Source organism: Echeneis naucrates, chromosome 8, assembly GCF_900963305.1.
Source record: "Echeneis naucrates chromosome 8, fEcheNa1.1, whole genome shotgun sequence".
Lineage (NCBI taxonomy): Eukaryota > Metazoa > Chordata > Actinopteri > Carangiformes > Echeneidae > Echeneis > Echeneis naucrates.
In genome coordinates, this window is record NC_042518.1 from 12,349,064 (window position 1) to 12,493,242 (window position 144,179).

General features: G+C 41.7%; 1 protein-coding gene across 1 annotated transcript; it reads left to right on the plus strand.

Moving 5' to 3' along the window:
• Window positions 1-989: 989 nt before the first annotated feature.
• On the plus strand, window positions 990-117,597 carry grin2aa (glutamate receptor, ionotropic, N-methyl D-aspartate 2A, a). Its single transcript, XM_029508065.1, has 15 exons — window positions 990-994; window positions 2,650-3,265; window positions 76,648-76,814; window positions 80,136-80,564; window positions 87,988-88,102; window positions 94,645-94,847; window positions 97,871-98,042; window positions 99,191-99,344; window positions 100,327-100,452; window positions 100,550-100,779; window positions 105,353-105,513; window positions 109,771-109,860; window positions 110,565-110,662; window positions 113,955-114,193; window positions 115,621-117,597. The coding sequence occupies exons 1-15, from the start codon at window positions 990-992 to the stop codon at window positions 117,595-117,597; spliced, it is 4,782 nt and encodes a 1,593-aa protein (XP_029363925.1).
• Window positions 117,598-144,179: the final 26,582 nt, after the last annotated feature.

Below are 144,179 nucleotides of genomic sequence, written 5' to 3' on the forward strand. Positions count from 1 at the left end.
TTCATCTTTAACGTCTCGGCCTGGGTTTTCTTGAAACTTCCACTGAAAAGTGACTGGTCCCAGTATTACTGAGATATTAATAAGATTTCAGACATAAAGTGATAATAGCAGCCGCTGCATTGGTCCAAAGATTATGACCAGCAGCCTTGGGTTGAATCTGCCTTCACAGGGACACTCTGTCCTGCTCAAGTATTCTTGGACAAAATCTTGAATGGGAACACTCATCATGGGCGTGCCACTGTAACAAATAAATAATTTGTTGGTTCAAGACCAGATTTATTTGCATCGATCAAAATGTGTGCAGTGTCTGCTGAGTGTTTAGTGAGTGAGGCTGCACTTTGTAAGAGATGTTCAGGAAGCTGTTCATTGATCATCATTGCAGAAAAAAGTTGTGGTTAAGGCTGTGCTAAAAATTGTAAGGGGGGGGGGGGGGGATTTCACCTCCTGTGAAACAGTAAGTATTAATAGACTATTTCTCTTAAAACAAAAAGTACCTCGAGTAGTCATCCCACTGAGAAATAGATATCAGCCCCATGGAATGATATTATTTCACAAGCTGTCAGGGAAAGCCATCATCTAATCCTTGAGCTTAATGGGAAAAGGAAGACGTTGACCTCTCCACAGAGACAATAGAAAGTGCTCTCTCTGTGTGAAAAGACTGAGATTTGGATGATTCGTCCTCAGGTCTGCTCTAACATGTTTATGCACAGTTAAGTTCACAACAGAGACTTCCACAAGACTATCAATTTCATTACAGAATCACAAGGTATGACAAATCCTTGCCTACAGAAAACAGCCTAAAACCAACCATCGTATTCACAAATAAATATTTCAGCTACAGCGTTCTCACGCTCTGCTTCAGAGAGGCAAGATTTGGAAAATAATGGAAATCTTGACAACCAAAAAACAAGTATTTAATTGTTTAGCCACATGTGACGTCCTGCTGTGTTCTTTTGTCGATGATGTTAATGCATTTTAACGCTTCGCAAATGAGGCAAGTTTCTTATGATCTCATGATCTCTGGGTTTAAATCTGCACTGCCTCCAACAGTGGCGTGATGAATGACATCTCCTGGGAATCAATCATGAGCCAATGGGCTACACTGACGCAAAAACACGCAGCCCCGTCACTGAATCCATAAATCTTCAACAGCGCACATGGACACATTATGTGGCCATGCTTTTCTGATTTTGCTCATGCTGTACTGTTCAGCACACCTGCTCTGTGATACACATGATCATAAACTCCTGCACACACACACATCCACACTCACTCAATGTTTCATGGTGTCTGAGTCTGGGCGTTCAGGCCAGTGAGTGTTATCCCGTGGGGAGAAGGGTGCTTTGGTGACTGCGAGGTGATGTCACTTTGCTCCTCCGTTCGTCTGGCGCGGTCACCCTCTTACCTGGCTGTCACTCACCCCGACTTTCACACTCTACCACATTTATGTACATGTACATTCTCAAATGCACACACAGATACACACACACCCAACACAAAATTCAAGGAACAAAATGTTTCTCTCAACTGAGAAAGCCCGTCCGGCTCTCTCTCTCACAACCTTCTGCCTCCCTGTCCGAGGCCTGCAGTGCCACTTCAAAAAACGCAACAGAACACTATCTGGCATACCAAGCTATTTATAGCACTGTTGTTTATATTAGTCTGTTCTTCTAAGCCTTTATATAATTTGTCTCTTACTTACCTCTAGGGATACTAACTGAACTCTGAGAGTTTGGCAGCTGTCACCACTCTCTGCATTGAATCAGTTATGAACACATCTAATAAATACAGGTGAAGAAATGCTCAAACCTGAATAAACATAATGGGACAGCATCAGCATCATTTCTTTTTCATTTATTTTATTTATTTATTTTTTTAATTCCCAAGTGTACTGTTACTAAAAATAATTCCCCAGAGTCCCACTTAAAGAAAACAAAACAAAAACAGTTCTTCCCATACAACTCCAAAATCATTGTGCTTGCAATATGGTGTCACTTCCACTAGGTACTTTATAAGGTCTTGTAGTTTTTGCACTTTTGATTTATTCAGCTACTTTGGAATCTGTGAAGGTAGAGAGGGAACATGATCTTTGGACATTAACCAACATTTGAAATGCTGGTTAATTATGAAGAGGGCTAAGAGTCAGTTGCTCTGTGATGCTGCATGCAGCCATTGCGGTGCTTTGAACTAAATGCCAGCATTAGCATCTTACCATGCTCAGAATCGACAATACTAAAATGTTGTCGCTGAGAATGTTTGCCGCCTTAGGTTGGTTTATACCAACACTTTGTGACGATGATGAACAAACCATGAAACATTTTGTAGCTCGTCAGGGGATCCTGAGAGGCGAATTAATTTGACATTTCATTCAAAACCAATAAATGTGACCTTATGGTGACTTTAAAGTTAAAGTCAACCAGGAGAATCACAAGGGAGCCATGAAGGATTGACGATTATACTGTATAACTGTCTGCCCGTCTCCTCTGAATAGTACAGTTTGCTTCTGAAACAACAAGTAGATACTTAGTAGTTATCTTTTCTCTATTGAGCCTCCACAACTTACTCTCAAAGCCATCTCCCTCCCCACAAGGTTTATGTGTTTAATAACATTGCTGAAAAGACATGAAAAAGAATAGATGCGACTTAAAGGTGTGGTCTTGTATTAACGATTTGTCTCCTCTGTCTTTCTCTCTCTGGCATCATCTTCCCATTGTTCTCTCCCTTCTTCTTCATCTGTTCCCCCCCCTCCCCACCACCCCATCCTCTCTCTATGCAGGGGATGAAGTGGTTCAGCAGTATGGCCCTCAGCAGCAAAAGGAGTAAGAGGAGGAGTAGAAGGAGCAGCAGGGGTGGTAATGGTGTTCTGCTCACCTTTGTCCTCCTGGTCGTGGTGACTCTCATTACGGACCCCGCAGCTGCTCAAAAGCAGCGAACTGGTGGTGCTTCGGAAAAAGTGCCGGTTCTAAACATTGCGGTGATCCTGGGACGCACACGTTACATCTCAGATCGGGACATCCGGGCACTGTGGAGCAAGGAGGATCCCATCGACGTCAACGTGGTCACACTGCTGGTCAATGAGACAGATCCAAAAAGCATCATCACTCACATGTGTGACCTGATGTCTGGGACTAAGATCCACGGCGTGGTGTTTGGAGATGGCACCGACCAGGAGGCCGTTGCCCAGATTTTGGATTTTATTTCCTCACAGACGCTTATACCTATCCTTGGCATCCATGGAGGGTCGTCCATGATCATGGCTAATAAGGTATGGAGGAGTGGATGTGGAATCAAATGTGGATGGATGAGGCAGAAATGTTGGTTACTGATGTGTGCATGAAGTTGTACACAGAATTGATGAATGCATTAATAGAGTTACAGTTGTTGGTGGATACAACTTTGCAGAACTAACACCATCCTGCACACACTCGCTTGTCAGTTCACGCAGACTGACTGTCGACACACTTTAAAATGGTAGTGAGACCTGAATGTACAGTAATCATGCCTGCTTGTTGCACCTTACTGATATCAGTGCAAGTGGTGTCTGTGGAGAGAAAACACAGAAAGGAGAAAGAGATGATGTGGCGAAAGTAGAGGTGGGGGGGGCATGAGGTAAGTATCTGCAGAGAAGTGTTGGAGGAATAAGAGGAAGGGAAGAAGGAGTGATGAGTAAAGAGGGAAGGGTGAGGAGAGAGGAGAAAACGTTACGAGTGGGTGTTTTTAGTTGTCAATGACTATGACCGGCTGATGCAGTGAGCTGTAATCCAGGAAGTCTCCATTCATTGTGCAGGCTTCCCTCAGACAAGGAGTCCGGATCTGTTTTCACATTTGAACAGGGCACGTCTCTCGCCTGCCAGTCACTTTGAGCTGTGAATAGGAACAGATAAGCTGCGTGATAGTGGAGATCCATCTCAGGTGCTAATAGATGCTTAGCTCCTGGGTTTCATCAGATTCACAAAGGGGCAGTTTTTCTCTCTGTCATTTACCCAGTAGATCAAAGAAGGCCAGATCAGCCTTAAAGATGCTACATATAGCTTCTGGAACCATCAATGAGCCATCGTCAGGTAATCTATGACACCTCACCTTAGTGTAAATATTGTGAATAAACGAGACTATAGTTGAAACAAAATGCGATCTCCTTTGTCTAGGTAGTAGATTATTTCCAAAGTAATGCCACACTTTTTATAAACCCTGTGGCTTCCTTTCTCCAAACTACTGCCCCTACTATGTGTTTGTCTTTTCCTGAGGATTTATTTCTCTATAAACCTCTCTCCCTCTGCAAGAATTACCATTGCTGCAGTTGCACTGCAGGAATAGTATCCTGCCACAAAGCAATATCACTCTGAAGTGGTCCAACAGATTTCTCACCAAATCCAACCCTGTGGCCTTGAATAAAACTTGCAGTGTTTGGGGTGGGGGGGGGGGGGTCAATGTAGAACCTATCAGCGATTATCCCGTTTGCTCACAGAAAATATATGCATGTCTTGAAGTCGCCGCAGAAATGGTTCATTGATGCTTTAATGCTATACGCAGCACTTAAGAAAAAAAAAAAGGGGGGAAAGCAGGGAAGGGGAGAAAGGGATAAGTGTGCACTAAAGGAGGTGAGTGTTGGAAAAGATGATGTGTAGAGAGGAAAGGAGCGGTAGGGATAATCCCTTAGTTTGACCAGAGGTGAAGGAATTACAGAATGTCCTGATTGACACCTGCCACAAAGCACATATTTGAGCAGGGCATCTACACACACACACACACACACACACACCCGTTACACATCACTTGCATAATGTATTCCCCAGCCCCCCTAATGTTAAACATCACAGCTGAACGCCTAACTATGTCCCATTCTGAGTAAAACCCTAAAACCATTTTAACCAATCTTAACTGAAATCCTTTAGTGTAGTAGGCTCACAGTTTCTGTGTTTACACACACACATATACACACACACACACACGCACTATATCCTCTTTCAGTGAGTGGCATTGAAACAGTAGCAATTCAGCTCCTTGACAGCAGGAGTGTTTCCTCTGTAGGCACAGATGAGGAGAAAATAATCCACTTAAAAAAGCTCGACCTACCACTTTGTGTCGTCTTTGTTTTGTCTCTCACGTTTTACTGCTGACTTCACATCTTATCTGTCTTTCCCTGCTGGATTAAAATCCACACCCTAAAGCACATGAGCATCTTTCTCTTGCTGTTCTCACACAGAACTCCACACAGTTCCCTCCTCAGGCTGTGGACACGATGTCAAACCTGTTGGGCTTGCACTATATTTTAAGTAATTTTCACCACCTGTGCCTCATTTCACTGTTTTCCAAAAGTGGACAGGAGATACAAGGTTTTTATCTGAGAGTGCTCGTTATGCTGGGCATCTGAAGAAGCACGAGAGGATTGTCATGTTTTTTTACACCATTTGCAAATTTTTATATGTTCAAAAAGAGGAAATTCGAATGAGCGTGTTGGTCATATTTGTTGAATTATGTGCCAATTTCGAGTTCTTTCTGTAAATTCTCCCTCTCCGACATGTCATTTCTAAGCTATTCAGCTTGTAGATGATTATCTTCATCACAAATTAATCTAACAAAATATTTGTACCACAGCATGACATAAAATGTTCTGGGTTCCTAGTGAGGAAAATGAATATTTTCAGATCACTCTATTTGTTTAACCAAGAGCCCAGAATTCAAATGGGTTTGACTTCCAACAGGAAATTATAGGGGGAAATCCTCCATGTCTCAATAATGCATCTAAGTATAACTATTTTGAGTTCTATTGTTCAGGCAACTGTAGCTAAAATAATGTTGTTTTTCTTTGTTGTTTTTTTTGTGTAAGAAACTAAATATTTGACTGCAAAACTCCTGATATGATGTGAGGTCCTAGCACTTACACACAGAATAATGGCTGTGACAGTGTTAAGTGTGTGATAGCTACCACTGGTTTAAAAAAAAAAAAAAAAGGGCAGTTAAATTGGTTATGCGGTTGTTGCTGTGTTTTTCTCTCCCTTACAAGGGTTAAGATTCTTCCAGTGTGCCGTGTGCTGTAGTGTCTTCTTCTGAGGTTTACATCAAATATTTTTTTGCCCTCCCTTTAAAGTTTATATAACTCCTCGCCCTCTGTAGGTTACGTTTTATACAGTTACCCTGTGAAGTGTAAGTAGTGGAGCCTTTCTGCCGCCTTGTTCCATGCAGATTTCACTAATCCTCATGTGAAATATGAGGAGACGCTCGCCTCCGATGATTATGCCTTGTAAGACCCTCAGTGTGTTTGTCTATTCACGATTACGCCTTCATACTTGTGTATGAAGAGACGTGTATGAAATTTCCTGGCAAATATGTGCTTTAATGCCTTTACGTGCACTGAAAATACTTTTACTCCGTGTGTGTGTTCCCTTTGCCTGTCACTTGCAGGCTAAATCTCTTGGTGCTGATGACTTCCAGTTAGAGCAGTATCAACATGAACCTCTGGAGAGCACTCTCTGAAAGCTTCCCTATTTAAAAAAGAAGTCCCTATTTGCGCCTCATCTCCTCTCTTTTTTCCCCCCCTTGCTTTTCAGTTTTCCTCCTCCTCTCATGTTGTCCCTCCACCCATCTCTATATCCTTTACTCCTTTCGGTTTTCACTTGTTAATTAAATAAATGTTGCAGGTTCTCCTTCTCTTATTCCCTTCCATACATCTCTCAGCTTTTGTTGAATAATACATCACTTGAAAATAATCCATTATTGATAAAGGAAAGAAATGTCTTCTCTTGCTGCATTCTAACCAGTTCAGCTTGAAGGCACCACCCTGGCAGCTCCTTAAAACTGGGTGGGTAGTAAGAGGGGAGAAAAAAAAAAAGTGCTTTTATTATCTTGTTTTACTGTCTGACATTCTTTACCCTCACGTTGTTATTTTTCACCTTTCATTTGTCAATTTGTCTCTTTAATTCTCTCATCCCTCCCTCGCATCATGTTTTTGTAAGAATTGCATTTTCTCATTCCCTCACATGTTGTATAGTAATTGTGTGGTTGGATTTCCGGCTCGGCCTGTTGATTAGTTTCATGCTGTTCCCATGCTAAATGGTTATTGACTTTCTTAGAGGTCAGCACTTGGATCATGTTGGTCACGAACACTACTCACTGTAAGTCTTCGTCAGTGTCTTCCCTGACTCAGAGCGGCCCGTTGGCACGTCCAGTTTGATCTTAGTGATGTTCTCTGATGTTTCTTTTTTCTCTCCTCTCTTCATTTTCCCCCTGTTTGTAGAGCACACCTCGTGAATTTAATCATGGTCTGAAATCCTCGGCTGTGTTAACAAAAGCAATGGGAGAAAACTGTTCCAATAGTCAGAAACTATTGTGATGGTGAACAATTTTTCCCAGCAGTGTAGAATTGTAGGTAGGGTTTGTGTGCTTCGATGAGTGCGTCCGCCCCACAAATTTAAAATATGTAGTTGTGATGGTGAGGTGTAGGGAGAGGAGCAAGAGAGTGCATTATCTCAATGATTGGTCCTTACAGCTAAATGAAAAATAGTGTGTGTGGATGTGATAAAGGGTTTTATACGGTGCCATATCAATCCTGTTTTCACTTCACACATGGACATGTGGACATACGCAGCCGTGCAGAAACACAGTACTTCTACTTCAGAATATATCCCTACCGCAGCTTTAAAAAACGACAACTCATTTCAATGGGTGTGATTAATAAATTAATTTGCAATTCGGACAAATTTGGGTATTGTGCCTGATGCTCAGTGGAGCACCCATTCTGTATGTTTTGGTATTCAAAGCAGATCTTTAGATGCAGATTAGACAGAAAAATACATAGCTAAAATAAGACTAAATGCTGGAAGTCCAGGCTGGGTGTAGGTTCAATACCTCAATCCTCCTGTCAATATGACACCAAGACACAATCGCTTCCAATAGATCCCCGAGCTTTGCATTGTAGCTTGTAATTTGGATGTGTGGTGAAGTGCGGTAAAATCGTTTTCACATTGATCAAAAAGCAACAGTATGTTCTGTCAGCTCACAACAGTGTATTCAGCTGTGTCAGTCTCATACAGACAGTTTCATTTTCAGTCAGTATTTTTATGGATTGACTAAAGTAGCTTTCTACTTTTGTGTGAAATGAGCATGACCTCGACAGTCTTGAACGGAATGGTCAGTTGTTTCTCCAAGCAAGGAGGCCAGATCCATTTTAACCAAACCAAATGATAGAGACCTTGGCAATGTGACCTACCACGTCATGTTTTGCAAACACACATTGTTGGATGGCCCTTTAACCTGGACTTCCCTTTTTTGCCACTGTTACTCAGTGTTTCCATCTACCTAATAAAGCAATGACGCACAAACTTGCATAATTTATACGCACATGCCAAGATGCATTCATTCAGTTGATTGTTCTGTAACAGTTAGATAGTCAGTAGATCGCAGGATAACTGTGATCATAAAAGCTAATAAGTCACTCCCTGATTTTAGGCCAGAATGTCTTCAGTGACAGCTGTCATGGCGGCTGGCGGCTGAAAAGTTTTTTTTAATATCAACTAACCACATGAACCCAATGTAAGTGCCAGCACTGATATAGTCAATACAAATGTTTGTGTGTGTGTGTGTGTGTGGTGTTATTGTGATCAAAGGACATTATTCATCCATCCCTGTTGTTGTCTCCCCTCAGGCGGTATAATTACACACACACACACACACACACACACACACACACACACACACACACACTTAGTCTCTTTGTCGCTGACTGTTTGTGTCAAACAACAAATCAGAGTGGAAGGCAGGAAAGGAGAAGGAGAGTGAGAGACAGAGACAGAGACAGAGTGGGTAGAAAAATCATTTTATGATATGATTCATGAGTTTGTCCAATTAGTGTGAGATGTTTGAACCCTGTTCAGCTTAAATCACATTGTCATTTCACTAGAGGATCTTCAGCCTGCTGAAGCACAGGGCTTGCCTCACTGTTACATACCTCAGTGCGGGGAATATTCAGGTGTATCTGCCGAGGTGTGGAAGTGCCTAAGTACTGTCCTTTTATGTGTGTGTGTGTGCTTTATCAATATCTTTCCAACAAAGGCAATTTGTGTATCTTTTGCTGGCTGTGTGTGTGTGTCTCTTCCTGTCTGTGCGTGTAGGCGGGCCCAAACTGCGATAATGATATCACTGGGGTGTTGTCACATATCCTATTAGCTCAGTAAGACTGTCCTCAGTGAAATTCCCATGGTAAGACTTTACTTGTTAGCTCCTCTCATTTTGTATACTTGTGTAGTGCTTGTGCTTGTGTCTAAAAGCGCCCATGTGTCACTGTGAATGCAAAAACACTTTGTGTGTGTGTGTGTGTGTGTGTGTGTGCGTGCGCCATATCCCTGAAAGTGTGTATTGTTCCAATAGCTAGATGCAGCTGTCTTGCAGATGAGAAATGGCCTCTCACTTCTCAAAGGGAATCGATTTGAATGAATATGTGGGACTGGAGGAAATAGAGCTGTTAGCTTACTCTATGAATATTTTTCCCACTTTTCTCTCTTAGTTACCCAAATGGCATCTGTTTGAAAGCATAGAAAGTTTCTTTGTAAGGCACAGAGCCTACGAGCCCTCTCTCAGTCTCCTGCTCTCCCCGCATTCCTCGCCATCCTCTTGGAGCGAGTCTCCTTTTCCTTTCTTTCCTTCTCTCCTCCTCCCTTTGTGTCCTCCGCTCTTTTGCTCTTCTTCTCTCTCTCTCTGTCTGACTCTCTTCTCAGGGGCCTTGGCTTCAGCCTCAGGAACAGCAGCAGTTTATAAAGAGCATGCAGTGACACACACACACGCACTCGCGCATGCATGCACACACACTTGCATATTACACAAGCACACACAACAGAAGAGTGCATTTTAAAAGTGACAGCTGTTAGGCAGGTAGACGGGATGGGTCAGGCGCTGTAAAAGCCCTTTTCCTGTAATAAAATCCCCTGAATGGGTAGCCTTGGCCTGGTAAAAATCTAAATTATGACCGATACTGCACTATCCAAGACAACTCTTATTTTAATTGAGATGGGAGGACTAAGAGTCTGTTATGTGATAGCTGAACTGGAATATAAATTGATTTTGATGTTATACTCATGTAGGCATTCACTTTAGTGTTTAATCTCCTTATGTACATCATCTCCATTTTTATCCTTCTGCTGCTACTTAGCCCTCTTTGTCACCGTTGTCTTTCTGCTGAAGCTGCCTCCTGCTGTGAGAGATGCTCTAATGCTGTTCGGCCTCTGATGGGTGGCGGCATGCAGGAATTGATCAGCCGGGATCATCAGTGCCACACTGCTACATTAGCATCTATTCAAGCTGTTCCGAGCAAGCGCCATTATGGTTGTACAAGTGTTTTTTGTACGTGTATGCATTCTCATTCTGTGGTGTTGTTACAAGGGTAAACAAACAACAGCCTGGCTAACATCAGAATAATCCTCTTGCCTGTTTGTTTTTTTTTTTTTTTCTCTCTCTGTATGAGCAACTGTCAGCCTAATGTATGTGTGAATTTTTGGGTGGGTCCGTCTATCTGTCTTTTTTTTTTTTTTTCCTGTTTCTTGTTGATTAACCCAAGTTTCTCAGCGGTAAATTGAATTTCTGATCTGCTTGACTTGACTCTTGTCAGCCTCCATAAGCTGAAAGAAATACCCTACAATAAATATAACATAAGCTCGGCGACCGAGAGACTGAAGAGGCACGTAGAGAATAACACAGCCATCACAGCTTTGGAGGAGAGAATTTTGTCATCTCAGCTTAAGCCTGACTAATATACAGATAACACATGCATGCAGTTGCTGGCTGTGAAAGTCTTTTCATTCCTCATCTTTGTGTCACGAGGCAATTGCATCAGCGTGGAGCCTTCAAAGACACATTTCCTCATTTTCTGAATGTTGAAATGGTCCGATTAAATTGTCTACACTGGGTGTTTAAGCTGCAGAACCTCAGTGGATCATAATTCCTGGTCCACGATGCACCCCACTTCATTATGAGCGACAGCTAGTTATTAACTAGAGGCATCTTTCAGGAGCACTTGTCAATCACAGTTATATCAGAGACAGAGACAGACGTGAGTGAGAGGTTGGGTTTTCAGACTATATTAGAACCACCTAATGTCACTTTTGCAACTGATAAATATCAGCTGACTGATCTGATTGCATATTTGTGCAACATAAACATAAATATGAATTTGTAATACTAAAGAGATCACTCTAATTGTTTCCATTCACCCTTGCCTTCAGATGGGAAATATTTATTTGACATATCTGTCAAATAAAATCTGCTAATTACTACTAAGTAGTTGACAGAAATTATCTGGTAATATTATTTTAAAAAGTTACCACCCTGATAGACAGCTGCAGCCAGAGAAATATGACTTGTGTAGAAAATCACCAACAAGTCTTGAGGGTTAAAATGAGAGAAACCAATAAAAGAGGCTTTAACAAAGAAACCTTGGACAGAGAAAAAAAAACCACTTTGACTCTTTGTTTTTAGAGGTTGCAATTTAAGGGAATTGCAAATCAACCCAATTTTTCAGGTACATTTACCCTCTTCTGGTATTTAATCGGAGCATATTCATGCCTCAAGTGTGCATTTTCTAAAGTCAGTCTTAAGCTTTTTCCTAAATAGAACAACCCACAGCTTTTGCGTTCCCGTTCGTTTTTATTTCTTAAACCACAGGGGATACAAATCAGCATTAAAACAATGAAAATGTATGCAGTGAATAAAAATAATATTCAAAAGCAATAAACAAAAAAAGAATGTACAAAAAATAAAAATCACAGCCTCAGTAAGGTGCTTTCATTCAAAATGGCTTCCTGCATGGTTGTTCTTGGCAGTTGTTACACACAAACAGTGAAAAGGACCTTAAGAGGGCTGTTTGTTCATTTAGCTTCAGGGTCAGCTGTTTATTCTTTATTCGGCACGAGTTGTCTCCAGTCTTCCCTGACGAAGTAGCCCTCCTCAGTGTGTGTATTGTTGCCTCCTTTTAGAAACGACAATGGCTGAAACCTTGTCAAAACTGCTGAACACACACCTATCATTGCTAACACTGTATGTATCAACAGCAAAACAATTAGCTTCTTTTAAGTGTTGTCATATTTCATCTAATGCCTTATTAATTAGAGAAAGCTCATGTCAGACACTTATGCTTCTCATAATATTAGTAGAGTAATATTTTGAAATGGAATAAATCTGTATACATACCCGGCAGTGGTGGACAGAGTACACAGCTACACCAGTTCTTGAGTCAAAGTGAAAGTAAGTTATGACTTGAGTAAAAGCACAGGATTACTTGCTTTTAGAAATACTTAAAAAGAATACTTAAAATGCCCTTGCGGATGAAACCCTCCAGTTTTATCCGGGCGCCTTGTGGCTGAGGCTCCTTGTTGGGCCTGGTCTGGCCCTGGTCTGCTGCATGCCAAGCGGGTATTCTCATCACTATACTCACAAGGCAGTACATTCAATCTGAATCTGACTCTAAAATAATGAAATGAATGAATTGATTTGAACTGACAATTGATGAGTAAGGGGCAAATCCTATAGGAACAAACGTAAATTGGCAAAAGGACCAACATTGTAATTGTCTTGTTCTTTTTATTAAAAGAAAACCACCAAATCATAATGCTAAATAAAATAAGTTATAATAAAGGTCTTGGCTCAGTGACAAAACCTCTGTAAACTAAATTTAAACATTGTCCGCCGAAGCCATGACCTGCGGTGCACAGCTGCAGCGGATCACCTTTCCTCTCCCACGTGAATGTTACCTGCGGCTCGGCACCCAAACTGAGTGGCGCATGCGTGAGGGAAAGCTACAGCAACACCAATTCAAGAGATGCGTTGAACTGGCGCTTATGCAAGTTATTCTCTAACGCAAATGTAACGAGTACTTTATAGAAATGTGGTGGAGTAAAAGTATAAAGCTCCCAAAAAATATATCACCAAAGTACAGAGCCTCCCATACTGTACTTAACTGCAATACTTGAGTAAATTTCCTTTGTTGCTGTCCACCACTGATAGCCTGTATGTGTTCAGTAGTTTGTGCTGGCCAAGCAAGTTAATTCACCTGCTGTGTTTGCAATTTGGTTTGCATATGAGGTTTTATTTGCTTAATTTACTTACTTTTATTTGATGGTTTCCTTCCTTATTTAAAGTCAATGTGAGAGCCAACCAAGGAAATGAGGTCATCTGAACTGATTAGGGGTTTTAGACCTTAACATCAGTAATAACGAGAGAGACCTGGGAGCCTTTCATACGGGTGCTTAGTTATTAACAATCTCTTATGAGATCAGTGTGGCTTGATTATACTCTACTCTGTGTGCTTTCACATTTCAGTGACTGTCTCTTCCTCTGGTGCAGTATAGTGTTTTTTTTTTTTCCTGTAACTATTGGTGCAGTCCATTCTCCACACCACAGCCCATTGTCACAAGCTTTAAGTTTTGTCTAATTAGACAAGAAAAGAAAAATTGACCTCTCACTCCCCTGTATGGGGGAAAGAGGGTCATGGGATGAGGGGATAGTAGAGCAGGAAACATTTTGCTGTGTTTTTCCAGAGTAGTCAAATAGGACACATGCAGGGGTGTATTTAGGACAAAGCTGTTGTAAAACCAACTACCATGCTTTTCTTCAATAAGCCTATGATTTACAGGAATTTAAGAAGGGTGGACAAATCTAACTTAAAATGGAAAAGGAAATGGTCACTCTGAAATGGCAAGAAAAAAGTGACAGGCATATCAGTTTTCATTTTGTTGCTTAGACTATGCTGTTTTTAACTTTGACTGGGGCTGTCCTATTTAAATCTTTTTGTACAGCAGATTCATTTTGTGAGTTTGTGTGTTATCAAACCAGATCTTCCTGCATTCCTCTGTAGCTTTTCCTACCCTCATTTCTTCCTTTCAGCTGCAATTCTCATCTAATCTTGAAAGTCTACCTGTCTTCCCCTCTCTCTTTCTTTTCCGTCTTGTTCACTCTTAAGTCTTTGAAGATTGTTGAGAGAGATTTCTGCTCGCATCGACGCCATGTCGAAAGGAGTTGGCAACAGCTGCACGCCATGCTCCTTCCCTCTATGTATGCACACACGCATAACCAAACGCACACACATCCATTGCACTGTGCAATACCTCACGTGTCCCATGTGTTCTTCCAATGCTTTAGGTTTCAGGTTTAATTGCAGTCTTTTTTCTTTCCCTTTCCCTTTGTTTCTTCCCTTTAAACTCCATCTATTTCAGACTTTAGTGAGCGCACGCGCACACACGCGCACACACACACACACACACACACACACACACACACAGAGTGCATGCAGACAGCCATGCAGAAATTACTCCGCGGTGTCTGCAGTGAATGAGCACAATCATTTTAGAGTAGCTCTGGCTTGCTTTTCTCGCCTGCATCCTGCATAGAACCCTTCCTGCAAAGCAACACAACTCCATTAAAATGGACCATAGTCTCTCCCTCAGCGTTAGCGCAGTGTAGCCTAGCCCAGCACTGCACCATGTTGGGGGCAGTGAGCTGTGCTAAAAGACAGGGAACGGAGAGATGTGGGCAGTGAGAGTGAAATGAATTAAATATCCCTCCAACGAGCCTCTTCCTTGTTTCACTCGTCTCTCCATTATGATGGAAAGCTCCGTGAAGCATGAAGTCAATCTTAATTGTTCTGAAGTAGCAAAGTAGATGGATGCAAGGTCGGAGGGAGGGATGGATGGATGGAAGCGTGTTTAAAAAAAAAAAAAAAAAGATGACTGAATGTTGTTGCGTTACAAGCAGCGAGCAAGCTGTGAGCACCATGGGGGGCTTTCAGGAAAATAGCATTATTCACGTTTTATTGGCACACTCAGTTTATTTGTCTCTCTCTGCCTCTCTCCCTCACTTACCACAGTCTACGTAATGTACAGGAATCACTTTGCTCTAGAAACTTCAGCTCTGGGTAAAAAAAAAGGAAAAAGGAAACCAAAAAGGGCGCTGCGTCGCATCCATTAACATGAAAAATAACTTACGAGGTCTCGTCAAGCCCGACAAGAAACTGGAGTGTCTGACAGTGGGCTGAAAGCTACAACTGCTTCACATCTACAAACTTTTAATCTTGCAGAACTGAAAGTAACAGAATACGAATCCTCTCTGCTCACACTCGTATCAGTCCGGTGACTAGTTGAGCGTTTTAACTTGTCATACCTTAATGGTTAAGAGATTTAAAGTGGCAATTTATGTGGTAAAGTCAGGTATGAAACATGTAGTGTGTAAATTGTACATGAAAATGTGTTTGGGGGGGGGGGGGGGGGGCGGGGTTAGACTGTGACAGCTACATGATTTGAAACTATTCTGCAAGACACTGTTATGCAATATCTTATAATGTAGGCCTCATTGACTATGAATGTGGCCATCTCCATTTTTTGTATTCAAAGTTTAAATGCTGCGGTGAATGACTTTTGGGAGAGAACTATTTTTAGTTTTCAGGTCATTTGCACATTGTCTCAGCACTCTGGGTTCTTTTTAACTGCAGAGCCCTTAATATGTAGTCCTTAAAGTGTCATGTCACATCATGTAACTGACTTAGTGCAGTGGGTCCTTGTAGATTGTAGTGTTGTAGAATTCAGCTGACTTCAAAGATGGAGGGAAGAGAAGAGACAGTGAAAGAGTGACTCAACAGCTTTCTTGTTGAAAAAAGAAATACAGAAAGAAAGAACCACATAACTAGCACAAATGAGAGTTAAAGAAGAATATGAGGTAGAATAAAAAGCATGACGCAAACAGGAGAGTGACTGTGGGGCTTTTAAAGCAGCACTCTTTAATTAAGTCCATAGTGCGGGGTTATTAGTGATAAGCTTTTACTGAGAAAAGTCAGTGCTCATCCTAATAACTATTACTGTGCACAAGCTGCCCTGTGTGTCCTTCGGATCAGTCCTCCTGGTAGTTGAAAGGCTATAGCTTCACAAAAATGAAAGCAAATTGTGTCAACTGCTTAAATCTAAACCGTTGAATTATATATTTTACCTTAACATTCTGTCAGAAGCTAAATGTTGTCAAAGGTGCTTGCTTATATTTGATGAATGATCATTTCTAAATATCTTCCTCTGCAGAGAAGCTAAGTGTACAAAGAAAAAGGTAGTTATTGGCAGTGATGCATTCGCAGGCCAAAAGCTCTTTAAAGAAAAATGACTGGATTTTTCTTTGGTCACTTGGGTGCAGCAGAAAAACAAAGGGACAACAACATCTCGTCGTGGCGAACGTGTCAGGAAATATTTCCTTGTCAACATCTGCATCATATGCAGCCATGTTCGTAGACACACAGTGACTGTAAATAAAAAATGTTCCCCTTTTAGCTCTGATTTGGGCTCCTATAGCTCCTCCTTTTGACCAACTAAATGTTCACCACCTACATGAAGAGGATTTCATTTGGCTCTTTAACTCTATTCAACTGCTGTGGCTGAAAGTGATTTTGATGAGATGGAACCCAAATAATTAAGTTCTGTGCTACAAAAACCAAAATAATGAATTGGAAGATGTTAAAATGCTCCATAATGATTAGAGGAACTGCAGAGTCAGATGATAATGCACCACAGCAAATATCCATTTGAGTCATTGTTGATATTAAAATATCGATGAGTACTGCTTTAGGTTTTCCTCTAACGAAACAATCCATACTGTGCAAAGTAACCTTAAAAAAAGTTTGTCCCTATATGGTGCAATATTTTTGTATTCTGTGTTCTACTTCTCTCCAGCTTCAGTCTTTCTGTCTCTTTCTCTGTCCTTTTCCTTATCCTCCCCCTCTCTGTCCATCTTATCCAGCCTTTAGTGCTGTTATAGGCTTTTGTGGAGGACGGACATACAGTGAGACATGTGGGGAGGATTTAAAAATAGCAGAGGTAACAGAAGAATCGGAAAGGGAATGGGAAAGGAGGGGAAGATGGATGGTGGAGGGGGCGGGGGTGGAAAGGAGGAGTGTTCAGGGTCAACTTTGACAAATGAGTCTGCGAAGTTAGCCGGGGCTCCGGGGAGCACCGACAGTTAGGTCAGCGCTCCCCAAGGGGAACAGGGAAATGGGGTTTTTACCCGCAGAAACACCTGAGAGGAAAAGCAAGACACTGTAACGAGAGAGTCTGTAGTATTTGTGTGAGGTATTCGAGCCTCAGTCTGCTTTTACTTTAAAACACAGCAGCGAAAGGCAGAAGGACCGTTACATGGGACTGCAGTAGTGTGATCTACGTGAGCATCCCACCTCTTTGTGAGGGATTTCCTTTTTAAAGAGACCCCATGGATATTTGACCACTGGATAGTGAATCTTTCTTGCACAGCTCATGTCAGTCATCAGTTCCCTTTTCATCAACAACTAAATGTGACAATGATCTTTACATAGATTTTTCTTATGGTAATGGATTCCAGGAAGAAAATTAATATCACACCATCTTCTCCCATTGACATCTACACCATCAGTGCTCTCTGAGGTCCTGTGAATCTTTTTTTGGGAGGGGGATAAATAAGAGGTTGTCCAACCTCTTGCTTATGAAGTCACTGCTCAAACAGAATATTATATCCATCCATTCATCCATCTTCTACCGCTTTTCCGTTTCCGGGTCGAGGGGAATGTTGTATATCAGGGGCGTAATCATCCATTTATACTGAAGAATTAGAACTCTGGATGAAATGATAAATGAAATGAAATACATGAAATGATACATGTTTATCTTTTAAAAGTGTACTTTTTACACAACTCTCCAACAAACCAACTCTTTGTCCTCCTGCCGAACTTCCCCACACACCACCCCCAGATAAACCGGCACTTTGTGTTAGCTTAGGTAAGCTGTCCTTGAGAGAAGCGATCCTTTGTTCTGTTCACTGCAGTAAACCCACTCTACCTGGCCGACCCTGACTTTCTGTGCTCAAATACTGAAACGTCTAAATGAATAGAGACTGCTGTTGGTTATAAAGAGGTTAGAATTAATCGGCATAACTGACTTTCTTCTTGTGAGGAATCACGACGAAGTGAATCACTGGGTGTGTTCATGTGCTGCTTTGAGTGTATTGCTACAACGTGATCAAGTGTTTTTGTTTTTTTTTTTTTCCTCCCCTGTATCTTTTTGTATGAATGTGTATGTGGCTGCGTGTATTCACGATGTTCGCTCAGTTCAACCTTGACAAGGAGGAGAGGGCATTATTAGTGCAGCAGACCCACTGAGAAATATGCCTTGACAGAGAGAGAGAGAGATACTCTTTAGACACACAAGGGCACAAACCTACAAGTTACTTTGCTGAACCCAATCTGCCGCTTAACTCGCACACAAGGAGTGACTACATTTCCAAAACATTATTTAACTCTATGTGCACAAACACTTACTTATAGTGTGTGTATGCCCGTGTGTGAGACGCTAAAATATATCAAAAAGTACTAAAGCACAGGTTTAGTGGCAAGCCACCAGTTTTGATGAGGCAATATGAACCACTATGAGGGTATATATAAAGTAAAAAAAAAAAAAATAAAATAATAATAATCCCACACAAGCAACTTTAAGCACACTTAGCCATTGATGAAGACTAAAAGCTCCCTTATTTAACTGTAGTCTCCCAGCAGTATAGTAACCTTAATTTATTACTGTCTGCAAACCCACACACATAAATGATGGCTTTGCAGTGCTGTCACTGCAGTGGGCCAGCTGAAGCTATTCATTTAGCATTCTACTTAATGTGTGTGTGCGTGTGTGTGTGTGTGTGTGTGCGTGTGTGTGTGTGTGTGTGTGTGCGTGCGTGTGTGTGTGTGTGTGTGTGTGCGCGCGTGCGTGTGTGTGTGTGTGCGTGCAGTATCCTGAAACCTAACAGTAAAACCAGCTTTTTATTAATTTAGTAGTTCATTCAACCGTGTATATGTGGGTACCTTGATTCATTTCCCCAGTGGAAACATTTTGCTCCAATCAATACAACTTTTCTGCTGTATTAAATTCTTCTGCCAACCACTAACGTAGATGGCTCCGATACCCTCTGTGGTGTCACCCGTCTGTGAACGCTCAAGTGAACCTTCAACTTTGTAAATTGGATGTCGCCATCTAGACTGTTTGAAACCTAAGAAAGCCCTATTTGGGGGGGGGAAGTGGAGCTGAGGAGGAGCTGTTTGTTTATATGTGAGTCAGAGCTTTAGTATTATATATCACGAGAAGGTGAGACATGATCGTCCATGTTTGTTTTTTGTTTTTTTCATGAGGTCTTGTTTTTATTGACAAAAGAGATAAAACCAGCAAGCAGAGACGACAACAAACTCATAACAACAAAACAACTGCACACAAACACAAGCTAGAGAAGCCCATTCCAGCTGGAGACTTTCTCAACGCTTAATTAGCAACTTTGTACCTGTCATGAGACGACAAATAATCTGAGCAGCCTCTCTAGTGCAATCACGACAGGAGAAATAGTTTTCTCTGTTACATTTTAATCTCATAAACAAGTAAATGTTCCTAATGAGGCCTTAACAATTTACTACGAAATGTAGCGTAACTGTTCTCCTCCCCCGATACTGGTCTTAAGCGTAATTAGAAGAGTTGCTGGAACTTTTCCTGTGCAGCTCAAACTGTTGTAAACAAAGTGAAGGTGATGATTAAAAGATATTGAATGATGGCACCAAAGAGCTGTGACAAACTTTTTGCAATTCTGTTTGCATATTTTTCTCAATTTCACCTTCTAGAAAGTCTGAAAGAGTGTAACCAAAGCCTCATTATCAGGCAGTCACTCATACACTGTGTAAATGTGGGCATGTTGCAGAGCTACACAGACAGTATTGTGATGACTAAATGACTGCAGCAGGCCCTCCTCATCTTCCTCTTCCCATCAAAAAAGTGAGCCAGTAACATTTATGATGGGATGACATTCTATCGCCTTGTTCTTTACCCCTTTTTTACCCACCAACCCTCCCTGTGACTTTCAAAGACAGGAGATAGAGATGGTGACGCGTTTTCAAGGTTCTTATTCTGCTTGTGCTCGCATATTCTTTTGGATGTAGTCAGTGTGTGTGAGCTGTTTGGCGTTCCTGTCCCTGTGGGGAATCATCTGTCTGCTGCTAAGGTGGCCGGTGGCAGGTGCATTCTAAACAGGCCTCCCGCCGGACACCTCTGTCCTCGTCTCTGTTTCAGAGTGCCCATATCATCGTCCTTTAACTCTCCGTCACCCCCATTGTACTTTGTGTGTGTGTGTGTGTGTGTGTGTGTTTCACCAGATTTCTCATTGAGGCAAGTAATCATTTGTAACATGAAATGTCAGTTTAATTCAGCTAGATCCGATCTTTATGAGATTTGTGGTGATTAAAAGAATCATTAAAAAATATCCTGCAATTTTTTTTTTTTTTTTTTTTTTGCATAATTTCAAGGACTTGGCTGACGATAAGATGGAAAAGAAAATTACACATAGAGTGAAAAAGACTTCTTAAGGGGGAACCCTCTAAGAAAACAACGAGACACACAAAAAATGATATATAGAAGAAGCATAAAGCACCACTGCTAAAATAAATACATTTAATAATAGTGTTTTTCTATTAATTAATCTCTAGCTTCATTTTCTAAATATACATTTTGGATAATTATATTTTTAGAACTGGTGCTATTTTTAAATTAATTTCCTATTGATGTAATATTTATTATATTTTAGTCTCTGAACAGATTTCCTTATTCTCTGGTGTTACACCCTTTGGGCTTTCTCCAACTTTGACAAAAAAAACCAAAAACAATAAATAGTTAGCATTGGTTCAGAAGGCTGGACCGCATAATGAAATTAGATTTTAAGGATATTGACAAATATTTTTCAGTGTAATAAAGGAAAGAGGCAAGTCTCTAACATGAACTTGTGATGTCTGGCCATTTGGTCTCCATGCGCCATCAAATGAAGGGCAAGCAGTGTGTAAACGTATCCAATAAAGTTTTATAGGAGTTTGTTGGAAACCTTTAGCACATGGCTGTTTAACAGAGGACAGTGTGTCATATATTTCAAATTCAACTTGCCACTTTGGTTAATACCTTATTTTGTGGCACTCGCATCTTCTCTGTCAACCAAGATTAAAAAAAAAAGGGGGGTGGGGGGTGGGGGGTAAAATGTCATCTCATTTTGAATTTGATGGCAGCAACAGATCTCAAAAAAGTTGTAACAGAGGAAACAAAAAGCTGGAAATGTAATTGGCACAAAAAAAAAAAAAAAAAAGATGGCGAATATGACAAATAATTAGGTTAACAGGTAACAGGTCAGTAACATGACATGACATGAGTATAAAAGCATTTCAGACAGCAGAGCCTCTCGGATGTAAAGATGGACAGAGGTTCACCTATCTGCGACAAACTGTGGAACAATTTTAGAAAAATGTTCAGCGACGTAAAATTGCGAAGACTTTGAAGATCCCACCATCGACAGTGCATCATAATATCAAAAGATTTAAAGAGTCAGGAGGAATCTCTGTGCGCAAGGGACAAGGCCAAAGGTCTAATGGATGCTCGTGATCTTTGGGCCCTGCATTGGCACTGAATTAAAAACAGGAATGATTCTCTACTGGACATCACTGCTTAGGCTCAGGAACACTTCCATAAATCACTGTGAATACACTTCATACACTCCATACAAACCCACAAATGCAAGTTAATGCTCTATCATGTAAAGAAAAAGCCATGTGTTCTCTCTGGGCCAAAGCTCATTTAAAACGATCTGAGGCAATTCGGAAAATTGTTCTGTGGTCAGATGAATCAAAATTTGATTCTTTTTGGAAACCCTGGACGCTGTGCCCTTCGTATGAAAGAGGAGCGGGACCATCCAGCTTTTTATCAGCTGACAGTTGAAAAGCGCGTATGGGGATGCCTTAGTGCCTGTGGTCTGGGCAGCTTACACATCTGGAAAGGCGCCATCAATGCTGAAAAGCACATAGAGGTTTTAGATATGCTCCCATCTAGATGTCTCTTTCAGGAAAGGCTTTGCATATTTCAGCAAGACAATGCTAAACGGCACACAGCATCCAACACAGCAGCAGGGCCTCATGGGAGAAGAGTCCGGGTGCTGAACTGGCCTGCCTGCAGTCCAGACTTTTCACCAATAGAAAACATTTGGCTCATAATGAAACGGAAAATCTGGCAGCAAAGGCCCAGGACCGTCCGGCAGCTAGAATCTTGCAGCAGACAAGAATGGGACATCATTCCTCTCCCAAAACTACAAGAGCTGGTCTCACCTCCCAGACGTTTACAGACAGCTCTTATAAGAAGACGGGGTTGCAGCACAATGGTGAACATCATCCTGCTCCAACTTTTGCTGCCATCAAATTCAAAATGAGCTGATATTTTCCATAAAATGGTAAAATGTCTCAGTTACAACATCTGATATATTGTCTAGGTTCTATTGAGAATAAATAATGGGGTTTTTGAGATTTGCAAATCAAAGCATTCTCTTTTTATTTCCTTTTTACACAGAAGCCCGACTTTTTTTGGAATTGGGGTTGTAGTTGTTAGAATAAATTGGCTTTGTGTTTTTATTGTCCAACCAGGCTACGGATGATTATGTGGATTGCTCGCCTTTTGACATCTAATTTTCAGCGACATTCGTTTCTCCACAAAGCCATGACAGGCTTGTCACCTCCATCTCATCGCAACCGCCTCCGTTAGATACCGTGCATCTGTTAACTCTGGTCCTCCTTACCGAAGCTTTATACTATTGCATTGTATGGTCGTACCACGGGGACAGAGATCAATTCCACAGCATTGCAGGCAGAGGGGATAATGAGGCTTTTCCATTGATTAGAATTTAATTGAGAGGCAGCGATGGGCAGAGGAAAAGGGAGGAGAGGCAGTTGAAGTCACTCAATGCAGTGAGATTACCCCTCGCACTCCTCCATTCATTCACCTTTTCCACTGCGTCTCCTCCTCTCGCTCCCTCCATCCCTCTGGCCACCTCCGTTTCCCGTTCCCTCCGCTCTCTTCCCGTCCCTCATACGGACGGTATATGGACAAAATAGAATTAAGCCTGTCATTGTTCCTGGCGATATCTCTGGCTGAGGCTGCTGGAGGAGATGCGGCCGAGCGATAACTGGCTCTCACAGCGCCAGGCCCAATCGCACCCTCCCAAATTACAACTTAATTCAGCTCAGTTCGCTGTCAGTCACTCACAACCTCTCTCTCCCAAACACACACACACACGCGCAAAATGAACTTTTCTTCTGCGCATTCATCTACTGAGGCAAACGGCCCTCAAACATCATCCATCCCATCTTTCTCCCCCTTCTTCGTCATCTCTCTCTTTCTGTTTTTCTCTCTCCCTCCTCTCTGCCCATATTGCAGCACTCCGGGCACAACACTTTATCATTCTAATATGAAAACATCGCGGCGCTCATGTACACCGAGTAATTGATCCTCTTCTCTGGGGTTTTATTTGCTTCAACTACACCCTCTGATGGTGATAATAACAGTGACACAGAGACTGGCAGGATGTTTTCCTTCCATCTCATTTCATCTCATTCCTGTGCGTGTGTTCTCTGCTGAGTCTCTACCAGATGTGTTAACTTTCTTATTTTACATCAGCGTTATTACAAGTTAGCTCCATGCCACATTTTTGCACATGCAATCGTTTTTGTTTGTATCAGATTCACTTTCAATTCAGACTTAAGAGCTCTGCAGTCACCTTGGCGTGTATTACAGTATGTTATGTGCGCGTGTGTGTGTGTGCCGAATTGGTGTCGATGTTCACATTTGTAAATTTTATGTCTTACCCTTACTCTTTTGTGAGTCTGAATTGCCATCGCACCTGACAACACACACTCCACGTTTGGTGGTAATCATGTAATTCTGTGTGTATTCCTTTTCAATTTTGAAGTACTTATCCGTCAGGGTCTCGGAGGGCGCTGGAGCCAATCCCAGCTAATGTTCTGGGTAAAAGAGGCATACACCCTCGACAGGTCGCCAGCCTATCACAAGGCTGATACACAGAGACACACAACCGTTTACACTCAGATAGACCTATAGGCAATTTAGAGTCAATTAACCTATTGACCTAAACGTGAGTGTCTTTGGACTGAAGCTGGAGTGTATGGAAGGAACCTATGCAGACACAGGGAGAACATGCAAATTCCACATAGAGAGCCTTGGGGCCTGGAATTGAACCCTCTTGATCTGAAGCAGTGGTTTTAACCACCATTCCACCGTGCCGCCGTGTGATGCTGTTGAATCGGGTATTTACTAGAATGGTCTCAAGGACATGTGGGATTGCATTTCATGTCCTGTAGCAATAGATACACACACACACACACAAACACAGGCATAATAATGAGGGTGTACTTTCTGAAGAGTGCGATCTATCACCCAAAAGTCTTATTAGGGAGTGTCATTGCTGTGTGGGTGTCTTTATGTGTATACATATTCTTGTAACACCACTTTCACCTTAAATTAAGTGGGGAAGGGATGGTTGGCAAAGAGAGAATTAGGATATGGAGGTGTGAAGCAAGAGGACAAGAAGAGGGAGCAGGCGGTGTAAATGGATAAAAGAAGAGGAAAAGAGATGGACAAGCAAGAAGAAGAGAAACGGGAGCCTAATCAGCATTTGAATTTTCCCGGAAATTGGTCATTCCTCAGTCTTTTCATTATTTCTTTTGTTAGTTATTTTTTTTATTCTATCTCACCTCTTTTGTGACATGGGTGGATGGAAGCCAGATGAACAAGAGAAGTAGGAGAAAGGTGGAGCAGTGGAGAGAGAAACAGTCAAGAGTGTGTCAGGAAAACCAAAAAACTATAAATAAATTATAACATACAGCTTGCGCACGTCATTCGGCGCTTACAATAATCTTTATTGTCGTGTGTGTGTGTGTGTGTGTGTGTGTGTGTGTGTGTAGTGTGACATTGACCTTTAGGGGTCACACACCCTTATGAAGACAAAGAGCTGCCCTCTTGGCTCAAAAACTGCCACTTTCTCTGTTTTTGCCCTTCTTTTCACTTTCTTCTCTCCTCCTTTCTTTTGTCTTGCCATCACTGCCTCTCTGACTCTGGCTGGCATGTATGATGCAAAGAGACAGAGCAAGACAAGAAGTGTAGCCTCAAGCCCCCTCATCAATTTATCATGTGCAATTTCATCAAACTGGCCCGTGTGTGTTTGTGTGTTTTTGCGCATGCACAAAATGAGAGCAATCTAGTTGACCTTGTGTTGGAGACAGTCATTAACCCTCTTACCCTCTTCTCGTTATCGCTTCCACCTCTCAGCTCCTCTCTGACTCTGTGTGTGTGTGTGTGTGTGTGTTTGTGAGAGATGGAGGGAGGGGCATAAGCCAGCACATTTTAAAATAATTTCTGTTGTACTTCTTTTTTGTCTGTTTCAGAGATTTTCCAAATTGTTCAAATTTATTGAATTGGGATGTTTATCCTGTGCCAGGTGAACTTCCCAAAGAAACGGAATTGAAATGTGAATATTTGTCCACAGAGATGTTCTGTTGCAGAGACAGGAAAATTGCAGCCCCAGTTAGCACATTCAGCACTGACTGTGTGATTGGTTTGTTGTTTTCTGCTGCATACTCATCTCACATCTCATCAACACCGTATAACTTTATCTGGGGAGTCTCTCTCTGCTTGGTGTAAAACTCTTTGGCAGAACTTGTTGCTGCTTCGCACGTTCATTCCTCTGCTTGTATTTCCAGTACGGGATGTGCTCCGACATTGTTCCTACGTTGTTAGGGATATTGTGTGAACGAGCAGGTCAAGAAAGCAGAAGAGGGAACATGCATAAAAAATTATGATGCACTGCACCATCAGTGTCATTGCTATATGTGCAATAAGTCAATAATTCAATTCAACAGTGGCATGCGAAGAAAATGTGTATTTTTAAAGGATTAAAATCCTGATAATAATTGGAAATGTAGTGGTTAAGCCAAGGACTGATGCGAAAACAAAATAAATAGTTGAATGATGAAAATAATATAAATGTACAATATTTTCATTGTAGTTTTTTTGATTCCTTAAAAGGCTAACAAAGGCAGACCTAGTAACATGTTAATCGGCTTGAAATATAAAAAGATGCAACGGTTAGTGTTTCTGCCTGTGTTTTCCAGCCCACAAACTGCCATCATTACTCCTTTAATGGGGCTTCGCAGTGCTTTTGTTGAATTGTGCAGCTCTCGATTCGGTCCAAGGAGTACCGGTAGCGCGAGGATGGAGTGATGACCACACCTCTCCCCTTCTGTGCCAATGTTGAGACGACTACACAGCAGTGGAGAGGGCAATTCGAGAAAGTGCGCAAGATGGCGAAAGGAGAAACTGCAGTGCTGCTGCGGCCTGCGAGTGTGTATGTGCGCGTGCATGCGAATCAGCCTCCACATAACCCCTTATGCCAGCTTAGAGTGTTCTGCTGACTCGTCGTTCCAAATACAATTACTTGAGGGAACACAAAGTGTGTGAATGTGTGCGTGTGTCAGTATGAGTGTGAATGAGTGAATAAGAGAGGAAAAAAAAGCTATATATGAATACTTGGGGCTTCTAATCTCTCACTCTTTTCTGGTGTGTGTGTGTGTGTGTGGATTTAGGTTGCTGCTGCTTTCTCTGACTAAGCTTGTGTGAGGGCGTGTGTGACGTCATGACTCATTTCTCTTGGTTACTTGGGCGGCCGGTTTTGTCTCTCAGAGACAGAGTAAAGGAATCTGAGATAAATTTTGCAGTTCTGGGTATTTGAAAAACAAGACTCCGCAAGATATGTATCATACCGAAGGTTTCGGACATGAGACCAAGAGCATGAGATCAGATGGAGGAACAAACAATTTTTAGTTTTTGTGGGAGAGGGAGATTTATGGAAATCAGACAGCTAAGTTGGACAGCTGCTTCCACACTGAAAGGTAAAATAAGTGCACACAGAGTTTTTAACCGATGTAATTATTATTTTTACTGTGCTGGGTTGTAGCTCAGTGGTAGAACGCATGCTTTGCATGCAGAGACCCAGACCCCAAACACCAGCCACAACACAGACAAGTGATAGGCTTGTGCCGGTCCCAAGCCCGGATAAATGGGGAAGGTTGCGATATGAAGGGCCCCCGGTGTAAAAACTGTAGCCAAACCAATCATGGAAGTCACAGAGCTGACTTGCTGTAGGGACCACAAATAAGGAAAAAGCCGAAAGAGGGCGGAAAATAATATATATTAATGCAACTCTTAATGCACATGTGACTGCAACAGTTGGATTGAAGAACCACAGTAAATTCCTGACTTCAGTGAAGGTTTGTCACATAAATGTGTCATATAGTCACTTTCCTTTTGCCCATTGTTATAGGGAAAAAATGTTTTCATTGTTTTCACAAATTTTTCATGTTTACTTGTCATAAAGACACTTCTGCATATCTGTCAGTGCTTGCACATCAAGCAGAGGGAGGGTCTCATGAAAGATGTGACTGAGTCACAGGGATGTATGGGAAATGCTGGACCCTTTGTTTTTCTTGAAGTTTGATGAATACAATCAATTAACTCCTCTTATCACAACCTCTGCTGCTTTGATTTTGACCAGGGTTATTTTAATTAGACTCTTATGACTCCTTTTGATTTTATGATGGCAGACAAATTATCTATTTATTGAGGTCAATGTTAAAAAAGGAGCAAAATTAAAATGCTGTGACACTCGCTGAAACTTTGTTCATATGGGTGTATGTGATTCGCGTCCAAACAGGACTTATGCACACAAACATGACCGTCCCAGTCGAGTTCTTATTTTTGCCAACTGCTAAGTCCAAGACCATATTTCCTTCCTGGTGTGTTCAACTGAATTTTACAGCGTATAATCAGATTGTTTTGGGCCAAGCTGCTGCTTTCATAGTCGGTAAGAACAGCCAGTTTGTCAAGGAAATCCAAAATAGCACAATGAGGAAGAACCGACATGGAGCTTCAGATAAAGATGAGAAAAGATGAGAGCGTCATAGGGAGAGAGATAATCTGAGCAACGTCCAGTTTAATGTGAGGAGGATGAGTAAGCTGGTCCTCAGACGTGGTTATTTAGTCAGCTAGCAGAGCAGGTCAGTGCCACCCTGTGGACTCACCTCAGGCACACACACACAAACATGCACAGATACTGTACACTGAGCGAAATGACTGACAGTGCGCAGTGGTGTGTCTTTTTGTTTTTTCATTGCAGTCAGAAGAGCAAATAACATTATTTATTTTCTGCAGTTATGAGGACAGTCACTGACATATATCGACTCATCTCTTAACCTTAACCATCGCTGCTATCACTGAAAGGCCTAACCCTCCCTTGAAATCCTTGAAGAAGAAACATTTGTACATTAAGATATGTACAAACATGGGAGACACACACCCCCACATTAGCATCTGCTTGAGTCATTGTGATGACACATTTAACAGTACTATAGCTCTTTGAGGCTGTAAATTACATAAATACAGACAAAGAGGGAAGAAATCTAGGTTGTGTTACGTCATTACAGGACTGCAACAAAATGGGTGAGGAACAACTGGTTCTGTCGTCACACACTTCCACATGCATTAGCAATGGCTGCCGGATTATTAGGTTGTTTTTCACCGACGTGGCAGCAGCAAATCAAGTTTGTTTCAGTGTTGCACGCACAATCTGATGCACATGCACAAACGCACACAAAACACGTGTCAGGGTGTATGCACAAAGACTTGTAATTCATGCGAACAGCACAGCATGAAGTCAGAAAATCAGCTCACAGAGTCACTCGCTGGCACAGACAAGAGAGGAAATATGGCCGAAACATCAGAGCTGCAGAGAGATAGAATACAAAAGAGGCAGGTGTGTTTTACATCAGGTAGATTTCATTTGTTCTTCACATCTATAGTGTTTTTTCTTCCTTCTCTTTCATCATTTTCTGATGAATATGGGCACTCAGCTCATACCATTCACTATTTTTTTTGCTTTTCAGACAGCGACTATGAAGCTCAAACAATTTCTTTGCCATTTTGGAGGTAGCTTCTATTTTTAGGAGTTTTCTTTAGGCTCATTGTGATGAGATGAAAAGTGAGCAGGACCCACTGAATAGGATGATTCCAATGGCTCCAATCTCTGGTTGTTTGAAACAGGAAAATTACAGGAAAATGTAGTGCTGCCCATTTTATGTGTCGTAGCACTGTGTTTTCAGGCCAAGAAACAACAGCCGTGTCAGAAAACTCCAGGGGAGCGGAGGTGACAGATGACATTTTCAAATGTGTTATCTTCCTAAGGTCCTCTTTCACACTCAGTTCAGAGGTTGCCGCTTTAACATCTGCCAGACAGTTCCCTAGGAGTTCACAAGCTTTTCAAGCTCTGCTGAGGTGAGTCCAGGTACTGTTGGCATGGACAGCATCCGACTTTTACTAAATTATACAGCTCTTCCTTCTCTTCATACCCATTAGTATAATATATCATTTATAATATAAGGGACACATTGGAACTTTAGGGTTGTTTCCACTGAAGTTAAATGTCATAAATAAGAATTACTGCTTCCCAGTCAAAACTCCCCTTCCTGAGTGACAGCATTGAATAATGGCCAGAATTTATTTTATTTTATTTTATTTTATTTTTTCAACATTATGATGTCAAAGTGAACGTTTAACTTTGGATATAAAACGGCATCCCTTTTTTTTTCCACTTCGTAGACATTGGAGTTGAAATGTGTCAGAAGGTGTATGAATGAGTGAGTTCTGGCCGCTGTCTTTTTGTGACATGGGTGGATGTGATGCAGTTTCTGCTTGATGTTCCTGATACATTGCATTCAGAAAAACAAGTGGCCAATTTGAGCTTGAACCTTGACCTTTGCCCACTTGAAGGCAAGTATCCAGTGCAAGCTCTCCTGCTGCTGAGGGAGTGGAGGGTTGGAGAAGCTTTGCCTTGGACTACCTCTTTTCCACATTGGTCCCAGTTCCAGCCAGTTACTACCATGTAACAGCTTATTTGTCATGTTCTTTAGGTTATATTTATATTGTCCTGTGCTGTTAGCCTTCTGGTTGTTTAGTATATGCCACTTTGTGATCCAGAATTCCTCATCTACCCCCCGTTGTTCTCTGAGCCGTAGAATCGTGGCCATTGAGTGCCTCTGAGTGTTTTTGTTTTTAAAGATAAAACAACGCTGCTTTTAGATGTACTTTAGGAGGTGTGGGATGCAACACTTCTAGAGCTTTACCAAAAGGAGGAAAAAGTCAGGAGTTTTAGCCTCTATCGGTTTTGGCACTTCTCTTGTCACTCTCTTAAAATCAAATTTAAAGTACAAGGGAGTAATAACCTGAAGCTAGTTAGATGTGTTCTTGGTGGTCGTGTGTGCATGCACTGCACTCTTGCACCGAAGACTAATTGCCTGAAAGTTGCTATCACAGCTGCCACACCTTTATTGAGCCCTTCTAACCTGACAATCGATGTATGAAAAAAAAAAAAAAAAAAAAAGCGCACACTGCTGTAAGCCTTACATTTCTCTGGCATAAATATTGCCAGCTTCCCGCATTTAGAATAAACTCTTGCCCAAACTTCACTTTCCGTCACCATACACATTAGTATGCACACAAACACACATGCAAAATGCAGGTTCATTTAGATCGATGTAGAGATGCCACTTAATTCATTCATCAGCATGTCCCAGCTAGAGGTCCAGGTGTCATCCTATCTATTGGCATGTGGTGGATTTAAAGTGTATTGGAGTCAGCACTTTTCTTGTCCTGGCCTCCTGCATTAAAACACATAATGCTAAATCAACAGCTCTATGAAAGCCACTAAGTCCACTAACCCTGTAGAGACAGAAGGAGAGTGAGAAAGAAAACGAGAAATAGGTTAAGAAAATGGAATGAGATATCTGCACACACATACATACACAGACAATGAGAAGTCTTGAAAATTTTCAAATATGAGATATTAAAGATGAGCACAGTGGAGGATAAAATGCTTTATGTTTGGGCAAGTGTTAGTTGGAGACCTGAGAGGCAAGGGGGCAGAAAGTGCTCTCTCTTCTCGCTAATCCTTACTTTTTCCTCCCTCCTCTTCTCATCTTTTTATTCCTATTCAACTCTTGTTAAAATTAGAGCAGAGGAAGTGAGGCCTCAGTGGCAAGTCATTGTGCAGGAGCCTAATGGCTAATCATCGCAGGCTGGAACAATAATAGCCAAAGACTGTCCTGGGACCAGATTCAGCACAGTGCTCTAAAGGCCATGAAGCCATGGGAATCTTTTCTGAGACTAAGGGCAGACAGTTATGGCTTAGAAAGAGTTACATTATATAAATTTGGGTTTGCTTTGGTCCTGCATTGAACTAGCTATAGTACAACCTATAATATTAAAGTGCATCGTCTCATTTGTCTGAATGAAATCACATTATCTCCAAATATTCTTTTGGAGTTGCCAAGCCAGGAGGTGATTTTCTGTATTTAAAAATATGCAACATAAAATATAATGAATGCGAGGAACAAAAAGCCATATCACATTTCCTACAATCAGGTTCCAAGAAACCTGCACAGGCAATTAGTTTTTTTGATGAAAAACAATAAACATAAGGAGAAAATGTTTAACAATCAATGGCTACTTTGTTCAAACTAGTGACATGTACCTGTGGCTGAACAACTTTTTTTCTTCTGCAGAACAACTTTGATAAATCGGGGATTGTACTTGTCACTTTTTCATTAATAACAATTTATTCTTATTGGTGATTTCCTCGCTTGACACAAATAATTTCAGTAACTTCTCCCAAAAGAATGGAAAATCAGCTTTCATTCAGGACTACTTTGTGTTGGCCCAGCAGGACCTTTTTCTTTTTTGCCGGCACCGTGTTGCATGCTATGCAACTGTAGATTTACCTTAATCTGTAACATGCAGGACAACAGGTCAACACCAGCCACAGGCAAGTGTTTAAAGCTGTGAAATGTTGCTGTTGTGCTTGTGTGTGTGTGTGTGTGTGTGTGTGTGTTTAAACGTCTGGTAGTGTGGTTCCTGTCTTGAGTTTGTGTGTGTGTGTGTGTGTGTGTGTGTGTGTGTGTGTGTGTGTGCGCGCAATAGTGATGCTGCTGCTCATGTTAATGGATTCACAGAGCGAAACACTGCTGGCTATGATGTCAGCAGGGGTGTGAAGGCAACGGTAGGGTTATGTGTGTAAGGGTGTGAATCTTGTTGAGTCGAGGGAATATCCATGTGAACACTTTAATCAATTTATACCAGCAGGAGTAAGAGAGAGTCAAGGGAACCATTAGAGGAGAAGGGAATAAAGTAGGGGGCAACTTTGTCTTAAAGAAGCTTAAATAAGCAACAGTGACAGCGACAGTAGGAGAGGAGGAAGAAATGGATAGTGAGATGGAGAATTGAGGATGCAGACTTCTCTGTCAGAGTGAGACAGAGATCCAGGGTGATTAAATGTGGGGGAAAAAAAACGTGTCAGAACAAAATGATTGTAGGAGGAAAAAAGAGAAACGCGTTGGAGAGGAGGGAGCCATAGGGATGGAAAATTAATGGTGAGGATGATGGATATGGGTGGGGGGGTCCTGTCTCACATTTTTACTCACTGCTCTTGATTTCATGGTCTCAGTACAATACAGTCTTTGACTTTCCATATTAAATTATATCATACATTCTCATGACAAATGTATAATCTTTTCCTCCACACTTTAAAATGGAGTTATAAATGGTTGCTCATGCAGTGATGTGTCGCACAATATTTTTCCTGTGAGGAAACACCTCAACTCAAATCACATCCATGCTGATGCTGATGGCATTTTGGTGCGCAAAAAGAACTCCAATGAAAATTCTCACTTATAAAACTTTACGCACATGAATAGTGTAGTGTTGTTTGCATGCCACATATCGAGAGCGGTATCCCTTCAGAACAATGAGTGACACTGTTAAATTATTTAGCTTGTACCCTCCATAGTTGGAGGCATGAATCGTACCACAACCTACTAAAGTCACAGGATGCCCAGGTCTCCCCAGTGACATAGCTTGCTAAGGCGATAAGACAGGGAAGCAGGTAGGAATGAAGATGGGAAAGGATTATGAGACAGAAGACATGAGATAGAGAGTAGGAAAATTAAGTTGAAATTGAAGAATGATGAGCCAGTGATGCTCATGGGGACTAATTTAGAGTATCATTTTGTATAATTAACCTTAACTTTGACACCTCTCACAGGCGAGGAGGCTGGGGCGGCATGATGCCGCTTTACAATGAGAGAATGGTGTCAAGCAGGGAAGGAACGCAGCAGGGACTCAAATAAGATGGCAGTCAACAGGGGAGTGGGATACTAGACACTAGGTAGTTGGCTCTATTCCAATCTTAATGGAATACAATAATGCATTGTAGTTGCAGTTTTCCTGTTAGGGACACTTAAGATATTTCTTATTTGAGTGTAGCAAGTTGTTTGCCATCAATTTATAATCAACAATACAGCAGATTTGTTTTTATGGTAGAACAAAATGTAATTCCTTGGATTTTTTTAAATGCAATCCAGTTTTAAAGTGTTTTGAAAGCTTGCTATTGTGACATAGACATTGTTAGCATTAATAGCTTTTTACACACCAGCCTAGCGAAGACCTTCAGCCATTATTGTATGTACTAGACAGAAAGTTATAAAAACTTATAATGTGCCTTCTAATCTGCTGAAATGCAAGCAAAGTAAGAGTGTGACCTTCCACTGAGGGCAGATAAAGTTTGATGCCAAACTTGCAATGTTTCTTACATGCTGATAACATTTGGCATGTAGCAAGAACAACATGTACAAAAGGTTTGTTTAAAGGGTGAATAAAAGCATATATTTGGCTATATACAAGATATAGCCAAAAGGTTTTCCCAGCATAATATAATAATAGGCCACCTTTACGTTTCACACATTATTATCTAAAGGAAAGAGTTTCTCACAAATTTTCATCAGGCATGTACAAACATATCCGGAAACCTTTCAGAGAGCGCATGCTTGCATACAAAAGAAAAGGTACTGAGAAAAAAGGGCAGAGACAAGAGAGTCACTAAAAGAAATGAAATACTGAGGAGAGACAACAGCACCACAGGTGATATGTTGTTTCTGTGAGCCTGGAAAAAAATCTCTTCAGAGGGTTTAGTAGTCTATCCAACGCAAAGATGTGTGTTTTAGCAACTGCAACCAAGAGATTTCTGTGTGTCAGTGGTTACACACATTTACTTTTACACTGTGGAGACAGGCACATGCACAAACATTTTGGTGTGTGCACGTACACAGTATGTGCGACTCATAATGCAACTCGGCTAATAATTTAATCATCTTTTGCATAGATATTTAATTTGTTCTCCTTTGATATCAAACTGAATAAATAATGTCATTCAGATATACAGTACACTGTGCATAGTGAGGAAAATGTGTATCAGACTTGCAGCTTTTGATACACAAGCAGCTGGTGCCATGTGTACATAATGCAATACCACATGATGGTAATTCATTGTAAGATATTTATTTAACAGTTATGTCACAGTGAAAGCTTTTTTTTTTTTTAATCAATGTGGTCATTTTCTCTCCTTCACACAGAGTGGCCAGATAAAGTAGAATTTAGATGTTCATATGATTTGATTTTTCAAACAAAAGTCGTCTGCCTACAGTATTTTTTGTTTCTGGGTTATGAGAACATTTGGCTGTCATGCTGAGCTGACTAAGTACAGAGGACTGTGATGTAGTGAAAGCCATGAATCACTGGCTGGTTACGGGGGGGTGGGGGGGGGCTCTCTTTTCCCTCCAGTGTAATCAGCCTGATCGACAAGTCCCATGGAGGTATTTACATGAGTGCAGAGAAAAATGATGGGATACCCCCCCCCCCATACGTGCACCACAGTCTGCAATCTGAGGGAACGGCTCTAACAAGTGTAAAATGCTGAATCTGACTCTTGACTCTGCAGAGTTTCTGCTATGATTTTAAAAGAGTGCACCATGACCAACTGTATACAACAGCAAATAATTCTGTTTTTCTTTTCTTATCATTCTAGTTGGGCCTTCAGTTCAAATCCACATTCAAACATTTCTGATGTGACCGAGGCAGAGCTATAAGACACTGGCCTCGAGACACTCTTCAGTGTCTGCATTAAAAGGATGTTTAAGAAGTGGATAAAAATATCAAAGTTCCATTCATAATGATTGAATTCAATTTAATTGTGAAACCTCTTGCCCCACTAGACCTGAGCTCTTTCTCTTTCTCCATTCTCCATTTATCATGTTTAGTGTCGACATGTCTGCCCTCATTGTTATCAATGAAACATGCTGTCATCCACCGGTTCCCCTCTTAATGTTATTCTCCTCTTTCTCGCGATCACTTTATCTTCTCTCGAGCTTTCAGGTCATAATCATAAGAGTTTTTTCTGTAATATTTTAAAAATTATAGTTTAATTGAAGCCTTTGGCTGGGGGGGGGGGGGGGGGGGGGCAAGCGAAGCAATTCACGTATCCTGGTGTCTTGGGGTGTCTTCTTCACAAGTGAGAGTAAGATTAAGTGGGAGATTATCAGTGCAACATCAGTTCTCATGCGTGCCCAGTATTGGACCAACGGTGAGGAAGGGGTTGAGCCAGAGGGCAAAACTCTTGAAATAGTAATTTATCTTCACCCACATCTATGCTCATGAGTTCTAGCTTGCGAATAAAACAACATAATCACGCTGTCTGAGATAGCTGAGCTCTGTCTTAGTGGTAGGATGAGGAGCTTGGACTTCAGGAGCAAGCTCAGAGCAGAGGTGCTGCTCCTTTGCATCGTAATGAGCCAGGGGAAGTGGTTTGGCCATCTGATGACGATGCCTCCCGGGTGTTTTCCTCTGGAGGTTTTACAGGCATGTCCAACTGGAAGGAAACTTCTTGGTAGCCCCAGAACATGCTGGAGAGATTACAGAGCCCTATCTGGCCTGTTCTTGGGATCCCACAGGAGGACCTGCCATGACACGACACCAGATAAGTAGAAGAAGATGGATGGATGGATGGATGGATACTATTATTATATTTTACATTCATGTAATGTTGTTTGAACATTCAGAGTGCACAGGTTGCTGAGATACAGATCCAGCTGCACACACTCAGATACAAATACAGCTGAGATACATATAATCAGCTATGATTGTCTAGTGCAGAGTGGCACCATCCATCCATCCATTATCTACCCTGCCATCAGTCAGTGTCATGGGGGAAGGCTGGAGCTAGTCCCAGGTAACATTTGTTGAGGACAGGGTGTCTCTTGGAGAGGTTGCCAGTCTATGGCAGGGCTGATATATAAAGTCATTAAGACTCAAACTGCCATTCATGCTCATACTCACGGCAACAGGCAATTTAGAGTCACCCGTTGAATGTACATGTCTTCGTGGGAGGAATCAAAGGTACCTGGAGGCAACGCACGCAGTAACAGGGCGAACACGAAAGGCCCCAGGCCAGGGGTGTGCACCTTGAGCCTTCTTGCTGTGAGCCAGCAGTGCTAACCACTGCATCACCGTTCCCCCAGAATGGGACCAGCCTGTGAAGAAATTGGACTATTTAGAGCTGAGATGCAGCACCCAGTGCTATTTCAGATGTAGAATATGGACTCAGTGTGGTGCAAAGTGCCAAACCAGGCCATGCTGTGCTGAAATGATAAAGGAAGCGCACAACAGTGGTAATTCCCAAGAGGATGTCCATGATGATGGTAATATACGTTAAGAAAGAAACATCTGCATCTGTGGCTTTTATGCAGTCGCGAACAAAGCCTGTGCACAAATGGAGTAGTTTGCTTGAAAATAATCTGCATACATAAATACAGCAATAGAGAGAACACACACACACAAACACACACAAATCATAAGCCAGTTGCATTTACCAGGAGCGTTGTCATAGTAACCAGTGGACTACAGTCAGTTTAAGGGGAGTTGTCAGCACACTTTGAATCTCCTAGATATTGGACAGCTTGGCTGAAACTATGCGTTGTATAATTTATAATCATATCTTTTACTCTGCACAGCTGTGTCCATGTCTGGGTTTTACTTGGCCGAAGCTGGGTTTGGATGAGCGGGTGTGCTACATCATGACTGGAGCCAATTTGAAAGAGAGTAGAGGGACGATCCCTCCTGTTTATTTATTCAGCTTTTAATGTTGAGCAGGATGAGTTGGCTTTACCCTTTTTATCTGTGCGAGACATTGCCTGCCAGCCAATCGGGGGGGAAATATCTTTTTTTTTTTTTTGCTGGGAGGGAAGCACTGTAGTTTAGACTAGAGAAGCTCTGCAGCAGGAGTGACTGAGATTTTACCTACTGTGTACCTTTTGTGTACGTCAGTTCTGAGGGGTTTCTTCTTGCCTCTCTGAGACCCGTCAAGGAGAGTTGCAACAACTATCGCCACAATGAGCCCCAGGGAAATGCATTAACCAGTTGCAGAAGCTGGCCCGTGCCTATTGCAGTGCACCACAGAGGGAACACACACACACAACCTGCAAGAATTTCTTGAACGATGGGAAGTATTGCGATAACACAGCCTGTGTGTATCAGGTGTAAACCAGGTCAGCATCATCTGTGTGCTTTTATCATTTTGCACCGGGGTGTGCATGCTGTGCCATGATGCACCACGTTGTCGATCCATTTAGTCCAATGCTAGGCCTTTTTCTAATATGCGCTACGGTTGGCTCCACTGCTCCAGTGTGATGTGTGCAGTGTGTGGCTGTGAGTCTATAATTCATAGACATATGCACTCTTCCCTTTGAAATCTATCCATAATTGATTCTGCCAGTCCCACTGAAGAGATGGTTAGGGGGCTATCCATCCCTATGTCTCACTGCTGAGTGTGTCTGAGTATGTGCTTGTGAGCATCTGGATGTGTATGCTCGTGTGAGAAAAAGAGACTTGAAAGCGGATGGAGAAAGACTGATAATATGAGAAAGGAGCATGGTGCAGTGCAGTGTAAAGCGCGCTCTCTCTCTATCTGTCTCCATCTCTCTTTTTCAAATACTTCCCTCATGGGTTTCTGAGGGGAAACAAAGGCGCTTTACTCACCTCTCTCCCTCGCTCACTTGCTCCCCTCCCTCTACTCTCTCCCTCCTTTCCTTTTTTTTTCCTCCTCTCTGGCTGCCTTTCTGTCATTTTCTATCTTCTGGTCTCCCTCCCTGTCCCTCTCTTTTCTCTTGCTCCCTGGCTGTTTTGCTCTATAGCTAAGATTGGTCCTTAGTCAGTGGCTGCGGAGCCGTTAAGCTGCTCTGAATGGCCTCACCAATATGCTCATTTGATTCATCCTTTTTATTTATTTTTTATTTATTTATGTTGCACGAGGCACAGAGCGGTGCTACTGAAAAGCTGCGCTGCATCTGGTGAGGCGCACTATTGTAGGCCAGTGTCATCAATGCTGCTCCTGCTGTGACGCAACAATGCCACTCAACTGGGGGTTGGTCATGCACATGAGTGTATTATGGTAATGTTGTGAACAACACAAGTTTAGACAATAAGATTTTTCAGACTTTCGGTCACTGAGCTGTTTCTTGGCGGATTCCCACCACTGCAGCACTGAGACGGAGGTGTAGCGGTGGCAGGAATAAAAGCATGCTGTTTGTTGCTGCCTGAGAAAAGAAAATGAGCTGAATATTGAATAGATCAGGCTAAATGTATATGAGGCCACGGACCTTACTAGAAAATTCGCATCTCAGGAATAAATGTTGAAATTCGACACATGTACACCGCATGTGTAAAGCTGTAAATGACCTTGACAATGTGATGAATTTTGATGGGTAAAAGCGCCCAACTGCGAAAATAATTAGCTCCATGTTAATCGACCAACACACGAATTGCTGCATAAATCCAGTCGTAACCCAATATTATATCCTTTACTCGCTGTTATCACCTACTTTCAAAAGGCTAGTAAGCGCACATATTTAACCCTATAAGGCCATGCATATCATATTTGATGCATACATTTGAGACAATCCTCTTGGCAAAAGAAAAGAAAGAGATTGGAAAAGGCAGCTGTTTGGGGGGAAAAAAAATAAAGATGCAGATGCTACAGATGGCCAAGGAGAAAAGTTGTTACTGCAGGAGTTGGGTGTAATGTCCGGTCTAACAAATATGAAACAAACATGCAATTTTTTTTCATTTTTGTTATTTAAAATGATTATTAATTTTTTTTTTCTATATTTTCTTAAAGGGCCAAATAAAGAAATTTTTAATTTTATGTCCATTATTTCTTGTGTCAGGCATACAGGGACCTTCTCCGAAGGACATGCTGATATGCACACACCTGGCACAGTTTAGTGGAGTTACTCTGTGGACAAGTGGCCAGATGTAGACGAGCTGCTATCATTTTAACACTGCTGTATTTACACTAAGGCTAGGAGGAACATAAGCAATTATATTTTGGCACTGATAGTAAATCCCTTGTTTGACAAGCAGATGTTTCACCAGAGGTTATTTCGGGCATCTTCAGTGGTTAATACTGCCATGCTGTTGATAAAAACTTTAGTTCCTCTCAATTTGGAGCAGTTCTAGTGGGTCTGTAAAGGGCTGAATAAGGAGTGGAACAATGTGTGTTGTATAATAAAGTTTACTAGTTGCAAGTTCACATAATAAGATACAGGGAAACAGAAATGCTGTTTTCTCCCACAGAGAATAACATTATGAAAAGTCAAATTATGGCTTCTTCCACGTCAGCACATAAAGCTGCTAATGCTGTTTGCGCTGGTTTAAGTAGCACTGAGCTGTACGTTTTTGTGGAAGTGAACATTAGAAAAGGTAATTCCAGAGTTAATGCTGAGGTGAGTTCAGGGGCGTGTGTCACTGATGATGTATGCTTGAGAGAGAGACTGGGCTGATGGCCCAGGGAGCTAACGATTCCATCTGCTCCGCTCACACACACCATTAAAACCACAGCTGGAGACACACCTCTGCATGTCTGCTGGTCCGTGTCACTCGCACTGTCTTCTCTCCACTGCAAAGAATACGTGCTTCATTGGACTGAGACACCTGAGTATCCACAGCCACGTAACAAATAAGTCACAATTACCAGTGAACGTTCAATAATATTATTCTAATTGATTGCCAAATTATATGGTACCTGTTATGCATCACTTGCTTTTAATTGTTAATGTTCCTTCTGTCTGAAGTTGCAACAGCTTGACATGTATTTTCAGCTCCATTCATCTCTTGCTATCGTTTCCATTTCTTCTCTTCCCCTTGAATTATCAGTCTCTGTTCTCCTCCTCTTCATCAGTCTGTTTGCTTTCTTTCTTTTTTTCTTTTTTTTTTTTTTTTCAGCCCGCTGCTCCCCTCTCTGCCCTAATTTCTTCGTTTTCTTCTCTGCACATCCATTGACGCACAATCACACAGAGAATTTCCATAGCGGCCCTACCTGACTTGCAGAGATGCTGCTGCATTGACTCTGCACCTGTTTTCTTTGACTCTCCAACCTCCAAGAACTGTAAAGAAAGGAGATGTTGTTTGAAGGATTATCATTTTGGTTGGATGTCTTATTTGAATGATTTGTGTTACATTATGACTACATAGCAAATTCAATAATCTCTCAGAAAATGTGCCGCTGCCTTTTTATTTCAGATTTAGTGGCAGAGAATTGCAGATCAAATGTAATGATTTTTACAAGCCTCTTGCAGATAAACTAAATTAAGGAATCTGCTAACTGTGTTGTGTTGTAATACCATTATATAATGTAAAATGAGCAGCACAAATGGTAAAAAAAAAGTAACATGGAATAGAACTATTGAATATTTAAGTTTATAGAGACACTTTTTTGTTACAATGAATGAGGTTGGCTGCCTCTATACCTTTCTCTCTGTGACCTTGCCTGTTTTACATTTTCTTGCCTCTACCTCTCCCATGTCATTTCTTCTTCTGGCCCGTCGGTACCCCGCTCGTCCCCCGGTATAACTCTTTCCACACATTCGCTCGTACACGCACTGCCAGCTCTTGGCAGACATAGGCCCTGCAGTTTTTCTGCTGACTCTGCCGCTGTGGCAACATCTCAGCTGTTGAATAATTCACTGCAGACATTGCTATCGGAACACACGTACACGCACATGGTACATTTCTATTCATCGGCATATGTGTTGCACATGCCCACACACAGCGGCTCTGTCTGACATCAACACATACGCACAGACCTGCACACCAAGGCGGAGACATGTGCTTTATTACACACGCATGCACGCAGATAGCCGCACACACAAAAACTGCTTTCCATTTCCCTTCGCAAAATGGGACAATGGGGAGATTTCATTACCCTGTGTAAAATGCATGACAGTTTAACAGTCTCTCAGTACATCAATCCTTCCATCCCCACTCTTTTCCACCTACCGCCACCCACATCCACCGTTTATCTCCATTGTAAGTTAATTACCCCACAGAGTTGCCGGTGGTTTCTGTGTGTGCGTGCTGTTGAGTGTTTGTCGGTGATTGTGTGAACGCCATTGTGTGTGTGTACAATTATGTCTGGTAGAAAATTTTTAGATCATTATGGTATAGCACATGTCCACATTTTGACGTATTATATTTAAAGCGTTTATGGGTGGAATTTAAATATTTTTAGCAGTTTCAGTAACTCGCCATCATCTTCCTCCTGCAAATATCACACACACAAAAAAAAAAAAAATTCCACATATACTCATGATCTCTCCATTTTCACTGTTTTGCTTTGTTCCTGTGATTCTCTGACCGCCTTTCATTTCACCTATCTGTAGCTGCCCATCTCTTTTTCTCACTCCCTTTCTCTCTCCCTCACACCCTCCTTCCATAACTGTTGTTAAAGCCACTGCAAGCCCCTGAATGTGTTCCAAATGAAATTGCCGCACCAGCAGCATAAGATATCTATCAAGGCTCACCGGCATCGCAGGAGTAAAGAGAGCTTCTTATTAAATCACATTAGCTCCATCGATTTCTGTGTTGGCCCGCTCGACTTTTTGTCTCTTTCACCAAATGAGCTTTTAACTCCTGGCTGGCCACAGCATTACTTAATGTATTACTGTAGACGGACACTAATGGTACTGTAAAGCAGGAGACGGGTAGAAAGGGAGGTTTCTCACTCCATCTTTGTGTTTTTGAATTGATTTGTTTCTCAAAACATTGCATTTTATTGTATTGTATTCCACTGCAGGGCTTTTTTTTTTCCTTCTTTATTTTAGGCTAGCATTTAAAGTTAAAGTTGTGCACTTTGATCATGTTGGAGCCTCTTCATAGAGCAACAGTAAGAAACAAACACACACACGGACACACACAGAAGCTGCCTCTAAGTCCGAGCTTTACTCACTGTGTGATGGTTGAGTGGATTTTAGACGTTATTTGTGTGAATTGATGTTTGAAGCTTTACTTTATTGCTGAGTTGCAGTTGCTGTGTTTATCCATAAATGTGCAACCTTTTTCAGTCTAAACATGCATATTAATACACGTACTTGTCTTAAATCTGCATATCGCTCCATTCGTTTGCATTTATTTATGCACCGAGATTTCGACCTGTCGGGCAGGACAAGCTAAGTCACAGATCAGTAAGTGACAGATGTACGAGCCTTGTTGTATTGTCAGGCACATCACAGAGAAACCTGGCTGTGCTATTCCCAATGATGTAGAAATCGATGGGAGTGTAATCAATGGGTGGTTTGTATTGACAAACCAGCAGGGCCGGTAGTCCCCAGCTGACCTTGTGAACCGCTGTAAGCAGAAAAAGGCAGGGCTGTTATCACACAGAGGATACACCCAGCTTCTTATGAGCTGAGGTCAGATTTTTTTTTTTTTTTTTTTTTTTAGGACAGTTTTGTCATATATTTGAGAAATAGATTTCTTTAGCCATTAGAAATAAAAGTGATTGTGTCTGGGTAACCCTTACTTTTTCCATCAGTGGTGTTTTTTCTAATACAGTAATAACGATAATATAATTATACAAAAATATTATATTGTAAGTAGCACGTTTAGTATCACATTTATTTATTCAACTCTTGTCAGTGTATCAAGTGCCACACTTCTCGGTGTTGGTGTGTCCATCCAGAGGCGACGCCACCTCCGCAGGTAAACTATGCAGTACATGATAGCTTGCACGGACCTGTGCTTCGTTGTGTCTTTTTTTTTTTATTAGGGTTTTTTTTTTCTTCTCTCGTTCCAGCTTTAAATTTGAAGGTTTTACTTCAAATTCCTTTTTAAAAGGTTTAAGAAAACGTGTCTTTGAGCATTCATTGGCACGCCTGCCAATCAATTCACAGGTAGCTGATGATCATGTGCACATGCATGAGTATTTCCAGTTCATGTCTTCACAGGACTGTGTGTAGATCTTTAGAGTTGATGAGTTGGTGTGTGCCATGTCTACTATGAGTTTACGGTGCCTTTGCGCTCCCCACAGAGCACATGCGTAGCATCCCCCTAATGAAACGTATCCAACCAGTTCTTACTTCATAGCTTCATACAGCAAGTCTCTTCTCTGACATCCCCTCCCCCTTTCCTGCTGCTCCTCACATTCCTGCTCCCACCCAACCATCTCCCCATCATCATTTGATCATCTTCTTTCTCTTTAACCACATTCTCGCTCTACTCCCAGCTTTTATGACCTCCTTTTCTCACCCGGTCCCCTATCTTCCCGTTCTTCACCAAAGCCCTCTCTTCACCTTATTTTACCTGACCTGCCATCTGCTCATCCCTCTTGGGGGCTGGGCGATGAGGAGGAGGGAATGGTTGGAGGATAATAGGTGGAAAAAACCAAAAAAAAAAAAAAAAAAAAGTAACTGAGAGGATGCCAGTAGGGATGTGCAAGACTATGTAAGGAGGCGGGAAATGTAGGTCTCTGTGTATGCCTTTATTAATTATGCTCTTGCCATAAAACATACCTGAGGAGTGTATTAACTGATGGGCTGGTTTACATGGATTTGTATGGTTTGGCCAATATTCAGATTTTCATTCATGTTATTCATATAATAAAAGAAATATATACACATTTGACTACAAAAATGCCAAATGATTATTCAGTAGTGGAAAATCTCATCCATTTTGCCCTCAAGAAACAAAATGATCATAAAAAATGTTGTAATGACCCACAACAAAAGCAGTGGAGTCCTAAATTCAGCACCAATGCAACCATGATAGAGGAAATCTAAAATGCTGAGCGGCAGAAAGCACATTAGCATCCTCTATTCATCTCTCAGCTGTTTAAAAAATAAATAAATAAATAAAAAACCCAACAACAACAAAACCAGCAATGTGGAAAAAGAAAAATCATTTCACATCCTCTAATCAAAATGGCTGTGACTGCTCAAAATATTCTGGGCATCAAACACACTCACTTGCCATCAAGTTGTATTATTCGCTCAGTTTTCATGTTTAACGATCAAGTGAATTCAGTTTTCTTTTGTGTTTTTTTTGTGTGCGCACACTAACTGCAGCAGCTTCTGCTTGGTTAGGAGTTAGAAGTTAGAAACCAAAGTTGTTTTTGCCTTTCTTTTTTTCTTCTCAACTCCCTCCACTTCCTGGTGGTTAACGTGGGAGGATGCACTTTTCTCTTAATTTATCAGGTGGGTGCTGCTGGAGTGCAGACAGCAGGCGGCTACACTTCACCTGAAGTGAATGCCAAAGCGGCGGCGGCTCACGGGTCAGAGCAGCGAAATTAAGCGCTCTTTGATTTTGGCTAGCCGTTTGACGAGTCTGTCAACTGCATGGCTTCTTAAAAGGCCGAAAGACTGCATGAGTGTATGTGCGGCCATCTTTTAATGCCTTCTTAAGCATTTACATGCATACATAGATCACCCTTCATACTTTCCACATCTCCATGGCATTTTCAGGTATCAAGTAACTATGATCATACATAGAGTGGAATCTGCGTATGTAAGAGAGACAGACAAAGAGAAAGAAAGGTGAGAAGAGTGCGAGAGCGTGTGTGTATGTGATTTATTGTTAATAAAGCTAAATTGAGGCAGAAGTGCTGTGGGTGTTACAGTTCTAAAGAGACAGAGAACACAACTAACTAGGTCATCGTCTTTCTCTACACACACACACACAGACCCACACTGTTTACCTTTAATACTGCAGGATAAAGTAGATTTCGACTCTCTCAGCTTTCTCCTTTCTACAGCCCTCTCTGGACACTCACTTTCCATTTTTTGTAGATGGAAGAGCAACCAGAATAAAGCCTCTGTATCTCTTCTGGGCTTAAAGAACACTTTCCATGGGTAGCAGTTGCACCGAAGTAGGCAAAGTGGCCTTGTGTTGGAAAGGTTACCAGCTGGACCCTGCGGACTGACTGGGAAAACCTGCAGACTGTTAGTGTTTGTCACTGTGCCATTACCTCTGCAACTGTGCAAGACTATGAATGTGAAGTTGGCCATTCAGTTAAAAAAAAAAAAAAAAACCTAATAGATGCTCACTAAAGTCTTTTCAGTTGCTGGATGTGTTTCTAGATCGAAACCAGGAGAGTGACACAGTGAAACGATTCCACGCGCATACAAGGAGAAATGCCCAACCTCTTGTAAGTCACGAAGGCTCTTTTTTTCTTTTTCTTTTTCTTCTTTTGACTTGAACATGACTTGATCAGTGTGCCTCAATATAAACAAATTCATGCCTTATTTTTTGCCCCTTGATTTGTTTTTTTTTTCCACTCTAGAGTAAAGTATATTGAAAAATGACATAATACATAATTACTGCACATTTACACTGCTGAAATACAGTATGTTATTTTTAAACATATTAACAATCAACGCCTGCTGCTTTAGACTGCATTGCCTTTTCTATTTTTCCTCTGATCAAAGGATGCTCCATTTTCCTCACTGATTACAATTGTAAGCCCCCCCACTTCTCTGTGCATTCTTGTATGACGAAAATCCTCTTTATATGACAAAATACGCATAAATGAGATGAAAGGGAACGCGGTCTCTGTTTCCCTCTTCAGCTGCTGAAGCTGTCGTGTCATCATTTATAGACTGTCTGAACAGTCACATGTGCAGTACCCAATGCATCATGGGATCTTTTGGTCCAAGTCAGCTACTCAGTTAATTGAAATTGAATTGAAATGATCTTTGCTCTGTTTTCCCTTCACGGTAGAGTCAGAGGTCATTGCATCGGGTACATTCTGGCAGTCATTCAGGTGGTAGAGATCACACTCACTCACATACACACACAAACGCACACTAATGTTAAATAAATCTACACAGTAGTCCAGTATGCTTGTGTCAGTGTGGAGCCAACAGATTTAGGGATTTCATTATCAAACTTGGTGTATTAACAGGCTGTTATCACAGTAGGAGGGTTTGTGATGGAATGTGTAGTTACTCCTTCTGACCACTAGAGGCTCCCTATTACTCACATATACTGTACCGTCCTCAGTGTGTTACATGCAGCAGTCTGCTGATGCACTGAGTTGAGGGGTAGGTCAGCATCACACTGAAGCTTCAGATCCCTCAGCTGCGGCCGGCCCTACTCCCCATGCATCCGATCCTTGTCGAGGAAAGCAAGTGCTCAGAGTACAGCTGGCTCAAACGCATCTACAGTTCATGTACGTGAATTATGAGACTTCCTGCGGGCTCTGAATGCTGCACTGTGAAAGATGCAGCAGGAAGAAATTACCCCCCCCCCCCCCCCCCCCCCCCCCACACACACACACACAAAAAGACAGTCTTGTTTTTCCAAGTAATCTTTCACACCTCATATATCTGTATCTTTTTCCCCAATAATGAGATTTTTCAAAGAGAACCCATTTCTTCACCTTCTTATAAAGAAATCAATTTCAATCAAATCAGATTGAAACAGGTTTAAAGAATGACACTCATTTAGCAAACGACACAATGTTCAACCCCAATTATTTAGTAACATTAATGCAAAAAAAAAAAAAAAAATTACAAAATAAAAAAATAACCCTCCTTCATGCCAGATGTTTAAAGTCAATATTTCAGGGTTCCATTCTGTCTCTCGAGTGAGAGAGAAAGTGAATTAAAGACTGCTGCCTGCCAAACATTTTTTCCTTAAGTACTAAAGTGCAGCCCAGACACTAGCTCTCACTGATCCTTCAGTATTTGGAGTCGAACCAGAGACAACCCCTCTCTTTGATTCCTTGAGTTGCCTCACTTAAGCCATGTCCCTTAACTTTGGCTCTTTTTTTTATTAGGTTTAAGATTTTGTCAGTGAATGAAACTCTGAGTTTATTTATTTATTTTTTGGTACAATAATCTGATAACACCACCCTTTCTGGGTGGTTGCAACCCTGATGGACTTCACACTGAATGATGTAAAATGCAGGTTCAGTGTAATAGCTTTTTTTCTTCACCATTTTACCAGCATTCATTGGCTTTTTTAAGATTTCTTCACCTTCAGCTGAGGACATTATTATGAAAAAGCCTCAATTTCTAGGCATTCACGCCCGTTTATATTATGTGTTGCTTTCACCAAACTCATCTCAGTGATGCTGAAGTGGTGTGCGGTGCTTTCTGCTGCAGTCTTTCTCATATTTTAAGTTTAAATCATAACATTCATGTGCTGCCTTCTGGATCACTAACATGCATCCATTCCTGTCACTTTTATTTATTTACTGGATACACTCATGGCAACCTGTCATCTCCTCAGGTCCCATGAGTGTTTGCAGCAGAGAGGAGTAAGAACAAATCCGATTCCACTCATTGTAAGTTTAGCTAAGCCTGATGGACTTGTCTGTGCTTTTTTGCTATAATACTCTGTCTCTGGAGTTCAGAACAGTTTCCTTTGCAGTGAGTTACTGATGATTTAGACTGAATATCGCAATAATCCGAGAGGATGCATTCCCTTAAATCCCATTTCATTGTTCTGACTGAGCTCTGACGCATTTCTTTCAGGGCTCTCAAGCTTGATAAAACAAAAGATCAACTGTTATCTCAACTGAACTTTAAAAGCATATTGCTAATGTCACTTTATGTCATTGTATTTAGTTTTTTTTTTTTTTTTTCATTTTTTCTGTTTACACTGTTTTAATCATACATATTTTGCGTAATTACATACATTAGCAGTATTCCAAATTAAAAGCCAATCAGTGTCAATCAAACATGGGGAAAATGAATCCTCAACAGCATGTTTTGTAAAGTAGAATGAGCTTAATTGAGCAACAAGCGGGCGCTTCAGTCACATCGGCATCCTCTCGGTAGAGTCTGTGATGCTGCTGGGTTTCAGGGAACACCCAGAATCTGTGGCTCCGCAGTGCTCGTACCGAAGCACTTTCAAATTGGTATCAGTTGTCGTCCATGTAGTTTCCATGTTTATAGCTGTATTTGTGAGCGTGTCTGTGCGTGTTTCCTGGAGTAGATTACCTTACTCAGTGATTTGTGCTTTTTATCACAGCACCTAAGCTGTGATAAAAAGCTTGTTTCCATGTGAATGTTTTATGCGATAATGTGTTTGATGCAGGCTCTTCCAGACAGTATCGGATATGTTTGAAGCTTGTTTGTGTGTTTAGTACATGTCTACATCTTGTGCGTGCGTGCGTGCGTGCGTGTGTGTGAGAGAGAGAGAGAGAGAGAGAGAGATTGTGGGTGCCACTGCGTTCGTTGCGCTGCTCTGTGTCGCTGTGCTCAGAATGCTGATGTGTCACGCTGCAGCACTGCCCCACTTATCCAGCTAACCTCTCTTCCCTTCCTTCTTCCCTCTGCTCTTTCTCCTCTCTTCCCATCCCTCTCTCATCACCGTCTGATTCCCTCACTATCCCTTTCTCCCCGTGCTTTTTCCTTTCTTTTCATCTTCTTTCCTACTCCATTCTTCTGTCCTTTCTCTTCAACCATCCAATCACATCACCTTTTTGATTTCCGCTTTCATCTGCCTCTCTCCGGTCAGTTTTTTCCACACATCTTTTGTGGCTGCTTTCGGTCTTTATTAATGTGCCTGTATGTGTGTGTGTGTGTGTGTGTGTGTGTGTGTGTGTGTGTGTGTGTGAGGCACTGAGTTTATTTGTGGGGGTTACATTGGGTGCCGCTGTTGGTTTACAGATGTTGGCAATGCAGCAAAAACAAAACATAAACAAAAAAGAGAAAACATCGGCCCTCAACCAACCACTCTGCCTGCCTTCTGTTCTCTCTCTCTCACACACACACACACACACACAGAAAAACACACAAAAGAGCTCTGTTCTTATCAACCAATCACATTGACCCCATCCGCTCGCATCAGCTAGCTCTCAGAAGGGCTACAGCTTGTGACAGCCACAGCCCCCTGGCAACCCACATATGTCCATGCCAGAAAGCAGAGGCTAGTGCTGCAAAGCTGTCTCTATGTTGGCAGCATCTGTCCCTCTGCTGAGCAGAGCCAGGTCCCTGATAATGAAATGTGACCACAGTATCTCATGATGTAAATACAGGAAGTACCACACTAATGAAGATTTTTGCCCCTGTGATGGCTGTGATTTGGAACATCTGCCTCTGGTCACATTGAGCCGTAGCTATCTGACAGTGAATTAATTAATGGATAATGAGACCTGAATGACAAGGAGATATTCTGTGTGATAGCCACAGAACTGCAGAGAGCGCGCTAGTCTGACCGGTGAGGATATAAAAGGATCAACAAAGAGTTGAGCAAGACTGTTACAACACAAGCCATGCAAAACATAGGCCAACATTAAGGCCTGAGAGTACTTCAGCAAGAAGGTGGTCACTGGAATTTGGTTTTTCACATCGATTTCCATAGAGCAGAGCTCTTCAGTTCTGCCCGAGAGACTTTCTCAGTTCACTTACCTCAAATCAGAACCACCTCATGTTCCTACACATTTCCTGCTTTCTGGCCTTGGAATCGTTCAGTTACTTGCTCTACAGAAGGCAGGTACATCTGTCGCTGGTCTTAACTCTTGTGAAGCTAAGGAAAGCTGTTGGGACACGACGGCCTCTTTTGTAGAGCCTGTATTGTGGCTTGTATTTCTAGCCAGATCTGTTTAGATGAAAAAATCCTCTTCTGACTGATGGTAAGGCATGCGAAGCATGTAGTGTTTTGAGGAAAAGTCAGGTTTTATTTGACGTGATTGCAGTGAAAGAAGAAAGTAATGCAGACAGTTGTCAGCCCATCCGTGTCCCCAGGTTCTCCTGGATGATCTGAAGGAATTTCCAGGCCAGATGGGGAATGTAAACCCTGTGTTGTATGTCTGCCTTGGGGTTGATTTCTCAATTGGATGTTTCCGTCATACTTCCACGTTTTTGCAGGATTTTTGTGAAGCACCCACAGTACCTTCACTGCAGGAGAATGTCCCCTTTTTTTCGGCTGATTTGAGATCCCTACCTGGGGGTCAAACTGCAAGTAGGTGTGTGCTCCAGATGATTGGTCCTTTTCCATGGTTCAGATACACCTGAGGCTTCTGAGATCACTGGAACTCACTCTTGGCCTTAAAAGATCTGTCAACATACCCAGAGACTGGAAGGACTGCCACTACTCCCAAAACATAAATAAAAAAAACTCTGCACACCTCTGAGGCCCGTGGACATAAATTGCTCTTTTGTCTTTTCTGAGTGTCTGTGTGTGCAAGATACTTATCACAGAACAAATAAAGTTGTTTCATTTCAGGCAGCATCAGAGCAACATTCTTCCAATAGTGACAGAGACATCTGAGAGCCGCAAGGCGTCTTTACTGGGGATCATAGTCTCCATGATAAATGTGTTAGATGCGCCTGTGAGTGTGTATGTGCATTGCGTATGTCATAGCTCTACTTGAACATGGGGTGAATGTAGGAACATCCCAAGTTAAAAGCATGAGGGGACATCATCCAAACACATACATGCACACCATACACACAAACATTCTTACTCCTCCACCGTGTTGTTTCTTGGTGGCAGAAGCAGCTTGACGGTGTTTGGTATCGACCAGGGAGAGATGTGTAATCCACTCCATGGGGGTGTGTGTGTTTAGATGGTTCCAGAGCGTATTGTCTTTTCTTGAGTGCTTTCTGGTTGCTTCCAGAGTGAGTGTGGCGTGTTAAGTAATTATTTAGACAATAAAACATCATTTCACACTCAGCAAAAGATGTTGAGTCCGTGTGTGCATGTGTGTAGACAAGTGCTTCCCATTTTAACACACTTGAGCACTAATAATGTGTGCTCTGATAATATAAATGATACTGCATGCAACGGCGTTTGCTCCTGTCCACCTAATAAGTAACTGGTTCAGGGTCAAAGGTTAACCACCATGAGGCCCTAGGGCTCGATGCCCCACAGCTACTGCACTGAATCTTACAGGCTGTGAGACAATTAGGGAGCTGCTCCAGACAAAGAAGACGATTAGTAACAAGTGGCACAGTGTTCTCCAAGTCAATCATGTTTCCATGTTTATGGTTAATGAACCAAAAACTTAGTCACACATCCCTCTCCAAATAAAAAAAAAAATCTTCTCCCTCTTGGGATATTTAACTAACCACAGTCTCTTCTATTGTAGTCTCTTTGGAGTATATAACGCTATCCTCAGTGGTTGCTACTTCAGATTTGAGGTGACATTGTGCACGAACAACGCATTGATGAATCCTCCTTTTCCTTCATATCAAGCTTCAGTAATCATCCAATGCTCTCTCCTCACCACTGATGATAAGAAATTCATAATATTGCGATAAATATGCCTTTCTGCAAAGTATTGATTTGCAGAGCAGTACAATCAATGGTAAATAGAATCAATGTTACTTCCCTTCTGTTCTGTTTTGTAGAAAAATAAATATATTTATTACTCATGCCCACAAAACTTAGCAACTGCCCTTTTTGACATTTTTTTTCACGTGGTAGCAGGAAAGTATGACTTGCTGGGACACACGAATGGAGCAGTCTTCATAAATATCTCCACCACACACACACACACACACACACACACCAAAAAAAAACAAAAAAAAAAAAAACCTAAATGCAGATCTTGCATCTTTTCATGTGACATTACTTGATGTTGACTCAAAAGGAAAATCTGTGATATCAGCTGTCAGGTTTGTGTACACACCTACACTACACCAACAACTGTTTATTTTTTTTGTGTTATCATTTTAAATTGAAATTTTCAGCTCCCACCAAAGGGATGCTAAAGTTAAAGATAAGAGTGAAGTGGATGGAAAGGTGGTCTCGGACCCTGAACTGTGCTCTGTGTGTGCTGTTATATGAAACTAGAATCTGTTTTGATGGCTTAGCACAATTCCATAATGATGAATTTCAGTTGTATGATGTAATTACAGGCTGTGCTGTTGGCTACCACGAACAATCTGAACTTATTTAGAAGGACAGCACACATAAAGCAGTCTGCCGGTGATCAAAAAGATTTTTTGACGCAACAGCTCTAGGTTGTTGCATCGTCCTCCCACCTTTTTCCTCCAGTGGATACAGAGTGAAGCTTTTGTGAATGCCAAGTATTTGTTTGGAAAAAGTGTCTCTTTGTACAATAACGGAAAGCCTCTCTGACTTTATGGAGGCATCGGAGGAAGATAGAGACAGAAAAAGAAAACCTAAAGTTTCTGTGAAACAGCAGGCAAGAGACAAATGAATCAGTGGGGGGTTATTTTTTTCTGCAGTGGAAAGAAAGGGGGGAAATGGGGGAAAAAGAAAGAGATTTAAATCTGAACGGGCGAAGAAACAGGAGGTAAAAAGAGAGGGGAGAAAAGAATGGAAAGAGAAGAGCTGGGTTAGTAAAGGCGAGTAGGGGGGCATGATGGGAAAATGTAGAGAAAGAGATTCCCTGTGTTTAGAAGGGCCAACTGGGATGAACTGCCTGCAGGCACCCTGATCTTGGTTATGAGATGTCAACATGCACACATCTAACCCATGGCTTTACACTCACACACACACACACACACACAAATATATTCCACACATATTGTCTGAGTTCACCTCCTTTGTCTTTTTAAATGGTTTCTCTCTTTTCCGTCACTGTTGCTCATGTCTTTCCTTCCCTCTCTAGCGTCTACTCTTGACCTCTGTTATCTCTGCCATCTCTCTCTCTTTCACAAGGAAGGCAGAGGAACGTAGCGGTCGATAATGCTAACCTTTATCTCCTCCATCCTCTGTGTTCATAAAGACAATCACTCCTTCCTCCTCACCTCCTCACCCGTCCCCTTCTCTCCTCCTCTCGCCCCAGGCTCCCCTCTTCCTATAAGCCCAATTAGCCTGTTGCAGCTAACGAAAGAATGACTGCGCGTGTGCGCGTGTGTGCGCTTGTTTGTGTGCGTAACAAGCATGAAATAAGATTTGGCCATCCAGCCGATCAGCCCCCGTTGAGTCTTTGCCTCCTTCACCCAGAGAAAAAAAGGGAAGGAGATGCACAAATCTTTGAGAGACTCCTAGCTGGGCTCCAATGAAGCAGCGATCAGTATCATGACTGTTGAGACATTTATGCAAGACACAACAACAATGTTGCCAGTGTTACTAATCTACCAGTGTCTTCTCAAAATGTTGTTTGTTCAGTATTGAGTTTGGCTTTGACCGAGCAAATTCCGTGAATGAGTGCAATAATCCACATGATGTATGGTGAACTGAGGTATATCTGAAATTGGATTTACTGCCGGGAAGGACAAAAACAATTGCATTGCCATTACATAGCTGAAAGATAGCCTGAAATAGATTTAGTAACTTCATATATTTGTCAAACTACATTAATTCTTTCATATTTGAAAGGTTAAAGCTACTTGAATCTTTATATTAATAATTTAAATAGGGGAAATCTCTTTTCAGGTCGGACACGTAGTACCGCAGCTGTTACACAATGCCTTAATCCTGCATACATCCTGCAGCATGTCACAGCACAAGAGGTATTTCAGTGCAAATCTCCGGCCTCTGAGGCTGATGTATATATTTAGTTAACACTGCTGTATAACACATTAAGTAATGCTAGAGTCATGTGGATTAGAAAGTGAAAACACTATGTGATACCATTTTATTTAGCGCAAGAAAGTGTACAAGATCTGCCGTCACAGCTGTGGAGCTCATGCAGCCTACATGCACTTTGCGTGGCAGTGCTGTGAGCATGCTCTCTGTTGGCCAAGTGTCAAAGAGGGAGTTTGTTGTATAGGCATTACCCTTGCCACCACACACACACACACAGTTTGCTGCAGGGTCATGAGCCATTTCTCAGCTGCAGTAGCCAAGTGCTGGAAAGATATGGAGAGATGGATGTAGAATGAGAGAAGAATAGGAGGAAGAGGTTTGATCCGCTGCATTAGCGCTAACCTGCTCCTTTCAGTCCAAGCACAAGTAGATATACTGTATAACTCCTATTTATGTATTCCTCCTAATCCCCTTTTTTTTTTTTTTTTTACTGAGATGTCATGTTTTCTTTCTTGGATCTTGTATAACTTGTATTGAATCTTAGATGTTTTCGCAGACTTTCGTCATCCTGTGTCAAAAGGTCAGACAGTATAAGCCACAGTAAGACACATGAGAGAAAATAGACCAAAACTAGATGATTCTAGACTTTTTGATAACATAGAAGATTTATTTTATATATATTTTTTATTATTGATTGTCTGGTCTTTACGTATTGACAGATAAAATATGTCTTTGCTTTGTTTGCTGTTTCCTCCTCTCGCTCATTCCACAAGTGGCAAAATGAGTTTAGTTTGTAGAAGCCAGAAAGACCGTAAAATTTCTGTTAATAATTATGCTTACTTTTTTTTTTCGATGGCATTTACTGGAGATCATAATGTGACAGTGAAGTTGTTCATTGAATGTCAGGGTAATATATTGTAATCAGAATAATTTCAAAGGAAATATTCTTCATATACGTACAGGTTCTTGTACTTGACATGCGCCACTCTTTCTTAATTGATATGATCTCAATGCACTTTTATGCTGTTACAGACACACAAAGATCACACAGAATAGGTGCCCCACTCTGGTTTTGAGTCCCCATTAACAATCAGATCAGCCCATCTCTCATCACTGACTCCAGTTGTGTGTATATGTTTGTGTGTGTCTGTGTTTTTCAGAGTTTTTTTTTTTTTTTTGCTGTTCTGCTCATGCATTCATTTATTTATGACAGCTGTCTTGTCTCTGCAATCCACAATCATATAAAAAAAAACTCTACCTCATTAGAAATCTGTTATTGCAGTGTTATTTTGTAGGGGAAGAAGCCTTTCCAGGCTTTTCTGCCCCCCCCATCATCATCAAATATTCCCTGACAGGATGACAGAAACAGGTGAAGGAAATAAATGCAGACGACACAGACAGAATTAGCAACATGGAGTTCTACTTTATTCACTGTACGTCTCCTCTTCCACCTCTGTGCCTTTTTTGTGTTGCTGTTTCCAGAGGAAGACAGAACTGAAACAAAAGGCAGAGAAAGTGAGGGGAGGGGAGGTGGAGGGAGGGGAGGGCAAAGAAGGGGAGAAGGAGGAACTCATTAGTGAAAGAGTTTAAGTGGAATGATGAGGAGAAGCTGGAGGGAAGGACAGACTGAGATAAGACAGGATTTAGAGTTGGGGAGAGAGGGAGGGAGTGGAGGATTTTGGAAGGAAGAGAAGTGACACTTCAAACTTTCTTTAGGAGGAGGATAGGAGGAGAGATAGGAATATCACCCAAACCTTAATCCTGGTGTATATTTAGTAACGGAGATACATGCAGATCAAAACTGTGCCGGGTGCAGCTGGAAAGCAGCACAATTTTAACCATTAAAACAATTACACACTGCAATTGACTGGTTTCCATATTAGGTTATTAGTTTTTGGGTTTTTTTTTTTGTGAAAATGATGTATTGGGACTCTTTGGATGAAGGATTACAGCAACTATCCAATAAACAGTCCAAAAAAAGAAAAAAACAGATTCTCTGATAACTAACTGTGTAATAAAGAGACACTTTTATTTTATCCTCTGTTTTCTCGTAATTCCTTAATCATTAGATTATAAATTGTCTGCCATGCCTGTCTGTTGTCTGATTTCTTTATTTATTTTTTGAGTAGTGTCTTGGTTGCAAACAATCCAGCAAAAGCCGTTTCACATTGGCTAGACTTAAGTTCATTTAAACTCATTTATCCGGACCAGTCAGCTATTTTGCTTTACTTGCCGCTCGACTTTCCAGTAAAGTTTTGCATGTTGTACTATGGTTTCAAATTAAGCTGAGACTGTGTCCAAAGATGTCCTCCTTTCCTTTTCTCCCTCACTCTTTCTCTGTGAAACAGAGCACATGCACATGCACTTGGGTCCCTGGTGAGTCTGCCTTTCAAAGACTACTTGAAATACCCCGTGATTGTCATCTCATGGGGTTCTGCAAGCAGAGTGATGTGATTTTTCTCAGCTTCCTCCCCCTGTGTGCCACTTTAACACACATACACTCACACAGGCAAACACACGGATGGACAAATAGGATGAAAGGAGCTCCATCATCTCTCTTGCAGTCAATTGTGTGTGTGTGTGTGTGTGTGTGTGTGTACTGTGTCCTGAGGCTCAGAGCTGGAGGCTGTCTCAGCGCTGTGGGAATCAATCAGGACTCTTTCAATGTAATTATGTTTCAAGGCGTGTTAACAGTAGTCAAGTGTGTCTGTGTGTGCGTGTACATGTATCTCCACCTCTATCTGTTTGTTCACCTTTCCAGTCGCCCACTTGTGGGAAATATGCAGCACACATTCCCAGCCTACGTTTATAAAGTCCCTCCTAAGTTGTTTGATTTTCATGTTCCACCCAAAACACTTCTTCGTCCTTAGAAAACATCATTTTATTTGTTGTGTACTGCAATATCACTGCTGCTGTATCCCTGAGGGTTTTGTTTATCAAATACAGATGTAACTGTCACCAAAATCCTACTTTCTCTCTCTCACACACACACACACACACAGTGATGCTGATGTTCCTGCTTTTGTGCGTGGGTGTGTGGTTATTGGCCTTCTCTGCTGGCCTAAGCATCATCAGAAAATACATTACTTTATGTATTTTTTCATAAATATATATTAAATTGTTCCCCATAGCCTATTTGCTTCAATTAATAGCTTTCCTCATAGTTGTGCAGCTTCCAGTTAGTTTTTTTTTTTTTTTTTTTTATGTAATCATATTTCAGCTATCATGTGTACCCCAAGGCCTTCAGATTCAACAGTAAAGGTGCCCATACACTTTAAGCGAACAGAAACATACAGTTGTGATAACCAATCAGATGGAGACAATGGGGCCGGCTAACAGGCATCACATGACACGTTCACGTCCTTTGATTGGCTACACACTACAGAGAGGCAGCGCTATGCAAAGTAACTTACCCTGCAAAACGCTGCCTATCTTACTTTAAGTAACGTTAACAAAGCTGAACCTTGTGACCTGCTAACTTTAATTCCTGTAGATCGACTCGCTGTGTTGTTGTTGTTGTTGTTTTTTTTTTAAACACACAACGACTAAGGGAGGAGAAGATCCCAGGTATACTTTCAACTCCATTTTCAAGACGGGCCTTTCAAGAAAAGCTGGCCATTGTGAGGAGAGGTGATCCAACCCTTCTGCTAGCTAGCCTGTCCCCGCCGGGAATGAGGGGTTGTCCTGATGTCGCTGCTCACCTCGCTCTGTTTGCTACGGCCTAGCTTCAATTAGCAGCGATTATTTTGCAGTCATCTGTTCAGGAATAGCCACCTGCAGAATTTTGGCGGTTGACCAATCGGAATTAAGTGTTTCAGAGGGCTATGTTCTAAATACTCTTAATTGTTAATGCGAGTGTATTGATTTTAAATGCTCAAATGGTTTCGAGAGCCACGGCACCCTTTATAATGGTACTAAGAGTTGGATGAATTCAGGTAGAACTGCGTAAGGCAACACTGAAGGCCTAGGTGTGAAATGCACGGCCCGCCACTGCTTTATATGTAAAGTGCATAGGCAGCTGGAGTGTTAATAAGGATGACTCTGAATCATGTAGTTTACCAGAAGCTCCCCAACACACTGAGCAAGCTACAGTCATTCTTGGTTTACAAGAACTTTTCAGTGTGTACTTACGTCTTTAGGGGGATGTGATTCTGACCGTTTTGCGCAGGAAGAAAGTGGAAGAATTTTCACTAAGGGGATTAGAGAGGGTGGTATTTCTGCTTTAGCCTTTAGTTATATTGACCCATCAGAAACATTTGATGCCAGGGAATCGAGGCTACGAGCAGGAATGCTAGTCGACCATAGCTTTTAATTGCGCACCGGCGTCGCAACTGAGAGAGAGTCAGAGAGAAGTTTGCAAGGCTGGTGGCTGCAGAGAGGCATAGACAGGAGCAGTGACCATTGGCAGGTAGAAACCACACACAGACACACACACACACACACACATACATCAAGTAGGGTGATTCTCAGTATCCCTCTATAATTATGTTGAGCCATTGCCCAAATACTTATTGATTGCCACTGAGCCTCTAGTGAATTTGACAAAGCACACACCACACACAAACACACACTCTCTAACACACTCATACATATGGGCACAGACTCCACTGCAGTAAGGACAGAGTGGGAAGAAAGAAGTGGGTTGTGGGAAGGACAGCTGAGGTAAGTGAGGGAATATTAGGGAGACAAAGGACAAGGACATTTGAGAAAAGAGCAGAGGAGGGTTAAATGAAGAGGGAAAATGAAGATCTGTTGGGTCCAGTCAACGTTACATTGAGGACGCTTTGTGCAGTGTCAAAGGACTTATTCACAGCTGAAGGAGTGTCGGTTGTGCAGTTATTCTACTAGATGTTTTCGGGGTAATTAGTAATTTGCTACAGTTTTTCCATTATGCAATATCTACATTTATTATTGACTAACATTTAAAAGTCTATTAACCACTAAAAGTAGAGCTCTTAATATCAATGATGAACTCAGGAGAGCAAATGCTGTCTTTGTACTCTCATCATATCAGTTCCTTCTCACAATAAACCTGAACTAAAACAGCCATTTTGACTCTTGTGAGCCTCACCTCCTGTAGTAAATGAATACTGATTACTTTTGCAGTACAATGTGTGATTATTCCATTGCCTGTAATGGGGGTCACTCTTCTGTTGCATTCACCGTATTGTTTTTTATTATTTGAAAAGTTCGAAGCAGGGTGGTCTGAACAGATTACAGTGACAATGACAGAGAAAGGGATTTAGGAAAGAGGAAATGGAAGGACTGCAGGGGAGTGAAACAGAGCAAGCGTACTGTAGATATTAGAAAAAGAGGGGGGCATTTTTTTTCCCCTCCTATTCCCCGCCCCCACCCCCGTCTCTTCCTCTTACAAACACACTCTTAGACGCATATTCCCGCAGTTACAGTCATAGCTGCACAGATGCAAAGCTGCTTAATAGCCGAGTGATGGGGGTGAATTGGCTTATGGAGTGGAGGGAGGGAAGAGAAGACATAATGGTGTCAATCTGGCTGCCACACTCACACACACACACACACTCATAAATGCAGACCAGCATCTCCTCCTTTCTCACTTTCCCTACTTTAAATATCCACATGTAAAGTTGAATGAATGAACAAGATGAAGCAACGAGGTTTCTCATATTTGAATGCTTCATTCAGAAAAGTAATTCCTGCATGCGTTTTGTACTATACTACAAACACAACAAAAAAGATGAATGTCTTCTTTTTTCTTTTTTTTTTTCTGGGTGATTGTGGTTAGCCCTTCTATGTGTATTTATGTGATTAGAAGCTTGCATGGTCTATCCCTCATCGATTCCTAGCGTTTGGTTGAGGACATCAGCAGCTCTTCTGTTGTGCTCTATCCACTCTCTCTTTTTGGACTCTTCTCTGTGCAGCTTTGTTTTGGTTATCAATTCTTTGTTGGGCCAGAAATTGGACCCAGTGCAACCTCAGCAGTTCTCTAGACAGCAGCAGCTGCTTTGAAAAAGTTGGCCACACAAGAGTAAAAGAGAGCAGAAAATGGCATTATTGATCATCTCTTCAGATGGCAACCTGTGTTTATTTTTACCCTCTTCTTTCTGTGCTCTTTCATGCACATGCAAATTATTTCAGTCGTCTCCCAGAAGCAAGATCGCATGATGTTGCTATAAAACGACCACAACACTCGGTGAATAGGTCAAGGGGGATAATTTGGTGTACAAAGCATGAAACTTGCACATCCTTAGGGAACACTGCTCACTCCATCTTTTTGCCAGCTGTTTCCTCTAAAACGCTAAGCTGAACCAAGCAAATTTTGTGCTTTAACCACCAGACAACATTTTTGAGACCTTTTTCCTCACAGTCACATGCAAATGGCGATGGCAGCACCAGATCAGAAAAGACGGGGGGGGGGGAGTGAATGAGCGGCAATGATTGAAGGGATGAGGAGGGAAGGGAGAAAAGAGAGGGGAGGGAGGAGGAGGAGGAGGCAAAAGCATTGGTTTGCAAAGTAAAGAGAGGGCAAGAGGGAGTGTGCAGCTTAGTAAAAGCTGCTCTCATCCTTTGAATGGAGGGTGTGATGGAAGGTGATACTCTAATAGGATACAGGACGGACAGATAAAGAGATCAGCTCTCTCACTCCCTGGGAGCATTCCAGTCGGCCATCAGGTCCCCATGCAGGGCTCGTCAAATAAAACCTCTACTTTATTCGTGGCCCCTCCCATCAGCAGGGACTGCTCTGGTTTGCTGCCAAGCTACCTCGAGTTCCTGACAAAGGGATAAAAAGAGTAAGACCAGGCTGGAATATACTGGGAACAGAAAAAGAGGCACATCATGCACATGCACATCAATCTGCTGCTCTAGATTGTCATTTTATTCCACATACAGTATTTATTTATGCAGGTAAAGCCATAAATAGTGATGTAGTTAGATGAAAGAAATCTAAGTTAATCTCCATCTTTTCTTCTTGCATTAGTTAAAAAGACAAACTTACCACACTTCATTTCACTGAGACTATTTTATAAAGGGTTACGGTTAGCCAAATAGGGATCCATAATGACGTCCTCCTACGCAGTAATGTCAAGTGAATGTATTAACAATGAGTTTTTTTACTTTCTTTTACACCTGCCCCTAACTTCGAGTTCACCATAGTTTCACCATAGTTTCCTTAATGGGGGTCAATACCGCTATAGCTGGTTGCATTTCAGGCTAGGGACAAGCAAGTTGGGGGAATTCTTGGAGAGAATCTTTTCTCAAAATTGTCTCGAATTACGCTATTTGTTGAGACTTTCCGTTGGTGCCTGTAGCAAGCAGCCCCTGGATAATGCCTGAATCAGCTTCAGAGGTTGTCTCAATGGCTACTGATTACTCTCAGCATAGTCCATCAGATTCACCTTATTCAGTTCAATCAAATCTTAAGAGAGTGCAAACTTGGCACCACGTCAATTCCCCAGGTTCTTGGACTGTTTTTATGTGTAACCCATTGTAAATCTTCAGTCATTCAGAAGGGCTTCAGTGAGCGCACATCTTCAGCAGCAGCAGTTTTATTCCATGCTCATTTTTTCTTGTTTCCCAGTGCCTATCATTCTGTTCTCCGCCGTACTCTCATCCTCTTGCCTGAAGCAAAAAAGTCTGACCCCCAATAAAGAAAACAGAGGAAGAAAAAAGACTGGGATTGCTTGTAACCATTAGTTTTGCCAACGATATAAAAGCAGCAGAAGGTGGACGACATCAGCAAATGGCAAGGTGAGCAGACAGATAAATAGGACTAATCAGTCATGGGTAGACAGGTGCATGCAGCAGAACAAAAAGGGAAGTGAGAGTGCACAAAAAAAAAAAAAACAATCAAGGGAGTAAAGACAAAAAGAGACAAACGCAAAGAAAGAGGGGAGGGAAAAAAATGTATGATTAAAAAAGAAAAAGGATTCGTTGTTGAAAGAAAGACTTGAGAGAGAGGGGGGTGTGTGGAAGGTGGGACAACGGTGCCAAGTAACGTGTCTTGTCAGTTTTCATTGTGTCTTAAAATGCTCCACAGAAGCAAGGAGGCTCTAATGGGATAAAGACTGTACTGTAGAAGGAGAGTAAAAAGAGGGGAGGTGGATGTATAGGAGTAGAGAGGGGTCAAAAAAGGAGGGGGGGCAGAAGCTCATCAACACAAAGAAGCACAAATCGATTAGTGTAACCAGGTTTTCGCTGATCACTGATATCGGGTTTGATGCTTCAGTAGCTTGGTGTAACTTCAGTCATCACTCCTCACTATCTGCTTTTTCTGCACAGCAGATCACTTTAATTTACATTGGCGGGAACTTTCCAGGATCTTTGTGGAGATGCTCAAAGCTTTTGCTGCACTGTCAAAGCAGAGCAGACAGTGTACTTTTTTCCCTAGTATTTTTCAAGGAGAGGTGACAGCTTGTTGTTTGAAATTGGATGCGGACAGTACAGTGTGTTTGTAGAGATACCACCGCTTGGAAAAATGGACCGGCTGCTGTAGTGTTTTCAAAAAGGAATGGGGAGGTCACTGTTGGCGCACACTGTTGTCAGCGCCTGGGTTGGTGGTGTCTACAAACACAATGACAGACCTAAACAGACACACTGTATAAAATAAACCACTCAGCTCCATGGTATAGCAGCTGGTTAGGCATTGGTGGGACAGACGACAAAAAGCCGTGCCGTACGCAAATTACAGCTAAAGGAATGTGCGTTGGCTGCAAATGTCAGCGTGCAATTGGACTAAAAGTCGCACAATTGCCCTTTGTTAATAGCCACAGCTCTGAGCTTCCAGATCAAGTATGCACTGAGGTATACTGTTCTTTGTTGGGGCTTTTAAGACATTTCTGTCTGTTACTGCCAGGCATTCAAATACTAACCTTTCAACTGCTCAATAATGTCTGCCATCAAGCCAACCTAATGCCCCTTCTATTTCTCTATTTCCTGGATGGCTGACAGTGACTAAGTAGGTGGCTATGTGCCGAACTGTTTCTGTACACTTGTTAGTTTATGTAAGAAAAAGAAGACGGAGGCCTGAAGCCATATAATATGAGAAAGTGATGAGAGATGTCTGCAAATAGAAAGAACCTTTTAAAAGTGACAAAAGGCCTCCTTTTAAAGTCACATACAACACATAAGAACGCTCAATCCCAGTCCTGTAGCCTGCGCTGGTAACACATTAATCATGCTGTTTAAATGGAATGCTGTAAGCACTGAGTGGGATTCTCTGACTGAGGCCATGTTGTTTTTAGAGGTAATCAGACATGGTTGTGGGGTTCTGCATGGCTCAGGTGTGGAGCCCTTCCTTTGTGCATTCTCAGATGGCAACCGATTTCAAGCAAACAGCCTTGTTTCCAACCAACAAACACTTCTGTGAAATGTTGAAGTGGCTTCTCATAGTGTTTGGATGATGTAAATCTGTTTGAAATCCAGAAACAGTAACAACTTAAACAAAAACATCCACTGTTTGTTTGCACAGTGTTAACTCCATGTATATGTTTGGAAGAGGCTCTCTTGTGATGCATGTGAGCCTCTTGTTGCGTGAGACAAGATGGCACCAGCCACCAGACATTTGGAGAGGTTACATTCTCACAAATATCTGTGATCAGATTCCTACGACCTTCTTTTAGTTTTTTGATTGGGAATGTGTATAGCTGCGTGTGTGTGTGTGTGTGTGTGTGTGTTCTCTAGGCATCATTTTCCACATGTACACATGCAGTACAGGCCAAAAGTTTGGACACACCTTCTCATTCAACTTTTCAAGCTTCTTCCCTAAGTATATAGCAATGCTAATATAGTGTACATAAAATAGAGTCCTTAATCTCAGAGGCCAATGCAAACTTTGTTTCCTTTTCCCTTTTAGCTTTAACTGTCAGCAAAAGTAATCAACTCAGCATTGCCACCTGATTCCAGTTACTCTGGTAATTATGTTGTTCAGTTCTTAAGGAGAGAAAATACTCGATCTCCATTTACAGAACAAGCCTGCTTCACTTAATTCCAATGTGGAAAGAGAAAAAGAAAAAAACTGAGACACCATACAAATATCCCGCTCATCGGACAGGAACTGGACATCATGACCACATGGGGCCGGCGCTTATATAACCAACGGACATTTCGAACTGCCTTTTCACAAAAATACTCCATTAACAGTTCCTCCTTGATCTGATAACTTATATATCTTATATTCTTATTGAAGAAGTAAAAATGGAAGAAAAACAAACTAGTCTTGTGATTGTCACATGCTGACATGTTCGTTACTGAAGTGCAAATATGTGGATGGAATAATCCAAGTTTACGAGTTTATAGTGCATTTTAAGAATTTCGCAAACAAGCAACATGATGAAGGCATAAAAAGGAGGAAATTAGAGCGAAGTAAAAAGGAATAAGAGAGAAATACTTTCCCCTTTGGCTGATTTGGCTATAAATATGTGACTCATAACATCTTTGATTTGCAAATTAAAGCAACTGTTTTTCCCATAACTCTAGTCCTTCTTTCCTTCTTTCTTTCTCTCTCTTATCCTCTCTTCCACTCTTTCTCTTTCCATCCTTCAATCTCCTCTCCTCTTGTCCCAGATACAAACTGTGCGTGCGTCACAGCATGAGTGCATGTGTATGCATGTTCATTAACTTCGCTGCAGTCCGCAGGGGTGTGATGAGGAGAGAAAAGCTCCCCAAACAAATCACAGCCTTATCTCTTATCTGGCCCAGCCAATCACAAGCTGATCTTATCGGCAACACCAACAAAATGCTCAGACAGAGAAACAGGGAGGGAGGGAGAGAGAAAGGGTTAAGGAATGAATAAAGAAAGAGATATACCAACAAAGGTTATCGAGAGGCAAAAGCAGAGGAAAAAAAAACCAACAACCCCAAAACCGCGAAGATGAAGGAAAAGGAAAGCAAAGATAAAAGAGAGAGACAATGGGAGGGGGATCAGAGGGACGAGGAATGAGAGAGGGTTTTGCAGGACTAAAATAAACCAAGTCAAATGAGAAAACTAACAAACCGTATCGAGCAAGACCAGTGTGTGTGTGTGTGTGTGTGTTAGTTTGGTTCAGTGCTGCCATTATTAGGTGATGTAAAGAGCTAATGCGGTGTTAAATAGAAGCAGCAGTTGCTTAATTATTCATAGTGTCGGGGGTCAGGCCTGTGTGTGTGTGTGTGTGTGTGTGTGTGTGTGTGTGTGTGTGTGTGTGTGTGTGTGTGTGTGTGTTTGGGTATATACTGTGGGTATAATGTCTGTGTGAGTCTGTGACTTGCCAAATTCTTGGCCACAACTCACTCTCTTTAAAGAGGATTTGAAACTTAGGGAGCTGCAAAGTGGGTCAGCAACTTTGTCCCCTCCCCTCTTCTCCCCTTCCTTCCCCTCCTCTCCCTTTCTGTCCCTTGCTCTCCCCTCCTCTATCCTCCTCTATTCTCCTCTTCTCTTCCCTCCCTACCTTTCTTCTGCCCTTTCTTTGCTGCCCTTCCCTCTTCTCCAGTTCACTCCTCTCGCCTCCCCTCCCTGTAATGGTCAAAAATGCACTGTCAAGACTTAAATTATGGGATGATGAGAAAAAAATAATTGTAATTGACTTTACAAAAAAAAAAAAAAAAATTGCATCCGCCCTCACAAAGCCGCGTTACTCAAACCTTGCCATAAAAATGTGTGTGCGACCCAGTTGAGTCTCTCTCCCTCTGTTGTGTGAGCAGTGATCCACAGATGCTCCTCTCTGCTCGCGTCTCAAGTCAGATAGCATTACTGTCCTTTGTCCTCATACGAGAGACCACAGCAAGGCTGCGTGAGGACGACCCTGATCCTCCAAGATGCTTGTCAGCCTCTAACCAGCGTCACCGATGACTCACTTTTGTTTTCAGTCACACTTGGCTGTTATTTATGTGACTGCTCGCACCACACTTAAGTTCAATTGCTTCTTCTCATTGTTCATTTATCCAGAAAACATTGTACTAATACACTTATTTTCAAAAATTCTCGTCCTCATATTCATGTGAGCTGACATGCAAGTCCTACTGAGAGCCGCATGAGTAGTATTAATGGACAAATGCACAGGAATGCAGCTAAGAGGGCTTACCAGTGGATGCATGTTTGCTCTGACCTGCATCAAGAGTCCGAGTACTAATTTATTTCCAATATGAACTGATTTGTCTTTTTGTCATTACACATAAAAGCAAGAAAATCAAACATGGGTCAACAATCGAATAAACACAAACAAATTAGCTTTGAGTCATTTTCACACTACTTTGAGGCTGGATGTTATCATTGCTGCATGCACGAAATTCAAATTGGGAATATTTTTCATAAGGTAAAGTGTGGAAGAGGAAAGAAAAGTTGAGATGAAAACCTGACTAAATGTATGAAATTGCTGATTCAACAGAATGATCACCCAATCACAGCTCACTCTCACCCACAAACAATGTGCATGTCTTAGCCAAACTCCCTTCCTCTAATAAAGCCACAATGACAGACGATGGTCGGTCGCAGAAGATACACGTTTTGTACATTCCTTTTTAAATCCTCCCCTTCAATTGTCCATATCTCAGCATAATCATTTCTTTCTCAGAATTGCTGCGCGTTGACACATTGAGCGGCTTCAAATGTTATTTCTGAATACTTTCTCAATTCAGTTTTTTAGCTGAAATACAAACTAGTTTTTGTTCTCTGTTCTCCTACTTCATTTATCCCTCCTTATCTCACTTTAGCAAATCCATGCTTTTCCTCTCCCTTTTCCTCCAATCTTTTACACTCCACTTTTTTTCTTTTTTCCGTCTCTGTCTCCATCACTCTTGTGCCCAGAAATGTAAGTGACCCATCTGTGGTAGCAAAAGGTACATTAAGCATTAAGGAGTTCCCCCTCCAGCCCTCTGTGTGTGTTTAGGTATACGTATGTGTGTGTGTGTGTGTGTGTGTGTGTGTGTGTAAAAAATCTGTGCGTCTGTGCACATTGTTAAGTTATCTCACAATGGAATCCTCCCAGGGGTTCTGTCCGTCTGTTTGGCCAATGAAATGCAGCCAATTACTCTGCAGGCCTCGCTGGCAGCCAATCAAATGGAATTGGGAAAGCTTAGAGATGGTGATATATTTTGGGGCACGGCACTTTTATTGTACTCAGGTAATGTATAGAGAAGTCAGCATGTGCAAATGATCAAATTTTTTGAACGTCTCATTTTTTGAGTATTGAAATGTTGAGTTTGCCAGATATACCTTACCTGACCACCTCCGAAAGCTTTGCATGTTCCTTTGTGTATGAATTGAAATGATGAGGTAAAGCTCATTGACTGGAGAATTTATACTATTTTGCCAGTCTGGCTTGAATTGTCCATTCACTCTCACATTCCATGGCAAGCTAGGATAAACAGGCACTGACTCAAGCTCTTACTGCCACACAGACACAGCGAGAAATCTCATCTTCCTCGTATAGAAGGTGATAAAATGTATTCTCCAGCCTGCTGAATTATTCCTTTAATCCTGACCCACAAATGCGCGCGTCCCAAATGTCACCCCTTCATCTTCATCAACCTCTCCTCTTCCCTCTTAGCCCCACTCTTGCTCCTTGCCTCTTCCTCATCTGTCCTCCTGCCACTTGTTCCATCCATCCACCCATCCCTCCCTCCCTCCCACCCGTCACCCCGTCCCGCTCTGTTTCGTCCCCTTCAAAGTGGGTCCTGCGGTGTCGCTGTCTGTCTGTCAGCGGCAGCGGTGATGAATCACTGATACTGCCAGCGAAGTTAGTGATGGCCATAACAGCTGACTGATGCATCTCTATGGAGGAAACTATCAGCACATTATACAGTATTGATTTGCCCTCACATAGTTGTATGTCAGAGGAAAAGCAGGAGCTAATATGATGGGGGTTGGCCTGCCTTTTGTACTGAAACATGTCTTATCCTCGACATGCTTAGTGAATAAAAAGAGCAAAACAGCTTTTTTACTCTCATGGGTCAAACTAATGCACTTTAGACCTTCTGCTCAGTTGAAATTAATGCCAACAGTCAAGAAAATATTTTTATATTCCATATCCATCAATTATAAGCTGCTGATGAGAAGGTTGCATGCTCTATGATGCACTGAAGCAGTCATTTTATATCCTGGCAACTGTAGGGCAGTCTTGCCGATTCCAGTTTCTTTGCAAAGCTAAATTAACCCTGTCTTGGCTGTAGCTCCTTATTCAGATCTGACATATGTGATAGGTATTAATCTTTTCATGTAACTTGCCACAAGAAAGTGAGTACGATTTTTCTTGCATGTCGTAGTCGAAAAATAGCGGCCTTGGCCTCTGGCCTTACTGACTGTCATCCTCCCTGCTAAATAGGATACTGCTGGATGATTTAAAATTATTAACCACCCAGTTAGCAATACCCTCGCACCATCTGAGGAACAGGGTCGGTTAAATAAAACCCAGTGAAGTGAGTCACACTGTACACAGTTTGCTCAGTTTGTGCAAGCCTGTGAAATTCAGTCTATAACGACGCGCCGGAGGTAGGGAGGTTCAAAAGCACCACAAACGTTCACAATATGATACAATGACACAGTAATAACATCCACCAGAATATATTCAAACACTGTGCTAAAGTATAATATTTAAATTCAACTTCCTGCGAACTATGGATGGGAAGAAAAAAAAGAACTAACAAAAAAAACTTCATTCTTACTTCAAAGAGTGAACACCCTCATTGTGGTGTTGTGAAGAAAAATCAAGCCAAGCTATAATGCTGTTCCTGGAAAGGTGACATTAAGATAAAAATGATTTCACCCCAGGACTCTAACTTTCGTGTCATGTTAGCCCGTGTTGGGAGCTGTTTTATGAATCCATAGATACGCTGGATGTTTTGTTCTGTGTAAATGTGGCCTTTGAGGCCTTTGATTTTCTTGCTTTTCCTGGGCAGTGGGTGTTCTTCCATTCTGTTTGAGCCGAGGTTTACATTATGTTGTCTGTGTCTTTGGAATGAACTCAGCATGATACACAGCCCTCTGGCACAGATATACACACACACACACACACACACACACACGATTTATAAATCCCTTTTATAAAGTTGGGAGCACACATCTTTGTACGTGTCAGCGCACAAAGAAAGCATGACCATATACAAAAGCATTTATTCGTGGATGCTTGGTTATTTGTGCGTTTGTGTTTCAGTTAATGCATATTTCTGTGTGAGTAATACTATATGTATGTGAACTGTCTGCTTTTTTTCTTGTGTATTATCTCTCCATCCGGTTGCCTTCCACTGAACTCTCATCTGCAGCGCTTCTGTTCGCCCTGTATGGAGTATTTCCATATGGGATTACTTTATCTAATGCTTAAAAAAAAAAACAGCACACATTTCAATAAGTAATCTTGACAAACAGGTGTCATGTTGAAACGTTGCTTATATATTCAATAAAGCACCATCGCGTTGAGGATCAGGCTCTGCAATGACGTCTAATTCAAAGCCCTTATTAGCCCCTTAGCTCATGTGGTGGGATGACTTTTTGGGATGACAGAGCAAGAGAGACACAACAGAAAAGAGACCAGCAGAAAAAAATTTGATATTGAAAAGGACAGAAAGGAAGGAATTGGGTGAAATTAGGAAATCACAATAGGCAGGTCAGTGGTGAATAATTAGGATTTTTATGGTTGTTTTTATATTATTCCTATAGCGATGACTCCCTTATGGCTGTGAATGCTGTAATAATGATGCCAATCATTTCGGTGCATGTGACAAGTGCCAAATGCACAATATGTGAAGTGGAGGCAGGCATAACAATGCAGTGACAAATAACAAGCGGAGCTGTAGAGAGAGGAAAGTAATCAGATTACCAATCCACAATCATGTGGTTGAAAAGGAATTTACTGTGGTGGTCAGTTTTATGCGACCCCATTAACGAAATAATGTGTGCTCATAACCACTTGTCATTTAGCTGTGTCAATTTCAACTAAAGGTTGGGCTATCCAACTTCATTTGCACAAGCATGTTTATGTATTAATAATCTCCTGACCCTCAGGTTTATCGTTTCACCCCTTTGGAGGATCCTGACCCTTTGATTGCAAACTGCTTTGTCCCATTTAAATGCAAGCTGACGTCCGACATTGTACGACTAAATCAAAAATTAAGGGAATTAAGAAAGAAGAATGTAGTTGTTCGGGCCATTGCAACAATTTAAAGAATGTAATTTATTTGCCTGTTTATTCTGCAGTGTTTGAGTTAAATTGTGAAGTTAGACTCCCACACTGACAACAGCCATTCCTGTTTAGATGTAAGGTTAGGTCCCAGAGGAATGTAGCGGAATATTAGCCTCATTGGAAGAGATAGGGAGTGGGTGGGAGAGGCCAAGATGAATAGCGGGAGGTGAGAAAAGACAGAGCCCCTGGACAGAGGCTTAGCAAAAAGAAAGGAAGACAGAGAGAGGAAGATATTGGACTTATTAGAGAAGAGAGTGAGTGGGAGAGAAGGGCAAACACAGAGAGACAACGGCAGAGACACAGAGAGAGAGAGAGGGATGATGTCATTTTGTCAGTGTTTCCCCGTGGGGGCTCGACTGCTTGTTAAAAAGTCCTGACAGAGGAGCAACCGCAACGCACACGCACACACACAACAGACAGTGCTCTTGTGTGATAAACTTTGCATAGGTCTCTTTCTCCCTCTGTGTGTATTATCTAAAATGGACTGATTTAATGCCAAAAATATTCTTCTCTGACGTCAAATAGAGCCTTGTTTAATCGTGTGTGTGTGCATGTGTGTGTGTGTCTGTCTCTGTGTAGCCTTTATTGCAGTTGAAAGCTGCAGTTTCTCTGTAATTATCATCCAACACAAACAAAGGATATATGCTCCCCTCTGTTCACACCGAGCAGTTTATTAAAACCCCTTTCTCCACAACACAAAAATGCACTTAAAGAACAGAGTCGTGTGCACAGTGGCACCACACAATTTGCTCGTTTTTTAAAACACTGTAATCTAGTAGAGGCAGAATAATCGCTGCAGTTTCTTAAGCTTCTGACGGAACCGTTTACAGAGCAAATTCATATGATGTGCTTTAAGTAAGAGGAACTTTGGAAATGTTTGGATGATGAAATTTTCCTCTGGTCATGCGTGGAAATGGAAAGAAAAGATAAAAAAAGGGGATCGCCTTACATAAATTTCACTCCACCTCCACGAAAAGCTGGTAACCGGCATCTGTCTAACACAGTATCGCCGCTCAGCTGTCACTTCATCGAAGCCATTGGTCAGCATTTTACATCTCTCAGGTCAAACCCTATTATACCATGGTAATAGCCTGATGCCATCAGGTTAACATTATGAAACAGGATGGGTTTTAAAAGGAATCATAAAGCAGTGAGTTCATGAGGTTGTCACAGCCCACATAGAGACGTACTGCTTCAGCTGCAGGGGAAATAACTTTGCTATTGTTTAGTTGTTGCGGCGTTTGATTGCTCCCTACTAACTGATCTTCACGGCAGACGGTTTTGTAATGCCATTCAACTCCAGTATTACTTCATCAACAACACCACGCGTGATGTTGCAGTCCATACGCCTTTATTAAAAAGCTTCCTTTTCAGCTATCATGCTTCCTATTAAATTTTCAAAATGCACAAAAAAAGAAAAACTGCAGCAGTGTGGGATCTGATCAGGTAGGCTTTTAGTGTCTTTGCATAATATTAGGATTTGGTGCATTGGTCTTTGCCAGTAAGATGAACGACCGACATGGAGGCCTCCTTGCATCGTCTAAATTAGTCTCCATAAAAGAAAAGAGTTATGGGAATTGTGAATAAAACATCACATGTTTTACTTTCCTTTATTAATATGATATTGTTAAATAAAGGAATTAAATTCCAGTGAATTAATTCTACAAATGAAGTGTTGTTAAGCATATTTGAACAAATTTTACAATACATTACAATAATGCTTATTGGCCCCTCGATGACTTTTGGGCTCGAAGAAAAAAGGCTATTTCAAATAGTTCAACAATTCGCTGCACTGTTGCATTTTGCTGCAACTCAAGATGCAAGTCTGGAATCTCCCGTCCCTTCCCGCCCATCCCCCTCCCTGAGGCGCAGCCTTCCGCCTCACGAGAGCACACACAAGAATGTCATGTCTAATGTCTTAGTCAATTTGTCATCTTTCTAATTATGAGTTGTGCCTCGTTAGGACAATTTTTCCTCAGTTTAATGTCTTTCTCTGAACTGACTTATTTCACTTTATCTACACATCCTTTGTCTGGGTTTGACAGAGGATATTAAAAATGAGCTTCACTTGCTAGAAATAACAGGTTGTGGTGCCAACAGTGGGCTGTATTCGCTTTCTCTTGATTACAGGTGATGACATCACTTCCTGCTGCTGGAACTTGTCACTTGAATGATGCCTTGCCCACTTGGCAAACACACAGAACGTCCTTTGGAAAACATATATGGCTCATTTCCGTAAGCGTTCAGCTTGCCAAGCAGCACTTACTTCAGCAAAGTTTCAACTTACCTAATTAGCTTAAATGTTATTCCTCAGTTGTTTTTTGTTTTGTTTTTTTTTTGTCCTCTAAAATATCCAGTGGGAGGCAAAAAATGAGTGGCGCCAGCCTATAAGATCACTCATTTTGCATATTTGAAATTTGTGCATACATCTTCCATAATCAGTGGACCTGTTTGGCACCAGTCTGTTTGATATTGCATCGGTGCCAATCCAGCCCCACAAACACAGAAATGCCGTAGACCTGTTCTGTTGGCCCAATGTGCAAAATTAAAAACCTCTATCCTTTCTCTGTCATAATATGTTATTACATCTTGTGATTCTGGCACCAGGAAAGTTAAAGCTTTTAGAACACTTTTAACCTACTGCCATACATTTTGAGATCCAAAATCCCAACACAATTTGGCACACAGTGACCATGTGTGACTGTTTTTTGTGTGTCGTTTTATCTTTTAGTGCCCGTTTTTTGGCTGTTGCAGCTCTTTCTGTGCGGTTCAAATGGAGGGTGTTGTATGTGAGGCATTTTGAATCTTTTTCCACAGACATTTCTCTCCCTTTTGTTTCGCTGCTGTTATTTTTATGCCTGTCTGTTTATATTTAGTAACTGGCCACTGTGGAATTTTTGTCATATCAGTGTCTTTCCTCTCCACTGGACTCCACTGTGGCGATGCTAAACCCAGAGGATAACAGGATCTCTCTGGTAGATTGAGGCGATATGGGGATAAATATGGCGTCCTTTTGCATGACAAATATATACAGGTTTTGGTGTGAATGTGCACTTACTCTTGGTGAGTGCATGCTTCACAATTTCAATTCACACTCAAAAACTCACTGCGCACTAATCTGTGTGTAAATATGTGTGTGTGTGTGTGATTTTTCTGTACACATGCGTATGTCATCAGACCAGACAGAGCATGATGCTATCAGCACAGGAGCATATGAGGACTACTATTTATAACTCCCCTCTATCTCAACACACCGTCCTGACCTGCAGGTTAGGTGTGTGTTTGCATCATTCTAGTTGTACGTATGTGTGTACGTGTGTGTGTTTTTGTGTGCGCAACAGGGCGGGGAATTTAAGGGTGGGAGACTGTGAACATGAGTGAGTGGAAAAAGAGGTGTGAAAGACAGGCTGTGTGCTTACCTATTGTGTGCGCCCGCATGCGCTTAGGCGTGTTTGTGCGTGGACACAACATACACACGCACACGCTGAAGGTGTGTGACATGTCACACTTGACAAGGGTGAAATAAGAGGATATGATTGGCTGTTTTCTGATGTCATGGTTCGTGAGCCATCCCAATTAGAAACAATCATACGCTGTTTAGTCACTCCAGCGGTCTCCTCTCCAGTGCTGTGCCCATCACTTCTTTTCTCTCCCTCTACGCTGAATCCACATTCCCTCCCTTTTTGTCTGTAATTTCATGTCTCTGTGGAGCTTCCTCTGTTTGCTGCACTCAGTCTTATCGGCTTTCTTTTAGTATTACCGTTGCTAATTCTTCATCATGGCATGTCTTGTCAGTCAAGACATTTTCTTACTCTCTGTTGCTATTTTACTATTTGCTTGCCATATGTCTTCCTTCTTTAGTATCTTATTGCCTTTTCTCTTCTTGTTCAACTTAATTCCCCAAACTGTGAAACGTAATGGTCTTTAATTGAAACACGTAAGAGTAAGAATAAAAATATACAGTTAGAAAGATACGTAGACACAAAAAGTGGGAGCAGTGTATATAAAGAGCTGTTTATTATCCATTCCTGCGTGCGTCTCTCTGAGAAAGAGAAATCTAAACATGACAGACATCAGATGACAGAAAAAATGAATGGGAAGTGCAGTTCATCTTCATCTTAAGACTGAGAACAGAAAGTTTTATTCAGTCGTTTGGCACAGTCCCCTTTTGTGTCAGTTCTTCTGCCTCAGTAAAGTGCTCAATGGAAGTGACTGTGGTCTGAGAATTATAGGCTAGGCCGACCTAAACTGCCCATCTTTGAGAGGCTCATCCCAATCAGTGCAGGGGTCCGTGCACCTGCGGGAATTGAGGATATTCAGCTCAACTGAAGCCAGATCAATTTGATGAGCTGTAATGGAAATAAAGAAACCTGCACAAACACTCTGTCTTATTCCAGTTCGAAAAAAAAAATTCTATTTCAGTGCATGATAGATATTGGCTTTCTGCCCCAGGCACATGCAAACACAGACATAAAAACTGGCAAAAATATTGAATAACAAAATAGATTATCCATAACCACTGGTAGATTTTCCTAAATGAATAGTGCATAAATGGTGCCTTTGGCAGTTTCACTGTTCACTGAAATAAGGATCCAGATTCAAAAATGCACCACTGTGAACCTACTGGGTCATGCCACAATACAGTCACTAAAATTTAACAACACTTGGTTCAGAGACACACAAGATAGAGAGGGAGGGGAGCACATTTAGCTTGAGCAGTGTATTAAAAAATACCTTTTGGGTACTGGCATAGTACTTGTATTAAAAAAAAGAAGAAAAAAGTCAGTGCTCTTTTTGGCCTTGTGCTAGTCCCAGTCCTCTGTATATTAGAGAAAAGTGCGGCGTTATCGGCCGCTGTCGTGATGAAAACAGGAAGTGACATGTCTTATAGAACGACCTCCCTCCTATCCCACCATGCTCAAGCACACACAGTTGCCGAGAAAGCCTCTGAAGAGTCTGAGCATCGAGTCTGCCAACCTCACATACACGTACAACACCATTAAAGGCCACTTAAGAGCTGTGATATAGGGGGATCTGGCACACACACGCAAATACTTCGACTGCGAATACCCACATTATTCAGAGCCTATCAGAGCAATTGAAAAGGAAATGCTAGGCCATGCATGTAGAGATGGAATTACATACAGCACTGATATGGTCACAAATACCGTTCGCTGCACTCAGTCCCTGCTTTCTACTTGTATATCTATTTTCATTGCCCTAGTGCCCTGTTTTCTCAGTTGTCTCTTATGAGTGCAAATTTGTCTACAGGAAAAGAGCTCTATAGGAATAGACCGGCAGGCCGCTGGTATGCATCTGACAAAGAAAATAGGTGAAAATATGAAGATAACTTGTAATTTGTTCTCATACACTAAGACCATACAGCATCCGTTCCTCACAGTCTTTGACATTTCCCTGCATTTATAGGCTTTTTATGTGTCAGCGCTTACATAATGGAAGAAGCCTTCCTCACCGATGCAGACTTGAGTCTGGAAAACTATGATCGGAGCCTACAGGTGCACGTTGGAGGCAGGGCCCACTCAAAAGCTCCAGTATGGGATCAGCAGTGATGACATGTTATGGTGAAAGGGGGATTGTGTAAGTATAAATGGAGCTGCATGGTCTGAGAGGCCTTTTGTGCGTTTCCTTTTTGGAGAGGTGAACTGGAGATGTTTTGGCAATATTGTGGGCATTGTGCGTTTGTTGGTTCCAGAGAACGTCGCAAGACATTGCACAAGATAATGTGTGTTCTTAAGAGTTATGATAGAAAATAGAAATATTATATTATATTAGCCCACAGTAAGTTACAGCAATGATGATGTTTCCCTCCTCACACTTAGTTTATCATATTAATGGCTCTTTTTTTCTGTTCAACATTACAAGGTGTGTTTTCAACCTGATTTTTATAGCATTTAGTATTGAGGCTAATAAACTACATTTATGTTTGACCAAACACACCTGTTTTTTTTATGTGCAGTCATACTGAAGATGAATTACTCTACCTATAGCCTGCAGGCAGTGTGTACATCGTGTGTGTATTTATGCACGTCAGTGTGTGTCAGTGTATCCGATGCACTTGCTCATTTCAAGAGCAGGTGTCATCTTCCAAAGTGACACCGGGGCAGAGTCACTTATTCTTCATTTGTCCCTTATCTCTCGTTCCAGCCTTTTGTTCCATGTTTCCAAGCCCTGCTGTGTTCCAGCTGCCACGTTGCAGCCTCACACACACACACACACACACACACAGGCGCACGCATGCTGGTACAGATGTTGAAGACATGCGCACACCACCTCCTGCAAGTCTATCACAATTACACTGCCAAAGACAAGTGGTGTCAAGATAAGTCATGTGGAAACTCTTTGACAATTCAGGGTAACCGAAGTAGGCACGCGCGCACACACACACACACAAAGACAAACACACAATAAACCACGCATTAGGTAACTCTATCAACCACCCGCATTTTGTGATGCTAGTTGTTCCTCACTTTTTGTTGTCTCACTTTGCCTCATTTTAATACCTCACATTCCAACAAGTCATTGAATAGGAAATGTGAAACATAAATGAATAGAGCAAATTTGTCCACCTGTTGTAGCACTTGTCTGCTCTGTCCAAGCCCATACGTCATTTTAGCTGAATTAAGTGGTAAATGATTCTGAGTCGGGTTTAATGGAGTGAATATGAGTGACTCAGAGAGAATGGCAACCCTTGTTCCTTCCTTCTACCCAGGCCCACAGTACTGCAGCCTGCCACTACTGCACCAATCCAATTTGGGCTTAATTGAATTGTTCTGAGCTCCTCATCCATATATTTCTTCCATGAAGATGATTATTACTGTGTGTGTGTGTGTAAAAAGACACTCTGTTATAGAATTGTATTTTTTCAGATGTAGTTTGGTGATGTGAATCTTTAATTGAGTGTCATCTCTCCCTCCGTCCATCCTCTTTCCCCATTCCTCTCTCCTGTTGTCTTTTCTCAGGATGTGAAGTCAACTTTCTTCCAGTTTGGCGCCTCCATCCAGCAGGAGGCTCTCCTGATGCTGAACATTATGGAGGAGTACGACTGGCACATCTTCTCCATTGTCACTTCAAAGTTTCCCGGCTACCAGGAGTTCATCAACGTCCTGAAAACTACCGTGGACAACAGGTAGGATCGATTATATTCCAAGGCTCTTCACATTTCCCCCTTATTGCTGGGAGCTCTATTTTGTTTGTTTATGTACATATGTGGAAATGTAAATTATTTTCAGTTCTCTTCACAACAATAGCCGACAAGGGAATGCAACAGCATAAAGCGGTCACTCAAGAAGTATAGATGTGGCAACCATGTGGCAATCTTCCTTTTCATTTTGGGAAGATCAGGAAAGAGAGGACTAGCCTAGTCGGGCTTTACTTCTACACAGTTGTAATTTGAGATAAATGCTGCCTAAACTGTATTAACATACCTGCAACGGTGTGTCGTAATGTGCCGGGTTACTACGCTCATGAGCTTTTTTCATCGACACAGTGGAGGATGGTTTGGAATCAACAATATTCTGAACAAATGTTACAACAATGTATTATATAGTTAATAATAGATTTATTTATTTATTTATTTTTTTTTTTCAGTTTTGCATCCAATGGACAGACAGAAACATAAAAAAAAGTACTTGTCGCACAGTTGCAGCAGGAAGTACCTTGCAAGCATAAAATTTGTATGAAAATTAAAATTTTTCCGAAACTTTTCTTATTGGAAGGTGGAAACTTTGCATGTTTGTTTGTTTGTTTGTTTTTTTTTTTTTAAATCGCTGCTATTCTTGGCATTTCTCAGAGCCTGTAATCTTCACCATTATTGCTGTAAATTTTCTCAGAAGAATAATGTTTTCTTTCTCTAGGAATTACCAAATGGTTTTTGTGCAGTGTGTACTTCACAGACAGCAAACCTTAAAGGATTTTATCACCATTCTTAAAACTGATGTAGATGACAGCTGGCTTTACTGCCCATGCAGCTTGGCTTTTGTTTGCGGCACCTTCAGGTCATTTTCACTGATGATGCGATCCCTCTCTGCAGAGAGAAAATGAAATAGATAGGGGCAGTAAGCCACAATTTGTGGCGAAAAAAAAATATCAAGTGAGTGATACATGTCCAGTAATTTTGAGATGTTGACAATGGTTGTTGCCTCTGCTGGTGATGCATATACGTATGGCAGAGGAGGGTCTATTTTATTTGCAGTTACTCTCTATTTCAAACCCAGCCAGGGTTCAAAAACTCTCTTCCCCTCTGTACTTGGTGACAGTGTTGTATTCATTACAAACAGAGGGACAACTGGTCATTAACTTGGATGATTAAATGCGCTTATAGGAATTGTCTCCCCATAGCAGCTGTTACTATCCGGATGTTAACAAGAGGGAGGTTGCGCATACATAAATCATACATGTTCTTGTTTTCTCATAGCTTTGAAAAGTGTGTAAAGTGTTAAACATTCCCACTTTAATCTTTTATATCTTCAATCTGCCCAAACTCTTGTTATTCTGATTTCAGAAACAACACAATAAATATTGGCTATCCTAACGTAAACAGTATCTTTTTGCACAGCAATGTATGAGGTTTGAGGGGAAAATGACATTTTTTGAGAACAGAGAGAAAAATCGGAAAGTTGGCCTCTTCTTCTTTTTTATTTTATATATTTTATTGTGTTATGTCCACATTAATTTGCAGACAGGTATCCCAATGCCTTTTAGGAAAGACATACGAAAAGTTTCCATTCATTAAACATGTCCAGCCCCCCTTATCTAAGGCTCTTTATATCACCATAGGCCTCCATTGAAACATCAATGTCTACTCCATGAAATAAATACTTGAGGTGTTAAAATGGCAGCCTATTATTAAAAACAGGACGAATACATGTAAAAACGCTGTCATTTTCCTACGTCAGTGTTCAGCTGGTTCACCTTTACAGACTTTTATCACCAAGGAACTTCTGTCTTTTTAATTAGAAAATTGGATTAGTGAAGTGGGTGAGTCAAAGCTGACTGTGCTGTGGTGATATGTTAGTCCTGGTCCAGACTCATAACGTGAGATCAAAATAACATGTTTTGGTGGTGAACGCATATAGTGGATGGGCGCATCTGCTGGGAGTCTTCGTGTCTGCGTAATCTGAGAGTTAAAGATCGAAATGGCTGGCCAGATTTTCACTTACCTGTTAGCTGTTAGGATCAGGATCATTTGAATACACACAAGCACACGGCAACTGTTTCAATCATGCTAAGTAAAAAAAGTGCATTAAAATTGTGGCACTCTCAAACTTCTTTGGCAAAAAAAAAAAAAAAAAAAAGAAGAACGAACAACACATATTTCCTGAAAGTTCTTTCGGATTCCTGTATCATACTCTCTATTGTTTTTCTTTCTCTCTCTCTGTCTCTGTGAATGTGTTTCCGTGTATCATCATGTCTCTTTACTAGTTACGTCATCTGGGACTTGTAGGCCATCATCACTTTGGACAGCATGAAGAGGACAGCAAGTCCCAGATCACTCTCACATTACACCACCTGTCTGTTGTTAGATTCCTACATGATGGCTAACTGATCCCTCTTTTTGCTGCCACCACGGATCCCACTATGTAATAGACTTTGTGTTTGTGTATGTGGGTTTTCATGTGCATCTGTCCTTCACTCAGCCAGCTCTCTGCCGTGAAGGACCTGTGCTCCTGACACCACCGCGCACTGCCACTTTACGACATATCCTGTTTTTTAATTCCTAACATATCTGCTAATTCCTCTGCTTGTGCTGCCCTATGTGTGTACTAGGAGCTGAAGGAAGTCATCGCTTTGGACATTATCGAAAAGACCAGTCAGTCCCAGTGGATAACAAAGATACTATAGAAATATATATATATATATATATTTATTTATTTATTTTTTTTTAAATGAGCATTTTTACTTTTACCCACTTTAGCATAAAAAAAAATAAAACATTCTGTTATACTTAATTTGAACATGATAGTCATCACAGCAACACTGTGTTACGCATCTGCCCTCAGCCACACGGGTTTGCAGGTGCAATGCATTGTTAATGAGCTTATTTTTGTGCAAAGTTGTGACAGAAGCTCACAGTCGCTAACAATGATTATATTGGTAACGGTGCTGTTGTGTAATAACTGTTGTCACTAATTAGGGCACTGACCGCAGGCATGACGCTAGCCCTCGCACATTAACAGGCCAGTGTTTGAGATCCTTGTCCTTTAGTAGTGAGGGCCAAACCTACAAGCACTCTTCTACAGGACCGACTTTAGCATTTGCATTCAGTTTTGTCTTCATGTGTTTCCCCTGACAATAAGCTCTCTACATCCATTAGTATTCATGTTGTACTTAACAATGATATTATTTCTAATGGAAAATTATAACTGCCCTTGCCGGCACCTGAGCAAAGTTCATAGTCTATTAGTTAAATATTAACATTTTAATCCTGCTCTCTTTATTCATGCTTTAGTTTTGTCGGCTGGGACCTGCAGAATATCATCACTTTGGATGCAGTGGAAGAAGACAGCCGGTCTCAGATCATGCTCAAGAAGGTCCAGTCTCCAGTGGTCCTGCTCTACTGCTCCAAAGACGAAGCAGTCTACATCCTGGAGGAGGCTCGCTCGCTGGGCCTCACCGGATTTGGATACATCTGGATTGTGCCGTCGCTCACCACCGGGAACCCAGAGATAACGCCTGACGAGTTTCCGTCGGGGATGATTTCAGTGTCATACGATGACTGGGACTACCCGTTGGAGGCGCGAGTGCGTGATGGTCTGGGGATCATTACGTCAGCAGCGGCAGCCATGTTGGAGGAGTATGGCGACATCCCCGAAGCCAAAACATCCTGTTACGGCCAGATGGAGAAGACAACCAAACTGCCACCCAGTGCACTACATAAGTAAGCAAAGACATAGTGCATGGGTGCGCTTGTTTAGGGCATCCACATCTATAATGATTAGTGAGAAATACATAGAAAATTTGAAATTCTAATTAAATATAATTATAATAGTTTGTATATTTTGAGAGCATCTAAGAAAGTAGCTGTGTGAATGCAGAGATGTGAGTGTGCCACAATCTTTCTGTTTGCACCCTCATCCTCAGTAATTAGAGACGTCTACCAAGTCTAAATTAGGGATTGAGATTGAAGAATGGTGCAATTGCTGGATGAAAAACCGAGGGATTGGGAGTTAGAGCTGAGAGAGTAAAAGAGGTGTAGGAGTCAGAGCAAGAGGAAAGAAAGAGATGAATGGGAATTGAGGAGGGAGTTCGCAATTTAGCCAGCGAAGGAAGAGGGAAGGCACGAAAATGAGACTGGGGTAGCAGCAGGAGGTTGCTACAAATGAGTGCTCTCCAAAACCGAAGCGCTCCTTGACGAGTCCTTCTGTTCCTCTTCTCATGTTACTCCTCCATCTCTCATTCACTCTCATCTGTTCTCCTTCTCATCATGCACTCGCTCCCCAGCAGCCGGTGGGAGATGTTACCGGTCTTGCCAGCTCTGTTTGGCTCGCCATCTGGCAAAAGAGTGAGAGACACACATAACCTGTGTCTAGATCCCAATATTGTGTTTTATTTTTTGTTCGTTTGTTTGCTTTTTGTTGTTTTGAAAAACAATGCGTGTAATTTAGATTGAGTTAAAATGACTAAATGTCTGTCCCAAAACACTTTGCAAAACTCCAAATTGTCGTCCCAGTCAAGTTGGTCAGAACTAAAGAATGATGGAGAAGAACAAGAAAGTGATCATGTTTGCTTTTGTCTCAGAAGAAGACTAACGTTAAACACCAGCAATTTGCTTGAAATTGCTTTTTTGGCATTCAGGACACTTATTTGTTGGTTTTTAATATTCTGAAACTTTGAGAAAGATTTCTAACTTCAGGGTCAGAGTCTTCTGAGTATATCAGACAAAAAGAATGACCCTGAGTCATGCAGTAAGAAACGGATCATGTAAATGGTACATTTAGGGAGTTACAGTAATTTCCTCACCTAAAGTAATATAAGTTTATATCATATACATATAGTCACAGTTGAAGACTAACATCTCCCTCTGGGGTCAGTTTACAGCGGGAAAACAAAATTTAACTTATAATAATTTTATGTTAATGGTCAATAAAACAAAAGTCTATCTTCTCTATCTATCAAAAAATTTGATAGCTAATTCCTTATGTGAGCTCATAATATACTGCCTACTACCTACTTCATCAATATTGAAAAGCATCTTTTGTTGGATCTTACATTTGGCTTTCTACCAATTTTGAATTTAGGTTTTGCAAAAAAATTAAAAACAAAGAAAAAAAAAAAACAAAAACACACGAACAACAAAATGCATTGTGAGCCGTGAGTAGTTAAGGGAGCGCGGGAGATTAGATCACTCACTGCAAAAATGGGGCCGGGCTGACTCATGTCTCAGCCTATTTAGAGAGATTAAAATTGCAGTAGTCGCTGAGGTAACAAGTTAGTAATTGGCACTTGGAAATTACAGTCAATTTGTGCAAAGAGACAGTAAAATATGACTGATTGCATCTTTAATGACCTCAGCAGGACTCTGTATAACAATTCCACACTAATAGAGTAGTTCTTTTCTGAGGAAACACAGGTAAACCAAATAGAAATACCAAATATACAGAGCCAGCTGACATTGTTCCCAGCATGCTCTGCTGCCTCAGGTTTTTACCCAGGTGATGAGTAGCTGCAGATGGCTCTGTTGTGGGTGAGAGAGCTCAGCCAATAGGGCTTCAGGGCCAGAACGTGAGAAACATGATTGGTCAAGGCTAGGTCAGGGCAGCGAGCCAGTGTAGGTTGTTAGACCATCAACAGCTGTCAGGGGAGATAGAACATGCACACACACACACACACAGGTGGGCAGATGGGCTATATGTTCAAATATAAAGCACCGGTGTGACGCATTATGGAGTTATACTGTATTATAAGCCTTGGGTACAACCCAGTATCGCAGTGTTATATCCCAGGCTTCTATTTAGTTGTAGGTCTGCTGTCTTGCTGTCAGCAAGATGACTGTGACAGCTGAACTGGGTGTCCTTCTTTGCTTGAACACATCACAGACTCAGGTGTGATTTTTGAAACTCTTATTTAGTCGATCCTGTGTCCGTCCTCAACTGAGCCAAAAAGAAAAAAAAAAAAAGAAAAAACCATCACAAGTGAGCCAAACTTAGTTTGCGTCGCAGAAAATTGCTTATTTGTGGTGACTGGTGCCGAGCGGGGCAGGCTCTCAGTGAGCTTTTACCTCACTCACTTTGCCTCTGACAGCTGTGATGATAAATCCACCATGACATATCCAAGATGAATATGTTTTTTGGAGTAATAGAAAAATAAAATTAAATAAAAAAAGCAGGAGACAAATGACAAAGTAAGAGAGCTGGCCAGTGCAGCAATCAGACCAAGTGACAACTCGTGCACAATATAAATTATGGTATGTGTATGTGTTAGGGGTTGTGTATTTGCGCTTGTATGTATGTTGGAAAAATTTTCTTCACCTCAAGAGAATGTTCTGTCATGACTGATTTATTGTGTCCTGCTCACCTTGCTGTGGTGAACAGTGTGCCTTAAAAGACTTAAGCACTTGTTTATCTGTGTGTGTATGTGTGGCCTTGATATATGATTGTCAAAACTCAGGAAATACACAAAATTACATCTATACATGACACACCCATACAAACTCTTTGGCTATTGCCTTTGGCATTTCATACCTGAGACATTACCTGACGCACTATATTAACTGGTCATTATACAATAGACAAGCGTGTTAAAAATAAATACTCCAATCTGAATACTCACGTCAAAACTGCTTGTCACTTTCACAAAGAGTTATAGACATGACCTATGAATATGTTTTGTAACAGAAAGGAAAGAACTGCAAATAGATATTCCATTCCATTCATCATCACGGTTACGATAATAAGCACACGTTTGAAAGACACAGTCACAGCTTCTGATTTTAATGTGAAACAAACAGTGGTCTCCAAGGTCAAAGGCCTTTATTAAGTGAAGTGGATGGATGGATCCATCCATCCACTTCAATCTGATTTTCAGGACTTTGTTGCTGTTTGTAATACATCAACTAACTCCCTTGTTTACAACCAAAGTTACTACGGTTTCCTCACTATAGAGCACATCTATGGTTTTGTAATCAGCTGTTGGCACGGACAACTTATGAAGTGGAATGCAATCTTAAAATGAGCTCCTGTGAGTGTGTTTGTGTCTAATACACTAATGCATGTGAAGTCACTGTGATGCTTTATTGTAGGTGATAGTTTGTGAGAGAGAACCTGCATCCTTTTTTTCTTTTTTATTTTTACTGGCTACGTGGAAGCTTTGATTGATACATGAAAAAAGTTATTACAAAGCAAAAACAGATGCAATTACTTTCAGTGTACAACAGTGACCTAGTTTTGATGCAGAACCTGTGGGAACAGTAACATACTGTACAGGAGGTTACGAGTTCAGCCTCCTCGACCAATGCTGACATCAGCCAAGGCTATAGAAAAAGCCATTTTAAGATGTGTTTAGGAATAATCAGTAATGGCTCTAAGGGTAGTTATCTTTTAGAAAGCCTCCTGCTTCATGTGCCACTTCATTACAAATAGATGGCGTTTAAGTGTTGAGCAGCTGAACAAAAACAGCTTTCAGTAAGCCGACATGTGATTGTGTTATATTATCTATCTGACTGTATACATGAGTAAATATAATTAATGCATCGGAGCTCTGTAGGTCACAGCAGTTGTATGCATTGTGTTTGTTAAGTAAAATTAGTATGCAATTGCCAACTTGTGCACTAAATCCTAGAGATAAATGAAGCATCAAATTGCCTTTGGTTTGAGTAGTTGGAGGGTGGCGAAACAGGGAAGGATACGAGCGAGTTCCGTCAGTGATAATGTGGACTACTGCCAACCCCAACACGCATGAATATTATTCCTTTCTCATCAGAGGGAAGTATATCTTATAAGGTGCTCCACTGTGGTGCACTGGCTCCTGTCCTGGAATTGAATTTGCCCATTAGAGAAAACCTGTGATATTCAAACTGATTTCAGGCCAGTACACACATAAAGCTTATTGTGTGCCACAAAGGAATTGCCGTTGAGATAACTGTGTAGCAATGGGTTGCGTTTTATGGTGCGACAGCAAGCTCGGAGAAGACAAAATGTAATTGTTAGAATTAATCTTGTGCTGCTGAAACGCAAAAAATTAAATAAATAAAATAAAGAACTGCTCACACACGCACACACACTACGGAAACAGGGAAAGCAAACACACTGCCAAGCTAGCATCTACTTCACCTTGTAGTCACCATTCATGCCACACTTAACACATGCCACCTGAGGCTCAGTGTGTGTTTTCAAGTGACTACCCCCCCTCGGGTGCTCTTAAAAGACCTAAATCAGCACTGATAGCAGCCTCCGTATTTCTTTTTTTTTCCTCAGACCTCTCCCCTCTGCCTCGCATAGCCACAGTTTGTGTGTGCACTTCACAGATCATGAATGCTCTGACATTATATACGTCATCACTTTGACTGGTTCTTGTCCTGATGAAAGATAGCTGTCTCGTCCATTTAAACTCTACTCCGTGCCCATTTCATGCGAACCTATTTGTGGACACTCATCCCCCTGCAGTAGAACCTCCTCAGACAAAACGTAGAGTTTTATCACAAAGTATGCTGTAGGCATGCGGAGATCCAGAGCAGCTCAGAATAAGCACTTGAGATGTTATTTCTTATGTGTCAAGAGCACTTTGACAGGGGCAGGGCATATATATGTACGGCTGCACCAGGGGAGGACGGCTATTGTGGTGTGTGTGTGTGAAATCCACAGAGTGTTTGTGGAGGTTATTTGTTATGTATTATAACATCATTAATGCTCTGTCATTCCTCTGTCATGATGGATTAAGAAAGCAAGGGCAAATGCAGAGTATTTGGCGCTTGCTGCTGTAATGCAGTGTTATGTGTGTGCTCTTACTTGTGTGCTGCAGTGTATGTTTAGTGCTGGTTAACTCTGGTGCAGTGGCCCCCTCCCATCGCAATCCCTTTTACTCCCCCCCCCCCCCAAAAAAAAAAGAGGAGGAAGGAAGAAAATAACAGAGGATATTTTTATCCTAACTCTGTCGAGGCTTAGTTCTCCTCTTTCCTCATCATACTTCTTTTTCCATGTCTCTCACTCACTCTCTCTTATCGCACTTTTTTTTCTTTTTTCTGTTGCCCCCTTTTCTGCTGCACCCCCCCAAAAAAAATGAAGAGAGCGATTACTGATATGAGGCTAAAGACTGAGAGCAATTGGATCGCTTGACTATGATCTTGGAACCACAGGAGTGGAAACATGTGTACAAAGTAATTGTCAGTGGTGTGTGTGTCTGTGTGTGTGTGTGTGTGTGTGTGTGTGTGTGTGTGTGTGTGTGTGTGTGTGTGTGTGTGTGTGTGTGTGTGTGTGTGTGTGTGTGTGTGTGTGTGTGTGTGTGGATGTGGATGTGTGGATTCAGGGTTATTTAGGGTCATCTTCCGGCATACACACTCCAGTCTGTGTCCGTATCCTAGCAACGCCCTATCAGGCCCACCTGTTCAATGGGCATCAGCCCAAACATACTTGCAGACACACATGCACGCGCATGCACGCACAAACACACAATCTGCCTGTCCTGTCTGTTTCCTGGTCTTGCTTAAAAGCACAAATTTGTGTACTGTTCAATTTTGAATTAGTTTAAATCCACATACAGAAGGGTCTCTCAACAGATGTCAGGAGACAGCAGGATTAAAGGAGGTCTGCAACACCTTACCAGCTCTATCAGAGAAGAATTTTATTTATCTTCTGAGTCTTACAGGATTACTCACAGAATGCCCCGCTTATATTCCTACTGTCTTGCACAAACCTATGCGTAACATATCAGATTAAGAGCAAATACTTGATATTGATGCTGTAAACACCCCTTTCTTTCAGTGATTTTGTCTGAAACGTGTGAAGAAATGAATGAACAACAAAGAAGAACAAACTGTACAGCAAACAGAAGAAAAGAACAGCAAATGCTTCTGTTGTGTGTGTGTGTGTGTGTGTCTGTGTGTGGTATTTGAGTGTGTCCTTTACAGCAGTCTTGGCACTGGTATTGATCCCAGTTCCTCTTTGTCTGCTGTCATCGCACATAATTGGGTTCAGCACTGGATTCCCTGTCCAATCAAACGGCTTAATACTTCTCACCTGGTCGCTTGCAGGCCAATCAGATCATTTTAACCACAAAATCGGCTCAGTGCCCTTATCGCTGGCTGATTTCATCTGGAGATTGTGTGTGTGTGCATGTGTGTATGTGCGTGCGCGTGCGCCACCAGCTGAAAACTTAAAAAGACAAGCCGGTATAAATGTTGCACCAAACACATATTACACAGCATTTTTCATCCTTGTGACTCAGTATTATAATTGTTCAAGACATAGAGCAGAAAAAAAAAACATAAAAGAAGGTGCTTATCAATGTTCATGTTTTTCCTGACACAATTAATGAGATCTATCAAACGATCATTTGTGCATCATCAGTAGCTGCTATGGAACACCAGCTCCGCCAAATAAAGGACGCTCCTGAATGCCCCTCACCTGCAGTTTGCTCTGTTAGCATGGCTGGAGCTGAAGAGGAGGAAAAGAGGAGCCGTCTCTGCTGTGTCGTACATGACCACTGACACAAGGAGGGAGAGAGACAGAGTGGGCAAGGACAGCTGTGATTAATGTGGAGGCTATGTGGACCCAAGAATATCTTCCCACTGCCCTCCATCTTAGCTAATGTGACCTGCCATATGGGTCACTCATTAGTGTGTGTGTGTGTGTGTGTGTGGTCTTACTATGGACACACTTTAGGTGCTATTCATTCTCCTAGTCTCTATTTTTTAAATATAATTTAAATCTGATCTGATAAATGAAACAGACACTGCCCTGGTCTTACTAACAATACTGTCATTCAGAAATTTTTGCCAGGTTATCACGTACACACACAGATAGATTTTTGTAACTCTTTAGTATTGCACTTTCACTCTCTGGTTGCTTCATATATCTTGAATGTAATTATAATAAATCCAATGTGACTCCACAACTGTCTATGGAAAAAATCCCCCGTGAATATTTCAGGATAGTAATAGTAGGAGATTGTAAATGGCCTTTTTTTTCATGCTAATGTAATTCAATTTCCCTTTTCCTCTGTTTTTCCTCCATTCATTTCTTTCCCATGCTCATACTCTGAATTTTCCACCTCCTTCCTTCCTTACTCCTCTTCTCTTATGGCCCTCTGCTCCATTATTCCTCACCCCTATTGTCTTCCACCTCATCTTCTTTTCCTCTCACTCTCAGGTACATGATGAATGTAACATGGGATGGTAGAGACTTGTCATTCACAGAAGATGGCTACCAGGAAAATCCAAAGCTGGTGGTCATTGTTCTCAACAAGGAAAGAGAGTGGGAAAAGGTAAGTGTGAAAACTGTATGTCTCTTGGTTTGAACCGTGGTAATTTTGATGCTTACTTACCACATTATTTCGTTTTTTTACAGCTGATTCTAATATATTTTTTCAGATTTTTAAAAAAGTCTTTAGTAGAGTTGGTCTTTCCGTGTTGCACCTGACGGTGAAAAGAAGGGAACAGCATTTGGGACATTAGATAGAGAGATTGAACAGTGCAATAAAGTCTTCAAAGGTGACATTTTGGCACAGCACAAACACAAACAGAGTGACTGAGTGATGAAGTTATGCCATTATCCAGTCACTATACTGGGCACCTCATAAAGCCAGTATTTCTAAAACCCTGGCCTTTCTTCTTATGTCTGGGTTTATGTTCATATTGCTCTTGTTTATCGAATGCCTTTGAATGTTACTTCATCTTGGTCTCTGAAACATTATCTTTGTTTCCAAAAAGCTACACTTCGCATTGCAAACACAGATCTGGGGAGGCAGCAGTTGATAAGAATGGTGACTAATGTTGCCAGTATAAACTGAAAAAAAGAGATTGAGTGTGAGTATTTCCGTACTGTCCACAATCTCAGACTGCTTCTTTAACCAAACCAGCAATAAGGGCTGAAGACCAGGATTGAAAATCATACATCACATCTCCTCGTCGAACCTTTAGTTGATCAATGACCTCATTCACAAGCAAGCTTATACATTTCTATAAGTAGTTAATTTGACTTTATAAAGAATGGCCACTTTAAATGGCTGGGTATTCTAGCCATTTTAATGGACTTTAAATGGCAGCAATGTATCTTTATACGTACATTTAGCTGCCTTGTGCGGGCTTAAACACCTCATATTTAATGCACCAATCGCTCATACGTAGCTCAGAGCGGGTGAAGACACGTTTGAGAGAAGAATGGAGGACGGAAGACGGAGGCGTGACAAAAGATAGGGTTTGGATACGGAAGAATGTGGAGATGGAGGTTGTCTTTTTGCCTGTTTCTTCTGTGACGTCTCCATCACATCTGGTCTCCTTCCTCCCACTGCATCCTTCTCCGATGACATCTTAGATACCATCTTCGCATCTGCATTCCTTCTCTTCCCCTTTCCTCCCCATTTTCTTTCCCTCCTTAACTTCTCATCTCTGCTTCTATCTTTCAATCCTCCCCTCACCTTTTTTCCCTGCCTGATCCTGTCTCCCTTGCTGTTTTCCCAAAGCCAGATACATCTGTGCACTCTGTCTATCTTTAGCTGTGACTGCTGTTGCGGTCTATGATAGCACCTCAAACCACAGTTAATCAAAGCCTGAGACCTCTGTGATTGTGGTGGCAAGGGGGTCAGTGCGCTTTTGTGTTAGCGTGTGTATATTTACCCTTCCACAAAAGTTATTGACAGAAACACCATTCAAGAGACTGCCTGAGAGCTGGCTTTTATTCAGGTCACATCTGCACGTGTTACAGTCTTTCGCTTTAGTTTGCCGCAAACCGCACGGTCTCCACCCAATCTTTGAGACAAGCTATTTCATATTTCATATTGGCGAGCGCGAACACACACACACACACACACACACACACACACACACACACACACACACACACACACACACACAAAAGAACCTTTGTTGGTGTGCACTGGGGAGGGGGAGTGTGTAAACAGAAAGCCTGTGAAAATGATCAGTACCTCTTCAATGTGGTGCGGTGAAAGAGACTGAAGGGAAGAGAGACACGAAGACCCAAAGTGGAAACATAATTGGGAGCTTCTCTCACTCTCTCTCCCTGTCTCTCTGGCGCAGCCATCCCACCCATGCACCAGAAATCAGCAGCGCGCTGAGAGTGAGAGAGAGACTTCCACAATGATCAAGAGATAAAAATTCAGTAACTGCACTAAAATATGGATATGCACTAAAAATATAAAATGTATCCCCTTGGGGCAGAGGAGGAAGAGACAGGGAGAGGAGAGCAATATGGAGCGCTACAGAGACAAGTGAGGGATAGAGACAGATGGGGCTGAGATAGCAAGAGCGAATGAGCGCTAGAAAAAGAGACAGAAAGCAAGAGGGAAACAGAGGGAGAAAGAGGTGGAACTGAGCAATCACCACGTTTGTGCTCTCCCCTCTTTTCACCCACTACAGGTGTTTAGCACTCCGGTTTTCAAAGCACCCACACCTGCTGTTCCCTGCAGCAGATACATGCTGTTGGTTAGATGGTTTAGTTTTAAGTGTCTGGAAGAAAAGCTTTTAAAGTGGCTACCTGCGTTTGGGTTGCTTTTTTTATTTAAGCAAAGAGAAGCCGGCTGCAGCAAATAATTTCTGACAGGATCAGTAGGCTGGGTCAGCAACTGCATTGATACAGCAGCAACAAAGAGTAACGTTTGAGATTGTGCTGCCCTGTCACAGCACGTGACAGTGTAAAAACAATGGTGCGTGATATGGTTTTATATTCAAATGGGATGTTTTACTTTTGACGATACCACACACATGCTCTATAACTTCCTCTTCTCCATATGCATGTTTCTAAACACAAATAGTTTAATTCTGCTAAGTATTTTCTTCCCACAATATTTGATTTTAATCGGAATCTTAATATGTAGCTTTAAGTCATTATTAATGCTGCACAGTACCAAAAAAATCTCAAAACGGACAAATGCTTGGACCGATGATACTTAACAGCTGAGTGTAAATTCATTCAAGTTTTTATTTAAAAAATAAGTAATGCCCTAATTTTTCTTTTTTCTTGTAGGTTTATTGTTCCAAAATTAGAAGAAATAATCATAAATTAGCCACCAAATTGTGATCTGAGAGTCCTGCATAGATCTTGATACCATGTCCCTATACTATGTTGATACCATGTATGCTCTGAGGAATCACGTTAATTACGTTCCATAAAAGCCAACATGTGGCTTCTGTTGATGTAACTGTTAGAGCAGCAGTTCATGTGAGCTTCCGAACTTAAAACTGCCCAAGATGCTGGTGGTTGAGGAAACGGGGGAGACAGAGTGACATTTTGTGCATGTCCGAAAAGCTTTGCTGAAACTCATAAATAAATAAGTGTTAATTGAACTCATCAGAGTAAAGTAAGATCTCAACACCGTGTCACAGCTGTAAAAAAGCCTTGTGTAAACACTCTGCAGAATCAACTGCATGGCAATGATGATAAATGTTCTTAATGTTTTCAGAATTACAGGACAACTTCACCGTCTGAATGAGAAAAGTTTATTTACCGATCAGAACCAGGATGTTATGTTTTATTCTTGCTGAGTAGATGGAGTGTGTAAATTGCTCCAGGAACTGCTGCAGTGTTAGCAGCCAGTTCACAAAATAATTATTACAGACAGCATGGGATTTGTGCTTGGAGAATCACAATATGGAGCGCAGACAGGCAGAAAAGCCCACGTGTGCCCACGCACTCACACAATCATACAAATATACACACACAACTGATGCACAACCATGCACATGCATTCCCTGTCCAGGCATCAATATTCTCTTTATCTCAATAAAAGCAGCTCACTTTAAGAAAATATGTCGAAATCCCCACACATTGTTTTCTCTTGCTCCTCAATCTGTCATCTTCTTTCTGTCTCTGCGCTTGTTTTGTCGCACACGCGTGCGGGCGCATGCATGTGCTTGCTGGCCCATGCACGCAGGCGCGCATGCACACACACAAAGAGAGATGGAGCAGAATCCGTTATACCAACATAATTTTGTCTGACACGAGTGACAGATACTGTTTTATGACTGAATGGGTTTCGCCACACTATTAGGAACTCATTGTCCCATAATGCAACTTGGCACAGCAATAACTCTCACAGTTAGACTGGCACAAAAAAGATGCTCAGTATAATAATCCTAAACCTGTGATTTCTTAAAATTCATCTCTCTTACTTGTTCAGCCAGATTCTAGTTTACTTTAGCGTGTGTGTGTGTGTGTGTGTGTGTGTGTGTGTGTGTGTGTGTGTGTGTGTGTGTGTTTGTCTTTGTCTTTGTCTTTGTCTGTGTGTCAGTACCTGTAGGCGAAAAACAGTAAGACAAAAAGCGGGAAACACGGAAGGGTGCACAACAGAAGAAATAGAAAGTGATACATACATAAACAAAGACCAAGGCCTTTCAAAATCTAAATAAAGACAAGGAGGAGAACAGTTAACAAAAGAGGATAGCACAAGAGAAAGAGCAGGAGATGAAACAAAACACAGTTTGACTGGGGAAGAGTGTCATCTCATGGCCAAGTGGCTCTAAATCCGTCGCACGGTGATGATGCGATAGGATTGCCACCATGGGGTGTTATAGTGCAGTAATCCCACAGGCCCTATCATCATAACCTCCCACAGGCCTCGCTGTCATATTGAACGCAAACACACACACTACTTTCTTCCAGTTGCTTCTGTGTGTGTGTGTGTGTAATATCTGATTTTTCATACAAGGGAGATTCAGTGTTGTGCCGCCTGGCCGGTCGATAGAGAGAATCCTCTCTCCTCGTTAATTTATAACCCCTCTTTCTTTAATTAGAGAGAGAGAGGGAGGCGGAAATCAGAAGAGCTGCTGAAGTCAGCTTCTTCTTCTGTTCCTCCTCCTCCGACTCTTTTCCTCAATTCTTTTCAGCCATCTTCCAAGTATAACATTTATCTCTCCTCAGAGTTTACTGGCTCATCCAACCAAATCAGGGCCGCTACACTCGGAAGCTTACATAATGATTGAGTGTTTTCAGGTTTAATGTACAAGTCTGCACTTTAGGATGGAAAAAAAAAAAAAGTAAAAAAACAAGTTAAAGTGGGGATGAAATTGATTATTATTACACTGTCTAATAATCACGAGATACATGTGAATTTTCACACTCACACACATTTCACATTATGTTACAACGTTCAAGCAACACTCACGTATACATTTTACCATGTTTGTCTGAATCCATATTACTATATGATCACACTGTCTTTCACTCATCTTGTTTTTTCTCCACTTTCCATCATTTCTGTTGCACAAGTCACATCGTGCTTACTATGCACACTTTTCATTACCAATCTGATATCCTAACATACCCCACCACCCTAATAAAAGACAAACACACACTTGCATGTGAAACATGTGAAATACAAAATAAATGAGGTAAGACACACAGACAAATACTGCTGCTGCCTGGAGACTGAAGGTGACACACAGGGAACCACGGACATGTAGCCTCGGCGTACAGTAGTGCCCTGCCACCCTGACCGCCTAACACCTACACGCCACGAACACGCTACATACAGATGTGGCCGGCAGCAGAGTGAACTATTGACAGTGGTGCCCTGTAAGAGCTGAGAAAAGTCTCTAATCCCTTTCGGGGGATAGAAAACCACTCAAAGCCAAACAATTAAAATGCTAATTTTGCTCTCTCCCCATTGCTCTTCTGTTAATGATTTAGCCAGGCATGCAGGATAAGCAACAACATGTATGTGTGTGCGTGTGTGTGTTTATTTGCGCGCGTTTGTGTGTTTGCATGAGCCTTTGTCCTCCATGGTTGATGGAGATGAAGATTAACATGCCTGTATTACAGGTTCATGCCAATGAACATGTATGTTGCTGAGTGGGACTATTTGTGTGCAACAGTCATCCATTCTTCTCTTGACTACAACTGTGTTAGTCTTTTAGGCTGCGAGAAGAGAAGAAGGAAAGACTTTGGAAAAGGAGGGAAAGAATGGGAGCGAGGTTTTGCTATTTTCTCCTCCTGTGACATTAATAATTGAGAGTTGAGCAAAGCCTCGCTGCATGCTGTTATCTCTCACTTCCTCTCAGACTTCTCTGTCTGAACAAAAACATACTTGCATAGCATAAACACACACACACCTGCACTCACGCGCTCCTAAATGTCACGTAAAAACATTTACATGCAGTTGTTGGGAGGGGGGGGGGGGGGGGGGGGGGTAAAGAGCATCCGTAGAGGAATGTGTGACATCACTGCTCTCAAAACTGTCTGAATTATTGACACCGTCACAGCACTATCATGGTGCTATAATCCCCCTTCCTCTGCTTCTCATATATGTCCACATTCATAGCTTTACTGTACAGTATATTCCTCTGTGTGCGTTTTGTCATGCATCCATACACACCATGCTTTTAATCTGTTATGTTGTACCTACAGCCATACCAGGAGCTGCGTGCATTTTGGTCTCTCGACAGCGTGTATTGTGATTTGTATGCATGTGTTATAGGCAACGCATTTTTTCCCGACCTGCTTTGAGATATTGCGCAGCAGACTACAGCAGTCAGAGGTAGAAGAAAAGACACACACACACACACACACACGCACGCTGCGCTTCTCCACAAGGTGCCATGTTATGATCAGTGACTGCTGGACATCATTTTCCCACCATTTAAACTTTTATTTGAGGGCTATGATATCTGTTCAGAGACCATGTCTTTTCAGTGTGAGCTCATTAGTCTTAATCCAACAGTCAGTGCTGTGTAACAGTGACACACAAAATGTCCTCAGGCCGATGCTGACTCTCAGCCCATTTGCTAATTATAAAGGTGAAGGTACCCACTAGCTTATTTATCGTCTCACCTTTTTCCCTCTCCTTTCTTCCAGATGGGAAAACTGGACAATGGCAGCCTGACACTTAAGTACCCGGTGTGGCCGCGCTTCAACTCCTTCGGTGATGCTGAGCTCGACGACAACCACCTGTCCATTGTCACGTTAGAGGAGAAACCTTTCGTTATCGTGGAGGACGTAGAGAGGCTCACCGGTACCTGCATGAGGAACTCCGTCCCCTGCAGAAAGCATATCAAAGAGTAGGTTTGATTGACTGATTGATCCGTCCGTCTTCTGACCTGAGCTCAATGCAACTATTCCTCATCAGTAGCAAGCAATGACATTGATGCCAGAGAAATGTAACCCAGTGCAATGACTTTCCAGTTCCGTTGTTAATTGTTCACGGCTGCAACGTTTATTATATAACACAGTGACACTGACCAAAATATACTGTCACACCCATGTGTCGCACACCCACAGCTAAATTGACATGTCTGTAAAATAACAGAGTGTGAGGAAAAAAAGATAATTCACTTTCGCATCAGCATCTTTGATGATCAGCAGGTGATTGCATTTTACATTTTCTTTGAGTTTTGTGGGTTCCCTTTCTCTAGACGTTCGATATATGTTGCCCCGCCCCCAAAAGTGAAGCTGAACTGAAGCAGTCTACTTCCTTCTTCACCAATTTCCCCTTTAATGCCCAATTTTGTGGCTTCCTGCTATGTCATGTTCTTCAAGTACACAATCGTAGTGTAAGTGGCTTATGCTGTGTGTATGTGCATGCAAGTGTGTGTCTGAATGGCTTGAGTGCTGCTGAATCAAAGCATGTAATGGGTTTACAAACGATTATTTTTCTCTGCTGGAACAGAGACAGACAGACAGACAGACGCACTTACAGGAAGACTGACACTACATATTTTCTGCCACTCTAATTACCACATATATGTATAGATGCCTGTATACATCTACACATGGACACACACAGAGCTTATTAAGCAGTAATAGGGTCCCAGGGAAGAGGCCAACAGAGATTTCCACCCAGAATCACTGTGAAGTAGGGCAGAGGATAAAGCAACTCCAAGGAGGAAGACAAACACACAAGCTCGTATACGTTCTCTGTTGCCACATGTCCACTCACTCACAGGCCAATGCATCCGGGCGCATTCCTCCCTCCCACAGTGCAATTCCCACTCAAGCATCCATAGTGTCCATTTGGAGAAAGAGGGATAGATGGAGGGAAGGGAAGTGGCAGAGAGAGAGGAGAGGTGGATTGGATTGGGGGGGAGTGGAGGACTAACCATGCATGCGGAACCAACAAATTCACTCATCCAGGCTGGGCCTAAGAACAAGCCATGCTCACACACACACACACACACACACACACACACAATCGCACGTATACCCACACTGCCCTCTCTGGAAACCCCCCAGGTCTTGTAGTGTTTCTATATCAAGTTGGCCTGGCAACTTCACAAACAGCCTCCAAAACATCACATGCTCTCACTGCCTGATCTGTGCTATGGGCCGCCTAAGTGGGTACACTGTGTTCATAAATGCAGCCATTACAGCTCTGGCCTATATGCTTGCTCTGCCACTGCCCTGCCAGCTGAACCTGCCAGAGAGCTGACTTAGTTGTCCTTGTTTTTGTTTTTTTTTTTTGTTTTTTTCCCTGCTAATACTATTACTGATCCCATTTCCTGCTCAATCTCCTCCCTGCACCGTCATGTAGTTGCATTAGAGTAACATGTCTACATAATAATATAAAACTTGTGATGCAATTTAGATTCACTGAAGTTACTGACAGTCGCATTTGACATAGACAGCGAAGCTCATGTAGCTGTCTTAATGGAATCTATCACTCTTAAAAAATAAATCTTAAAAAAAAGTTGGGTTTCAGGGGTGTAACACACAGATCAAACATTAAGGAAGGAGTGTAGAAGTATGTTTTTGGGGGTTTTGGGGGTGTGCCTGTTTTTTTTTTTTTTTTTTTTTTTTTCGGAGGTGGATGAGGATACACAACCCATAATGGTAATGAATAAGCCTGATGTTGTTTACACATGGCAATGAAGTTATTTATTTCATTTTCAATTAGGTCCAACAGCTGCCACAGATGCTTTCTGGTTACAACTGTAGAAAATCATCCAGGGCGATTGCACAACGCTTTACAAAAAATCGTTCACAACAGCTAACAGATCCACCAGGATTTATGTCTTTTAATTAGTTTATTTAAAATGAACCTTTTCTATCTTTTATAAAACTATGAGACCATTAAGAGGAAATTCATCTCCAGTGTCAAGATGGAGGGGAAAAAAAATCTACTAATGACATTGATTTGACAGAGTGATGGAGACTAGAGAGGGGAACACGGGGGTTTGGCCTTTTGGGAGGGGATGTGACGGTCAATGTTGTTCTGGTATGAAAGAATTTCTTCAAAGCGGCAGAGTATCAGGTGTGAAGGTACCTGGAGAGTTCCAGTCACATGTGTGGAGTTTTTCTTTTTCTTTTGTTTTGTCTCACACTGTCCGTCAACTTTTGCAGGGGTTGTTGTTAAACTAAAGGGCGAGGCTATCTTCTCCTAATTAGCACACATCTAAAAGTTAAATGAGAGTCCCAGGTGGCTGAAAGTTGATGTGCACTCGTGTGTGTGTGTGTGTGTGTGTGTGTGTGTACGCGCGTGTGTGTGTGCGTGTGTGCGTGTGTGTGTGTGTGTGTGTGTGTGTGTGTGCGTGCGTGCGTGAGAACACTCTCTGAACTTCCCTACTATCAAATTCATACACACAGATGGTACAAGGCTTGCAGATGCAGTGCCATCACAAACCCCTTCTCTAGAGACGCAGAAGGTAGAGGCAGGGTAGAGGATTATTTTCCAAGTTGTCTGATGTCATTTCTGAGTAGAATAACTGAAACTCAAAGGTGAAAAGGTCCCTGGCTGACATTTGATCACAAAATTTGCAAGTGTAATGGAAAGAGGGGCAAATGATGTTTTGTTTATTTTGAACTTAAAAGAGAAGATGTATGACACATTTGAAGTTGTGCAAGGTTGATTAAAATGAATATCAAATGAATTTACGCCGTCAACCTTTTAAAATGCAAAGATTTGGGATGTTTGATATTCAGCCCACTCACTGTATAATATGTAATGCGGGCTTATGAGATGCTCGGTTCCTTGCCATTCCTCTTTTCTTCTGTGACAGTGTTTTGACCGAAGATGATACATAATTGAAGCAGCTGCTGTCCAAAATCCCTTTCTAATGATGTGCATGTCCTGTTTGTGTTTTGGCAGCAACACAACAGAGGCTGGTGGGACATACATCAAGAAGTGCTGCAAAGGCTTCTGCATTGACATTTTGAAGAAAATTGCCAAATATGTAAAGTTCACCTATGACCTGTACCTGGTAACCAATGGAAAGCATGGCAAGAAGATTAACAATGTCTGGAATGGGATGGTGGGAGAGGTAAGACAAGTACGAGTGTGTGTGGGTTTGTCCGCATGCGTGTGTGATTCAAATAACCGAACCAGTTCAATGAATTCACTGAACACAGTGAGTCAGCGTTCTGTCAATGAAGGCCCCTGAAGTCAGAAGCAGAATCGGATACTAATCAAGGGTACACATTTGCTCCATAATCACTGAGCTGCTCTCGGATATTAGGCATGTCAGCTATAATTCACATCCAACTAATGTGCATTCAATGTGTTCCTTCTATGATGTTCACTACAGAGGTGCCAATACTGAATGCCATTGTGATGTCTAACGGTATTAATCAGTCTTCACTTTAGTTTATAAGACTTTTAAAACAAGAAATAAGAGCCAAGATATTCTTCCTTTTAAGGTCCCAAAGATGCTTAATGTGTTGACTTTGTAAAACATTTACAAGGCAAAAAAAAAAAACAGACAAACAAAAAAAACCCTAACAACTAATTTTCAACTACAAGGCCTCTGCACTGACTGTAAATGCTCAGTAAACAAATCTTGGCTACTCCTGCAAAAACTTCTTTGCATAACTTTAATTACCAGCTCCAACTTGAAGATAGAGTCCCAGAGTTCATTTTAACACCATAAACTTTATAGCTGTCCATATATTTTATGGCAGACTTTATTCACTTAGATGAAGTTCATCTGGCATTCCCCTCATTTAGTGGCGATGCACGCTTCCATGTTGATTACATTTATTAAGAGTCGACTTGAGATTAAGAACCCTGACAATGCACAGTCAGTAAAAATCATATTCGGGTGCACGGGTTTCTTGTTTCACACTGACGCCAGTAACTAAAAACGGAACAAATGCAATACCCGGTGCAGCCTCATCGGGCAGATGTGTATTTTAAAGTTATGTTAATTGTTTGCTGCATTTGATTGTGTCTTGTGATGCATACACTAAGAACACAAGACACGAATATAATGTTTATTTTCTTCTACTTTTTTCCCTGTAACCTTCCCATCGCACTATAACTCCTTATGCGCCTTCTTTGTCCGCCTCCTGACAACACCCCTCAACCATGCCCTCACTCCCTTCTCCTTCTTTCTCCCTAACCACTCCACCTTCCTCATCCACCCATCCCTCCTTTATCCCTCTGTCCCTCCTTCTTCTCCACCCCTGAAAGGTGGTCTATAAGAAAGCCGTCATGGCCGTCGGATCTCTGACGATCAATGAGGAGCGTTCTGAGGTCATCGATTTCTCCGTCCCGTTCGTGGAAACCGGGATCAGCGTCATGGTCTCCCGTAGCAACGGAACCGTCTCCCCGTCAGCCTTCCTCGGTAACTGTCACTGCATACCCACTGCTTAGTTGTTGGACTCAGGCGAAAGGGGATGGGGGAGGATCTGTATTGTTTGCTTTTTCAGTTTCTGCGAGTGCAGACATATTTGTTTTGTGTGTGTGTGTGTGTGTGTGTGTGTGTGTGTCTCTCTCTCTCTGTGTTCCCCAAGATAGAGAAATGACAGCACAATTCAGTTCACTTACACACCTGTCAATACTTGTTCTTTTATCTGAGGGATTTAGCTCAGCTCCTGTTTTCTGCTACATTGACTCACTCACCTGAGAGGGACTTAACTGCAGGATGTTAACCTGAGTGACCATGGATATCCCTGTTATGGCTGCTTGATTCAAGCTCCTGCACTCACATATGAAAAACACTGACGGCTGCATAAAAGTGCTGAGAGAAAGACATGCATATGCCAACATGTGCGCACACACAGGTGCACACACTGACATGTATGCAGCATGAAGTTAAGTGCTGCGAAAGTGGCAATTATAAGGGCTTAGCAAGAAAACCCCATATAGGCTTGCCAGCGCGCGTGCACACAAATATAGTTGGACACACACAGGCACAACCCTGTGCTGGCAGCGCTCTCCCATACATTAGAGCAGGGTTTAATCTCTGCAGCAGCGCTGTGAGCTCAGAGGGAGGACAGGAGTGCTGACACCAGGGCTTCCAATACTGTACACCTCCTCAGACTGTCAAATAGGAGGTGTGCTTGTGTATGTGCAGTGTGTGTGTTTGTGGGGAGGGTGGGGGGGGGGCTCTGTGAACGAGCAGCAGTCAGCTTGTTATCCGTACATTTCTGTCCTTTCTGTGGGTATCTCTCTGTGATTGATTTATTAATTCGCTTCCTAGAGAGACAGTAAGTTAACATGAAGCATAAAAAAGTCATGTGCGAGATATAAAAATCAACCCAAGATTATTAATTATTATGATTATTAATGCTTAATCTCTTTCCTCTTATCCCTCTCTTTCTCAGAGCCATTCAGTGCATCAGTGTGGGTGATGATGTTTGTGATGCTCTTACTGGTGACTGCAATGGCTGTTTTCATGTTTGAGTACATCAGTCCACTGGGCTTTAACAGAAACCTGGCACAGGGAAAAGGTGAGCACAGCCGTTCAAGTTTTGTATTACTTGCTTTTCAAATCTCATCTCCCTGTCTAAATTCTGTGTCATTCTCTCCCCCCGTCCCCACTTTCAGACCCCCACGGCCCTTCCTTCACCATGGGCAAGGCCGTGTGGCTGCTTTGGGGTCTGGTGTTCAACAACTCTGTGCCAGTTCAAAACCCAAAAGGAACCACCAGCAAGTTCATAGTATCTGTGTGGGCCTTCTTTGCTGTCATCTTCCTGGCCTCCTACACTGCCAACCTGGCTGCCTTCATGATCCAGGAGGAGTTTGTCGACCAAGTCACTGGGCTTTCTGACAATAAGGTAATTGAGAACAAAAAGGAAAGGTGGTGACTGAGTGGGTGGCAATTTGTTCATTAGTTGAGGATTCAGCCCAGGAAAGACAGATGATTTACATACCTTTAAAGGTTTATGTGTGCAATTTGGTTGCAGCACTTGACTTTTAGCTTGAAATATTCCAATTACCTCCATGGCTTCTCTCATTTTTCAAGCTCTGGTCACCCTGTAGGGATTTGGTGGATTAATCCATCAAATGTAGTGCCCTTCTTAAAGGTGTAAACAGCTTTAAAAGTAAAAAATCTAACTTTTAGTGTTCTGCAATATATGTTACTCAACAAAAATAGGGCTAGAAGGTAAAATCTGTCACATTTTTGTCACATCTTTTTCATTTCATATACTTACTGGTGTGAAATAGGAGTTCTGATTTGATATTATCAAGTCAAGCGTTTATGCGTTTAAGTCATTAAATGGATTTGATATCACTGCTATTAGCTAGCAAGCTTATGTTCAAGTTATTTTTCACTTTACCAAATAATCAATAACTGCAAAAATAATGTAAAACATACAAGGAGTTTCTATTGTCTAAACAGCTCTGAAAAATTAAGTTATCCTGCAAAAATGAACGCATTTTATAGAAACGGCATTCTTGGTTCTTTCGCTTTGGGCCTCTCTGTTTGTGAAATGTTTACATTATAAAACAGTTGTCGCCTAATGTTAATTATTACACGTATATAAATGTGATAATAGGTGCTGAGATCAAAGAATATATAAAAAAAGGAAGGAAAGATGGGGAAAGCAATAATGTAAAGTTGAAAAGGTTATGTAGGAGAAAAAAAATGATCAATGGAAAAAGGTAGAGAAATAGAAAAGAAAAGAGAGGGGTGGATGTATGGGGAGATACAACCAAGGAGAGAGGATTTAAGGATGATGTAGAGGGTTTTGACAACTTGCAGAGGGAGGGAAGGGGGAGGGGAGGGGAGGAGGGGAAGAGCCACTGGCAGGAGGGTGACTGAGGAATAGCGAGAGGCCAAGATGCACAAGATGTTACAAGACAACAGTGGGACAGATATGGGCCAGGTTGACGGCTGAGGTAGGGAGAAAGGAGCGGCACGAGGGGAGAGAAAGCCAAAGAGATTTGGGAAGACAGAGAGGGTCAGGGAAGAAAGGAACCAGACAAAAAGGGTAAATGGCCATTCAGACAGATATGCTGAGTGAGGCATGACAGTGAATAATCCTTGAAATTGTTCCGTTTGACCACCAGGGGGCTAGAATTTACCAAAACAAACGCACAACTAAGAAGCTTCTGACATTATTAGCTCATCCACTTCTTTGGGCCAATATGTTAGCAGGTGGTCGTCCCACTTCGCAGGCACAGATCAACGTGGTGACCCCACAGCATCTGTGTTCCTTCCACGGTATTTTTAGAGCCTTGGTCACACATCACTTGAGAACAATATTGCTGTCTGTCATTCTGTTCTGTTTGCATGTAGTGTCCAGGCTGCGCCTTTGATCCCTTTTACACCAACACTAATTGGATTGGTTGTTTCCCGAGCCGTAGAAACATTATACTGCATTACACTCAGCAGATTTTTTTTTCTTCTTCTTCTCAAAAGCAAGCCTGCACGCAGATGAAAAATTGAGTTTCCTGCTTAGATGTGAATTGGAGGAGCTCACAGAAAATCCCCAAAGACAAATCCATTGCATCATAGACATGCTGGTGGGAAAAGCTTTCTACGGAGCGATTCGATAAAACAAATTGTCAGTAAACATGATGTTTTAAAACGACACACTAACTACACAATTTGTGTTAAACTTTTATGAAGGAGAAACGGGCAGTCAGTTAACAGGTCTGTGATGTTTCAAAGATTTCTCTTCACAACACTGCTTGTCGAAGAGGATATGTTGTTCTCAATAGATGACAGCATGGCATGCACAACAATTCAAAATTCAGCCAACAATCCTGTGCTAGTCTGGAAATCTATAACACAAATCCAGCATAGAAACCTGTCCTGAGCTGGTTGTTGAGTACGATTTATTATGGAAGATTTTTGGATCAAATGTCAAACTACAACCGCAGCTAGTGGGAAACTTTCAGCTTCTTGGATAAGTAAGAGCGAAAGAGATGCAGATTTCACAGGCAATAACAATATATCAATTTAATGACTAGTGACTCCATGATCAAAGAGGAGACGTCTCGCGACTCATCATTCACCGGCCAATTTCTAATCACCTTGGTGTATGACTTTAACCACGGATGTAGTCTGTTCGCTTTCATTTCTGTAATATTGAATTGCTCAAAGATGCAAGGTCAACACTACATCTGGAGAAATGTTAGGGTTTGGATTTTAAAGATTAGTTATTGATCCATTTTCACATTCAGAGCTTTGCTTCTAGTTTTATGGTTATCCGGAGAAAAAGCCTATTTTGAGAGCAACGCGGAAAAAAAGAACACAAGCTAATCAGCAACTTAACACTTTTACAGAGGCACAACAAAATTGCCTGACACTAAAATAATAAAGGTCCTTGAGAATCCCGGATTGTGAAAATATAGACATACACATACAATCAACATAGACAAAAAGCTAGTTACAGAAGGGAGTCCTTTGCTTATATAACAGCAGAACTTGCATAATAAGGATAGAGCAGATTACAAGAAAGGAGGGAGAGGAGCTGCAGGAGACAGGGGACATAACAAGAGAGGAGGGCCAGCAGTTGGAGAGGAGGCTGGATGAGCCAAGGTGGGACTATGGCAATGTGAGTTCTCTCAGGGTCACATGGCAACCTTAAAGATTTACAATATATTGATAAATTGTATATGTTTACATATATTACAAACATATTCCATATGTTTGAAAGGCCCCCGTTATACTTAAAAAAATATAACGTAAAAGATCTAAAAATAGCTGGAAAACAAAAATATAATTTTTTCCAATGAATTGGGAAAGAAATGAACACAGTTGTGGAACAAAATCTCTATCTACGCTGGAGTTCTATATGAGTGTAATGTTGTTGCTCATGACCACGTATCAGGGCGGTGAGCACTCTTATCTCCACCTGTCCCTCTTTGGCCTCCGCACTTTCATTTTCCTCATCATTTCCACATCAAGCTTTCATTAGCAGCATCTGGTGCGGTTCTCAAAAGCCCTTCACTGGTAATTATCCAGCAAGAGGCGAGTGTTTCCCCAGCTGGCCTGGCAATCCGGACCAGTGAAGCCCTTTTTACATGTGCCCCGTTCTGACCTTAAAGCTAATGCTCTGCCATAAGAGAGCTGGAAAAGAAATGAAACTATGAGGGAAACTATAGGAATGACTGCGTGAGGAGAGGGTGTCTCCTGAGGGGTTATCACTTCTGATGCTGATGCACACACACACACACAGAGTCCATGACATCACCACCAACACATGCACAGCAGGGTTTGTCTTATCACCCACCGCATGCCCTCATCCTGACCTGATTACACAAAGGAGATGAACATGTGTGCAGACAGATACGCAATGTGTGTAAATATTTACATACTTATGTAGATCCATTTGTGATGTAAATCGTTCTTATAAACAATTGAGTATCTGGCTATGTAAATACACAGATGATTTCTACAGATGTTTGCCAGACAGCCCACAGAACGTGGATATTAATGCTTTGAAAATACAAGCCTTCACATGCTCCCTATCCATCGAGTCACTGCTCTGTTGTATGAATTTGTGAAAGCAAAGTGGGAAATCACGTGTAACGTTACATTGTGGAGCAGTTTCAATAATGTTGCTAAAACTGCTACTTACACAGCGCTCTCGCACACACTTTGTGGTTAGAGTGGAGCTCGTAATATACACTCGTAATTGAAAGGGTTGGCTCGTTTCATGCACTCAGGGCAGATTGTAACCACTGTGTTTGAGAGCAGGCTCTTACCACAGTGACAAGCTACCACTACGAAACCCTTGACCTGCACACTGACTAGATTATACCTGACAGAGGCGCCGAGGGGCGAGGATGAAAATTGAGAGAAATTATAGGAAAGTAAAAAAAAAAAAAAAAAAGAAGAAGAAGAAGGGGAAAATCAGTCAAAGGAAGCGAGGGTGGATAGAGAGATAAAAGTATTTGACATTGTGCATGATTAATAACAACTATATCTCGTGTTCAGACATCTAAAAAGAGAAGGAAACTGAAGAAGAAATATTTCCATAAAAGCAAACAAACTTTGACCAGCCAGTGTTGAGATGGGTCGCATTATACATTTGTAAAAAGAAAAGTAAAGAACCTTTTACTCAGCTGACCATGAGAAGATGCAGCACAGTAAACATCAATAACAACTCAGAGGGAGAGAAAAACAAAGTTTTTATTTATTTATTTATTATACTAAACAATTTCACTGTGGTTTGTGTTTGAAATCAAACCATAAGTGACAGTCTGTCAAACATTTGGATTCATCCATTCCATCTCTGTCACTATATTTTTCATACGCGTGTCATTTCCCAACACACACAATATCCATACCTGTGGAATGAATACTGTCTGTCGTTGCCTCTCTTTGTGTTGATATTCAACATTTGCCGTCTCCCCTTTCTCTCCTCTGCGTTATTTTTCCTTCCCCTGCCACAGTTTCAGAACCCGTATGCATACTCACCTCCGTTCCGCTTCGGGACGGTTCCAAATGGATCAACAGAGAGGAACATCAGGAAGAACTACCCTGCCATGCATCAGTACATGGTGAAATATCATCAAACTGGCGTTCAGGACGCACTTGTGAGCCTCAAAACAGGGTGAGGAAACACTGTGTGTGCGTTTTTGTGAGTAAGCACACTATTTTCCTGTTCCACTCTAATCAATGCTACTTGACTAATGCAAAATATTTCTTTGTCAACCTGTTTCCGTGTGAATGTGTATGTGTGCACCTGCAATGTCGGTGAGTGTACTTGGTGTCACGTGTGTGCGACAGCTCCTCTGAGATTGGCGATGAATGGGCTTCCTCATTGGAACAGCAGGAGCTATATTTAGTACTGGTCTTACAATGGGACTGCTGGTGATGGGGTGGATGTGTATGTGTGTGAGAGAAGGTGTATGGGGAGAGCAGGAGGGTGAGGGGGGGGTTATCACGCAGCTAACCAAGAACAGATTGAAGGAGTGGAACACTTTAAGCTGGTTGGATGGATAGAAAAGTGGCGGTAAAGATGGTAAAAAGGAAAAAGAAGCAGAGGAGTGGCTCTCATCACACATTAAATGGGAATAAGAGGAAAAATGGTCGGGTAGGAGGCCAAGGGCAAAGTGCCTGATAGGGGGAAATGATTGAAGGGTGAAGGGTAGGAGGAAGGACACAAGAGACTGGAAGGAGAAGAAAGTGGTAATGTAATGAAAAAGGGAGGAACATGGGAATTAGAGGGGAAAATTGAGGGTAAAGGGAGAAATGGGAATGGGGAGAGGGCAAAGCAAACAGCAAAAGAAGGGGCGGTGGGGTACATCAAGCAATGGAGAGATGACAGAAGGACAGAGGGATGATGAGATGATAGGGAAAGGAGTTGTTTCTGATTGGTTAAAGGCAGCAGTCAGCGTTTACAGCTCAAAGGACAGGCTGCCCCGCGGAGGCAGGGGGGGTATATGTCTTCTGGCTCATTCTCTCTCTTCCATAAATAATAAATAATCTGGATGTAAACACAAAAACAACCTAAACCAGTTCAGCATTGTGAATACTCTCTGCCTCTGTTGGTGCATGAACATGTGTGCAGCATACATCTAAACAAACATACACACACCGGTACCTCAGGGAAGCACACACAAGAAGCGTGCTTCAAAATGAAAGCACGTGCTCACACTTTACATCTATGCACAAAGAGCTAGCACCAGGTATGCACAGTTAAAAGAAAAAATCCTCACTGATAATTCTATTCGGTGTTCTAGCCTGGTATTAGTAGATGAGCAACAGCACAGTGTTCAGCTGTTTGTGGCTTGATAGCTGGATTAGCTCTCGTCACACATAATGCCGAGAGGCTTTACACACAGAATCTGTTACAGTCACGAAGAACCAAAACCGTGCACATGGGAGTTGAACTGATTTAATTACATTTCAAGACCTGAATTACACACAGTAGCAGCAAAGATTAGATTTTAGAAGATGAATGACGACAGTGGAATGACAGTATGCAAAATTGGATGTTCAAAAAATGAACACAAGTAACGAAGGAGCCACAGTAATGACGTCACGACCAAGACCTCCATCTGTAGTTGGTAAGCGATACCTACAGAAATGTGCAGGCTAACAGCTACCTCTGACCTGCCTGTCTTGTGGTACCATGATGTGACACTAGGTGCTATGTGAGTCAGTGTGGTGAACCGTCTGCCGTCCATCCCACAACTTCCTCCAGAGCTTCAGGTCAGCCTACTGCTGGGAGCTGTAGTTTCCACCACTAAAGACCGCCCTGGGCAATATGACACTAAGGTTGGAACTTGCCCTTCATTCACCTTGTCCACTAAAATTAGCTCGCATAAACAGTTTGTTTTTTGGTTTTTTTTCCCCCAATGTGAGGATGCCACAGTTAGAGCTACAGACACACACAAACACATTGGAGAGAGGGAAACTGTTAAAAACAATATTATGTGTCTTGCGTTTCTGTGTTGTTTCTCCTGTAAAAGAGTTTAAGCCTCTGTGTGAGACATTTTGACTTTTTCAAACTTCTATCGAGGCTTCAGCTTACTTTGTCATCCCAGGGTGCAGAGGAGCAGTTTTTCTGATTTAATTGCACTGTGCTGGACAGGTGACAGGTATGGAGAGGACAAGATGAGGGCTGAAGCTCATATATATCACCATCTACTTTCAGGTGTTGTCCATGCTAATTGGACCTGGAGTAGAATTTTTTGCCTATTCGTGCTGCTGTCTGGACAGTTACTGTCAGTTACTTTCAGCTTATTTTATAACTGATGATTGCACAATGTATTGATCCAGTAGACAGAGATTACACATTGTGCCGGCTCCAGTGGGTGATGTCACAGCCCACCGGCGTTTCATTCCAAGTTCAAGCTCTTAGTTGTTGGTATAGCCAAAGCAAAGGGGATCAGTGAGATGAAATTGGTCTGGGTTTATTGTAGTGAAAGAATGAAGCCAGAGAGACATGGTCAGTAAGATATTGAGACGGTAAGAAGCTTTGGAGCTGATTTTGCGAGAGGAAAAGAAAAAGAAAAGAAGAAAAGGGCCACCAACTTCTGATTAGATCGAGATAGAAACTTCAAATCAAACTTAGTTCAACCTAACCACGTGTTAAAGTGTTGAATTGCTAAATAAATTCTTCATAACGTAACTTATGAACTCATGAAAACACAAAGGTAAGAAAAAGGAAAACCTTAATGTGGGTTTTGCATTCCTGGTGCAAATGTACCACACAATGTCAACAAGCTGTAAGTGATGCAACTGTCTGGAGCAAAACACAGCCTCCTCGTTCATTTTAAAGTGGCTGTGTTAACACAGCGGGGATCCCAGAAGCAAAAGGTCTGGCAAAAAAAAAAGAAAGAAGTTGCCTTTGCTCCAATATGCTCCATTTACCAATCAAACACATGCAAAGACTAACACACTGTAATGCGCTCTACTGAGAGCCATATGGCACTGTGCAAATTTAAATGCTCAATGCGCAAATTTAAACACACGGAGCAGAGGATTCCTTACTGCTGTGAAAACTTGGCAGAGTTGGGAAATCCTGCCTGAATCCAGAGTCTTGGCATCTCATGAGTCTTCAACCTGAACTGTTTGCATTTCATTTTCTGTCTGGTAACACGTAGCCACGCCAACGCAGCCCCTTGTGTTTTTATGACGCAGTGCTCTTCTCAGTTTGAAGACAGGCATGCGTGTTTTCACTGAAACTGAAACTTTTCTTTGGTGTGGTTTTGAAATGGTGATTTTGGAACATTTTTACACATGAATTATGACCTTTATTAAACTTTATTCCCCTCAAAGTTAAAATGTTGTACCATATATACTTACATCACTGAGCTATTTTTTTTTTTTGGATTGGTATTTAGAATGTGGTTCTGTTCCAGCTTTCTATTTGGGATATAGTTATAAATATGATACCGTTCTTCGTTCATTTTAAATGTCCAGTCTGCTTTTGCATTTATGGCAGGGATTGGGAAAAAAAAAATCTGTGCTGTCTTTAGTCATCCCAGAAAGGTGTGATGTACGAACTGAATGGCTGAATCCCTCTCCATGCCTTTGGAGCTCCAATGTGTCTGCGAACATGCACAGACAAATCCATGCTCACAGACATTCACCAGAACGCAATAACACACAAACTGCACCGTACACACACAAACACACGCCTGGTTCCCCCACATGTTTGGACAGACTCTGCGTGTAGATGGAGCCAGTGCTGGGTTAAGCTAATTACACAGCTAAACTATCGGCTGTGAGCCTCTGTTAGAGGGCTGAATCTGACATTCAGTAAATGCCAGCCAGTCACTGCACTCTTAGCAGGGCTGTACGTGTGTACATGTCTACGTGTTTGTGTGTGCGCGCGTGCGCGCTCAGAGAGGGTGAGAGTGCGGCGGTTAGTGACAGCATCAATTACATTGCAAATGTCAGTCTGAGTCTGGGATCTTTGGTGTTTCACTTTGGAACCTGCTCATTTCTGTGTATGTGTGTGGACAGAGGTGAGAGAGAGAGAGACAGAGAGGAAGAGTGTAAATGTTTGTGTCTGTTTGTGTGTTTGTTTAGGTCGTCCATGTGCCTCCGAGGTCCTATCATCAGTGAAGCGTACTGTATTGAACGACAGCCTCTCCCCACTGTGTCATCTTGTGTTTGGTTATGCTCGGTTTACAGTCCTATTGGAGATGATTTAAGACTTTAGAATTGATCTGCAAATAACACATTCTGAAAATAAGCCCCTCTTCTGCTGTCTGTCTCCTTCTGTGCACTTCTCACTCAATCTCTTTTAAAAACATTTAAAACCCCTGATGCTTTGTCTTCTTCCCCTCCCTCTGTTTGTTTTCTTCTGTCTCTCTCCTCTGTTCTTCTTCCTTTTTTTTTTTTTTTTTTGCAGTAAACTGGATGCCTTCATCTATGATGCTGCAGTGTTGAACTACATGGCCGGCAGGGATGAAGGATGTAAGCTGGTGACCATTGGCAGCGGGTAACTAGAGCTTTGTTTCTTTGAAAATACACTTTCAGTGTGGATTGTCTGCACGCCATGATGTCATCCTGACATTCTTTGGTCCAAACCACAATGTAAGTTGAGTAAAGGTATTTTAATGTTTGATTAAGTTTCCACTGCATTACCACATGGACTGTGAAATATTCCTTTTTTTTGGTGGGGGGGGGGGGGGGCAGATCACGAACACACAAATTAAAAGCTCTTGTTCTTGTTCTTTTCAATTTTTTCCAGGAAGTTACAGGTTATGACCAAAAACAGACACAGACAGCATGCCCCTTTTGTTATTTCTTCCACTACCAAATTCACTTCCACTACAAAATCCAATTTTGATGATATTTGGAGAGAGGACAGCCTGCAGCAGTCTCTCTTCAGTAAAATATTAATAAATATTAGATACTTGGAATTTAGATAAACAATGATACAGCTGCTAGAGCAGCATGATATTATTTATGGCCAGGGATGTAGGCTGCATGTCTCCAGGCTCAACCAAGAGTAAATCAAGAGTTTCAGGAATTTCGACTGAATGCGTCTAACCTGTATTTCTAGTTCATGACATTTATCTGCATCATTATGCAAGAGGTATTTCCTCGAAGAAAAGCTCAATCACAGTGACATTAACTGCAGAAATAAAGTTTTTAAAATGTGTGTTTTGTGCGTGTGTGTTTGGGCGTGCTTGTGCTCAGGTACATCTTTGCTACCACTGGTTACGGCATTGCTCTGCAGAAAGGCTCCTACTGGAAACGACAGGTGGATCTGGCTATCCTGGCCATTATTGGAGATGGTGAGGAACACACACACGCGTCTTTCTCGTACACAAATTCCGTGTGGATGAAGGCATCCACGAAAAGGTTACATTATACCTTGGCAGCTTTGTTAATTCATGGTACTTGCACTACACACACGCGGACATCTCTACCGTCTTGTCTGCTGACAGCACAAAGGGAAAGTATAAATAGTCCTTTGATGTTATTCTGGACACAAAAGGCTGCTCTAAACAGAGGGCAAAGTGTGTAAGTTATTCTAATGTATTCCTCTCTGCAGCAACAGATTTGTGTGTGTGTTTGTGGGCTAGTGTGTGTATGCATTACGCTATCTGAAACACCACGTTCTTATATTACAGTAGCTTCCGAAGTTCTTACATAAACAATTTCTCACTGCAAAACAGACAGAAAAGCGAGACAGCTCGAGCTTTTAGTGACAGATTCATTTACATTTTACATCGAAAGCATTTTGCTGATGCAAGTGTTCACAGCCACTCACATTAAGTGCACTGAAGTTGATTAAATGAACATTGGTGTCACAATAATCCTCTCTAACCAAATCTTATCAGGGCTGCAGAGCACGCAGGCCACACTTAATTCATATTTCAGGGCTGAATAATTTTGAGAAAAATCAGACTCAGTGTTTTTGTTTGGCTTTGTCTTCTTCTCCAACTTGATCTGTTTGTACAACTAGCTGTTTAAGCATTCATTGTATATATTCACCAAGCATATGTATATAGTGGGATTTTTCCAATATGCCGAAACCCAAGTGTTGCTGTTTGTCTAAATGAATAAAGGCAAATGAGGATAGAAGGCTTATAAAGAGAGAGTGCGAGAGAGGGGGAACACAGAGCATGTGGTGGCCAGAGGGAGGATGGAAAGAGGACGAGGCAGGATGAGAAGAACACATGAAAAGACTGTGTGTCAGGTGCAGCGAGAGAGAGAGAGAGGGATGGGGAGTGAGAGGAGGGCAGGTTGCCTGATAGATGACAGTGACTCGGTGTCTTGGCAGATGCTACTTGATCAGATAGACACAATGTGGGGGGAGGGCATATGGCTTCCCGCAGACCGAGAGCAGACAGGGGGCTTCTTTGGGGTAGAGTGGAGGAAGTTGAGGAACAAAGATGAACAGACAGAGAGAAACAAAAGCGGCTGTCTGGAAACACTCGGGCTGATATACACACACACACGGCCAAACCTGCTGCGGGTCACAATTAGACAGTTCGAATTCCTCTCCAGTTATGTTTGGACCTGTGGTTTATTTCTTCACGTTACAAAAGTAAGGAAAAAAAAAACTCTAGAAACAACATCAACGCTCAGTTACCTCATTAGGAAATTCTGTCTCAGGCTTTAAGCCCCACCCACCAGTGCTGCTTGTACAAGGTTGACAGAGCGGAGTCTCTAGATGTTTAGCAGAGGAAACATTAAAGAGCCGCATGTTTCAGCCACATACCGAGACAGCAGATATTGTGGGACAGTTAGCATATATACCATGTTTTATGCATTCGTGCTGTTTGTTAGTTTCCAAATGACATTCGCTGACAGAGCTTGATTGGTTATACTAATGTGAACTCTTGCCCTCTTTACTGATGAGCCAGGTTTCTCTTCCAGCTGCCCTGCAAAAGGTGATGGGATTGGTTCCTAAGGTTTGCCAAGTGTGAAAGCCTGAATTTGAGCCATTTTTTTGTGAGACTGACTTGGTTCACAGTTCCCAGGTGGAAATGAGCAGACATTGCCGTGACCGCTCATTTCTCCATTCAAATGCGAGGTAAAGCGCCTTTTCAACACGAGCAGTTAAGAAAGCAAACATGCTTTTACGGTGTCGAACTCTGCAACTCTTCCCCAACAGCCCCAGACTAGTTCCCGTTCGATTGTGGTCAGGGTCAGGAAGCAAGCAGGAGCTGTTTCAAAGTGCAGATAAGCACTGTCTGCGTGAACAAATTTAGTGTTTGTGGTTCATAGTAATATAAAGTATACAATAGAATATCAAAACTTCACTCCCATATTTGAATATGGTTGTATGTTATGTATGTATGTTTGTTTATTTTTCATTTCGTTTTGTGTTTTAACCATAGGTTCTTCAACTAAAACCTTGTTAAAAGCCCCGAAAGTGTACATGAGAGCAACAGTGCAGGCAGGAGCAGTTCCCCAAAAGCTTTTCCTTTGAATGCACCAGATTTATGTAAAACAAACATAAGCGAGAGAGAGAAAAGCAAAGTGACCTGTTGATAGCTAAAAATCTAATACAATGTAATTCTCTTCAGCAGCCACTTCCAAGCAAGTCATCATATCATGTCATATTAACCTAAGATGTACTATGGCTGCATCTTCAGGAGACAAATTGTTCCCAATCATCCTAAAGGGTTAATGACATCTTTGTGAGTCTGGAGCCCCGAGACATCTAGCTGAACCCCACCACGATATTTGTCTTTCCCCACTAACGTCATAAGATATCCAGCCCTGAATGACACAGATTGGATTAGCCACGCGCCAAATGTCACAGAGGAAGCCAGAGAGGGAGGGTGGACAGAGGGACGGGAGCACAAGAGTGAGAAATGAGAAAAGATAAGGTCTTTGTTGCTACCTACCTTTATTTCGTTAGCACTGAAGAAACAATATCCTAACATAGAAGGGAGTAGAACCCCATTTGCCCACGGAATGCTTGTTAATGAAAGAGTTGTTGGTCTGATGGTGTCGGATCAAAACATTTCCAGGTCATTTCAAACATTTTTCTTAATGCCATTTTTTTCTGACCTTATGGTTCTAAGCTTCAACCCTTAAGTTATCAGAAATGTGAGCTGACGAAACCTTTATTTCCTGCCCCTCCTACTGTCTTCTCTGTTCACAAAAATCAGCGTGAAAGAGTTTTGAAATTGCTTTATTCAGTGCTTTACCAGTTTTGTTCACTTGGTCCATGAAAAAAGTGCATTGAACTTTATTTCCAGCCTCAAAAGTGTGTGATGATCGACGACTTAAGCTGATGTTGTTGTGAAGCAGCAGCAGGTACTGTTTCACTGACGCCTGCTTCAGCAAGCCGGGTCTGCTTTCCTCCATCAGTCGGGTAAGGACTGGTTTGTGCAGAGGAGGTGTATGTGTGCGACCATGTTCTGCAAGCATTGCTAAAGCTGATGTGTGGTTTGGGAGAGCAAAAACCTGCTACAGGATAGACTTACATTTTGAATTATAGCGAGACACTGGTGAAAAACTCTGGGACAAACATTCATATTATATCCAACCTTAAGATTCATTGGCTTCAAACCCCGAAGTAAAGAATTTGAGTCTCTCTCTTTCTCTCTGTTCTTTGTTTTTCAGGTGAAATGGAGGAACTGGAAGCCCAGTGGCTGACGGGAATTTGCCACAATGAGAAGAACGAGGTGATGTCCAGTCAGCTGGATGTGGACAACATGGCTGGGGTCTTCTATATGCTGGCCACAGCCATGGGGCTGTCTCTGATCACATTCGTCTCTGAGCATCTCTTCTACTGGAGGCTCAGATACTGTTTCACCGGGGTCTGCTCCGGCAAGCCGGGCCTTCTTTTCTCCATCAGTCGGGTAAGGACTGTTCACGTGCAGGCATTGTTTAGCCTGCTGTGTGGTTTGGGAGAACAAAAAACTACTACTGGCTTACACAGAAGTTTTTATGAATGAAAATAAGACTTTGGAACAACAGTCTTGATTTATGTCAACACACAGAAGCTGCCAGTGAATATACATACGTGAATATCTGAGCCTGGTGTGGTCTGACTGGGTTCACAGTGGTCGTTCCCATGACTGAAAGGTGACACAAAGCACTGTAACCATAGTCGGGGCCAACGCTGCGTTATTGGGTTGGACAAGTCTGCCTCGGTTCCATTTTCCAACAGCAGAATGAGGGAACAGAGGAAGCATCCTCACAGACACAGAGAGAGAGAGAGCTAATGCTAAACTAAGAAACTGACACAAGGGAGAAGGAGGGAGAGCTGCACAAAGGAGGATAAGAGGGAAGGATGGGGATGGAAGCAGGAGGGGGGAATCACGAGGCAGCCCTGAATACTGACAAAAATAGATCTTAATTGCGGCATGTTTTTTTTTTTTTTTTTTTTTTTTTTTTTGGGGAGGGGGGGTTGAAATCATTGCAAACTGCGCTAAGTCAATTTATCCTGTCTCATTCAGCTAAAATGGTCAGCATTCTGCCTTGTTGTGTGTGAGAACTGAAGACATGGACATGCATCCCTAAAGGCACTGCAGTGTCTCTGCGCTACTTTGGCGGGGGAGAGTGACTGTTAACTTTGCAAATGCTTGAACAAAGAGGGGTGATAAAGAGGGCAAAAACTTTGAAAAGTTAAAGTGAAGTTATTGAGAACAATGTTGTTTTAAATCTGAAGAATGATTGAAGGCAAAAGACATATTTATGTGGATAATCAGACTGAGGAAAGAATCTGTGGCTGTTGTTGTTTTTTTACGACTCTGTGGCGTCACTACCTTGTAGTTGGCCCAGATATATTTTATAGCCTCCCTCCCTTCCAGGTCATGGTAGTTTAGTTATTCTCTCTCAAAAAATTGTAAACCCTGTAGTCCTCTAAGGGAGGTTTAAATTCTGTCCCGTTTTATTCAGTTTGTGTATTCTTGTTTTTGTGTGGTTGTTATTTAATTATCGTTCTCTTCCATTTAAGTAATTCCTAAATTATTATGCTCATTTTATAATCATACACTCATAAATTCATTATGGTTGTTTCAAGTTTCTGTTTACGTCACAAAAGCCTGTGCTTTGCTGATTCACAAGCAATCTTGCATTAGTTTAAGACATTTCAAAATAAAGCAGATCTCAAATATGTTTGGTCTTAGTCAATAAGTAATCATTATTCTCTTTGTCTGTTTCAATCCCTCATCATGTTCGGCTTTACCTCTCTCATTCCATTTTATCTCCTTCACTCTGTCATCCGCCCCTCCTGCACTCCTGATTCCGCCTGTTCGTACGCACCCACCTTTTATCCATGCAGGGAATCTGGAGTTGCATTCATGGAGTCCACATTGACATGAAGAAAAAGACAGATCTGGACTTTAGCCCACAGGACAAAATGCTTAAACTCATTAAGTCTGCCAAACAGATGACCAACATGTCTAACCTTGGCGGATCACGCCTAAACTCACCCAAACGTGAGTTCATGCACTCAGCTGGCCCGATGATCATGGATATGATGGCAGAGAAGGGCAACTTCATTTATGCTGACAACCGAAGCTACGCTCCTAAAGACATGATCTATGGGGATACTGGTGACCTCCAGGCTTATCTTGCTAACCGTCACAAAGATCACCTTAACAACTACATCTTCCAAGGAGGCCAGCACCCTCTCACCCTGAATGATGCCAACCCCAACACAGTAGAGGTGGCGGTGAGTGCAGATGCAGTCCAAACAAATGCTAAGCCACCAAGGACCCTGTGGAAGTCAATGGACACGCTCCGTTCAGTGCCTCCTGGGCCCCCTCCAATGCCCGACATGCTGATGCCAGAACCTCGAATGTCGATGAAGACACAGCGCTACCTCCCTGAGGACACAGCTCACTCTGACATCTCTGACTGCTCGAGCAGGGCAGCTTCCTACAAGGACCCAGAAAACAACAAGCACCTGAAGCCCAAGGACAACTTAAAAAAAAGATCGGTGACGTCAAAATACCCAAGGGACTGCAGTGAGGTCGAGCTGTCCTACTTAAAGACTAAGCAGGTCAGCGGTGGAACTAACCAAACAGGGAGAGGAGGAGGAGTAGGAGGAGGAGGAGGAGAGAAAATCTACACCATTGACTCAGACCGAGAGCTGAGTCTGCACTCAGACCCCCTTCACTACCGCGAGAGTCGTGGCCTTGCTGCAGATGATTTGGATTACCCCGAGATCTACTCAGACCACAGTGACAACTTTAGGAAGTGTGAGCAGCCCATCATTCATCTGAACTCCTCACCTTTGCATCACACAGACTCAGATCTTCTGCCAGACCCAACTTACTCAAAACATTACAGTGTAAAAGAGAAAAACCTTTCCCTGTCACCACATGAATCCATCGATCGCTACAAACAGACACACTGCCGTTCCTGCTTGTCCAAAGTGACTGCTAGCTACCCACCAGCAGGGGCATACACATCTACTGGATCTGTCTCAGCTTCTGCCACGCGCTCACCTTACAATCGGTGTGAAGCGTGCATACACATGGCCAATCTGTATGACATTAGTGAGGACCAGCTCCTCACAGACCCTTTGGTCAGTCCCACCATGCATCACCAACAGCAGCAGCAGCCAGACAAAATGTTTGGTCTATATTGGCCACAGACGGATGGGCCACATGTCCAAAAGAGAAACCGTTTGAGGCTGAGTCGTCAGCATTCTTTTGACAACATCATGCTAGAAAAGCCCAAGGATGTAGACCTGGGCCGACCGGCTCGTAGCGTCAGTCTCAAAGAGAAGGAACGCTTCTTGGACTCCGCATCTGACTCACCTTATGCGAACATCTTTGGCATGCGTCCCTACTCCGGCAGACTGTTTGGCACTGGCTCCAAATCAATGCTGTTTAACCACAACCTGGAGGAGAGCAAGAGGAGCAAGTCCCTGTACCCAGCCCATGGCTCGGAAAACCCTTTCCTCAGCCATTCGCTGAGGGATGACGCCAGCAGCAGACTGGTCCATGGGCGTAGCTCCTCTGATATTTACAAACAGGTGGCAGTGGCCTCACCTGTAGCGGTCGTTGGGGCGGCCCCCATCAAAACACGCAACGATGCGAACAATCTCCGCTCTTCCGTAAAATCCACCACTTCTTACTGCTCACGGGACGGGCGGATAGCGAATGACATGTACAATAAAGAGCATGTGATGCCTTACTCAGCCAATAAGACTAGTGCATACCCCGCCCCACGTGGCGTCCTTAACTCAGCCCAGTTCAGCAATAGACGGGTCTATAAAAAAATCCCCAGTCTGGAGTCAGATGTTTAGTTTTGTTTTCTCTCCTTCTCGCTCCTCTCTGGGTTTGTATTATAATTTATCAACTATGTTATCCACTAGGGGATGCCATAGCCTCACTACATTTTTCTTATCTTCGACATAGTAACCCGAATGAACTTGTGCCCGCTTGTGACGGGAATGACGGTACTACTACTACTACTCTCTTTGCAGATGATATCACCATTTATGTCCATCCTCAGCCATGTACCAAAGAGTTGGCTGCATGGTCAGCTCTAAGGTGTCTGTGAGTAAATGGAAAAAGGAATCATAAAGCCCACACGCTTTGGAAAATGGATAAGAAATGGCAAAGTCTCGTTAGCGGGACCAAGAAAGCCGAAGTAACGATAAGGGGAGGAATTTATTACTCTATTGATCTGTGATTGAAGAGGTTGAGGATGTGGTGAGGAGAATAGTAGAAATGACATGAGAAGAGAGGAAGAGCTTTCAACCCCTCCTCCTTTTCCCTTTTTCCCTTTCCACCTACACTGTCAGGCTTTGGGCTCACTAGTTGAGGAGAATGGGCCTGACAGGGAGACCAGATGGGCACGTTTGATGTCGCAGCCAGACATGTTGGTGTCCCAGGAGGGCAGGGGCGTCACGGTGAGCTAGTCCAACAGCCTGCTGCTTGTTACTCTGACAAATATGGCCACTGAGACACCTGGCAGTGCAAGGGGAGAGAGAGGGAGAAAGGAGTTGAGCGGCACAGAGTGGCACATCCAGTCGTTTTTTGCCAGTTATGGTTTTGTGTGCTTGGTCAGAATTCAGTTTCATGTCTTAAGCCCATTCTTAAGGACACGGGAGTGATGAGAACGTGAGAGTAATGTAGGTGCTATCAATGAATAATGTTTACAGACTGACATAAAAAAAAAAAGACAGACTGACAAAATGACTGATAGAAAAGACAGACAAGCAGGGAAACCTGAGGTATATGATGGGCATTTCATTTGTGACGCTGCACATAGAAAAATAATTGCAAAGTATTGCTTTTTTATTCTATTTAACTATAAGATTAATTAGGGATTCTGGCATCCGGATCCCGTTATGTAGGATTTTAGTGTTTGCTTATTTGATAGCACAATAGCCATTAGTTTTAAAACCTCTCTCCCACGTTTGCTTTTAAAAAAGCATAGTTTTTTTTGGGGAGGGGGAGAGTAAGTGTAGTAGATTATTTTGCATGTGTTGATTTTTTTCTGTGTCGGAGAAGAGAAAATACACACATATACTCTCACAGACACGTATTTTACATGTTTTTGAAAAGAGACTTATGTCTTGCCAGATATGATGGATGGATACTTGTACAATCGAAACCTTGAACCTTGATCTTTGTGCTTAGTAATACAGCGTCACGCTTTGGGTCCCGCTGCAAAAGAGCAAGAGAATGGCGGAAGGGAAGAGAGCACAGAGGATATAAAACAAGGGAGGAAAGGATGAAAAGACAATTGTGTCCACCACTACCTTGTTTGAGATGAGGAAGGGGTGGGCACCAATGTGTTTTTGTTTTGTTTTGTTTTGTTTGTTTGTTTTTTGTTTTTTGTTTTTTTGCCTTTTGAACTCCCTGCCATTGAGAAACAGGGTATTAACTATAAAAAAAAAAAAAGAAAGAAATACTGAAAATTCCTTCCTTCTATCCTCCCTCCACCTTCTCTTTCCCGATCAACGTGATGAATAACTAAAATGACAAATGATTATAGAACCACCTCACTTTTAACAGTTTCTTTGGTTTCTGTAAAATTGAGCTTTGGTTGGTTGTTTAGTTGTTCGGTTCTACACACTACCATGAATCACAACAGTCCAACTGTGGATTCTGTTCCAAATTCGTCATCGTTTACAGTTGATGCACTATCATCCCGGTTCGTGAGGATTGGAAGACTCCTTGAGATGGACCCCTTGTTTACCTTCATCACGTTGTTTGGGTGGGGTGTGGGTTTGGCAGGAAAGGGTGGAGAGAAACGGATCCAAAGAGGCTCCTTTATGTGCTCATCAATCATGTATCTATGTATGGATTAAGTGGAGTGTGTGTGTGCATGGCAAAACTTGGGTAAGCTTGAAGACAAAACATTTGTTAACGTCATTGTTTATGCATTTTTTTGGTTGATTCTTGATTTGTTCTTTTTGATAGCACTTGTTAAAAAGGACTTGCACATGTGCATAATTCCTTGTAGACATATGCCCACAAAAACACAATTTTTTCGTAGCATTATACTGTACAAACTGTACAGTCAAATGAAAAAAAAAAAATCATGTAACCATATTAACTGACTGATTTGCTTGATTGATTGGATTAACAAAGTGAAATTGTGATGAAATAAAATACCTCAGGATGATTCTGTGCGCATTGGGGGAGCTTCAACAGTAGCAACAGAAGATGATACGGCACAGATTTTTTCTTTTTTTTTTTTTTTTTTAGGAAAAAGAAAATTCTAAAAAAAAAAAATAAATAAATAAACACAACCACAACACAATTTCTAGTGGCCGCAAAGCAGGATCAAACTTTTCTCTTTTCGATGTTTACCAGTCCAAGGTCTTCCAGTTCAGCTCTCTGCCCGAACTCACGCAACCCAAGTACAGAAAGAAGAGGAGGATGAGAAGGACAGGAGGGATGGTTGTAGGGGACCTAGATCATTTTGCTCACACAGGGGTGCGTTGTATGCAACTCTACTCCTTGCCAAACTGAGCACCCTTAACAGAGCGGAGGATGCTATTTAAACATCCGCAATCTGAAAAGCTACCGGTTTATGGAATACTCTAACAGGAATCTTTCTCTTTTGCTCTCCATGGTTTTTAATAGCAGCCGACTGCTTTAGCCACTGTGTTTCAATCGAAGCTCCATCTTTAACAATCAAGGTCATATCGCCCTTTTGTACTCTTGGAATACGGCAGCGAACCTTTCCTTGCTCCCCAATCAGCTTACCCAATGTTGACTGATGAGCAACATTTGTCCTTTTTTTTTGCATCTTATCTGCATATTTTTGATTATTATCATATTTATCTCCACATGCCGCTTGAGTGAGCTAACTAGTGAACAATATGCACATGTAAAAATGTCAAATGGCACCCCTCGCGTTTTATGAACTCATGATGATTTGTTCTGTTCGTTCTACTTTTTCCAGAACTGTCATGTAAACTGAAGCTGTTTTATGTTCAAACGCACACACACACACACACACACATCCAGACGCACCCTTGTGATGACAGCCCTGCTCTTTTTAATGGCGAAAATGTATTTTAATTACATTTAATGATAAATAATGAGGTGATGGCATGCAACCCCAGATGTAACAATTTTAATGTTTTATGTTTTGTTTTTTTGGTTGTTTGTTTGGTTTTGTTTATTTTTTATTTTTTTATTTATTTATTTATTTATTTTTGTTATGATGTTATGATCACTAATGCATTATAACCAGGTGTGAGTATATACATATTTGAGAGAAAAAAAAATGATCTATGTTTAACATGATGAAGATGCTGCTGCTGCTTTGGGGGAGAAGGCGAGGACTTGACCCTCATGCAACTTGTTCGTTGGCGGACTGGCTGTTATCAGGCCATGTTTAGCCCACTGGAGTTGCGGGTCAGGGCTTGGCTTGGGATGGCGGGACATCCTTGCTCTTCCTCCAATGGCAGGTGAGAATTACTGTATCACCAGCTCTGCTTCTCTCTTCCCTCTCCTTCATGTGTGGTCAGGACTTCAACTGTAAAGAAGATAAAAGATTTTAAAAAAGAAAAAAAAGCAACCCTCTACTTTGAGTCTGCTATCCCTCCAAAGATACAAGACCTCTTTCTTTATGGTTTGCTGTAAGAATAGAGCTTTTTTTTTTTTTTAAACTAATACTTCCTCAAAGACTTTTAGGGAACTATTTTGAATATATTTAGAAATGACACCTGTATACATCGCTTGTAAATTCATACTGGAATACATCATCATGGAGAATTATAAATGATAAAGAGTAAAAACAATATTTTTTGTGTGAATTTCACAGGAGCTCTTCTGTACAGTGGCACTGTTTCTCTCTCTCTCTCTCTCTCTCTCTCTCTCTCTCTCTCTCTCTCTCTCTCTGTAGAGCGACTAGAATAAAACTTCACCATTCACAAGGTTTGCTGTCCTGTCAAAATTCGCAATGCACACGCACACCAGACACTGTGTGTCACATCTCACCCCTTTGTGCTGGGGGATTACTCTTGCAGGACATGAGGAAAAAGTCCTTTTCCATTCATTTGATTTTGCACCTGAAGATGCAGTTCGCTGTCCAAGACACAGAATTGGTGCGCGAGAAGATAATCTGCAGTCCTCATCACAGAGCTCATTGCCTCGCCATTGAAAGTGGCTCTTTGTTACATTGCGCTAATTTAAAGTTAACTCCAAAACTTGACCTTAATTTTGACTCTTTGATGATACAGGTAAGACTGGAATTTAAACAAATATTGCAGGAATGTAGACCAGAACATCAGTGAGTGAAAGATCTTTAGTTGCTCGTTGATCGTTTGGTGTACAAAACCTCCAGCTCTTTTAAAAACTCTTGTCAATACATTAGTATGTAATTTGTGGCATTTACCCCATTTGCTTTCCGCTATTGAAATTCATATGCATTCAAAGAGAAGATGAGAACATTTTTGAACGCTGAACGACAATCAGTCATTTCCGCGATGAGAACTCTGATTTAGCGATGCTGGTAATACTGGCCTGTCAGTAGACAAAACATGCCGCATGTATTCAACTAGTATGAATTAGTATTCAAACTAGTGATTCAACGTAGATGCTTCGGCCACCTCTGCCACACAACTTGGATTTGTGATTCCTGATGGCTCCACAGGCATTTCTGTAGAGTCCCCATAGGAATTCACCATGAGGTCTTTACAGTACGTAGGCAGTTTGTTGGATATGTTCAGTAACTCGCATCTACTGAGCCAATCTGCTGCCATGACTTCCTTTTATACTACAACTCTCTGTGGTCTGAAACAAATGCTCTGTTATAACCAGTAATGCCATTTACTTTCTTTGACAAGCTGAAAAAGTTCTGTTTTGTTCATTGTATGAGTACAGTTGATGGTACATGTGTAAACTACGTCAGCAAAAAGACGTTTTGTTGCAATGGTTTTCGCACTACTATGCATCTGTGTGTGTGTGTGTGTGTGTGTGTGTGTGTCCAGTGTGCACCGGAGCATTAAGACAATGTGAGTGGCTTTTAAATTGATGATCTTCTGCTGTACCTTTTGCTGACACTGTGCTCATTAGCTATAGGGCCTTCAAGTGAGAATGTAAAATTACCGTATTTTGGTGGATGAACTTATATTTGCTGCATTGTTTTGGGCTGCCTGTCCTTGTGTGTGCACAAGTAAGAATTTGAACAGCTCTGTTGGTCTTGTATAGCTCTGCCTCAAAAAGCTTTTCAATTTTATTATTGATGAAGTTCCCTTAGTGATTGGACCCCTCTGGACTAGTTCAAACATCGCGAAATTAGCAAAATGATCATGAAAAATGTGAAAATTCAATTTTTAATGGTCTTTTATGTTTGAAATTGGACGGCCTGGCTATTCTGGTGAAATTAAACCCGTATAGGGCAGAGAAATGTTAGAATTGGCTGTTCACTGCATTCAGAGCAAAATCTAGACAAAGCACCATTTAAAGTTGTTCAAACTAAAAATATGATGGGATTGTAATTAACCATTCCCCACTTCCTCAAACTCACATTCACTGCTATACAACATTGCATTGGATGTGGGAAATGTGATGTGTCTGCTTTGGAGCACAAATGCTCAATATAAATCAATGATAATTACAACATGTAGCGGAGAAAATTCCCATTGTTCAAAGGTTTATCACTTGATATCTTTTGCGTTAAAGTACCGTTTTATGGGATGTTTGCCTTCCAAAAAAGATAGTATTCTCTTGTTGATGCTCAGCCAGTTTGTGACAAGTGTAGGCACACCTCGCTAGATGTGTTGTTTTTTTTAGTTGTTTTAAGCTGTGTCTCTGTGTGACAGGAAGAAATAGGCAAAGAGGAGGGGCAATAATTGAAATGGGGGTGGACCAAACAGAACGCTGTGGAGGAATTTGTGTATGTGCGCATCTGTCTGTGTGTGCACACCCGTGTGTCAGCCGGTTTGACAAAAAGACTGTGGCAGATCATTCTTCTGCAGAGAGGTAGATGAAAGAAAGAGTGAAGAGAAAAGAGAACTCGTTTATTTTGTCATAAAATCACCTCCCATTTGATTCAGGGAGACAAACCATTGGCACGGTCAGCCCCCCCGCCGGCCCTCACTGCTTGTGTGTGTCTGTGTATGTCGGTCTTAGTGCACAAGTGTTTGCCCATAGATTTCTTTTTCTATCCAAACTTTTTTATTTATTGCATATACTGTATCCATCCAGTGGGAATCTTGAAAAATAAAAAGTTTTACCTCTTCATCCACACACACACACACACACACACATGTACTATCCACCTAAATTCAGAATCATTCTTAGTTTCTTTGAAGGAGCCCAGGGAAGAAGAAATGGGTCCAATTATTAGAGAAAAAAGGGATCAAAGTACTGTGCTTTTCCTCGCAATACAATGGTCGACACACACAAAAGACCCTCGCCTAAAGAAGAGCCTTTGAAGGTGAATGCCTTCACACTGCTTTTAAAATGGGTTATTCCTGGTTTGTTCAGTGTGCATGCTCTAGAAGCACCTTAAATTTAACATCTTCTATAAATTGCGAAAATGCAAATTAATAAAATCATGATAAAATTATGATGGCAGCTAAATATATCAGCCAAAGCAGCCAGCATTGTGAGGGTGTGTAACTGTAGCCAAAAAAACAAACAACTCTTTGAAAAAATAAGGCTGCTGAAGCTTTTGTTTAGTTCCAGTTACATTTAATTTATTTTTTGAATCTTTCGTATTTTGTCCCATTTCTAAGAGTGGTATCATTTTATGGAGGCACCCTTTTATGGCCACTAGTGACTGGAAGAATGATTACAGCCACCGATAACTCTTACAAAGTGCATTCGGATCATGATAGCCTGAATCCATCTTTAAACTTGAATTGCCCTCCTAATGCAGGATGTTATTAATAGTTTTGGAGTGTTTGCCATTCTCAGTAATAAGGTGTATATCAGCCAGTTAATAAAACCTAAAAGAAATCTACAAATAACACGTGATTAAATATAATAAAACTCAAACACCATAATTAAATGATAAATTCCATGATAGTGGGAAAATTATACTGGATGCACTGCTACTTGGTAATTATGATAAACATTTTACAGTTACAGATTAATTAATTAATTTATTTAAACAATGAGCAACAGAAACCAAGAATATAAATCCCAATATAATGACTGGCCCTCAAGCTGGACTTTAAGAGCAACCTGAAATAGATCATTGTGTTACATACTCAGTGGTCCTAGTGGTTTAATGTTGTGCACTCATGATGATGCTAGATTAGTTAGTGACATCAATGGCTCCCAAAGCTTCGAACCAAGAGGGAAATAAAGACAAATTAAAGTAGTGTAAAGTGATGGAAGTGCGCCAGTAGTTACTATATCGACCATGGTTTTAATGAGAAAGTGGGACAAAAAGAATCCCAAACCAGTAGACCAACAGCACTACTTAAATCCTTAGTTGCAGTTTGCTGTCTGAGCAGCGAGGTGGAAATGCTTCTCAGTGAGCTTCAGCTCGTTTTTCAAGTTTTTCAATGCAGCATGTTGGTTATTTGATGTGAGCGTTTTCTTCCACTGTGTACAAATCATTTCTGTTTTAACGCCACACGCACTCGTTAACAGTGAAGAACTTACGGCAGCCAACAGCTGTCACATTTGCATGTACGGTATAGACCCTGTGTAATTGAAAAGAGGGTTTAAGCAACACTTCAGCTGAGGTGTCAGAGGCATGTCCCGGTTGGTCATTTTAATTTCTCAGGGATTTAATGAGCCTGTAGAGGTCCTTGCCCATAGCCCCTGTTAATATTGACCCAGACTCAGAAGCCACTACTGCGGCTTTTTATTGCCACACTGATCGCAGTCTGTGTTACAACCATAGTTAACACTGGGTCAGCTGTCTTCTTGAATTTCTTTTAATGCTGCAAACCTCCTATGTTGGTATTTTTAAGCATTTAGTAAAAGCACGCCAATACACAACTTATTCATGATTGACTGTTTCCCAAAAACTGTCTGATTACACCCACAGAAGGGAAATCATATTTTGATGGCAAGAGCTGCATTCTGCTGACCGTCCATCGTTTTGTAATGAAGACAATAGAATCTGATATATGACACATTAAAAAGTGACAATGATGGAAGTTTAAAGAGAGAGAGAGAGACGTATGAATGGATCCATGGATGAACTATTTTGTGGTGTTTAGGTTAAAGCATTTCAGTGAGGATTGATTGCAGCTTTTTGACATCTGCTAACGGAAGAAAATAGGGCAGAGAGGAGGGAGAAAAGGGGAAGGTACACAAGACAGTCACATGATTAAGTAAAAATTTGGGAAAGCTTTGCAACTGCCAGAGAAGAGAAATCTAATAAAGTTTAAGACAAAATGGACAAAGTGAGAGGGAATTCAGTTTGGAAACGGATTTAGAATGGCCAAAGATTTAGATTTCCAAGTATTAGTTTGATTATATTATAAAAAAAAAAAAAAAAAAGATAAACAATTGTGTTTAACTGTACTTGACATGGGGAGAGGGGCTCAGTAGATTTCTCAGATTTCTAATAATGTGTGTCTTTGTGTATATGGAGCAGGTGGGTCATAAAATGTATGTGTAATCTGTCTTCCCACTGTCCCCGGCTGTAATGTCAGTAATAAAGTTAATTGGGTCTTTGCTCCTAGCCACGCAAAACATTCTGTGTGCGTGTGTGTGTGTGTGTGTGTGTGGTGTTGCCTGGTTTGTCTGGTTCTAAATAATGCTGAGACTTCAATTTGACACAAGGGAAATCTTGATCGAGACAGAAAAAAACAAAAGCCCAGCTTGTGACTTGGTGGTGCGCACCCCCTGTCTGAAGTCTTTATAGCGTCTATCACGACGACGGCGTTCTTTCCCAGTTGTCCTCCGTATAAAAGCATTCATTCACATGCTCTCATAAGTTCTCAATAGTTTCTCTGAGGTGCTGCATTCAGCTTAATCCACAACGTTGATTACACCCACAAATTATGAAAAACAGCAGGAAGAGACAGAAAAGGTGAATGTGTCCATTTGCTTATTTAAAAAACACACAATGAAATTAAATACTTGAGTGTGACAACAAGACACAGACTGGATCTGGAGAATGAGTTCAGCACTGCAAGATAAATGTCAGTTGAGGATACGAGGCCTTTTATGTCCCCACACTGCAGTTTGGAGGTAGAGGCTCCTGGTGTTTAGTTTGTTCGCTAATTAATAAAAGTAATTAACGCAGAATGAGGTCATGTGCTTTCTGTCTTCTCACTTCAAGTGCGAATGTTGTTTGAAGTATGATTGCGCTTCAGTTCAGAGTAATTACAGAAAAAGGAAATACATGAAACACACAGGAATTGTCTTTTTCTGAGAATAAATGTGCAGATGCAAAATGCTGTAACTTTGAAACTAACCATCTGAGACTTTGGGGAAAAAGAGCACTTAAAGCTAAAAAAAAAAAAAAAAAAAAAAAAAAAAGGAAAACAAATCCTTTCCTTTTCATCCTGTAATATACTGCCCACTTATAGTGACAGAAATGCATTGTCGCTGTAAGTTACCCTCACTCCCAGCTGCTGTAGCTAAAGCTTTCATCACCGTTTTCTTTGGTGTGACCATGTCCCGTTGATGGAGAGGAGAGCAGAGAGGAGAGCAGCTTAATCTGGAGGTTTGTGCATACACATTGAGGATAATCCTGGGTGGGGGTCCACGACTGGTGGTTAGTTCCAGCCAAAGTGTGCTGTGCAAGATGCCCTTGACTCGCCTTCTACCAGTCTGTGATCAGTTCTAATGTTCAGACGTGCGCAGAAACTTAACGTGTCCCTTAAGTCAGGCGGCAGAATCAAGTAAACAAGCAGAGTTTGGGCAGAACATTGTTAAACGTGTGGCGGTACGTAGGCTGTGTGCGCTGACAGAGAGCTGAGGTGGAAGGTTGGCTGGACGTTCTCAGTGGAGCTGAGAATGTAGCAATGCACGTTCGCTTTCCGCTGTTTGCCGGTCAGCAAATGCTGCAAGTTCTTGGCTGACTCGTGCCACAGTCAACCAGGATTCTACATCGTCAGATACTCCGAAATATGTTGGAGACCATAATCGTCTTGATTGGGAGAGGTGAAGACAGGAACTACAGGATATCTAGTCTGGGCTAACGGCAGAAGCTTGAAGCATGCCACCTCACCTTAAAGTGGAAGTTTAGTCTAAAAAAACTGCTCATACGCCGAAGATGGTGAAAACGTGTCATGAAATTATGGCCTTCAGATGCATTCCACATCAATGAGAAGATAATGCTGCATTTGTTTGTCTAATTTATGTGAACTCTGATCAGCTTTATCTTTTGTAAGTAAGAAAATTGCCCTTTTTGAGAGCAAGGGAGTAGCTGTTGTGACAGCTTTATTAAATCGATCCATTCTCTTCCTTTTCTATTTCATGCAAACATCATATTGGACAATATTTTTAGAATGAAGTGGCTTTTTTTCTTTCTTTCTTTCTTTCTTTCTTTGTGTGTGTGTGTGTGTGTGTGTGTGTGAGAATAGTGAAGCGTTAGCCCATCTAAAACAGTTGTTATGATGATGATCTCGTGAGAAGAAGGCTGGCTGCACTTTTATAAAACATCTGTTCTTAAGTGCTGTCTCTGTCTCAGACACTTCGTGGACACAACGTGATTTTATTGATCTGTTTTGGTTGTCTGATTACAGCCCTCTGGATGTAATATCACTAAGAGCTTTGAAGCCATACAGATTGACTAACCTTCCCACCATCATCCCCAGCACAGTTACACCACTTCATTTGTCATCCCTAGACCGCAGCCAGAGCTCTAGGATTTCATTACCCTGTAATTGGAACAAATAAGGAATTATGCTTTGCAAATTACCTTTTTACTCTTCATTCGTGTGACCTTTAATCAGCAGATTTAGCCTGGTTAATCAATTGATTTTTCACCTTTTACCTTTGATACTGAGCTAAGAATTTTTCTCTGTATATTCACTTTGGCTTTCTAACACAGTTTCACTCTGTCACTACTGGCAGCATTCAACCTTATTAGGTTGAATACTAATATTTTGGGTTATGTAAGTCTGTCGCTTATATAAGAACAGATAGCCCATGGCAGGGATTTCAACTATTTGTTTAACAAAGTACAATCCAACTCAAAAAGTTGCAAAAGATATTCCCTGGTTTGAACTGCAATATGGTCAACATGTATCTTTTCTTCCCCGTGCTGGCTGTTTAAAAACTCTGTCGCATGCCGTTCTTCTGGCAGGGTGATATTAGCCTGGGGATGCATGTCCTGGCTGACAGGAACAGGCTTGTTCCCCCACAGCAGCGACTCTTTCCACCAACAGCTCTGTGTCCTGATTTACGTGTCCTCGAGCAACACGCCGAAGCACCGCTACCTGCTCCAGTTTCCTGTTTGGTGAAAGACTCAGCTGCATCACAAACTTAAAAATGTAAAAAGGTGCATGCTTTTGAAATCACAGAAGCATTTTTGTGTAGGCAGAAAAAAAAAAAATCTCTCACACTGGCATAATGGATACAAGGAAGTTCTGCTCAACATAAAAATAATGAAGATGGGTTTTGTTTTTTTTTTCCCATTTTCTCTCTCTGCTGGGGATAAAGAGAACAGAGGGAGAAAAGGTTCCATGAGCAAAACCAACAACAAGGCGCAACAACAGTCCAATGTAGGCTAGCATCTGTGTGTGCATGCTTTCAAATCAGACTTTGAGAAAGGCTAACTACAACTGTGCTCTATGCAAATTAAACGATGGACTTTATTTATTTTCTCTTCTTTTAACTCATCAGCCTTTTGTGTTGGAGAACAATTTCACTCAGTTCCTTTTTAGTATCCCTAAATTTGACATAAGAGGCCCCATAAATCATTGCAGGTCTGTAATGTGCCTGCAGGGAGATAATACCTGTGGTCTCTGAGCCAAGCTGAGCAGAATGAACAGCGATACTGGAAGGAAACTTTCTGGGGGGTTGTTTTGTGTGGTCATTCTTCTCAACCACATCTTTCCATCCTTGATTTTCTGTTCATTTTACAGTTTGTTTGTTTTTTTTTTTATTTATTTCCCTATCTTATTCTCTAGACAGGCTCTCAGTAATGAAATTTGCTTGATGACATTTCAGCAGGTGGTTTCTGTCACTGAGGAGGTCTGGCAACACGCCGACGACCACGACACGAAACAACAGCATTAGAGGTAGGAGCCGTGTAGAAGTGTACAACTGGCAAAGTTTAACAAGCTGGTGGTGTGAAAATGGACAAAACTGGCTCTGCTAAAAAGGCTTTTGGAAGTCAGTCTTTATTTTTATAGCACATTTCCAACCCAAGTGCTTCCCAGGCCAAAAAAACACAAAAAAACAAAAACAAATGATGCAAGCCCAGGTGTGATATTAAAATTTCCACTCTGTTGATGTTAAGATGCACGTGATGTTTCTGTACACCTGATAGCCAAGCACACATTTTTAGTCATGAAATGAGTACAACAACAACAACAACAAAAAAAAAAAATCATAAAATCATCATGTCAAGTGCCCCGTAACTATGCTCATCGCTGTCTTTCCATCCAATCACGCTAAAATGGTGTTTAACAGGAGCAGAGTATGCGGAGGCTAGAGGCTAATTTGTATATCAGGCTAATCGCTAACACCAGCTAATTACTTGTAGCTTAACTCGCTGCGCTCTGATTTCAGATCACTGAAAATGTATCTGTGTGTTTGTGTGTGTGTGTGTGTGTGTGTGTGTGTGTGTATGTTGTATGCATAGTATCATAGGGAATAGGTGCGGTGCAGGTGTGCTGCTATGTGGGCCCTCATGTTTAATTAAAAATATCTAGCTTGATTGCAGCATACCAGAGGGAAACAGAGGTGTTAATTGGCTTTGTGCGTGCGTGTGTGTGTGTGTGTGTGTGTGTACATGTGTGTGTGCCAAATGTTTGCATATGGAGAATCATGGTGCTTAAATAACACAATCAAAGCGTGCCTGCTGTGGATCAGTCTGCAACAGGACGCTACTACATGCACACATAAACAGACAACGTGGATCAGGTGTCCTCGGAACCATATGGCATGTCCTGATCTTTAACTTCAGAATGTGTAGATGGCTTTATAGTTTGTGTGTGTACGGTGCAAGCAGATGTCGTACGTTCTCTGTTGTAGCAAATGATATAGAGATTGAGAGGAGCGGCAGATGATGCAGTTTAGGTGATCGTGCACACGGGTGTGTGTGTGTGTGTGTGTGTGTGTGTGTGTGTGTGTGCGTGCGTGCATGGCCTCTCCTGCTGACTTGAGCAGTCGTTTTGAAGAATTATGTGCGGAGACTTATTTGGGTATCAGGGACAGCCATTCAGATCTCTTGCCTGCTGGCTAACACGCACACGCTTTTAGCACAACATAACTCCGCTTTTCTTTCATCTGCCCTCCCTCTGTTTCCCTCCCTCCTTTTTTCTTTATCTCTCCGTCTCTCTCTGTCCTTTCTTGCCTCTATGATGTTATATATAAACATGGGCCATCTGAGTACAGCTAACTCTCCAGTGATTCTGCCATGCTTCTCCTTCTGCCTATGACAGAAGAGGCAATCAAATGCATGAAAATTGACATGACTATTATTCTGACAAGCTGACAAAACAAAGGCAACCTGTTCTAAAAGTGCATGCTTTGAGAGGGGATCTGAGCAGGCGTCACAGTTTGTACAGGTGGACCAGTGCTTTCTACACTTTTCTTTTAACCTGGCTGTAGTTCTCTGTGTTAATCTTTGGAAATTACAGAGCAAACTTCTTTATATGTTCTCAAACAACCCAGACAGAATGATGGAGTTTTTGCATACTTGACAAGCTTGTCTCCAGTGTTTTATGACCTTCAACAACAGAGACTAGCTTTAATTGAGGTAAGTCTGGTTTCGGATTTTTGTAATGGGCTAGAGGAATTGAGATGTCCTCCCAGCTAGAGGTGTGCAGTCTTTAAGCCACTTTTTAAAATAAAGACATCAAAAAAACAAAACCAAACATAAAAGAAGTCTATTTTGCATCACTATTGCTTTAATCATGCATTCATCCATTTTTCTCCTATTTGTCTGATGTTGGGTCCTTGTGGCAGCAGGTCAAACGAAGTCTTGGCATCCCTCTTCCCATCACTTTCCAGCTCCTCCTAGGGAGTCCCAAGACGTTCGCAGGCCAGATGAGAGATATATAATCCCTCCAGAATGTTATGGGTCTACCCCTCGGGCCTCCTACCAGTTGGATGTGCCTGGAAAACCGCCAGTGGAAGTTGCCCAGGAGGCATCCTAACCAGATGTCCAAACTATCTCCACTGGCTTCTTTTGACATGGAAGAGCTGTGGCTCTACTCCAAGCTCCCTCCAGATGTCAAAGCTCCTTACCTTGTTACATAACCGCCAAGGGAAACTCATTTTATCTTCTTCTCCATGCGCTTCGATTTAATCCACAGGGGCATATCAGCTGCAGGCATACAAGATTTTTGTTGTAGAGATAACAATAATAAACGTTTGACTAAGATGATGGAATGATGACTGTTCGGTTAAGTTCAGGAAAAGATTTGGGAAGGAATGCTGCACATCAGACACCTTGGACAGATGACTTATGGGATCGTATTTTACAGGAAAGTCACTTTGTTATATTCATCCTTTCTCTCACACATGGACACATTAAGACACACAGGCACACTAAGATTGGTGTAGCCCAAGTAGAGCTGTTTTTGTCAGTCCTGATAAAAATGCTTAGCCACGCCTGGCTAGTCCTGTTATAACACCGTCACACTGTCCTAGCTCTGGCTTGCTTCACAGTGATGACGCCCCTGTGTGTGAACTTGTGTTCGTGTTATACCTCTTAGGTGTGTGCGTGAGAAACCATGCAGTGATTTTCCCTGTTGTGTAACTTTTTTTGTCATCTGTGTCATAGTCAGTTTCCGTGTGAACACATTCATAACAGTCGTGTTTGTGCTTTGGTTTTGTCCTTTGTGAGTGCATCCATGCACTGAGTACTTAATAAGGAGCACCTACAAATACTGGGTGGTGGCTCTTTATGCTTTCAGGCCTTTCTAGGATGGTTTCTGCAACATGATGGAACTCTACCTTTTGCATGTTGACGTGATTGCATCATACCTTTTCTGCAGATCTGTCAGCTGTGCCCTCTGCAGCCTCAGACTTCTGTTCTTGGATGACAAGAACCAAAGCTGGAGCCCTATGTGGTCCTCTGCTTGAGCAGCCCATCTGCCTCAAGGCTGGGCGTGCTGTGTGCACCCTGAGATGCTTTTCGGCTCATCACAGGCTGGTTATCCAAGTTAAAATAGCTTTTCTGTCAGCTGCACGGACATCTCGCAAACAACCTTGACTAAAATGGGCAGACTGACTGAAAATCCTAGAAGATCCTGAGTCACAGAATTACGCAAAATTGGCACAAAATATGATGCACAAATCAAAGTCACTGAGATCATGTTTTTTCTCCGTTGGCATGTCTGACCACTAAGGGATTGTCCTGAGCTTTAGCTGCAGGATTTTATGCATGACTGGCTATTTGTGCTCTATGACTCTGTACTAACTCTGTTTACTGTAAATGCTAAAGATGTCTATATTTTTGCAAACCTAGGGCTCCATGAACAATTCATACAGTAAAGGTATTGAGTATTAATAAAGAAATTCCAGCATAGAAAAGAACTTTAGTGGCCCTGATCTAAATGCTGATTTCCATCGCATCCTGAGGCAATGTTCTGGGACTGATGATGACCCCTGACCTCAATGTGGAAGGAGGAAGTAAACATGAATTCCCTCGAAGCATCAACAGAGCATTTCATGCCGTTAAGCCAACCTAATGTTTTGTCACCCAAATAAAATCCACTCCAAAGCCATTGCATCATATTAACAGTGTATGATGTTTCACAATATAAAAACAAGGCATTTTAAATTAATACCTGAATTTTTACATATACCAGATTAGACTATAGACCAAGCAAATAGATTTTTTCCACAAACAATATGAACAGAACTCTTGAAAATTGGATGAATGTGTATGTGGATACGTGTGTGCTTGCACACCACATGTGCATCTGTTTTTTCAAACAAAACCACTGACCGAAGGATGTGTCTTAATGTCTTAGTCTACACATCGTCACCCACTCTCATAAATAGATCACGTACATGAATCCTGTCTGATATGCGGGGAGAAAGAGGGAATGACAGAGCGAGCGAAACAAGCTGTGAAAGTGAAATATCATGTAGCATCTCTTCGTCGTCTTTTGTCTTGTCTTCTTCTCTCTGCAGGTTTGGGAAATGACAAAGTAAGAGATGGGGGGGGGGCATCAGCGGCTGTCACGACTGTATAGTGAGCTAATGCAGAATAAATGGGCATTGGCCGTAATGACTACCAGTGTAGGCAGGAATGAATCCTCCTCACCTGTTAAAAAATCTAATTTGCCGTCTCGTTGTCTTTGCATGGGGATTAAAATTAAACAGATTCAGGTTTTTCACTGTTGGATATCTAGATAGTAATGAAGAGATAAGGTGTGTATTACATGAGTGGAAAAAAAAAATCGGATTTAAGCAGTTACTGCAAATCCTGCCAATAAGGGGATGATTTTCATTACAGATTCCCTCTGGCAGTTTTACCATAGATGACATGTCCAATTCCTGAGCATCCCGCAGTCTCTCTTACACAGGAACTTTAAAAAAAAAACAAACATACACACACAAATAAAAACAAGAATAGGCTATGAAGGAAACAAAAGTACTGAAGGGCTACAGAAAATGACCTAGTCTGTTCTGTATCAGCGAGTGTATCACTCTCAGCTTTTCTGCTCTTGATGTGTGTTTCTGTTTTCTGTGTGCTCATGAAAGCTGTATGTGTCATTGTGAGAGGGATTGATAATAACATCATCACCACAGCCGTGTTCTCTCCCTGTGTCTTACTGAGCTTTCACTCCCCATCCCGTCACACACTCTTCACTCCTCCCATCTATACCTTCCCAGTTTCAATCTTCACACCAGCTCTAACGGCACGGTATCCAGTATATTGCATTATTATTATATACTGCAATTTCCCAGTCTGGGATAAATAAAGTATCTATCTATCTATCTATCTGTCTGTCTGTCTGTCTATCTGTCTATCTATCTATCTGTCTGTCTGTCTGTGTGTCTGTCTGTCTGTCTGTCTATCTGTCTATCTATCTATCTGTCTGTCTGTCTGTCTGTGTGTCTGTCTGTCTGTCTGTCTGTCTGTCTGTCTGTCTGTCTGTCTATCTATCTATCTATCTATCTATCTATCTATCTATCTATCTATCTATCTATCTATCTATCTATCTATCTATCTATCTATCTATCTATCTATCTATCTATCTATCTATCTATCTATCTATCTATCTATCTATCTATCTATCTATCTATCTATCTGTCTGTCTGTCTGTCTGTCTGTCTGTCTGTCTGTCTGTCTGTCTGTCTGTCTGTCTGTCTGTCTGTCTGTCTGTCTGTCTGTCTGTCTGTCTGTCTGTCTGTCTGTCTGTCTGTCTGTCTGTCTGTCTGTGCTATAGATGTTTGCAAATGTGTCACTGATGTAAAATTGAGAGATAAAAATTTGTCATTGACTAAATTTAGGGTTATTTAGGGTTTTTCTCGAAATTAAGTCAACTTAACTGTAAGCTAGTTTAAAAACATAGAAATAGTCAACCAGTAGAAATAATGAATGTAAATAAATGGAATGTAAATGGAGTTAAATTCATGGTTCTTTGTCAACTAAAAATTGTGTGTTAAGTTTTTGCAGCTATTGCTGAAGAACAGTGTGTTGATTAACCGCAGTCACCTCACTGCAAGAAGGTTTTAGATTCAATTCCCAGGCCTGCGGCCTTTGCATGCTTTCCTGGTTCAACCTGTCTCTTGGTATTGGCTCCAGCCTGCCGCGACGTAAAGGATAAGAAATGGACAGAGAGAACACTCAATGTCAAATGTCCAAATAAAGCTTAAAATGTGTAAGGGGGGGGGGGGTGAGACTGATGAAGGAATATGTTGAGTATAGTAGTCATGATTTTTTTGCTCAGTCATGGTTGATGGTCATGCTCATCTGAAGGCTGTGAGCTGCTGCTTCAGAGGACGCATTGTTAATCAGGTAGGATCCCTTTAGTGTGTTTGTGTGTTGCCAAAGTTTCTTAGTTTCAAGGACAGAGCATGTCATTGCTGACCAAAAAATGTTTGTGCGTATCCTGAGGGGATACTACTACCGCTACTGTGTGTGTGTGTGTGTGTGTGTGTGTGAGATATAGGAGCTTGCCACTGAATCTGAAGACATTTACTTTTGACTTGTGACTTCTGGTATAACCTTGTTAAATGGAATTTGTTCTTTTCAGTGTTTATTTATACACTCACTCTGTTGATGCACTATACACACATTGGTTTATACACTCGAGAAAAGCTGACAATGAACCTTTGTTCCTTTTCATTCCAATAGCGATTTAAAGAGCTGTCTGGGTTCAGTTACTATAATATTGATTAACTGATGTGAATAAAGGCACTTCTGAGATTGACAGATTATGTGCTCATTAGTAGAGCATTAATCAGTTCACCCAATTAATTAAGACTATATAATAGCTACCTTAGATAACTGAACCCAAACACCCCATCCTTACTGTCAAAACTGAGTGTAGCTACTCGACCGCGGTGTAGATTGTTACCAGTTCTATGGAACTGACTTCCTTCCAGGGTGCAGCTTTAAATGAAACTGTCTCGGCCATCTTTTCATAACTAAACCTATCAGCTTAGTTTGACCCGTACGGGCGCTTCAGCTTTTCCTCAGGATGAATGTTTTGAATGCCGCTTTATTTGCTCGGTGCATCCAAGTCAGTGAAATCATTCAGCGCACTACCTGTTGCAGCTTATGCTGCCTAATGCCAGGATAGCACAACTTGCTACATCCATGGCACCCACTTAACAAGGTTTCTGGCCGTATGCCACTTGGTATTCTCAACACGATGAAACTTTAATGATGCGGTCATAGTTTATTAACGCACGAATACTTGCTATTGTAGGCACAGTGGCTAGATAACTGTCACAACGAGCTACAACAAGCACATGCACACATGCATGGTGCGCTTTGGTACTTGATCAAATAGTGCTACAAGTCTGCTTAGAGGTGATTAAGAATACGTCTGGGCTAGCATAAAGAAGTGCTGAGTTGAAACTACTTAACTACAGCACAATGAAAATTAAATTAAACATTTCCAATTTTGTAGCTCTGTGCAAGTAGTTTTTTAATACTCTACCAGAATGAATGAAAGCAAATTGCTTCATCCGACAGGAAAATGAATCTCAAGCTATTATTACTTTTTTATCATCTTACACTGTGTCTCCGTTTGGCCATTAGCAGAAATAGCCTAAAGGCCCACTGGCATAAACTCATAAAATCACTTGTATTATTATTCCTTTAAATGTTCAAATTAAATGTGAATGGCGGAAAACAGCATCCCACTTTCATTTAAAGAGCAGTGGCCATACACCGGAAGGGGACAGCTGGGGAAAGGCCCTCCAGGTCGGAACTCTCTTCAGCTGAGAAAAGGGCTGAAAGAGCAAAGACGTGCACAGAAGGAGAGATGAAAAAATGTGAAAAAGACAGAAATTAAAGCCATTGTAAATTTCAATTTAGTGTTAGGGGTGAAGGTGGACACTCTACTTCAGCACTTAGATGGAGATGTCTCTGCCTTCCCTACTTGCTATCTAATATTAAGGCGAAGTGTGCTTGACCATCTCAGCTCAAAACTAACCCTACGGACATGTGATATTGGAAAAAGGAAGATAAAAGGCAGAAAGCGAAGGCAGAGTATGTTTGAGGGACTCCTGTGAAATGGAGAGCTAGTGAAATTTTGAAAACTTCAAAAATGTTCCAAAAGTTAAATTGAATAGTCACAGAAAAGAAACTAGGACAGAGAGAAGGCTAGGACATGACATGGAAAGAGACGTTCTTCACCCAGGTGGCAATGTCCCCAATCTTCAGTGCCAGCTGGCCAATGTTGGGTTATTAACACTCACAGGTGGCAATAAAGCTGTAAAAATCCTTAATGAAACAAACAGGGATCCAAAACAGCTGACTCGTGCAGCAAGTGCAATTCCTGAAATACAACTAGTGTCATTGCTTATCATTAAGGTATAAAGAAATGAAAATGCGTGATGCCATAATTTGTTCTACTGCCTGAGAATGAGACAGTAATGTAGCATCTGTTAGGAGGATGAAACATGGCCAGCAGATTTTTCCCCCGACCAAAACTATCGCTGCGATTGCGGTTTCATCATAGTTAGCTGATCTGCATAGTTCTACATAGTTAAACAGAAGACCAGCAAAGCTCCTACATAAAGCTTGGGAACAGAACCAAGCGAGAGAGGTCTTAAACATTTTCTCTCATTACAGCTTTACGACCTGGGACCACTGTCCCATCTGCCAGTTACTAAATCAGTGTGATATTTCAGCATCTATAATTCATTTAGATCTGGGGAGCAGGTCAAGGTCAAATCTCCATACTTCAGCTGCTCATATGGATTGGAGAAGCAGAAAGAAATTTAACTTGAGAGGCGCAAAAGGCGTCACTGGGCTAAAATATATATCATTTTCAAACTTTTTGCAGTTCCTTTTGACTGAGCATTGGCTCACTCCTCGGGCTGAAGTAAGAGGAATGAACTCCTCTGAATGTACGCTACATCATACAGCAAACCAGCCTGCACTATGTTTTGCTCCTTATAAGACAATCTGGCTGCAGGTATTTCGTAATCTGTATCAAAATATTAAACTGTTGAATCAACCCCAAACCTTAAGTAGTCAAAAAATAGAAGATAAGATGAAAGCCTTGATTTGGTGTAGCTTGTCTCTTTTTAGGTAGAAAAAAACGTCTGATTTTCAGGGTCTGCTGGAAGACTTTTTGACTGACTGACTGACTGAATGAGTGGAACCTAGAGGGACTACCGTTCATGAAGTTTTCTCAGATGGATTCTGTTCCACTTTAGCACATCCTTCTTTCTCTTCCTCTGTTCAGTAAGTGAGCTCTCTGGTGAACGACTTTTAGATGTGCCTGGGAAAAAAAAAAAAAAAAAAAAAAAAAAAAGGGCACCTCTGCTGCTCTGTGCAAGAGTACTTATTTGAAGGAAGGAAACAGAGTAATTAATAGGTGGATTGTTCCTCTCAGCTGGGACGGTCCTGCCAACTTCTACTTTTGTCATTGCATTTGCCAAGCAAAAGTTTTAAGCAGTATAAGCAGCACAGAGATCATCAACACTACCATGAATGGTATTGAGAGTGTAATGCACTCTAACAGTTTCTGCACGCTTTGTAATATTTCACATATTAAGTGAAACCTAATATGAAACCTATTACATTGCACGCAGTCCAAGGCCCATGGGTGGAGGGAAGATGTTTGTGAAATGCATAAATCAAACTGAGAGAAACTAAAATATCTTGCAAACTGCTGACAACAAAAGTTTCTTGCTGGGAAGTGCAGAGAGCTGGGGAAATAATTTACCCTGAGCTAAGTCGCTTACAAAGTCGCTTACTTACTAGCAAGCTTGTTAGCTTAGCTGCAGGGCAATATGTTTGTACCATTTACTGGTGTCTCATACCAATCTATTAACTTTGTGTGTGTGTGTGTGGAGACTTTACCCAATTAACTGTAAAACAAATTTCTTCGATGTATTTCTTTGTTCTTCTCAAGCAAGAATTGCTTTTCTTGCTGGCTTTTGTTGTATGTACAAATCACAGCAAATCCATCCAGAATAAAAGTAAAATAGTGCCAAACAGTTAATAGGATGCAGTGGCTTCCTCATTAGGTCTATAGTTGTCGGTCCGCCTCTGTCAATTCCAGTGTCAAAGTTCATAAATGACGTCCTCAGGCTGATACTGAATGAATTGATTTCAGCACAAACTTTTACGGCTTCAAATCCTCACATGCAAGTCTTAATGCACACATAGTTATCATTAGTTTTTCTGAAGGAAAGTTTTTAAAAATGAAATAACCTAAAAAGTCTGTTCAGCTTTTTCTGCGATAACAGTAGGATTGAACTGAAGCAAACAACTTACCCGTATATACTCAGTCTTCCAGTCAGCACAGAAGCCTCCGTCCGTCCGACTGCAGCTTTGGACAGGAAAATGTTAGATAAGCAGAACATAATTTATTTGAAAACCAATAAAGGTGTACAAACACAGACTCCCTTTAATTGTATTGCTCCAAATATTAAATTTGCTGCCAGAAAGTGACTGTGTATGTGAGCTATGACTGAAACGCAAAGAGTAATGTATTCCACTTTCCAGTGACAGCACAGAGCCGTAACATTAAGCCATCTGACATCATTTGAGATGGCGAGAAATTGAACTTTACCCATACCAAATTTTGACAAAATTCGCAGCGTAATTTGAAAATATTGATATGTGTAGCCTGTCAGTTGGTGAGGACAGCAGCAGTAAGCTCCCGGAACTTTTGTAAGTATAGAATCTTCTCCTATCCAGCACAAAGGAGCCCCAGAGAGACGAATGCAAAAAGACTATATAACATAGTGTTTATTCTATAAAACTTGCAATCTGCGCAAACTCGTGCGCCAGACAGCCCAAGGCTAAACTGCAGCACACAGACTGCTATACATGTTCACAGCAGACACAATGAGGATGTGAAACAACCTTCTAGTCGATGACGCTTTGCCTTCAACCTCGCTCTTGGGACGGATATGTTTAATGTTGGTTATGTATGCGCGTGTTTGTTAACAGTGTGTGTGATCTGCCTTAACTGAGGAGTTGGAAAGAGGACAGGCTAAGCACATAGCCAGTAGCTACAGTATGTCAGCATTAATAACACCACCAAGGAGATGGGGAAACATACACACTGCAGGCAGGGCGGTGCGTGTGTGTGTGTGTGTGTGTGTGTGTGTGTGTGTGTGTGAGAGAGAGTGAGCGGGCTGGAGATAATCAACCCTCATAAGGTTCAGTGGAAGATGAGGGCTGACCCTATTTCACCTGGCCTTCTCTCTTCAGCTTACGCCCCCTTCGCTTTGTGTCTCAGAAGAGCTTACGCAGGTCTTTTGTAACACTTGAGGGATAGTTCCTCCTGTTGGATCTCAGTTTCCCTGTCACTTAGCCAACACTTTGCTCCTGTACTGAATTTTTTATCAGCAGCAAATCTTTCTCTGGAAACAGAAAACGCTGGCTCATACTTTTCACTGAGTTCTGGCATGCTGGATCTTCATTCAGTTTCTACCTGGGCGATGCGTACTGTATGATGTGCAGCTATTTACTAATGAGACTAATGCTGGTCTGAGTTTCATAAGCCTTGTCTCATTATTGGACTCACCTTGTACTCACGTGTCAGAGTCTCTGTGTGCAGGATGCATCCAACACTGTGTTTGCATATTGGTCTGAGGCATCTTCTGGGAGTGTTTTGTCTTTCTTCCCTCCTCTTCCTCCTGTCTTGCTCTCTTTTCACCTTCAGACTCAGGGACACAGGATCAGCGGCCAGAAGAAGGAGTGACGTGAGGCGTTTTGCCACATGACATCCTTTCATGTTTAATTAGATGAATAATGCTATTGTGTTGGACACATTGTTCCCCTCCTTCACAATCTTTAACCCTCAATGTTCAATGTCACTATATGGAAAAATTTGAACTTGATGTAAAGTCCGGCAGCGTTTCGTTCTCTACATCAGAGGCCCTCTCTTCTCTTTACATTTTCATAAAAACCTTAATATTTGAATGATCTAATTTGCTGTCATTTGTGGCTATCATTTCTTAGTAATAGTCTACAGTCTGTAATTACATCTAGCAGTTTTCATTGTTAAACTGGGCAAATGTGGAATCTTCCAGATGGGCAGATTAGAATGGCAGATTTGTTAGTTGATGACCTCTATTCTACATATGAAACCAAACACCCCCTTCTGCTGCTATATGTATACACTTGGCGTGGCTTTCATTGTGAAGTAGGAAAACGAAGTACGGTATTTATGGCTGATTACACATACCTGCAGTTAGCCACTATATATATATATATATATATATATATATATAATATTTTTCTGTTGGTTTATTTTACCTAATGATTTGTTTTTCCAGATTTTGTATCTTTAATCAATGTCAAGTGGCTGCTGTAAAACTAATTTCCCTTTGGAATTAAATGCTCTCCATCCATCTAATGCTTTTCTATTTTATTTATGTTTAGTTTCAACCTTGGTCCTAATAACGTGGAATTTTCTGTTTTTACAAGGTGCTGTATTAGTTAGTGCACACGTCCTTGTTTTTAGAGATGGTTTGCCGACTGATAGTGGCTGCCGTTTTTTATTTTGGGGAAGGATTAATAGAGCCCTCCAGTGCAGCCTTCGATGTAACTATTTCATCTAACTAGCATCTGGATGAACGCTCAGATGGCTGGGACTATGAGTTTCAGAATAATGTTGGCGTTTTATTTATCTGCCATTCAGACTATGTGAAGGAAAAGCTAACTAATAAAACTGTGTTGCGCACATTGTAATGTGATGAGGAAATAACTTCATCTAATGTTTGTAGACATGACCAACCTTTGGCATTGGAGAGTGACAGTTACGGCAAAGAAATTAGTCTCCGGAGGTTTGCATCAGCTGTGATTCTGGCTGCGTTATTGTGCAGCTGATTTACAACATGATAACCCAGTTGTTTAGTGGGTGTATGTCTATGCTTCATGATGGGACGAGAGCAACGGGCGTTCATGAAGGCTGAGTTGTCCCTGAGTGAGATGGCCAGAGAGATGCTAGTATGGAACTTTAGAACTACCGATGTTTAAGAGCGACAACAGATGAAGTCTTACAACCTGCCAACTTGAATGAGTGGCTAAATGGCGTCTCGTTCCTGTGTTTGAGTGTAGTCTGCCTCTCTGTAACTTTGCCATCAGACATGCTATGGGCGGTGAGAATTGAAAGCAGATGGTATAAGTTGAGGCTTCATATTGAAGCAAACCAGCTACTGTTACTGTACAAAATGATGGCAGCACTATTACTACAAAAAATATGCATACAAGCTTACCAAATACAAGTTGATCTGAGTGGAAATCCATTTAGTAAATCATGCTATCTTGACTGAATGGCAGATGTCAGTTGTAGTAACTTTCATTTTCAAAGACATTTTTAGGATCCTCCCCCTTCATGCAACCCATCATCTTCTATTCTGGTTTACTCTGGCAACTTTTTCCCCTTGCTTTCCTTCTCCATTCATCCGTCCGCTCTGCTCTTTACGCCTCTGCCTGACAGGATATGTCTATCCATGGCCTCTTTTCTCCATCTCTCCCTCACTGCTCCTCCTTTGCATTTGTATATATTTCATTTCTTCTTCTCCTGTCTCCCCCTTTTCTTTCCCTCTCTTTTGCTCCTAGTTTTTCAGATGTATGATTCATGGTTCCAGAGCTATGACTGAGATATGAATATTTTACTAGAACCAAATATAATTTTTCGCTAGAAAAGAAAGTGAGGGATGGGGAATAAAATGATCTTGGGTGGAAAGAATGATGGGAGTGAAGGGGGATGAGGCTAAATGAAGTCGAGTGTGTTGGGTAAAGGAAGAGTTTGACATGATTCCTGATCATCTTAAATGTGTAACTGAAATAGTGTCAGTGAGAGACTATGCTATCTAGCACATCCATGCAGCAGAATGGCACAGGTCAGGAAGGTAATTTTACCTGTGCATCTAAAAGACATTTGATGAAGTGAACCAAATGGATACACTCAGCAGGAAAGGCCAGCCTGTTGTTTGCGGATCCTGCAAAGCTCGTTTCTTGTGATGATTTGAGCGACGAGGAGAGTGATTATAATGTGCAAGGGGAACAATTTGTTCCAGCTGAGGAGAGACGATGCTGCAAGCGAGTGTTGAGACTGTGATTCTGTTGGCGTGTGTTCCCGTGCAGTCATTCCAAATGCAAGAGGTGTGATAGGCCTCCTTGTTCCTCATACACCAGTGTGCACTCTAAAGACGCTTTATTCCTCTCATCGCTTCAGGATGCCTCCCAAACAACAGAGAGATCTGCTTCGGGTATTTGTAAAAATGCAGCTGCACAGACAGCAAATGTGAATATGTTCATCTTTCATCATATTTAATTAAAGAAATTTGCCAAGTCTCAGCAAACTTTCATTCATCAAACAATTTATGTAAAATAAACCTTGACAACAGCACCAGGGCAGCACGGTCTGTCTCTGGCCGGCGACCTGTCCAGGGTGTGCCCCGCCCTCTCCCAATGTCAGCTGGGATTCAGCGCCAGCATCCCCTACGACCCGGAAATGGTTAAGTGGTAGAAGATGAATGAATGAATGAATGAATGAATGAACAGTGCTAGGACCATGCGGGGACTTTTCTGCTTAAGTTCAAGTGTTGAACAATCTCCTTGGCTATATTCTCTTGTTGTATTTAATATAAAAAGAAGTGTGATGAATATCCATCCACTCAGGATTCAACATTCTGTCCCACTGTACACACACAG

Bases quoted from the DNA above. Each gene is read 5' to 3' on its own strand.
- grin2aa (XM_029508065.1), top strand. The intron at 99,345-100,326 runs GTAACTGTCACT...TCTCTTTCTCAG, and splicing joins CTCCCCGTCAGCCTTCCTCG to AGCCATTCAGTGCATCAGTG. The intron at 114,194-115,620 runs GTAAGGACTGTT...TTATCCATGCAG, and splicing joins TTCTTTTCTCCATCAGTCGG to GGAATCTGGAGTTGCATTCA.